The sequence below is a fragment of the Thermobia domestica genome, chromosome 15 (assembly GCF_964235325.1).
Source record: "Thermobia domestica chromosome 15, izTheDome1.hap1.1, whole genome shotgun sequence".
NCBI lineage: Eukaryota > Metazoa > Arthropoda > Insecta > Zygentoma > Lepismatidae > Thermobia > Thermobia domestica.
Window position 1 is genome coordinate 131542451 of NC_137468.1, and position 144179 is coordinate 131686629.

The 144179-nt window shown below is 36.2% G+C and overlaps 1 protein-coding gene across 1 annotated transcript; it reads right to left on the minus strand.

The window, feature by feature from the left end:
- Nucleotides 1–30051: 30051 nt before the first annotated feature.
- On the minus strand, nt 30052–96932 carry LOC145671238 (protein hairy-like). Its single transcript, XM_081740139.1, has 3 exons — nt 96770–96932; nt 56330–56431; nt 30052–36511 (listed from the first exon to the last, which is right to left on the minus strand). The coding sequence occupies exons 1-3, from the start codon at nt 96833–96835 to the stop codon at nt 35864–35866; spliced, it is 816 nt and encodes a 271-aa protein (XP_081596265.1). The 5' UTR covers nt 96836–96932; the 3' UTR covers nt 30052–35863.
- Between the last annotated feature and the right edge of the window lie 47247 nt (nt 96933–144179).

Consider the following 144179-nt stretch of genomic DNA (forward strand, 5'->3'; position numbering starts at 1 on the left):
TTTCTTTAAACAAAAATTAAAAAAAAAAAAAACTTACATAAACGTTTCTCAATGAGAAACATATCACGAAACGTTCTTCAAGTTAAGGCTACGTCATAGTTTTCAGCGATGGTCCCGATTTACATTACAATTCTTTAGGTATGTAATGTAAGCGAATTCGAGTCTAGTCAAAGGTAATTTTCTCGAGTCGAATTCCAAGTCGAATCACTGTTCTGAGGTTGAGTTTCAGGCGAGTCGAGTTTGATAAATGGCACGTTCGAAGCCCAGCCCTGCACGGTCGAAGATTTGAGCCGAAGCAGCCCAACCCGGGTAGTGATGTTAACCGACTCAACTCGGTTCAACTGAGCGAACAGCTCGAGCCGACACGGTTGAGATGAGGCATCTACTCGGCTCAAGTGAACCATCGGCTCCAGCCAGCATGGTTGGGGTAAGCTATCAGTTCGGTTTGGTTCGGCTCGAGTAGCCTTGGGTGAGTGAGCTACTGGCTCGGCTCGATAGGGAATGAGCTGTGAACCGATCCGCTCGAGCAGTTGAGAACACTAAACCCGTGTCAAGCAGTTTTGAACAAGTTTGGCCGGCGCTCCCTAATTTGTAATGATTTTTGGTTTGGGCCCGAATGCTTGCTTCTCCGGAACTCAAATCCAGAACCTCGTGGACGATGTCGTGGCCTCCTAGACTTCACGACTACCGAGGTCAGCAGTCAACTAGTGTTTAGTACTCAGATATACCTATCTTTTATGTTTATACATGTGTTATAATAATAATAATAATAATAATAATAATAATAATAATAATAATAAGTAGAAGAAGTAGTAATAGTAGTGGTAGCATCAACGATAATAATTACATTGTTTATGTAGGATACTTGAAGAAAGTACTTGAAACTACACACAGCATTTGACTCGATTTTCCTCGTTTTGACTCGAATCGAATCGAAACTCGAGTCAAATTCGAGTCGAGTTGGAGGAAATTTTTTGAGTCGAGCTCAAAGATGTCTGTTTTGAGTCGAGTCAAGTCGAGTTTGAGTGAAAACTCGCTCGAAATCGCTCGTGCCCAGCCCATCCCTACAATTCTTGTTTACCTTCTAGTTTCCAAAGAAAAAAAGATTATAGAAATTATTGTCACATTCTTTGAATTATATCAACACGTGTAGAAATAGTGTGTGCTATGATTATTATCTACCATAACTACTAGTTTTTTCTTATCTTTGTCTGAGGAATTAATGGCAAAGTGTGAGAGTATAGAACTTCCATTACAATGACCCGGGTTCGAATCCCGGCCTCGTATTTATTCTTTATTGGAAGGTATTGTTTACGTAATTGATATTGTAATTCTGTTATTCCTTTATTATTATTATTATTATTATTATTATTATTATTATTATTATTATTATTATTATTATTATTATTATTATTGCAAAGTCGAAACTTGGCTGTATATTTTATATTTTATGAATTCTGATTGGATTTCACGTGTTTTTGTTGAATAATCAACACACTCCATTGAATGGGGACTTGGCGGAGGGAAATATCATCCTGTTGCTTTTTATTTGTTTACTTGCATGCTACACCAAGCCTGGATACTACATTTCACCTTTCTATATCTACGGGAAGTACCCTAAAGGTTTCGATGATCATAAGAGAGTAAGTGAATAAGTGATGAGATCAATGAACTTTGCGTATTAACAACATTTAAAGTATCAGGTTGTCGGAAAAGTCATAACGTATTTCGGTAAAATATGACAAATGATTGTGGATATGCTGGAGTCATTCGGATCATGCAATAGTTATGTCATGAATAGCTAAGATGTTGAGCGTTTTGTGTATTAATGTTGCTCTTTGTTTGGCTTGGTTTTACAGATTTGACAACACATAGAAGGTGGAAGACCAAAAATTGCATGTTCTCCATATTTTATTGTTTTACTTCAGGCAAGGGATGAACGCACGAATGGTGTTTGTGTTTTTAGCTGTCCTCAATGTTCCTGTGTTTTTTGTTTTTTTTTTTCCCTGTTCTTAAAGAGTTACTGGAAAAGCTGTAAAATGAGTAAAGGGACATTCCATACCAATTCAACAAGTCACCAGACTTCACAATCTCAGATAATTGTAAACAAATGATGCAGAGCTTTATTACAGTAGGAGATGAAAAAATCCTAAATATTACCTCTCTCCTTCTGAAAGTGTCCCCATACAGGGTGTTCAAAAATGTCAAAAAAGGGCATTTTTCAGTTACAGAGATTATTAAAAATTGTCATAAAAAGGTTAATATGTGCACTAGAGACGTGGAACAAACACTATTAGAATATTTAAAGATTGCTCTACAAGTTGTATTATATTGAAAAAACTCAAAAATAAAAAGTAAAAATTGGAAAATTAAAATTAAAATGTAAATTTTGAATTTCGCATAGAAACCCCATGCCGTAAACGTCATTACCTAGTGGCCCACTTGCCGGTAAATGTTGATCGTCGCTATAGCGATGCGTCGAAGGACTGCCACTAGTGTGCTGCTAGCAGCAGGGTTTCGTCGAGTCGAAAGAAATATCTAGAGTCGGGGTATTGAAGTTACCACCGCATAGCAGCGAGGACTTCATTTTGGTCCGCGCTTCCTCGATTTGTCGCGGAGAATCGGGAAGGGACTAGTCATGTGCATGCGGTTATTATTATATATTATTTTTTCGTGACGAATTGTTCCTAAAGTTAGCTGCAGGGGTCAAGAGTAACCCCTGGCTCTACACCATGAAGTGAAAAATCTTGATATGAGTGCGTATAATTGTATGAATTTAGATGACAACTGTAGCTGATTATTGGAAAGTGAATATGGGAGAACCATGAAATAAAATAAATAGACGCGAATCATTTTGTTAAAAATTACATGGCGAACGGACTTTATCTGATCTCAAACGGTTATCGTCGAATATACGTGGTTACAGGAGCACTCTGATTGGCCAAATTAAAAACACCTCAAGGATTTATGCCTCTACAAGCGACTTTTTTCGTCATCGACTCCGTGGCAAAGTCGGAAGATCATGCGCCTAATATTCCAAAAGTTGGTGGTTCGCGCCCACCCCGGGACACGTTTTTAAAACTTTTTTAGTGTTTTTCAGGCTCTTCTTAATGTAAACAAATTACGCATATAAACGATTTAACATATTTTGGAGGAATAATCTTGTGGTTCACTGGCGTTTTGTCGCGTCTCTGCCACTGGTGGGCCGCTGATAGTATAAGTTATAATACAGAAGAGGGATCACTGCGAATCGTCGCTGCTGGACCGCCAATTTTTGGCGAGATGTCGCTAGTTGCCCATAGGTAGTCCACCGACGCTTACGGCATGAAGTACGGATTAACGTGAATCCGAACCACATGAGCCTCCGCCGGGAATCGAACCCGGCTGTATTTCTTCTTTCTCAACTAATATCGACCGTTTTCGATAAGCTTTACAAACTAACCCACTATCTATTTATCATATGTAGAAAGTGAACCCCTCCCCATAAAGGAGAATGTTAAAAAATGCTAGGAGATGTTCTGTTCATTTTCAATAAAAAGTTAATAAGCTGGATTTCAGCTCCGTAAAGTTTAACGGTTCGTGAGATACTCAATTTTTTCTCAAATATTCGGATCCCCACTATCCCTTAGAATATTATTACAATGAATGCTATATGATAACATCAGAGTTAAGATTAAGGCCTTAGCATATACCTAAAGCCATTTTATTTGACTGCAATTTGGCCGTAATGATTAGGCACACACAGTTATATTTATTTTTATATAATAATTTATATATTCCAGTGATTCAAAAATGTATTTTTTTCAGTAGTTAGCTCCTCTAAAACTTACAGGCTGTGTCTCGAAAGCCAAAGTAGTAGTATATGTCCTATTGCTATTATTACAATTACAAATGTCAATATCCTAAAATGCCTCAAGTTCTTTTTCTACTTAGAGATAGTCAACTTAGGAAAGTAAACAGAAACAAAGGAAAAAGGTCACTCTTTACTAGCAGCCTTAATATTAAACTCAGAAAGAAATTGGTCAATTGCTATAGTATATATGGAGCATTGGACTTTATGGCTCAGAGACTTGGACATTACTAGTCCGGAGGCTTAAGTCAACTTTTTATGAGAATTGTGCATTTTATATGTAAAAGCATGAAACTTGTTGTACGTGTTATTTATATAGAATTAATAATTTTGAGCGTTGTAGGCATCAGCGGATTGCCCTTTGAACCCCCATATTGGGAAATGGCGGCCACAATCGGTTTTTAGCCTATAATTTTTGAATGGATAGTCCGATTTTAATTTTTCTTTTTTTATTTTAAAGCTCCTTTTAAGGCAAAACTGTTTGGTTATAACAAAGATTTCTCTAAACATTAATGTTTAAAAATCTAAAGATTTTCCGATGAAAAATGGTTTCTTCATTTTATAACTTTTATATGGTTCACCAAATCACTTTTGATCTCTGAATAAAAGAAAATGATAATTTTATGATCTTTCCATTGATATATGTTAAGCTATAACTTGAGCAATGGTTTCCATAGAAATCATTGATCAAAACTAACATGTAATTAAGAAAATTTATTTTGCCTCTGAAGTTTTAAATTTAATATATGGTTGTTTCTACAAGCACTTGTAATTTCTTCTTTATTATAAGTTTACTTTTACAGAACGAAATAATAATAGAAGAATATTTAGATATTATACTCTATTATTACTCTATTACTCTATAATTACTCTATTATAATTACCCTATTATGAAAATGAACATAAAAAAGATGTGCATTACTTTTCTTGAATGCAGAATAACACTTTTACATGTGAATATAAAAACTATGAAAATAATTATAGAATTGCTTAATTTTCACAATCTTTAACGTGCATATTCAAATATGTACTTAGACAGGGTGGAAAAGAGAAGTTAGTTGAAGTCTTGGTCACAACCACCACATGCACAAAGATGAGTGCAAGGTAAATCGTCTTTCACACATTTGCACAACATCGAACACGAGATTTTACACTTGCACCTAATTAGCTCACGAGATTCTACAGCAGCAGGAGGTTGTGTGGTCCATTTTGGTTGCCATGTTGAAGATTCCGAGTCTCGAGTCCAGCCAAACATATGCAAATCAGGAAGATGAGGAACTGTTTGAAGTGCCTGTCCCCATACATGACCAGCCTGGTATGCTACTCTAAGGACATGCTGTTTAAGGACGTCAAGCGTTGGTGGAATATTGTCCATATCCCTGTTTTTCCGTGCAAACAACACAAGTCTGGCTTTGTTTCATTAGTTTCTTCGCTACAACGATCATATAATAATATAACAAACCTTTCGATAAAGGCATAACAGCATCAACTTCTTGTACCGAAGGTGTGCTAGCAAGAACACTGAGTGCATGGGTCACTTCTGGGTAGCTATTCCACGTTGCCCAGCAAAATACTTTACCCCTTCCTGAGAATTTCGAAGTAGTATCACAGCCCGTTAGGGCATGGAAAGCTTGTAGGGTTTGCATTTTTCTCTTCCCAATGCTTCAGCAATTTCTGTTATGTTGAGGGTGCGAAAGGTTTTCGATGTGCCAAAAGCAACCCATAGATGACAATCCAGAACATTAGAATAATGTAGTGCTAAAACCACATCTGTATCCACACTTCTAATGAGGATTCTTTTTCTTCCTTGTGCAACGCCATGACCTGCATGCAGAAATATTCGGGTATCAGCTTCTTCATGTGTGCAGGGGTGTAACTCATCCAACGAATATCTTGAAGGGTCTGAGTAGGAGCAAAGAACATCTTCCTCCAAAGTAACTACAACATCTCCTTCATATGATCCGGATGCTATTTGGGTAGCCAACAAGTGGAAAAGCTCCCGCTTGTTTACATCTTCTTTTAGAAAATCAGACCAGTTAGTTGGTATTCTCTTTAACAGTTCAACCCGACGACGAGTTCCTTTTCCTCTTTTAGCTCGAATGCAAAACTTCAGGCTGCCTGACTTGTAGCCGTCAAATACGATGTCTATTCTGCTTAAACTATGTTTCTGAAACTGTTTTGTAATGTACTTGATAATCTTTTGTGAATAATCATGGAAGGAATAATTTTTTTCTGGTGTAATCATGTGCACAACAGTTGGACCATCAAGGATCATCATATCAACATCTGGACCATCAGTATCATCACACGCACTAACGACACTATCATCTTCTGTTGCAAGCGAGGTCTCTAAACATTTAATCAAGTCAGACTTCCCCTTACAGTTTAACGATCCATCATCTGAAAGCGATGGAGGATACATGTGGTTTCCATGGCAGAAAAAATCATCAATATCGCCCTGCCGAATCTGACAAGCAATATACAATTTTAAGAATACACTTCGATCCCGTTTCAAAGTTTTCATTGTTGTAGAGGTATTGGATTTATTTGATTTCTTATGCTTGCAGTTGAAGAGTTGAAATTTGTTTCGGGTCATAGGGGCATCAACTGTTTTTTCACAGTCAATCAGTCTTTCCGTGAAAAACTTCTCACTCAATTCTTTTCCATTCTTTTTTATTGACTTTAAGGAATTAACAACTTCCTTCTCCATACTCTCACTTTTATCTGTAAATGGGTTTCCCATTTCTTTGATTGCAATAATCAAGTTACAAACTCTATCTAAAAACTTGGTTTGTTTCCGGGGCCTGTTTTCATGATGAGACCATTCGTCACATTCAGGGTGTTTTATTTGGGTTTTGAATTCCTCAACAATGCGTGCGACTTCCGGCCCACAAACCATCCACCGAAGCAGAGCATCGGTATTTTCAGTCATGCCTATTGCTCCTCCAGTACCTTTGACTATCGCATTGTTCTGCTCGTGAGCTTCATCAAGAGGCATACTAGAAAACTGGCGACCAGTTTTATTGGCAGTAAATTTTCCTTTTTGAAATTCTTGATATACTCCAGGATGCTTTCTCTCCAATAACATCATGTCTCGAAGATGAACAGCAACATACCTTGCGTAGTTGTGATGATCTAGAGCATGGAAAAGCCACTGGAGTTTAAATAATGTTCCGACATACTTTTCAAAATTCTCTTCATGTATTAATTTATCCCATGCAAAAATTTCCAGTTCTGTTTGGAGAATGAGGTTCCAAAAATTGAACTGAGGATGTCTTTCCTGCTGAGATAAACACCATTCTTCTTCAGAGATAATTGCAGTCTGATCTTTTCCTTCACAAAATTCCTTGTATGCTTTCCTCCGAAGCTTATACAATACGCATGCTGTTACATGATGTGCCTGTAAGGTCTTCTTTATATGGACAACATTCAAAAACGAGTTCGCTGTTCCTGAGGATGCAATTTTGGCTTCCTCCAGGGCGGAAGTCCACCCACTGATGTCTAACAAATTTCCTATGCACTTTAGTAGTGCTAACTTGATGTGCAATCCACCAAGAATAATAACAAAATGATCCTCTCCGTAACTATTAGGCCAAGTCCATTGTATTTCCTTCATAATTTTGAACAATGGTTGATCACACGTAATTACTGGCGTTTGTCCAGGATTAGTAATGTCAGTTGCTTTTCTAATTACATCCATGGAATGTCGTAACAGAGCAACTGATTTAGAATCGTCTTGAAACAGGGGAAGGAGTGCAGTTCTAGTAGATGATATTGATTTCCAGTTTCCTTCTGACTATAAAACGCAGACCAGCTTGCATTGGTGTTTGTTTCTTCATTTGTTCCCTTTTTGTCAACAAGCTCTGAAACATGCTTGCATCAGGAATATTCACTTTCAACATTTTCATCTGCTAGTTGTTTTGATGAACGATCAAAAGTTTTTATTTTCGGGGGAAAACTTATTAGTTTAGTGATCGAAATGGGACGGACAGCTGAATAGCCTGTTGGCAGTTTCATGACTTTCTTGCTGGACTTGATCGTGAAGTTGATTGTTTGATTTAAACCAGTGTTAGTCTTTTTAGATTGCTGAAAAAGAGAAATCCCAGTACCATGAAATGAACCTTCTGAGCTTGTTGCACTGGGATTATGGTCTATATTGTCAACTGCTAAAGTTGTAAAGATACCAATCTTCAAATTTGGAGGGACTACAGCTCCAATGTTGCAAAAATGGGTAATGGCGGTGTTACCTAAATCTGCTGATAAACTTAGCAATCGATCATATGACACTGATATTCCCAAGTTAAACAAAACAACAATTAAATCCTTCGAACGCATTTTTGAGTGGATATAACTACCTAAAAATAATGGAACTGGTGTCTCTTGAGCTCGAGAATGTTTGCTTCCTATAGATGTACGACGCCGGTCTTTGGAAGTGTAGTAACTAATCAACTGTGATAGAGTAAGACTTGACTGTGATGCGTTGGCTGCCTCTTCACTTTGAATTCTGGGTTCGTGCATGACCATGGACAGGAAACTCACCAAGGTAGGAGGAACTGACCTCTCTTGACATCCTTCTGAAAATGATCCATCAAATGGCGGCTGTTTATGATTGAGAATATCTCTGCGCAATATTCTCGAAGCACGAGCTAGGATACCCGCTTCTGACTCATTGTCTAGAATACATGTTTGCCTCAGAGAACGTCCCACTTCTCTGTTGATAACTATAAGAACATCTCTACCTTCTGAGAATGCCTCAAGTTCAGGAAAGTTAGCTAATATTTTTTCTTTTAGTCTAGCTGAATGAACATTAGATTCTTCTCCCCCGAGCTGCTTAATTCTTGTGCAATAGATCCTCTTTAATTCGCTCAGTTTAAAAACTGGCGCCTCTTCTTCATTTTCAAGGCAGAATTATAATAAAAGACATAAGCTCCGCAAAAGAACTTTTGAGTATTAATTTCTGTGAATCGTCTTTCTGTGTCGGACCATGTAGTTTTGCATTCCTATTGTATAAGCTCGTGAGACACTTCGCGTGATACACAGCATATCTAGCGATCATGTCACCCTCACTCAATTCTGCTATGAGAGATTCATCTTGCAAATTCACAGCGCACTGCCGCACTCTGTTATAAACTTTAAAGGTCGTAACAAGTGACAGGGGTTTGTCTTGGAGCAGTGGATCTTTGTTATCACAGAAAAAACACGTTTTTTCAGATTTGTCCTGTGAGGTTGCACCTCTTCCTCGTGTATAACGACTTGTAGAAAGCTCGTTCTGTTTAATTTCTGGTTGTTCCGAACTATTGCTTTCTGAAGAACACACCACCTTCCTTTTCTTTGCCCAACGTTGAGTAGCTCGATCAACTTCTTTTTTATTCCAACGTAAATTACACTTCCGGTGGAACCTTGCTTTGTTATTTAAAAGAATTGTTCTAACACCACTTTCGTCGTTCAGTCGTTCAAGTGAACCCATCTCCTCAGGAAGACCTTGAACCGCTTGTAACGACAAGATTCTTCTCAATTGTCTCATATCCAGAAGCTGCATTCCGGTGTTCCCAGTCCGCCGGACAAGTGAGCTTGTCAACTTTGGTTCTTTGACAAAAAATACATTTTTCCCAATCTATACTAGTAGTTTTGGGGGTGGAGGGCTACCACCTTCAACTAACTTGAATGTTCTTTTCATTTTCTTTTTCTTTTTCGGACTTTCGTTTGATCTACGAAATGTTTTGATTTTAGGCGAAGACCTTTAGAGTAGATTTCACCAGTTCAGAAGTACATAATATTCCCTTCTGCTGCTGATATCTCTAGACCTGAAAGATATAAAAAGGAAAGAGAAAAGAGTTATGACCTGCAAGTTAAGTTTTGTACAAATATAACAAAATTAAACAAAAGAAAACTTGTTTACATGATTTCAAAAAGAAAATGCTGTAGAATATGCAGAAATTGACGCACTCAACAAAGAACTTGAGTGCTGATTCTAACTACAGTTTGGAGGATTAAACAAAATTGTTCATTTTATACCTAAAAGAATGAAACTGGGTAGTAGTAACTTTGAAATTGTAAGAGTTCGTTATAACTGAGCTCCTTATATTTCCTTAACATGCTTATTTTGAGTAACGATTTACGAGGAAACGGTAGTTCGAATTATAGCTTAACATATATCAATGGAAAGATTATGAAATTATCACTTTCTTTTATTCAGAGATCAAAAGTGATTTTGTGCACCATATAAAAGTTATAGAATGAAGAAGTCAACTTTCATCGAAAAATCTATATATTTTTAAAAATTGTGCTGAAACCTTCAAGTCTAGAGAAATCTTTGTTGTAATAGAAAGTTTTGCCTTAAAAAGAGCTTTAAAATAAAAAAAAAAAAAAGAAAAATTAAAATCGGACTATTCGTTCAAAAGTTGTAGGCTAAAAACCGATTTGGGCGGCCATTTTCCAATATGGCGGCTCAAAGGAAAATCCGCTGATGTCTACAACGCTCAAAAGTATTAATTCTATATAAATAACACGTACAGCAAGTTTCATGCTTTTACATATAAAATGCACAATTTTGACTTAATCCTACGGACTATACGGAAGTTAGAAAAGAAATATTTAGAGAGCTTCTTAATATGATGTTAGAGGAAGATAAAGAAGATAAAATGGACAGAAAGAGTAACAAACGAAAACGTTTTAAAACGGATAGGAGAGAAGAGTACGCTTCGAGGCACCATCCCTCGTAGAAACGCCAATTGGATTGGACACATCTTGTGAAGAAATTGTCTTCTTCATACCACTATAGAAAGAAAGATGGAAGGAAAGCGAGGAATAGGAAGAAGAATACAAGTAATCGATGATTTGAAAAATAGAAAAAAATATTGGTAGTTAAAAGAGGAAACTGAAAATCGACAAACATGGAAGAAACATTTCCAGGCCCAAACTAAAAATTAAGAAGAAGGAAAGAAAGGAAACTTCATTAGTCCCACGACCTGTCAAAAGGCAAAATACTTAATAATAATAATAGTCTCGGAAAGTTAAACTAAAAAAAGAGGCGATGAGTGGAACAAATTCGGAACAAGCTGATTTTTGGCATACACGTTCAGAATAGCATTAGAAACAATACGAAGAGTTCAATTGATGTCAATGGTGGGAAATTTGGAAAATCACCGCCATCTTGAAAAAACTGTTTTCGGTCACTTTTTGCTTCACGGTTTTGCTTTTTGTGCTAAAACTATGCAAGATACGCAAAAATGTTATTGGGCCTTTCTCGTAGAGCATTAAATTTCCAATAAATTGAAGAAAATTGTAATTCTCTAAAGCAGTGGCTTCTAACAGGTGGTCTGTGGATCCGTAGAGGTCAGTGAACATTCACTACAGGACACGGAAATTATAGTTGGGAAAAGAGTTTTATCTTAAACTAGCCTTCAGCAAACACTATAATATCGTTTTCAAAATTTCTCAGAACAATGATTGTTATAATAATAAAAAGAGGCTAGTGTTGTAAGAATTCTTTTTCGTTTCGTTCTGGGAAGCCTTAAAAACGAAAGTTTAAACTATGAAGGATTCTTTTCTAATTTACAGTATTTTCTATACGAACGGCAATTAACGTGTTTCAACGAATGTTTAAAAATTCGGGATATTCTTGCGTCCCGAGTGCAGTCTGGAAAAAATCGGGACACGGAATTAAGAGGAAGGGCTGTTCCGACTAAGTTGGGATGTCTGGTAGCCTTAGGTCTTCTAGAAGATTCTTCTTGTTTCTTGTTTTATACAGATAGTTTCTTGTTTTATACAGATATTTTCTTGATTGTATACGGTAGTGTTTTTCATTATTATATTGAAGATGATCTATGATACGTTGAAATATTATAAAATTAAATGAACAAATATAATTTTAAAAACTATAAAATCGCTCTATACTAAATTCACACATCCTTTCACACTATCTTGAAACATTCCGACTATACATTGTAGTTCTACAGAACGATTTACATAAACAAAGCACAGCTGAGAGAACAAGCTTAACTCAGAATCTGTTAACGTCTCATATCTCTATCAAACGTAATGGTACTGCTGCATGTAGAGGTCTCCACGGCCGAGGCCATGGGCTTAATCCCGACCCGGCCGCGGACCGGACACGGGCCTACAAAGCATATATCACTTCGGGCCTGGGTCGGGCTCTGGCAATACATTTTCAAATATACAATCATATTTCTTGGGTCTTTTCGGGCCTAAGTTTGTAAATACTGTACAACGATATTTTATTGAACCGTTCTTTCTGGAGAACTTTTAAACAACTGCAAAATTAAACCTCTAATTGCTGTAAATAAAAAATACAATTTTGCCTTAATTATTAAGTTCCTGTAAATCGGGCTTATTTCGGGCTCATTTGATTATCACACGAACTCGGGCCGGGCTCGGGACTAAATACTAAAATATTGGCCATCGTATTCAGTCGTAATCTTGCACTTCACTAACAAAAACGAGGAGAAATCACCCAAATCATGTGGTAAGCTCACTCTGCTGAAATCCAAAAACCACAGCAAAAACTCGCACAAAAAAAAACTATCACCACTGTTAGAATCAGCACCAAAGCGCGAGCAACACAGGACGTGTTGCCTCTACGGAAACTCAGGCACCTAACGAACACTTCTTACATGGTTTGAACACAAACTTATGATTGATAGACTATTGACCCAAACCAGTTCGTACGTCTTCATGCATGGCTATCGGAACAACTAAAGAACGCTCCTTCAGTTGCATTAATAGATAACGAACTCCTTAACTACCCTTGTTTCTATGACGATCTTTGTTTTTCGTTGAGAAGTGTGTGTGTTTTCGTTTTTAAAAAAGAAAAAGTTTGCTCCCTTAATGTTAAGGTATTATCTGTCAGGAAAGTAATTGTACACCTGTATTTTGAGTCTGGCATTCCTGCGCTCCATCCATGGAGAGTGTGAGAATTTAATCAATCAAATGTTTACTGAGAGACAAAAAGAAAAGTCTAGTCAAAATAAGACATTACAGAGGGGCACAAACTGTGAATACGAATAATGCATTGTGTAAATAAAGGGCGACACCGAAAGAGAAAGCCAGAAACAGCTGCTAAACGGAGAAAATAGAGTAAAAATTGTCGAAGTGGGAACATAAAATACAAATACAACAAATATGCCAACAACTAAGCGTTTACCAAGCAACGATCTTGGTGTAGTGGTTAAGGCGCTAGATTATAAATCCAAAGAACGGCGGTTCGAATCTGCTTCAAATAGTATATTTTTATTTATATTTTTAAATAATGCATACAGCACGTGAAAGGTGGTAAAAGAGAGCGTATTACCCGTTTAATATGTTAAGTGAAAAGGAGTTTAAAATTTCGGCGAAATTTATTAGAGAAGTGAGACAATGAAAATGTGGAAGCAAGCATATTTAATCAGGGGTTGTATCAGAGGGTGGTGACTGGAAAAACTGAAAATTTTCCCGAATTTCGCCCATGTGAGTCTCTACGATAGGCAAATTTCTTAAGAAATGTGGGTATTGCAGAGAGAGAGAGAGAGAGAGAGATGCTCCCGGAACTGAGAGTGTGGTGCTTCCATTCAAATCAACGAGATGACAAATAGATGCTTACATAATAAGAATGCCGAATACAAACAGCCATAAAACAGCAAAGTAATAATTGCAAGCGTTCCTAAGGTTCCAAGATCAGAACAACATATCACTAATATCCCGAATGCCGAAATATTGTGACTTACACAACTCCCCCTCTCCCCAGATGTGTCCTGTGAAAACAATCACAAGTTTTGGGATGAGGGACCATATTGAGACTATAATATTAAACTATATAAGTAGACTTTTAGTAGATTCGTATTCAGTTATTTTTTTCCACAACCAGTTCCATTGATATTCAAGACAGCAAAAGCACTATATTTGTGAACGGCAAAGAGAAGTTATTGCAACACTGCGTTACACAGTGAATCATGCATATTTCACTCGTGAGTTTTGCTATGCAGAGGCTAGCCACCGAGGCACGCTGAATAACGCCTGAAGGAAGCAGCGAGGACAGATAGCGATACAGTGAACGGATCAGGCAATGCATTACAGACATTTCAAGAGAAAAAAAAACAAAGATCTCTCTTTCCACACTTCATGCTGTAGTTCTAATTTACATTTCCCCATCAAAGTTACATGCCTAGACTATTATACAATTCCATTACACTTAATCCAGAGCCTTCAAACAACTTTGTTCTACGAAGGGAAACGTAGAACACTACACTTATAGATACACCATACATAGACAGTTAACCCTTTTGGGGATTTCATGGCACAATTTGTATCATACGGGTGTTTCATGGTACATTGCGTTATAACTCTCCTATTTGAGCTTTTTCTTCCGTTTCTTTTTTGTTTTTCAAGTCCAGAGGCATTGTAGAAGACATTACGTATTGTTTCACACCTTCCTGCGTCGAGACATAGGAGATGACGTCATACTTCTAAAATATATATTTTCGTGTAATATTTTTTGGGGGGTTTAAGTAATGTATTTTTGGCGGGCTTATTTTTGCACGTAGAAGATTGAAATTTTGCACAAACATTCAGTCCACCGAGTAGTATTTACCAGATATTTTTCAGATTTCTGCGTTAAACAGGGGGAATCCAGAGGCTCAAAAAGTTGAAAAAAGGGATATTTTTACCAAAAAATCCCTTTCTTCGCGATTTTCACGTCTTAGATACATGATGGAGACAAGTGAATGGTACCGCCTGAAAGGCAGTTCTATTCTGAAGAGAATGATGTGCGACACATGGCCGTAGGCTAATTAGGGAAGAGTTAGGGAATTTTTATCAAAATATACTTCTGTATAGGGGAATTTTGGACATTTTCGGTATTATTTTTTGTGGGCTTATTTTTGCACCTAGAAGATTGAAATTGTGCACAAACATTCAGTCCACCGAATAGTATTTACCAGATTTTTCAGATTTCTGCGTTAAAACAGGGGGGTACAGAGGGGATACAGGGGGTACAGGAGGGTACAGGCTCAAAAAGTTGAAAAAGGGAAGTTTTTATCAAAAAATCCCTTTGACGGAATTTTCCCGCCTTAGATACATTATGGGACAAGTGAATGGTACCGCCTGAAAGGCAGTTCTATTCTGAAGAGAATGATGGGCGAAACATGACCCTAGGGTAATTAGGGATGTCTCAGGGAATGTTTAAAAATTTCCCTCTGTATATGGGAATATGGGACAATGTCGGTATATTTTTTTGGCGGGCTTACTTTTGCACCTCGAAAATTGGAATTGTGCATAAACATTCAGCCCACCGTGTAGTATTTACGAGATTTTTTTCACATCTTTGCGTTAAAACAGGGGGGGTCTAGGGGGCTAAAAGTTGAAAAAAGAATATTTAGATCCAAAAATCCATTTTTTCGGGATTTTCCCGCCTTAGATACATGATGGAGACACGTGAGTCATACCGCCTGAAAGACAGTTCTATTCTGAAGATAATGATGGGCGAAGCATGACCCTAGGGTAATTAGGGATGTCTCAGGAAATTTTTTACCTGAAATCATGGTGTTTTACGGTAACTTGGGGCATGGTGGGAATTCCTGATAAAATTTCTCTCGCACTTGGTATTCAAGATAGAAACTTGAAATTTGGCACACGCATTCAGTATACCAAGTACTATTTATCAGATTTTTTTAGATGGCTACGTTCACACAGGGCCGATCCAGAGGGGCCCAAAGTGCGAAAAAAATTCCCTCCGAAATTTTTCCTTTGACATCATTTTTCCCGCTCCTGGTATATGGTATGAGCATGCAATTCTGAAGAGAATGATGTATGAACCATGATCCTAGGATAAATAGTGACGATGCAGTAGCTGCTTGACTGAAAGTCAAAAAATTGCCCAAAAAGCCGGAATCCGGAAGGGTTAAGTAGTAATAGATGAATGCAATTAACCCCACATAATATCGATTGTCTAAATATACACTGGTTTCAAACAAGTAGACACATAAGAAACTTTCACACCACCATTATAACCTATCATATGTTAATTCCACTTCACAAGTGGTAGAATGAAAACCGTAGAAAATAGAATGATTTTTTTAAAAAATTACAATTATGAACACAAGTTAGTGAAGGAAACAATGACGGTCAATGAAAAGAAGATGATCCGAGGTCGGATTTCAAGAAATAACTTGATTATGAGATCAAAACAGAATTTTATAAAAGGAATGGTTATGATGCGCTAGACACGAACATGGTTGCCTGTTTCGTCTCGTCATGTGAAAATGTCTCGTTTTGGAGAGGCGAGAAAGAGCCTGTGTTTCGTCTTGTGCAGTAGCGGATCTAGCTCGGGGGGCCTAGGCCCTCCAGTTTCAGATTGACGAAAATAATTCAAACTATTATTTATATAGTTTTGAAAATTTATAGTAAGGTTATGATATACTTATCATAGTCTAAATTCAGGCAGCCCACCCGGTTTTTACCTTCTAGATCCGCCACTGGTTTCGTGGCTATTCCGGTGTCATCTCGTGTTTCCGAAACGAGACAAATTGTTATCTAGTCTCCTTTCGTCTAATTTACTTTCGTAAACCTCATAATAATAGAAGTAAAATTGGAAGCGAAGGAAATGTAACGAAGTTTACAAGTTAGAATTGATAATCGGACAAGAGAGGGCGATGGAATGCTTTCAAGACATTTAAAACGCGACGAGTCCAGTCAAGGGCCTGTCACGTCTCGTCTAGGAAAACGAGACGAGACAGACGCTTTCTTTGCAGTTTTTGAGATTACCACCCTCTGATACATAACCCTGATTAAATATACCTGCTTCCTCGTTTTCATTGTTTCACTTCTCAAATAAATTTCACCGAAATTTTAAACTCTTTTTCACTTAACGTATTAAACGGATAATACCCTCTCTTTCACCACCTCTTATGTGCTCTATGCATTGTTTTTAAAAAACTAAAAAAATATATACTCCTTGGAGCAATTCGAACCGCCGTCCTTTGGATTTGTAATCTAGCGTCTTAACCACTACACGAAGATCGTTTCTTGGTAAACGTTTAGTTGTTGGAATATATCTTCGCACTTGTATTTTAAGTTCCCACTTCGACAATTTCTACTTTCTTTTTCTCCGCTTTCTCTGTATTGATTTATCATATTCTAGATGGTTAGAGCGCAGGAATGTAGTGGCTAAGACGCTAGATTGAAAATACAAAGGACTTAAGTTCGAATCCACTACAAGTAGAATGATCTTTTAATAATGCATACAGTACGTGAGAGGTGGTAAAATAAAGCGTATTACCCGTTTGAGATGTTAAGTGAAAACTCGGTAAAAATACCACTGACATTTATTAGAGAAGTGATACAATGAAAATGAGGAATCAAGTCATATCTTATCAGGGGTATGAATCAGAGGGCGGTGATTGATAAAACGAAATTTTTCCGAATTTCACACATGTGAGTCTCTACAATAGGCAAACTTCTTCCGTAATGTGCCTATTACAGAGACCATCATATTCCACCAATTGCGCTAGCCAAAGTTAGTTTAACAATAACAAATGGGTAGTGTTTTCTCCTTAGAACGATAAATTAAAATGTGCATACTGCAGATGAACGAAGTGTTTCGAATGTTCTAGTAATTTCCTTGCCCTTTCCCAATTAACATGCGTAAATCGTCTCTATCATGATACAAGTGTTTGCGTCCACTTTCTTAAGGATTACTCATTTAGTATGAGAAGTCACCCTGACTCTTCACGGTTGCTTTGAAAACAAAATAACTTGAAAAGAATTTGAAGCTATATTGATTAGCTGTATTACTCACAAGTCCAGCAATTCACCCCTACATTATCTTCTCATGCAACATCATAAGCTAAATATTGCTAAGTTCAGCTCTGACGTTTGGAACGAAGCGGTAATGTTCCTGTAATGATATTTTCACCAAAGTGCATACCGAAGTTAATTTATTCGATGATCTGTAGACAATTGAGTGCCCATTAATAAACTAAATAATATACAATGGAGTAAAGATACAGAAATGATATCGTACTATACAGTAATTTCGCCGTGCAAGTTCAATAGTATAATAATAATAATAATAATAATAATAATAATAATAATAATAATAATAATAATAATAATAATAATTTTTCATCGGTCCTGCGCGGAAAGTGCGAATTAAATCAATCACATGTGTAGTCAAGGTAAGGAGAAAAGCCTAAACTGAATAAGACATTGAAGCGGGTCACAAGCTGGGAATAAGAATAGTGCATGGTGTAAATAAAGGACGACACCGAAAGAGAAATCCATAAACAGCAGGTAAACGGAGAAAAAAGAGTAGAAATTGTTCAAGTGGAAACATAAAACACAAATACGAATAGGGATGAGCACGAGTCGAGCCAAAATTGGACTCGACTCGAGTTCAATTCGAGTCGAGTCAAAGGTAATATTCTTGAGTTGAGTTCCGAGCAAAGTCGCTGTTTTCGAGGTCGAGTTTCGAGTTGAGTCGAGTTTGATAATGGCTCGCTCGCCCGTTCAGCTCGTTTTAACTCGTTTTGAAATAATGGCCTGATTAGACTGGAAAGCGAAAGGCATGAGAAATGTAAGCAGTAATGTGGAATACTTTTAGTGTTGCTCACGACAGGGGTGCATCTCGTCTCGTAATTTTAGTGCATCTCGTGGGCCAATTTTAGTGTATCTCGTCTAGATAACGAGAAGACAAGAGTTTTTTTATTATTATTACGAGACAGCCTCAAATGTCGTAATCACCAATATAAGTATATACTGTAGTTCTTAAAATCAAGGCTGAGACCTGCACGGTCGAATTCTTGAGCCCAAGCAGAAGACCAACCGGGTAGTGATATCAACCGGCTCGGCTCGTATCAACTGAACGAACAACTCGAGTCGGCTCGGTTGGGATGAGCCGACGGCTCGGCCCGATTGAGCCGATGACCTGAGACGGCTCAGTTGGAACGAGCCATCGACTCGCCTCAATCGAGCCAATGGCTCGACCTTTCTCGGTTGGGATGGGTCACCTACTCGGCTCATGTGAACCAGTTCGAGCCAGCTAAGTTGAAACTAGTCCATCGGCACGGTTCGACTCAGCTCAACTAAGCCGATGGCTGAAATCGACTCGGTTGGGTGAGCTGTTGGCTCGGCTCACTTCTCGGTTCGGTTCGGTAGTGACTGAGCTGTAAGCCGAGCCTCTCGGGCCTTTGAGGAGCCTAAACCCGGTCTCAGCTGTTTTGAACATGTTTGGCTGAAGCCTATAACTTTTAACAATTTTTGGCTCGAGCCCGAATACTTGCCCCTTTGGAACTCAAACCCAGAACGTGACCGATGTCCTTGCCTCCTAAAGACTTCTCGACGACCGAGATCGACAGTCAATTAGCTTTTACTATTCAGATACAAACCGCATATCTTTGAAAGATTATACACGGTGTTGATATAATAATAATAATAATAATAATAATAATAATAATAATAATAATAATAATAATAATAATAATAATAATAGTAATAATAATAATATTAATAATAAATAATGGCATTAAAAGTTTTAAACTTGTCCTAAAATTTGGCAAACTTACTTAAAAGTAGAGATTTCAAGGAATGGGTTCCGTACCTTCAAAAAACACCTCTGCAACTACCAAAATTTTAAACTAGAGCGTTCCACTGAAGTTACATGTAGAAAGTATTCTACTGTATGTTTTAAGGAAAACAACTGTAATAAAAATAACTAAATATCACGCAACAGTAAGGCATATAATAAACTAATTTTAGGATATACAGAGGTAAATATAAAAGCTTTGCTACAAAAATACCTACACAGACCATAATTCAATGAGCTCTGAAATACAATGTAACGAAATAGCCTATGAGATTCAGTGTACAGAGCAATTGTTACTTAAAGAATGGACATACACTATTTCGAGAATTGAGACAAGACGGGAAACGTTTACGATACTTTCAGTCTCGTCGCGATTGTCATCTCCAAAGCGAGACGAAAATTTTGAGTTAGTCTTGTCCCGTCTCGGATTCGTCTGGTAATTCTCATGTTATTTTGATGAGAAATTCCTCTTCGGGCAACATTAAACCAAACCGAAATATTCTTTCCAAATGTCACGTTTCTGCTTCTAATAATGACCTGAGCGATAATTAGCTCCTAGCTCTTAATCTTCTACGAGATAATAATAATTATGATTAGTTTATTATTATTATTATTATTATTATTATTATTATTATTATTATTATTATTATTATTATTATTATTATTATTCCTGAAGATTTGATAGTTCAAGTTTTGAAACATCCGAGTATTCAAATATCTGAATATAATAAAACGTATGTCATCGCCGATCAATCGCCATCAAAAATCCTAAAGTAAAAAAATGCGACGTAGATTCGAACAAGCAGCTTGACCACTGAACCGCGATCGCTACGCGGTAAACGATTCGTCTTTAGTCTCGTTACATTAGATTTCTTTGTCTCCGCTTGCAAAGTTGTATGTTATATTTCTTCGATTCGAAACGTCTTTCGTATTTCTTTTGTGAATAATCTTCGCCAAACTTTATATTAATAACTTTAGTTGTTCTTAAACCTTTGGTTCACAAGTTTGTTTTTTCTCCACACGAAACTACAGATACACAGATTTAATTCTCATACTTTGCATTTGTTTCAAAGTAGTAGCCATTACCTGGTCAAAGACTTATGTCCGCCACGTTACAGATTAAACAACAGAAATTAATTTTCCGGAAGCGGAAGTTTCACTTTTCGGATTTCGGAAAATTATGGAATTCGGTAAAATTCCGGAATTCAGAAAAATCCGGAACTCGCAAAGAATCCGGAATTTAGAAAATTCCGAAATTCAGAAAAATCCAGGAATTTGGAAAAATTCCGGATATTTCCGAATTCCGGAATTTTTCCAAAATCAGGTTTTTCCGAATTCTGGAATTTGTCCGGTTTTACTTTCGGGAGTCCGAAAAGTAAAAATTCTGGAATTGGCCATCCCTAGTTTACACACGACCTTTCAGAACACTAAACTAATAGCTGCCTACAAACAAAGAAGTAATGCAAAGCATTTTGTATCCTGCAATACCTCATATATTAAAATCCGACAACAGTTTCAGTATCCAACCAGAAATTGAATATATCTAACTACTTTAAGTTGAGGTATGAAGAATTGTATTGTGTCATATCTTTTTGTGTCTTATACAACCCTGCAAACCACTGAATGTCTAAACGGCTTTCCTTAAATCCAAGTTGTAGTATTCACAGTTACATCCATTTGTGTCTATTTCTCTTCTTTCAATTGGCAGCTCGAAAAAAAAAATAACTAAATAAACGCACCTAAATTATTTAACTCAATTGGTAAAGAACATTGAATAACATAAAACATTTTAATCATCCTCAGTTCTTAAATGAAAATAATAATAATAATAATAATAATAATAATAATAATAATAATAATAATAATAATAATAAAAATAAAGCACTCACCACTAGGAAGAAGAAAATACGAAGACTACAGACAGATAAAAACACTTTTCATTACGATAGAAACATTCATTTCCTCTTTGTTTTATAAAAAGCTGAATCATTATTCTGCAACCGAATGAAAGAATGCTGAGATCTGCATTTCCGCAACTTACCTATAATATTACAATTCCTTGATATATTTTTTCTTTTTTCACTATGAACTACATATTGTAACTGATAGTATGCAACATAAATATACAACAGGACGTTCCAAAAGTTATGACCACATTTACATTATACAGGATGACCAGGAATTCAGGACCATCATTATCTTCATCGTTGGCATTTAAAATAGGATTATTTTATTGAAATACATACGTTTAGTGCTAGTATTTTTCATAAAGTATTATTATCCTTCAAATTCTAAATTAAAATAACGATTAAATGTAGAACAAAATTGTATTACTTGACTGCTATTTAATATTATTTTTGTTACTCAGCATTTTTCTTCTTTTTTTGTAGGAAATACGCATCACTTCCTAGTACTGCTTATAGGCGGCATAAGTGGGAATGAACTTGTATTCGCACAATATGGGATATCAATAGCCAAGTTCAGGCCTATAATCAGTTATGAGAATATAGAATTTTTACCTTATAGGCTCCATTTAGACTTTTCGGCAGTACACCTTCCGAATGATTCTTGTAGTGGATATGAACAAATAGTATCACTTATGCACAATAAAGAACGTCAATTCATTAATAAAGTCAAATATATAATACCTTGTGATTTTAAAACAGGATGTTCCAAAAGACCGCGACGGATGATCTTTAACCTATTACTTGGACTCGCAAATTTTGGACTTAGTGGATATAGTCTATATGAGGTTCATAAATTAAAATCAGCTATTAGTCAAATGCACGCACAAAATGATTATCTAAATTCTCAGATACAAGAAATTAAGAAAAGTAATTTTGAACTCACACATTTGGTGACAAACTTTTCAGTAGCTGTCGAAAAATTGATAAGCGTAACTCATCATAGCATGATATGTACAACGGCCACAAATGAACGTTATCTGATGGCTCTTCTTAATTTCCAAAATGTAGAACAACGGTTTGATACTATAATACAAAGCATTCTTCAAAATAAAGTTAACGACTCTTTAATAAAACCTGCTTTAGCTAAAGAAATGATTAGACAGAATATAAACCTAAGAGGCACATTAATGGAAAGAGATCTTGGTTTATTTTATCAGTGTTCAAAAGCATTTTTAATCTCATTCGACCCAGAATCTGCCAATTTAGACATTATTATACAAACACCAATAGTGCACCCAAATGGTTATCACATTTTATATAAAATTTATAACAATGGATTTCTAACTAAGACAGCTCATATACATATGCAAACACCTGAATATGAAATCTGGACGGACCAAGGAATCTATGAGTTAGACTTATCTATGCCAATCTCATAATATGTTCTCTATATGTAAATTTCAGGCACAACCTCGCTCTCAAAAAACAGGCTGTCTATATAATTTAGTTTTTCGAAATACAACTGATAGCTGCCATCTGAAAACTACTTTATCACGGACAGAGGAATTTTATCTATATACGCCCATGGGACTTCACCTTACTACACGTAAATCTGTTAAAATAGCACTCCAAAGAAACCATATGTTAGCCGCTGATGCAGTTAATCGCTCATCAACTTACTTTTTTTAAATATGAAGAATTTCAACGTATAATAACGGATACTTTAAATCTTCCTACTAGAACATCGGTAAACTTTACGTTAATATATAGGAAATTACCAGAGAACCCAAATTTAAACTTCACCTACAATTTTAAAAATCTACAACGTACTATTACTTCCATGAATTCCTTACTCCAACATGAACAAAGCTCTTTACTGGATAAGATGCCGGAATTTCATCTCTCCAATGCATTCCCATGGACCATATTTGCAATTGCTACCCTCATTATTATATTTTTGATTGGACTTGGCATATTTTTATATTTTGTTTATAAACGCCTTATTGATAGCAACACTTCATAAACATTTTATTTTATAAAGGATTTTCAATAATAACCAATCGTAATTTGATTTTTTCTCTTCTTCCAGTATGGAACATCTTTATATCTCAGTATCAATAGCAGCTTTTTTAATACATCTAACTCTTATCATTTTATATATATTATATATCCGTCTTCGCTCGTTACCAAAAATATCCAAAACGCCTCGCTTAGAAATATCTCCTCCAATTCCGATGGACACATTTAATACCAATAATTTAACTAGGGAGCAACAGACATTACAGGCTCCAACACCACTCACTATAAGTGAACTAATATATGTGTATTAAGCAAAAGCTTAAAACAGCCCTACCTCGAGGGAAATGAAGTGACATATTAAAATGCACCGATCCTGCCTGTGATTAAGGACTAACTGTTTAAGTGCTTTCTTCTGCTACCTTATTACTGCTCCGAAAGGTGATTTTTTCAGTGTTGCAAGTGTTATTAATGTTTTTAGTGATTTTTGTGTGATACCTCAGTGTTGCCAGCCCTCATATGAAGAAAAATAACCCTTCGGCTTGTTTTTTAAACAAACCAGGGGGTGTAATATCCTATGTGATGTCGTAAACAAGCAATTCCACGCATCAATGTTTACAAACACCACCACATGTTTCGGCAAGAGGATCTCCCACCAGAGGGACCTATAATCACATGCAGATGACGGCTTCTGGCCCCTCCCACGGAGCAAAAGACGACATCGGAGCAGCAGCGCCACCGCCACCCAAAGGACCCTATAAATTGGTTGGACGAAGGCAACTAGAGACCAGTTTGCTGGTGAACCTCCTCTAGTCTGCTTCGGGACTCTAGGAGTAACCTAACCCCAGGGCCTTCAGTCTGCTTCGGGACTACGCCTATCCTTTCTCCTGGCTTAGTCTGCTTCGGGGCTCTAACTGACAATCCTAACCTCAGCCGCTTAGCCTGCTTCGGGGCTCTGTTGGCCATCTAACCTACCCACTGCTTGTTTCGGAGCTTTGGGCACCTAATTCCACTCCTCTTAACCTGCTTCGGGGCTCTGTTGGAGATCCTGTCTGCGACCTTACGGTCAAAGACCATCTATAACTCACCTTGATTCTAGAGAGATCAATTTGTATAGTATTTTGTAAAAATACTTTTATAGAGGAAACTTTTTATAATAAAAACTGGTAGTGGGAGTCGATTCCGGACGCTCTTTTTATTAACTGCTCTACCCAAAATCCTAAATGAGACAAAGTTTTACAATATGATCGGGTTAGTAAAGCTTTCTATATGATAGGGCTCGTAAGACTTTCTCTGCTCTCCCGTAAAGTTGTGATACGATCTACTACAGGGTACAGAACGAATTATCAATTTAATCAAGTTGTTGTATTACTACACATATGCTTCCGCCTCTGTCAACTCTGGTCGATCTCGTTGACGCGACATGTTTGGTTTCTATACCTCTTTCTTCGTTTACTAAACTAAACAGTAACTATTCTGATTATATTACTGCGCATGCCTCGTAGATAAATATTTCTGATGCCAATAGTTTCCGTTTTGTCCAAGGAATGTTCTTTTTCTTATTCCCAGCATGACCCTTTTATTACATTATATGAAGAACATGTAGGTCTAAATACCTCATGTTTTACATAGAATGTAGGTTTAACTCTTCCAGCAAAGAAGGAACGTGTGATCATAGTATACAACCCACAGAAGTGATAGCTGGTAATACAGTGGTCGTAATCCCTAATGACACAGAGGATGAGTGGTGTCCTCCCCGCTGGTCTAGTGGCTAGCACGTGTGCCTTTGGTGTACGGTGTCCCGGGTTCGGTTCCTGGCGGGAGAGCCTTTACGATTTTTAACTGTCCTCGATGTTTCTGCGTTCGTGTCCCTCTCGTTATAAGTTATTAGAAAAAGCAAGTGAAACGAGTGAAGCAAGTAAAATTAGCAATAAGTAAGTTACTGAAACACGTTCGGTGAGTCAGTTAAAAAACAAAAAGTGGACAAAGCACTGGCTTTTCGCGCCGTTCATGCGAGTTCGAATCTATCTTGGCTTGATTTTTTATCCATTTGAAAGAAAGTATTGTTTCTTTTCCCTACAGGTAGTCACTCTTTTCGTATTTTTCGCCGTCCTTCACAGGTAAAGTAACTGGCTATTCTTATTCTTTCTACGAATGATGGATCTTCTCTTTGGTTTCATGTCAAACATGCACACGTAATGAAAAGACACTGTTGATAATAATAATAATAATAATAAGAAGAAGAAGAAGAAGAAGAAGAAGAAATATTACTAGCTAACTCGTGTGTGTATATCGCACAATATAATTTTATATTATCATCTGGAAATAAGTAAGGCTGGCTGGCGCCCCCCCAAATTTTTTCGATGCGCCTTATGGGTCCACAGTGTCCAACGTTGGTCCCATCCGACTATCACCTCCTGTTCTCTCGATATAAGTTATCAACATTTCTGTCGTGGCCCCATGACAATGACTCTTCGTTCTTTTTGAATTGAAATCGCTTATTTTTCTGAGTACTATGAGTGCATACTATCCAACGTTGCTCCCATCACTCTACCATTTACCGTTCTCTCGATATAAATTGCTAATATTTTGTTTGTAAGGGAGATATGGCCTTATAATCATTGCGTTTGAGGAAGAATTGAGGAAGATATTGCCTTGCCACAAACAACACCTATTATTATTATTATTATTATTATTATTATTATTATTATTATTATTATTATTATTATTATTATTGTTTTACTTAGCATTAATGTTGCCTACCACTATTTGCAATGCAATGTGTTACTAAAAAGCAAATCAAATAACACTCCTCGCCATTCACGCTCTCGACCTCGAAATACATGATTTACAGTTCTCTGTCTTAGGGGAAAGCACATTTATTATATTATTCTTTCAAATAACACGTTTTACAAGTTACTTCACTTTCAATGTGTAACTTCATATCCTAACTAATAATCATCTTTTTCCGATAGGAAAATATCCCCCCTGCAAAAGAAAATACCTGACCGTACCAAAAGGGCGTGAACCTTCTTTAGGTGATAAATAGTCCAATATTTCAATAAAAGAGGATAAGTTTCTGCACACAAATATTTCAGTAAAAGAGGAAAAGTTACTCAAATTTTGTGAATACCCATTTATGGGCGAAATTTGGTTCCCTTGGAACTTTTTAAGAGTTTGAAGGGCCGCCATTTTGAACATTTTCATTTGATTACATTTGTTAACGAACCCAGTCAAGATTTTCAACAATTAATGTTTGTGCCAAGTTTCGTCTCAATCCGCTGAAAATTACGGTGGTTATGGCATTCACAAAGTCATATATTTTCGGCTCTTAGGATGCAACAAAATTTGGAAATACGAACAAGAAAGATCAATGGTTGTTATAAAGGTTTTCTCTTTATAGAGTTTAAAATATCCTCTGTAGATTGAAATGGTACCGATAAATACTTGGTACAGGTGTTACACTTCTGCAGATTAAGAACTATCCTAAATTTTTTGTGTTATGTTTCCGGAGCACCAGAAGTGGAGAACAAAATTCATTGTTATTTGTGGGTCTAATTATGTTTGCCTTGATAAGTTCTTGAATCTGTTTCTCTACCTGGTCCCTAAATATGTAATGGAATTGGTGGCGAACGGTCGTGAAATACAGCAGACTTAGAAAATCTAATTTTATGAACATATCCCATAAAATATCCGATGTCGCAAGGGGCATACTTAAAACCATCGCTATACTTGAACAATACTTCATACATTGCTTGTTTTTGCTTTTCGTTTAAGTTGGGTTGACGTCAAAGAGCTCTTTATTGAAAAGTTTTTTAGTGTATTTTTAACATTCTTTAGTTTCTTCTTTTGTCTTAAACTAGTACGCTTTTTCTAGAAAATTTGGTTCTTCTAAGGCGTTAAAAGAAATTTCATGCCCTTCCTCAAGAACCGCTGCTGGGGTATTCCTTTATATAATGACGCTATTACTATTATGATTTGTTATTAAAATTGTCAATTTGTTTATGGCTATCATCTGGAGAGAACATTTAACCTGTTTCTCGAGTATTCCAGGGAGGAATGATGTGTACAAGAATTCCGCATCAGGTATTTTTCCTTTCCTGCCACTAGAATGAATGTGTGCGAGCGTGGGGGAAGTATTATTTGCTTAGTCATGTATAAGCATTCTTGCTCTGGCTGTGTTATTGTCTGAGTTGTAAAAACTGACAGTGTATTTTCGTTGTTCTCACCTGATAGCTGAGGCTTCCGTGGACGTTTAAAGAAAGAAAATATAATCTAGTTTAAGTCGATGGTGGAATGCGAACGTTGGAGAAAGTCAATTCTTGTTATTATGGGCATTATCCTGTTGATTACTCGAAAGTAATGAGTAAATGTTGTTTGACCTATTTTAAATTTTATCAGTGCTATTTGATTTAAACAAATATTGTTTCCCAAAATTCCTTTTACTATTGTGTGAAATGGAATTAGACTCGACCCTGGGTGCACAGAATAGGACGGCCAGACAGATTTCGTAGCTCCGGTATCAATTATTGTATTCTGAGGTCCTGATTTAGTTTTAATTGCTAAATGTGACCTGTTATTTTCATCTTCTAGATGCGATGTTTTCTCGTCTTTCAGCCAATTGTTTTGATCGTTTCTCTATCACTGGAATTTCATTGTGCTTACTAGCTTCTCTTTGGTCTTCATGTTTCGGATGGTGATTGCTGTCGGCCCCCTTGCCAGGTGTCGGCCTCACACGTTTTTTGGATGCTTATAACAAACGGATGCACGGTGTCTCCGCTTCCGGCATATGGCGCATACTAAAATTTTATTCCGTGGATGTAGCCAGCTGACTGTTCTGGGCTTGTCACCGTTTCTTCTTTCCGTTATTATTGTTATGCCTCCTTCTGTTTCCCTGATTTCTGTTCTTCGGTTGGTTTCTGTAACTTGTCTGCGCTATCACCAGCGATAATTCTGCCATTTTATTGGCCAAGGTGGATAGGTCATGTTGTGGAGGATTTTGCTCGTGGTGGGAAACGGTCTTTGGTTCTTGATTTGTGGTCTGATATTCTAGAGGATTAGGTTGAGAAATCGTTATAGATGGATTTGAATGATAGGTATTAAATTGTAGTTGTGATGCAGGTACATAACTGTGTATTGGTTGATAACAGGTTGCGTCTGTATAGGATAGGTATGGTGGTATGACTGTTGTATAGGGTACATCATTTTTGGTTCAGTTGGCAATCCATAGGATATATTCTGCGTGTTAGGTATATGAATTTGGCTGTATAGCATGTGCAGTTTTTGTGATAGCTCTGCATGCTCTCTTTTTCCTAAAAGGTCATTGGCAGCTTCCAAGGTGTTTAATTTAGTCTGTCGGGCGTCTACTGTTGCAAACCTTTCTAACGCTATCTTATTAAGGACATCCCTCTGTAATCCTAACGATAAATGATGGATATTTTGTTCTGTCGCTTCCGGTAGTAACTGCCTGATTGCTCGGAGTTTACACAAGAAATATGAATCTATGGACTCATCTATTCCTTGTTGGAATTCGAATTACTCTTGTTCCGCCTTCGGCCACCTTCGGCCTACTTAGTGCAAGTAATTTATATTTTAAAGCTTCATAGGACATCGTTCCGAATTTCTTTTTGTTTTTAAGCTGCAACACGAGATCTAGTGCCATGTCCTGTAGATATATCGGTAAAATTTATTTCTTCTTGGCTGGTGACCACGATTTCATGGTTGCTATATGATCAAACAGCATGAAAAATCTGTCCGGGTCATCATGCACGTGTCCCGAATACTTCGACAAATCAGGCATGTTAAAAGATATATTAGATGCACCCTCTGTCATATTTGTATTACTCCAAACACAGTGTCATCATACTAACATCGATTAAAAATGTTAAAACAAAGGTATACATAAAATAAGTTCACTTTTTAAATTTTCTATTGTGTTGAAAGTTCGTACTTGGAGCAGCTTCAGATTAAGACTATGGAAACTCTGGAGCGGGAAAATACATAAGGCTGCATTCAGAGAAAATAACTTTAAGGTTTAGTTATGTGAACCAAAACCGAATGTACTGACTATGACTTTTAAAAGAACATTCTGGATTATGTAATAATAAACATTTAACAAAAATTAAATATTTTAAATACACAATTCTCAGTAACTGCACAACTCTAGATGTACACAGGACGATGTCTCCTCATACACTGACTTATGAAGGTCGGTGCTCCTTGTATTTGTGCGTGCAGCCTTGTGTTGCCACCTGTTCGCGTGTTACAGCACTAGTCTCGAAACTTTTTGATACCACCTCGTACTGTATATATGTCTTTATTAATTTAATAGAAACATCTGGAGGAAATACGTCAGAAGTCTGGGTTGGCAACGATCAGGCAGCAACAACAGTTTCGGACTGTTGGTGTTGGTGGTGTGTTAGAGTAAACTCCATACTACGTCAGGAGTAGTGATGGGTAAATTCCCGGGAATATTCCCAAAAATGGGAGTATTACGGGAATTGATTTACAAACACAAAGAAAATTGCATTCTATTACTATATTATGATTTCAAAGGTTAATTAGTTTTTTTATCACCGTATATTATTACTGTTATACCCAGAGGATTCTTCAAAATGTATATTCTGAACGGTATTGTTATTTTATTAATATTTTATTATTTTTAGAGAGTACGCATAAATGTATATTTACTTACAATATGTTCTATACAAGTAAATATGTGGAAAAAATGGTATAGTAATTCCACATACTTTTACACCTCTAAACAGTTTAAATTTATATCTAAGTGGATTTTCTAAACTTGACTCTACTATTGATATCATAAACATATTACATTTTTAAATGTTATAAACAAATTAGGTTGGGTAACTGTCAGAAGACACATGTCTCACCATGTATCAGAAGACACATTTGCGCATACATATTTATGTTCACGATATTTGCAAGATACTGATCTAGTTTTATAATTTAGCACGTAATATTGCCACACACGACCTTTCTTCCTACCTATTTCTCGAAATTTCATGCCTTAATTCATATGTAAGAGAAGCCCGAGCACCTTTTCAGAAATTCGTCAGAGACAGGAGACAGACCGACGTCTATTACTACCTGTGGTTTGGGGTGTATTGATAGTACCTCATCTCTATTTCTACATAATTACTACATTACTTTACAAACTGGTCCCTTTTCATCATTTGTAAATTAGTACTTTGCTACTTTTTAGTGCAAATGGAAATGGAACTTAAAATATCATATTATTAGTTACGTAAAGTACTATCAACGAATTTTACTTTTTAAGTCTCCAATTTATTTAAAACGTAGAAGTAAATAATAATAAAGGAAAATAAAGTAATTAGACACATGGTTCTTATAATTTGGAAGATAAAGTAAAGAAATGGAAATAAATTCCTTCCCAGGAATTTATATGCCAGGGAAAATCCCGGGAATATTCTCATTTTTTATTTTCCTTCCTACCGGGAATATTACCACTGCCCATCACCAGTCAGGAGCAGTAGAATTGTAGTGTGCAATGAACTTGGCAGACTATGATAGTGTAAAAGGATTTACAAGGAGACATGTGTTCGCTTAAGTTAGTTTTGTTGACTCTGAAATACACTTTACAACGTTTACAGTATGCTTTCTCACTGTTATTCTTCACTTCTTTAATTCATTCCCTAAATTCTTTAGCTGGCAGCGATTATTTTCGGATGTTTTTATTATACTTACTTCAGTAACTCACTATGTTAAGATGGATAGTACTGAATCACAATTAAAATTGCAATGTTCATTTTTACACAACTCCGTTCAATTATTAGCAGTGTTGTCACAGTCCTAGCTCTGGAGTGGGCTGAAAATTAGTACCAAATTGAAACAAAAAGGGCTGAATTCATTACTTTATACCAGTGTAATATATGGCTGTACAACATGAAACTAAAAGAGTTAAAGTACTAGAACACTCCCCCGCAAGGGCGCCGACTTTCCAAAATTTATGTGGGTGCATATCAATGGCAGAGCGTGTTATACGTTTTCAGGGGAGTCTCGATATTTTTTTGTTGATTTCCTTTTAGTTAAAATCTTTTATGAACACTGTCATAAAGATCTCTGCTCGATTCTATTCACAATATAGTTCCAATTTTTATTGTATGGACTGCCTTTGACTCGTCCAGAGACAGGGAAGGAAAGGGGGAGTGTGTTGCTTGGTTGCCTTTGCACGAACACATTTGAAACAAACAATTATGTTTTAGAGGTTAGAAATTTTTACTTCCATTTTAATGTTTTGTTTATTAATTTTTTGATAATGGCAAATGAGAAGTATTTATTTTATTTTGTTTCTATCTAAAATCCTGTAAGTGCAAATGTATCCCCGGAGCACCCAAGTAGTTGGCGCAAATGCTCCCCCGCTCTTCCAAGGGTGGAAATCAAGAAAGTACTCTTTTTAAAAATTACTTTTAAAATCCAAATAGGAGGACAACCGTGGAAGTAGATGAAACTTTTCTCGCACGTAGGAAGTATAACAGAGGCCACAAATCAAAAAGGAAAACAGTTATCATCTTCGGAAAAGTTGTATTGTAAGGAAGCCGTATTGTAAGGAAACCAAACACGCTTCTATTTCAAGGCGATCAATAAATCAAAACGGTATTATGGCCATATATGAAAAAAGTATATGAAACGAGGAACAAGTCGATCACCTCCGAGTTCTTGTGTAAACAGTGCGTTATAATAAAATATTAAAATGTAAATTATTGCACCTTATTCTCGCTTATTTCACGACCAAAGGAGGATAATAGACTGTAAGAAGAATATAAAGTAAGTAAACAGACATTTGTAAAAAATGTAACAAGTATTTGAAAATATGACAAGTATTTGTTACATTATGCTGAATTGAGTAGAATTGTACCAACTTCTTCACAAAAGGGGCTGAAAAAGCTAGCGTGGTACCAACGGATCGATGAATGACATAAAGGGCTGAATTTGGTACAATTGTACCAAGTGTGGCAACTTATTAGTATTAGGTATTAACTGAATCAGCAATATGATCAGTGATACTGCAACAGTGCGAACTCAACAGAAGTATAGTGTTGTCAGATCTGGAGATTAATATATACTAAGACAATAATTGAACTATTATCGAACAGGTTAGTTTTAATAAAATTATTGGTCATTGTAAACAGAATAGGCATACTTAAAAAACAAAACTTTTATTATATCACATAAAACTAATACATAATTTATGATTTGAAATATGAAAATAAGAAAGTAGCGCATTGTTAAGAGTTATAGCCTACAGATAATTAAAAGTAAATTTAACTCAAAAAGTAGCATTTCGCCCAATTTAAAATGTTGGTAGCAAGGGCACTTAAAATATCGCCCAATCTGGCAACACCCTATTTCCCGTACAATGGATTGCCGAAGGAACACATCTCTCATACTTGCCTAGCTAACATGGCCACAAATGTTGAGTTTTGGTCTCGTCTCGATTTACTAATGTACGTCCCGGTCTCGGTAGCATTCCTATTCTCATTCAATATTTACAATGTTTCAGAATTTAACTATTGTTATTTTTAAAATAATTGCTTTGTATTATTGATTAAGAGAAGTTATAGGCCCATTCATAATACCAGTATATGATTTACACGAAGTTACGGCGACCATACGTTCCGTTTTGACCGGGACAGTCCCGTTTTAGGGGGGTGTCCCGTCACTAGATGGAGAAAACGTAGCATTTGTTGAAAGTGAAAAAAGTAAATAACAAACCCAGTACGTATACTCCTTGTAAAGGTATTAATAACACAGCCACACAGAAAAAAATAAAAGTTCCGTGCACCGGACCCCAGAATATGGATTCGCAGTATTTTGTTACACAGAATCTAAATTTCTAAACATCAAGACAATTGCTCATGTCAGTTTCGTTTGTGGGCGAAAAAGTGTGTCCTATCTATCCAAAATCGCTCATTTTTTTCTCCCATAAAAGGATGGCACGGTCAAATCATCCTGGAGTTTCGAAATTTGGATTCTGTGTAACAAAATACATCGAATCCATATCCTGGAGTCAACTGGACAGAACTTTTTTTTTTTTTTTTTTTGTATTGCTGGGTTACGTGTATCCTCGGTATCCAAAATCGCTCGAGTTTTTCGCCCATAACAATAAAAATCGGATGGCCAATCGTCCTGTGGGTTCTGTGTAAAACAATACATCGAATCCATATCCTGGGGTCCGGTACACAGAACTTTTATTTGTATGGCTGTGTAATTAATAATAACAAAGAGGCAAGAACTGAAATTTCCTTCATTAAAATGATCTATAGTTCGCAGTGCTGCTCGAAAGGCAGCAAAGGTTTTAGCAGTTACTTGTTTGTAGAACAAACTTCAACGTCTTTTTTTTTTTTTTTTTTTTTTTTTTTTAATATAAGTACCGAATCACTTGACAAATTGACTTGACTAAAGCCATTCTCAAGAAGATAGGTTCTTCTGAGAAATACTTCTGGCATGCCATATCAAGGATTCAAGCTAGGCCAAAGGAACAAATGCAGAAAGCATCATGTCCTACTACATTGTAAGTTATATATTATGCTATATTACAATATAAATGTATTAGGTACCGCTAAAGTAAACAAGAATCAATTTACGCACTGATTTGTTTCTCATTTCTCATGATTTTTGAAAATTATTATTATCAAGCTAATTAACTTTTTCTATACGTATGAGTGGCTCGGACGAACATATTGGTAAGTTCCATTTCCAATGAAATTTAGTTGTTAAGTGGAACTGGTTGTAATTAAACTAGAGAACAGTATGTCTTTAGCTTAATTTCGGAAATGCACTTACGGATGCAAGGAAAACTTGTTTGATACGTGTCATTCCATTGAATTGCATAGGAATGTTGAGTCTTCTTTCCCAGTTTAACCGAAAGTTAGAAAATGTGATATACATCATGTTTCCCAAAGCCGCCCATACTTAAAAGAAATCGTCCTGAGTGAATGCGTGACTGACTGTTCAACTTTCAGGCCAAACGGCTTAAGCTAGAAACTTGAAATTTTGACAGTGCATAGGATGGAAATTCGATGAGGAAAGGGAGAAATAGGGGTGGCAATTATCCAGTGGCGTAGGGAAGGGGGGGGCCGGAGGGGCCGGCCCCCCCCCCAAAGAGGTCCGGCAATGTACTTTAGTACTTTGATGTATGTAATTTTTTATATATTTTTATGTTCATATATTTTTTTTGTTTGTAATTTTTCTATATGTACCTATAACAGCACTTGGGCCCCCCCCCAAACACACCTCCTGGCTACGCTACTGAACAAAATGTCCATATCTCCGGATCTCTGAGGGGTAGAGACTTGAAATTTAGTATAACTATGAAGTTCTCATTTTCAAAAAGTTTGAAATGTATATTATCGTTTCTTGATATTTTTCCTAGAAGGGAATGAAAAGGGTGGGGGTTGCAATTCTTATTATAATATCGCCGTACCTCGAAATTCCGAAACAGAATTTTCGGAAATTCCACTTTTAACGAGTAAAGAGGGCAATGCCTCTTGTTCTCAATATATAAAAATGATTTGGAAGTTGTCAGTCTCATTACAAGGAAAAAGCGAGTGAATCACTTGAAATGAATTTTTGAACACTGCACTTGGGCCAACATGAGTTTCTATCATTTCACTTTGGTTGAAATACGTATTCTAAGGGGAAAAGGGTTTTGAATGTTTCGCAAATAATAATGTCACAAACGTATTGTTGCCATGCAGAGAAGTAAGAAAAGACTAAAATATAAGGTGCGATGTTGTAGGCTGAGCAAATGCAGGGTCCTGGGTAAAAGTTCTCAGTTAGTCAAAGGCTAGTAGCACGATAAAAATAAAGTGGTGTCTGAGATGTAAATAGAAAATTCTTGCTCATAGAAGATAATATTTATTTACAAATGTTTTAATAATAAAACAATTCCGTTGAATTAAATTTACATTTAAAAATCTGTATTATAAAACTATTTAGTTTTAAGTCATTTATATATAGGCCTATATTCCTGTTCTATATTCTTTTACTTTATTATCATAACATTTAAACCACCACTCTACTATGCTCTCCACCATTTTATTATTTTCTTAAATAACGAAAAGTGATCAAGAACAGTGCAAATTTAGAAAGTAAATATATGGTAACTACAAAACCTTATTACATATAGTCAAGATTAAACGGATATGACCAATGCCAGCCAGCTTTTACATGTTAAGTATGAGTTCATGCATGAAATTCCATATATTCTTCAAATATTTAACAATGACGTATGCTGCATCTACTCTTCAACGAAGTCATAGAAAATATCCATAAGTCAAAATTCACCTTGTCTTGGTGTTTTGTGGAAACATTTTCATTGGAGTTTGAAAAATAAATATACAAGTATCGCGAAGATGGTTCTTTGCTAATTCACTAAATAAGGTGTACTCTAGTTAGTGAGCTAGTAGTACTTAACTTCTCCAGTAATTTCGTTGGGAATTAGTGTCACTGAGCTTTAAAATGTTATTGTTATTGTTACCATGGTCTCCAAAGAGATTCCAATGGCTGCGGAGAGTCTTTCGTGGAAACTGCTGGAGACCATTGTCTTTCTGGATTTGTACACAAGTCTTTTGATGCACTAGATACACAGGGAGGTCGTGAAAGGTATTCTTCATGCACTGGTTTGAGATCAGCAGGAATAACAAAAGCGAGATCACCATTGGGGAGTTTGGTTGGAAGAAGAGTGTATCCGTTGGGAGTTTGTATGACTACCTGAGACATTAATCTCGACACTGATGTCTCTGATGTTACATGTTTGTTGTCAACTACGCGATCTCGACACTGCTCGTCTTCATTCGAAGTCCGTTGATTCACTGTACTATCCACAATGTCCTGGCTACTTGAAACAACGGAGTCGTTGATCAAATTGTCAAAACAGTGGGCAAGATGTGAGTTTAATCGATCTCTAAGTGTTGGATCTATTCCTTTGAATTTACTAAGCAAGTCTTGAACCTCTTCAGCACACTTCCGAAATCCTGCTCTGAATTTCACACAGAAATGTGATTCTTTATCATTCAGATTCTCAAGCTGATTGTTATTGATGTGATTTTGATGCAATTTATGAAGATGGCGGACAGTCATTTCCAAAATATCTGCTTTTTCTAACTTTGCAGGACGAGATCCCTATAGAAAAAGTAAAAATACAATTAATATTTTACGGATTTTCTTTTTTTGATTAGGCCTAAATGTAATATAGTTTATATTGACTAGCACTAAACACAATTAAACATATTAATCTTAAATAACGAAAGATTTAGCAACTATTAACATCAAATTAAGCAATTAGTAAATACAATAAATTGCAGAAGAAAAGAAGAAAAGAGTACATTTTAAATTAAATTTGAACTGAATCATTTCCGTTCATAATGCACAGCTTATCTGTTTGAAAGTCCAGAGGCTTCACAAACATAGCATTAAAACCAGTTGCGTATTTACGATTTTGCTTCGGGGAGGGCTTTGCTAACTTTCGGGGGGGATTTGCCTGAAAATATGAAAATTCTGCAAGATATTTCATATACTTTACTATAGTAAAATTCGGGGGGAGGCTTAAGCCCGGAAGCACCCCCCCATAAATACGCCACTGATTAAAACAAACATGTTTAACGATTCAAAGTGGTTTTGCTAGTCATAAATAGTATTACCAATATTTTTCAAACTTATAATACCATTCTGAAAGAATTATTGTGTACAACGTGAAGAATTCTTCCACTGCATGTCACAAAGTGCAACTAGTTCCAAAAATGCCTCAAGATGACATGAGTGGTCAGAACAGAATGGACTTGCACAGAAGTGGTGATATACTGATATACTAACTGCAGCAGCATATTAAATTTCAAATCTATGCCAATTTAGCCATTTTACTGCTAAATCTAACGATTTAGATACACTGATTAGCTGGGCGATTTTGGTATACTGATTAACTAGTGAAAATGTTGTTTTAGCTATTGCCTATGATTTTGGTCAACTCACCTATCATAATGGCCCATTTCTAGCCATTTGTTCTTCCCAGTACTTAAATCTTCCTTTCTAATTAAAATTTCTATTAGAAAAATATGGATTGAAACAAATAATACCTTGCTATTTTCTAATTCGTCTAGTTGCCATAGTTTACCACACCAGATACCCTACTTGTAACTTCTGTACACAAAAACCGAAACCGCCTTCCAAAGACTAGGAAAAAAACTACATCTTTACGAATTTAATTTAGATCTGGTTCATTTTCCCAGCATTTCTGGCACAGATAGGGGTGCAAATTGAACGATAATGAATGCATATTATAATATCGTTATAGAGCAAAAAATAGTTACCATTATAGGAAATTATGGTAATTTTAAGTCGCAAACTTGATATATTCTTTAAATTTTTCATCTAGAACGGTGGTCTCTAAACTTTTTAGCCTAAGTATTACACTGACTCCTCCAGTAAGGCCCAAGGGCCAATGATTAGGTAGTGCCATCTTATGAGGAGCAGCAGAATTACATAAAATGTACCGTGTTATGCAAAAATGAACTAAGCGCCAAACTTTGAAAATCCACGTAAATGCGACGATTGGTTCCTGATAAGCATTAGAACGTTTTGCACAATCGAAAAGAGAGGAAAACCAACACCTTTCCAAAAAAGAAACATAATTTCACTTTTGATTACGGCTACATTAATGCTGGACATCAACCTTTACACGTAATTTTCTTAAAAGTATAAAAGTGGCGCTTAGTTCGTTTTCGCAGGACACGGTACAAAATGTCAATTATGCTTGGTTAGTTGAAGAATACAGCAGAGACGACTGGTATTGTATGTTGCATGGTTGGGCAATCGCATGTTTTCTTTAACAGTAAAGATTTTTTCAAGTAGACTATTAGGGCCTTATGCAGAGTTGTTTTGACGTATGATTAGCGTCATACTAAAGGCCTGACTACTGTAGGAAAGATATGTTAGTCGACCTCTTTAGTAAGGCACTAATCATGCGTCAGAACGACTTTGCATAAGGCTCTTAATGTTTTAGTAAAAATAAACCTTTGCTCTTGAGCGCAAGACATTATTGATGATCTCTATGAAATTCATTTAAAAAAAACTGAAAGAAAAACTGTTCTGAGAAAGAGAGATTTACACTTTCAGTTGTAACGAGCGTTGCCACTAGTCTAATAACATTGTGTATATGGTAGAGAGCTGCTATTTCTTAACATTGGAGATCACATTTGTTAGCAGTTGCAGGAACTTCGACAACCGCTAAATAGTTAACTTTTGTAATAGTTACGAATTCCTCCACTTGTCAGCGATAGCCGCCCTCCCCCACCCCTCCGGAGCTAAGAAAAATCGCTCTCCAGTCCAGCTCCTTTACGTTTAGATACTACCCTGGCTTTTTTTTTTTTTTTTTTTTTTTTTAAGGAAGCTTGGACGGTAATGCAAAAACTTATTTTTCGCAGCCGCGCTACTTAGGGTTAGTAATGCAGGAGGGCTCCTGATGTTTTAATGGCCCTCAGACTCCGTTCTTTTCTCATTGAGAGACGTCAGATTGTGTATTATGGTAGTTTTCAGGGGCTGCTAAATATGCAATTCCAACTGGCATTGGTCGCTGGAAGTGTGACGTCACGCGGAAGAGAGTAAATTGCGTCTTCTGCTTTTAACATATACTTTTTGTATACTCCGAGCATATTCTAACTTCATTTGATTGTTGAAACTACATAGAGACAAAAATATTACTAATTCTAACACTACAAATACGCAGGGTAAATTGCTATATTATAATAAATTTATATTAATGTTATCATCCACTCATTGTTGTTGTTTTATGAATATTGATAGGAAATGTTAGTGATAATTCTAATTGCACCCCTCAGAAGTCACAGAGCCCGGAACGCATGTATTGTTTTTCCTTGCACTGTGTTTGTTCATTGTTTGGGCTTTATTTATTTATTTATTTTTTAGATTGAGATTGCTCAATTAAATGTTCTTGTTTTTATGTGTTTCTACTACATTTTGGGTTTAGTTTGCGGAAAATGTGCCCGAACAAAATTCGTAAGCGCGAGTGCCAGGAGGCTAATAACTGCAAGTCTCATTAAAAAATCTGAGCCAGAACCTGGGTAAGCACGAGCCTAAATGAAGGATGTGAGCCCAAGCAAAAATGAGTACAAGCCCTACTAACGCCAGTGAGCTCGAGTACCACTGAGTGTTGAAGTCTGAGTCCAAGTAAGCGCTTGCCCGAAAGAGATCAGAGAGCACGAGCTCCAAGGAACCTAGTTAGTGCAAGCCTCATTGAAAGATATGAGTCCGGGGCCAAATCAGCACGAGCTTCAACGAGAATAATGAGCACGAGAACACTAAAGGTAATGAACCCGAGCCCACATTAGTGAAAACCGCGCTGGTATCAGTGAGCTCGAGTTATATTGATGGTAAAAAAAATACTGAGATCGCGCCCAGCTGACGGAAGTGAGCCAAGACAAGTGAGCACGAGTCCAATCCAGATTAGTGTGCTCGAATCCAAGCAAATGCGTGACCGAAGGAGACTAGAGAGCGCGAGTTCCAAGGAGCCTAGTGAGTTCGAACCTCATTAAAGAATGTGAGTCCTAGATCAAGAAAGCTCAAGCCTGAACGAGAATAAATAGCGCGAACCCCACTGAAAATATGGATCCCGAGCCCACATTAATGCACACTGGTGTCAGTGAGTTTGAGCCCAATTGATGAGTGAGGTCGAGCCCAGTTGACGGAAGATAGCACGCTCGAGTGAGCAAGAGTCTAATTAAGGTTAGTGACCCGGAACCTAACTAATCGCGTGCTCGATCGAAATAGATTAGAGTGCGCGATCTCCAAGGAGCCTAGTGAGAGTGAGCCTTACTGGAAGATATGAGACCGAGACTGAGAAAACGCGAGCGTCATTGAAGGATATGAGTCCGAGCTTCAGTAAGAGCGAGCCTTAACGAGAATAGTGAACGCTTTCCCCACTGAAAGTAATAAACTCAATGCAAGCCCCACTGACCTCACTGAGCACGAGGTCATTAATGGTAGTGACCCTTACTCTAGTTCAGATTAGTAAGCCCGAGCTTTATTGAGTGTAGTGAGCCCAAACCCAATAAACGTGTACCCCAATGAAATTAAAATGAAAATGAAATGAAATGAAATCTTTAAGTTTTACGTCCCACGATTATGCCGGTTAGGCTAAAGGAGGCGGTGATTATGAGAAATGAATGAAATGGTGGAATGAAGAAAGTGGGAATAACCGGGAGAACCCCGAGAAACCCACAAGCACGGTGTTTGTCCACCACAAGGTCCACACGGCGTGAGCTGGGATCGAACCAGGGACCCCAAGCACCGGAGGTGAACTCTCTACCACTGAGCCACTGCGCCTCCACCCCAATGAAATTAGTGAGCACGAGCTCCCAGCAGTCTAGTGAGTGTGATCAGGGCCGGATTTAGGGGGGTGCACCGGTGCACGTGCACCCCTTCGTTGTAAATATACACTATCTAAAATGAGAAGCTAGCAGTGAAAATAGCAACACTTTCCGAAACTTTCTGCCATCATGTTTCGTTTGGGTCTTAAAAGAAAACATAGCTTTGTAAAAGCAATACATTAAGTCGATTTTCTGAAGGTTGAAGGAAAAGAATTCACCAAGTAAAACAATATAACATTTGTCAAGTAGGACAGAAAACATGCGACCTTCTTTAAAATAACCTCCCCCCGTTCTATGTGTCAGCGTTGTCAAGGGTAAGAATATTGTCACATGTCACTTTGAAGAGTTTCAGTGTGATTGGTTAGTTTGGTAATTATTGGTGCACCCCCGCTCAGAAAATCCTGGATCCCACCCTGAGTGTGATCCTTATTGGAGAATGAGTCCTAGCTCAAGTGAGCACGAGCCTCAACGGAAATAAGAACGCGAGCCCCATTGAAGGTAACGAACACGAATGCGTAAGCTGCACATGTAACCATTTTAAATGTTAAAGTGAGTATGTAAAAAAGAATAAACGCAATGAACACTACATATTGGCATACGGAAAACCTAGTTTTGAGCGAGCATTACTGGCGCAAAAAAGAGCAGCCTATCAGGTTTGTCTCGATTATTTTTTTGGCTTCACGGAGTTATGGGGACAAAATGGGCAAATCCTCTTTTCTAACATTTTTGCTCGTCCTACAGGATCTGCATCCATGTCTCTAGTTATATAAATTTCTTTCAAGTTCTTCAACTTCATATGTTTGAAAAATAAATAATTTTCTCTTAACCTTTTACTTCTGTTCGTTCTTAACAATTCCATGCCAATTCGATATATGCAGAGAAGAAATTGCGGTTTTTTTTTTTTCTTACAGGTAGCTTATGAAGTTCGTGTTGTAAGTCTGTCTCATAATTTTTCGGTAAGAAATGAATAGAATAAATATTAGCATTGTTTACATTGATTCTGATTGCGCGTTTACACCGAGAAACTCATTGTCGTTGTACCAATAACATTTTAGAAAAGGGGTGCTATGTTATACATGGAGTTTTCCTTTCTCAATTCGAACATTGAGCAACAACAAAGTTATTTTTATTCATTTTTGTCTCAATAATTACCCATTCTTTATAAATTTCACGCATCGACACCGCTTACTGTATTCCCTACAATGTGTTTGTTTCGTGCTCTCTTCCACGTGACGTCACGTCGCGCAAGAATTCTGGGTAATTTTTTTTCTCTCGATAGCAGAAAATGTGCTATTAATACTCTATATACATTGGGTAGTTTTATAGTAGTTCTAAGTATAGACGCCCGCACAGAGAGCAAGAGAGGGCAATTTCCCCTTTCTGGATTTTCGAAAGGGTTTCGTTTGTACGAAACACATGCCCAAACATCTTATATTTACTAACTCACTCACTACAAGATTTAAATTTAATATGTGTTTAACTATAGTAAATAAAGTTATGCAATATTCGTCAATAATATTTGCATTACATGAAGTAAATTATTTGTATCAAGTTATGTATATTCGCGACTTTGCTTATGTATCGGTCCTATTGCGGGTGGGAGAAAATCCTACGGGCGTTTCTAGTCATAAATATTCATTATGATTAAAACAAAGGAATTATCAAAATATAAAATAATTTCATATTTTAATTTTTGATCAAGTTGGTGCAGTTTTTAGGAATGCTGACTGCCTCAAAAAGTATCAGCTCACTCAAGCAAGATGTTTTCCTTTCTTTTGACATCGTCATACTACGAACCATGAAATCAAGACATTTTAACATGAAAACTAGGAAGTATGTCTAATGAAGAACTGAAGTATAAATGCAGCTAACGACGCACAAAACTATAATGGACTTAATATTTATGATATTCCTTACATTCCACCCAGTCAAGTAATTTGAAATTAATCTCTCATCAATATTTTTCATTCTGTATAAGTAACTTCTGTGAAATGAATTTTTTCAGTTTTACGTCCTATGGTTATTATACCACGTAGGCTAAAGGAGACGATGAGAATGAATGAAATAGCGCAATGAAGAAAGTGGGTAGAAACAAGAAAATTCTGAAAAAAACCCACTCACATGCTGTTTGTCATCACAAATCCTACTTGATGTGAGCTAGGATCGAACCAGGGACCCCAAATAGCTTATAATCTAGGAAATAATTTGTGACGGAATAATAATAATCTTACTATCTCCAGAAGTCTACATATTCCTTTTATGCTTAATCGGTTCCTTGATTTTGTTTTCACCAAATTCTCAGATTTAAAATATTTTATAGTTAAAAACTGAACATACGTGTACACTAGAAGAAATAGATATTTTCCTTTTGGCTTAAGCATATCTGCTGAGAACCGTAAAATGAGAGTAAAAAACTTGGCAACACTGCTCGACTGTGAAGTTGACCTACCCTACTCTCCCTCTCTTGCCCAGCACACGAACCATGCAAAAGCTTCGAAATCAGACACTCAGAAGTAAAGAGTGTTCTAAGGCACAAGTAGCATGTTTAAAGACATATTCTGCCTGTGAACATTACATAAAGTAGTATTTAATAAGAAAACTGCCGTAAACAACTCTTAGTTTTCTGCATTGGGAATTGATACCCAATCCTAATGTGCGCATGCTCCTAGATTCGACTCCCTGTGATGAGGTCATTAGTAGGTTCGTTGATCTGAAGTTTAGGGTCCTTTTTCAGCATTCAATTTGTAAAACCATACTTCATTTACCAATAATAATAATACAATTCCCTGACATTACAGCCCCGAATTATGGTCTACCAAACGACTTCAGCTGAGCGATGTGTCGTGAGCACATCGACCCCTAACGCGTTTTTTACTTGATTACTAGGCCCAGATTGCATTTAGTTGAGTTTTGTGTGGTACCCACAGTGACCCAAACGCGATTGTCACTGAGTTTCTAAGCCTTTCAGAATGGTTTTAAATGAGGGATGTGTGATCAGCAAATTGACTCTAATGCGGTTCTTACTGGATTTATAAACCTACCGGACGGCCTTCAGTTCAGTGATGTGTTATCAACACATTGTTATTGGATATCTGGTCCTAGCAGATGTTTATAGTTAAGCGATAAGTGATCAGCACATGGACCCAAACGTGATTGTTACTGAGGTTTCTACGTATAACAGATGACTTTTAATTGAATGATGTATGGTTACCACATCGACCCTGAACGAGATTGTTAGCGAATTTCTACACTTAAGAGAATTATTTTAGTTAAATGCTGTGTGGTCAGCACATTGATTCCAATGCGTTTGTTACTGGGCTTTTTAGGTATACCAAATTGTTTTTGGTTGAGTGATGTATGTTCCGCAACATGACTACCCTGGCCATAAGTGGCATTATACGACATGGTGACATTTGAAACAACGTAAAGGACTGGAATATAGAAGCGAGCCTTAAGTTGTCCGGAAGTGTAGGCAAACTGAAAATAAAAATCACTGACAGTAGAATCGAGTTCACCTGACTTCTTACTTTTGATACGAGCTATTTCTGCAACATGTTGGTCAGCCATCTCTGATTTAATCTCCTCCTCAATGGTATTTAGAATGTCCCAACCTGATATCACACTGAGAGAGACGATGGGGTTCTACCGACACCGTCGACCGTTTCCACCAATAAAGTGACTTAAGTAATTTCTTGATATATTTAACCTATTCGGTGTTATAATTAATAACTTTAATAATGAGGAAAGAGTATAAGCCCTTAATAACATTCGGATGATTTGCTTCAGCATTGGCGCTAACAGTATCTTTATCCATAATTATAAGACATCAGAATACATGCATCACGATATTTCTCTTTTCCACACTATCTACAACTTGACAGTTTGTTTCGCTGTCATTTGTTTTGGATGTTTGAGAAAGGATAGACTAAGCCCAGACCCGATTTTGACGTTTTAATACCCATAAAAGTCGATATTAAATATATATTTATAAATAGAAAATGCGTGTGAATGCCGCAACTTCACACCGGGGTGTTTGCGAGGAGAACTAAAGCTATTCCTCTGGCTATCCAATAAACACGACCTCACCGTAGGATCAGCGTGGAGCCGACGTGGTCAAGGGGAATGGGATATGCAAGAAAACAATTCTCGTCGATAGAAATGTGTAACCCCGGAGAAACAAGAATTGGAACTAAAAGGAAGAACCTCGAACCAAAAAGATAGTGCTCCTACTTACGCAAAATTGGAAGCAATCGCGCCTCGGGCCTGAACGCAAGTCATGTGACTGTGTGGAACATCTTCATGTGAAGAAAGAATACACCTATTTAAATTAAAGAAAATACATGCTCTGTCACGTGAGGACTTTTTCCGTCGCAGAATGTTTTGTCAATGGTATCTCCGACAAGGTATCGCTACCCCAGTGTCTGAAAATGTTGTTCTGTAGACTGATTAGATAATATCACAAACACTGGTACGTTGAACTCTCGCAATAGCCATGTATGGTTCTGAAAATTCCAACTCAAGTGAACGATCAGCATCACAGATTCAGTGTGAGCTTATGGTGAGTTATAGCGGATGATTTTGTGGTAGAACCTTACTTATTACTGCCCCTATGTAGGGGTACGTACCTTTTATTTTTACGTTGTTCTCCCAGAACTATTAAAATTGTGGCCTTGAACATAAGACAGCAAATGTGGTTCCAGATGACGGTGTACCTGCATATTTTGACAGGAATATGCAAACTTACCTAAATGAAATGTTATAGATGGTTGGAATGGCAGAAAAGGACCTCTGTTATGGCCACCATGCTCACCCAACCTTACGCCCTTTCATTTCTTTTTCTGGGAGAAGAAGAAACGCCTTGTGTATGCAACACCGGTCACGACAGTCGAAGAACTTGTTGCCCGAGTTTTAATATTGCGGCAGTCATCTCCGAAATACCAGGCGTGTTTGATCGTACTCGGCAAAATTTGCTTCGCCGATGTCAACTTTGCAATGCGGTCAACAGCAGACAATTTCAGCACCGTCTGTGAATTGTTACTCTTCACAGCTGTCTCGTGTACATATACTGAACAAATACTGTACAAGGTACCTCTGAGTATCTCTATCAAAGTTAGCCTTTGAAACTGTATTTCCTGGTATCGTTATGCCACACGCCCAACAGTTCATGATTCGTACATTTTCATTGATTATATGCACCGAATTATCATCTTCCACGGAATTACAAGAAGGAAATTCTTTCATGCAACCTACTTTCACCCAAATTGTATTCACATAATTTCTGGGAATCCCTGTTGTGATGTGGAGAGTCTTTTGAGCACTAGTTCATCACATTCCTTGCAAGTTTTGTATACTAAATGCTATTTTTTTTACATGCCGCTTAACACCGCTGTTCTTTACAGAATCGTTTTCAACCTATTCTGGTTCACAGTTGCTTCTTTCATTTTCACACGCTCTTAATTTGAACAGGAAGCCGTTCATTTATTATCCGTCTCCATTAGCCTAGAAGTAGCCTACGTTAAAGGCTTCGTTTAATTTGTTCTTCCTCCGAGAGTTTATTCTGTACTGAGACAAAGTAATCAATCACACATGTGTATCTCTCTTCCTTTCGAATTATAAGTGTTGTTCTAAATTGAACAATGTATACTAGGGGAAACTGGCCTAAAATAACATACCATGATAAAACAACATACCAGGGGTTTTGAACGATTGGTGCAAAGAAGAGCTCTGAGAATTTTAAGGGTGAGCATGGAGCGGACCAGAGCCGCCCACAGGGGGGATGTATGGCGCAAGCTGCGCCATTGAGAAAAATTTTGGGGGGGATTTTACTCTACTTTCGAACTAGCAATTTTAATGTCGGAATAGCATTAAAACACGATATTGAGAAGCTAATGTTCAAAAATTTTCCGGGGTGAACCTCCGTACCCCTGCTTCGATACTCGATGAATGAAGTACGGCGCAAGTAGCCATAGGAAAGGTTGAGTTGAGTTGATTTTAGTTTAGCGTCCCGTTCAGCAGCGAGGCTATATGAGACGTGGACCTACTGATTAACGTGGAATCCGAACCACATGAACTCCCGCCGGGAATTGAACCCGGGTCTCCCACGCCGCCATAGCAAAGGATAGGTTGGTTCGTTTTAAGAGAGAAGGACCGCCCACAGGAGGGATGAATGGCGCAAGTTGTGCCATCGAGAAAAAAATTGGGGAAGAATTTTACTCTAATGTCGAATAAGTAATTTTGCTGTCGTCAGAATAACATTGGAACACGATGCGATTTTTTTTTTAAATCTCGAGAATGAATCCCCCTACCCCCTGCTTAGAAACTCTATGAATGAAGTACCGCGCAAGTTGCTATATGAAAGGATGGCGCTAAGTTCTGGTGAACAACAGTTACAAACACTCAAGGAAACACTTTCAAATTTAGATTTGAAACTTGCCTATGTTGTCTGTTGAAAATTATAAAGTAGTTTGACATAATTGTGAGCTAGTGGTAACCATAGAGACAACAGCCAAGTATCAAATCTAAATTTGAAGTGAGCCAGTGAGTGTTTGTAACTGTTGTCCACCAGAACTTGGCGCCTATTTTTGTGATTTCAATTCTTTTTAAGGCCACTCGTACTTGGCTCTTTTACAGGAATGGTTTTTGTTGGATATCACTTCTTTATGTAGGCTAATTTCGAGGATAACATTTTCTTTTGGTATCAGACTCAATAACTTGTAACTTGCGTCTTACTTTTCATATACAAGGGAATTATATCAATATTTTGTAAAGAAAAAAATAATACTACTAATTGTAAAAAAAAGAATACCTGTGCCATACACAGTGTGTAGAAGTTTTTATACCCTTCAATATCCTTATAGAACATATTTAGTATTGTACACTACCAAGACTACTAATAAAAGTAATGCAATTTTTATAATTACTACTGCCCCTACTACTACTACAAGCATTCTATAATACTATTAGAGGAAATAAAAACAACAAAAATAATAATTACTAGTACTATAAAAACTACTGATACACTGGGCGATTGTTTTTAGAGGACTTGAGTTTTGAGGAGGAAAGAGATTATTAGTTTTTTTGGGGGGGGGGTGCGCCATCAGCTTTGGGGGGGATGGGCACCCCTGGAGCGGACAACAGCGATCCTCTGCAAATGGAGGTACTGAAGTTTCGATATAGACGTAGTGAAAAATTATTTTTGAAAAGTAAGTATCCCAAATATTTGTATATGCTTTTCTAGTCGCTTGTAGTTAAAATACGTAGTATTGTTTTAACATTTCAATCATGGGTGATCATTAAGGTGGGATTATAGAAAGGCAACGTAATGTTTTAAAAGATGTGGAAACAAAGACCTTGGTTTTTTGCTGTTTCAGCTTGATCAACTGTTGAAGGGTAAAATGACATACCAATCGTTAGGGCAAAATGACATAGTATGTCATTTTATTCTAAGGTATGTCATTTTACCCTTTCATTTTCTTTTCTTCCTGTGTTTTGAAATTATGGAAACGAATAAAGGTTGCCTTTAAGTATCTGCCCTAGGAAAAACTGGAAAAATGAATTACTTGATAATGCATCTACTGGTACTCTTGGACTTGCACAAAAAACTAGCTGGATGATCGGTGAGACATTTCCTACAGTTTTTAAACATTTCAGGTCGATTGTGGAACCTAATATGGAAGAGAAGATTTCGCTCATTGTAGATGGACATTCCAGTCACAAGAACTTGGAGGTTCTTATTTTTCCAAAGAAAATTGATTTGTAATTCTGTGTCTTCCACCTCACTGTACGCATAACATTCAGCCCTTGGATATAGTTATTTTTTTTTTTTTTTTGCCCATTGAAGACTTATTATAATCAAGTAGTGTCAACATGGATGAAATCCTACCCAAATAGAACTGTCGCTCAGTACCAGATAAGCTCTCTTTTCTGTTCAGCTCATGGAAAAATTGCAATGGTTTATAATGCACAGAGTGGATATCGAAAGACAAGCTTGTGACCCATTGATCCCAATGTCTTTCAGGACCATCTGTTTGCACCAGCAGAAACAACGAATATTCCATTATTAGCAGAACCAGTTGAGAGCTCAGATAAAACTACTAGACCCCAAAAAAAACGGATCCACATCGGTGTTCGATGATTCTACTTCTTAGAAAAAGGGACCAGTCATATCTGATGAAGGCCGTGTTTCACGGTAATCCACCCTGCTTTCAGAGGATCGGAATGTGCCACTGAAAGAGACTTCCCCAGTTTCGATGGCTCATGCAGGCTTCCTAAAAAGAACCAGGATTTATGAATCTGCAATTCTCACTAGCAGTACATACCTTAATGCACTGAAGGAAAAAAGGCAGACAAAGACTGAAAAGGACATGAGTAAAGACAAGTGGAAGTCAACAAAACCAGATCTATGTGCTAAAAATATGAATGAGGATGAACTCTTTGCGAACGACGACAATGATGAAGAAGGTTGTCCATGTCTCTATTGTAATGAGTTATTCTCTGTGTCCCGTCAAAAGAACTGTGGTTGAGATGTTACCAATGCAAAAAATGGGAACATTGTGAATGTACATGCGCTTCTGCTAAAACAAAAGTTTGTGTGTGAGTGTGTGTGGGTGTGTGAACTCTGCCATTAACTTCTGCCCACAAAAATGATGTTCTATTTGATGTAATATTTCCTTCACATTTGCAAGTTATCACAGTGTATTTTCTCTAAATTTGTTATTCTTACAATATTTTCTAAAAAAAAGGAAAAAATATTTTCTTTATTAGTACACTGTAAAAAATCGTTGTGTTATTTCAACGATATGTCTGTGTTAACACAATTGTGTTAAAATATAACACAAACAGGTGGTTAGAACAACTCACTCTCCATTTGGAGTTAGGTGTCAAATGCCGGTAGTTGACATGATAGACAGCCTGTGTGTTAAATTAACACAAGTGTAGAATCTTCGGTGTTGTTTTCTGCGTAATTGTCAAATATGCTGGCCATCTAGTTATAAAGGCTTATGTGCTGAAGCTAAGTCAAACACAGTAGAAAGAAGTGCTTAAACAAATCCAGGTGTTCGCAAAATTTCAATGTGCAAACCGCGCGATGTAGTCTCAATTGTTTTACATAATGTTTCTGAAGAAATATGTCAACAGCGAGAAACAACACCGTATTACTGTGTGACTTCTACATTGAACTAGAGCTCACCAGTCAACATCGGGGACTGTGTTTCAAAAATGGCAGAAAACCAGTTGAAACACGATTAAGAGGCAAACATACAGTAAGGATATAGGTAAGAGTTCCCTATTATTCTTGAACAAGTTGTTGGTGAAGGTTGTGTTTTGAACCATCAAGAAATATTTTACAATAAGTGTTGCGGAGGACGACAAAAAAGTTTATGAAGATTTTCTAAATGAAGTGTTCTGTAGTTTACTATTCTTATTTTAAAAGTAGAGTCTTCAGTAATTCTAGTATGCACGCTACAAGCTTTTCCAACACAGAAAAATGGTTCTATCAACACCGCACATGGAGTTATTTCAACACCTTAATAGGTGTCGTGGTAACACAGAATTGGAGTCGAGCTAACACCATAGACAGTATTAATCTGTTGGTCTGACCGTGAATTTTAACACAGAGACTTGAATTAACACCAAAACGGTGTTACTTTTACGGCTTTGACCTTGAATTATGACAGATTGCGTGTTGAAATAATAAGAAAATGATGTTGAAATAACACAGGGATTGACATGGTGTAATATTAACACAAAATAATTAACACACTACACACTGTGTTATTTTCTTTGCGTTGCTGCAACACCGCCACAAGTAACATTCAACACTTTTTCCCACACTACCAACCCTGACATGGTGTCGAATCAGCACCGAAAATACTAACACAGATCCGAATTTAACACCGCTCAACACCGGTTGTGTTAGAAACGTAACACAGCACCTGTGTTAAACGCTAACACCGCGGGGTCTGTGTTGAATTAACACCGCAGTTAAATTTGAGTTGAATTAATACAACCATTTTTTACTGTGTACAATATTTTTTTTAAATAAGAAAATGGAAATTGGTAATAGTAACTAGAAACGAAAGTACCTATGTGCGTAAATTAACACCTCTTTTCAGACTTTATATTTCAGAATTTGCATTTCTGTTATTTCTGTAATACGAGGTCACTACGAAAGTTTTGAGATGTGAAATAACTTACATACTTAAAATAATTTAACATTTACATTTTCTCAAAGTTTTCACCATTACACTGTACACACTTTTGCATCCTCGACAATCACTTTTGGAAGCAGTGTTGACAGTCTTTTTCTTCAAGTGTTGAAAGTTCATTCTCGTAAGCCACTATAGCTTCTTCAGGGCTGAAAAATCTCTTCCCACGCATGCGATCTTTGATCCTGGGGAACAGAAAAAAATCACACGGGACCAGGTCAGGGCTATACGGCAGATGATTCATAAGTTTGACCTCCGTAGATTCTAAAAACTGAATTGTGATGTTGGCCGTGTGTGCGGACGCGTTGTCATGATGAAGCAGGATCCAACGCAATCCAGTTCTTGGACGCCATTCCCGAAGCTTCTGGAACACTTTTGTTAGGCAAACAGTGGTGTACCACTGAGCAGTAACAGTCGTTTGTTCTTCAAGTGGAACAGTTGCAACATGGCCAGATTTGGAGAAGAAAGTTGGGACCATCTTCTTCCCCACACTTCGCGGTCGCTTCATTTTCGTGGGTGGATTTTCGTCTGGAAAGATCCAAACTATAGACTGGCGTTTATTTTCAGGGTCAAATTAATAGACAGATCCAAGTCTCATCACCAGTAACAATGTCAGAGACGCGTCGAGAATTGCCTCCATCAAATCTTGCAAGCATTTCTTCACACCATTTCACACGCATGTGCTTCTGCTGTTCAGTCAAAGTGTGAGGCACCCAACGAGATGAAACCTTCCTGAGCAGAAGATGATCATGAAGAATTTTGTTACTGCTGGCGATCCAATGTTCACTGTAGATTCAATGTCCTTGAAAGTTGTTCCAGGATTTTCTCGAATCATTTGTTCCACAGCGGCAATGTTTTCATCTGACACAGCTGTTGCCGGACGTCCAGCTCTCTCTTCATCTTTAAGCGATGTCCGGCCTCTTCTGAATTCACCAAACCACCGAAAAATTGTAGCACGGGAAGGACCAAGATCCCCAAATGCCCCCTGCAAACGGTCATGTCTTTGTGTCTCGTTCAAACCACTTTTGAAATCGTAAAGGATCATTGCCCGAAAATGTTCCCTTTCGAGCTCCATTCTAAACAGCCGAATACTGCTCACATCAACAAACAAGTGAAGGCAATACGGCCACGCCGATAAGCGAGGCGAGTTGAAACTTGCATCGCTTCTTCGCTCTGGATACCACTACCGAACGCAATTGTTGGAATTCAAATACTGTGCCCCAACAATGCGTATTTCAAAACTTTCGTAGTGACCCTCGTACTAACAAGTAGCAATGAAAGTAGCAATGAACTATGTGTTAAAAATATTTTTATCACTCTGGATTAATTTTGTAACATTTATTGCGCGTTGTTAAAATATTTCAAGTTCGCAGAACAGTTTGTTATACCCAGACATACACACACACACACACACACACACACATATATATATATATATATATATATATATATATATATATATATATATATATATATATATATATATATATATATATATATGCACACCCGTATGATCTAGCTAAGAGTGAAAGAAAGAAGTCAAACTTGTGAAAACACTTCTGTACTTTTCAGTTCGCTTGGATTGTTGTGAAAGCAAGCAACTTTGAATTGATTCAAATCAATGGACAAGACAGAAATTTGAATATGAATTCCATGGTTTTGCCCGGAATATTGGGATCTGTGTGTGTAATGAACGTAATACGTATCTAATGCCTATTACGTGTGATACCTACCTGTTTTTGAATGACTCTGATATCGTCATTAGTTCCAGAGACATGCGCCTTCGAAGCAATGCGTACGAAATAGTAGTGTTTCCATCGATATATCGAACGATTGCTTGTCATGACCCTTCTCAAAATATGGTCCTTTCCTGGTGTGACGCGATATATATATATATATATATATATATATAGATAGATAGATAGATAGATAGATAGATAGATAGATAGATAGATAGATAGATATAGATCTATCCGAGCTACAAGTTATGAACCACTTTTGACTTTATGTTGCGTATTGCTCACTCTGTAGTTATGCTACAGAGGTAAGACATAGACGATTTGAAAGGTGATGGAATGGCCTTTCCAACCGTATGCAGCATGCAGCAATGGTGTCTTTCGAAGGGAAGCTATTGAATGAAATTTTGGAAAATTAAGGTTATTTAAAGAAATTGGATGGCAACACTGTTTCCCAAATATCCATCAACAACTTCTCTTCCAAAGACAATACTGCCGCATATTGCACACCGATGGAAAGGTCATTCCATCACCTTTCAAATCCATCATGTCTCACCTCTGTAGAACAAATACAGGGTGAGAAATAAGCAACTTGAAGTCCAAAATGGTTTACAACCTGTAGCTCTCAAACCATTGAGATTAGGACCCATGTTCATATCAACATTATTGCTTAGAATCACCCATACTACCATTTTCCAAAGTATTGCCCTTTCCTCCTGGGACACCCTATATATACAGTATATATATATATATATATATATATATATATATATATATATATATATATATATATATATATATATATATATATATATATATATATATATATATATATATATATATATATATTGATTATGGATTTATTCGCGTTAATAAAAGTGGTGCCTCATTTCAGGCCAGTTTCCCCTCTTACTTTTAATTGGTGATATATTGTGCTTGATTGTTGTTTATTTTCTTCATTCAACTTTTGATTAAATATTCAAAAGATTTCATTTTCTTTGAGGTCAATCATTTCGCCTTCCCTGCACTACATCTAATGGTACATTAATGAGCTAAAAACAATGGACATATTGCCTGATATTGATCTGAAATTTTGTTCTCGAATTAAGCTTATTTTTTTGGAACAAATTTGAAGGTGGTCGTAGCGCTGAAAGGAAGCATTCTGCACTCAGATTGATCTATTTGCTTTTCGTCTTATCTTGGTATCAGGAATCACCTTCCAAGCGTTGTCAACCATGCACATAAACACCCTACATATATAATTATATGCACGAAACTCACACCCTTTTTGACATCCTATTTGTCTAGACAGTTATTTGTCTTAGTGGTTTCTTTAGTGCTAATGATTCATTAGTGCTTCTTGCTAAGTAATAGTTCAATAGTAATACTACAGAGGTTGTTCAGTCTACATTTGGCCAATTTCGACTTACCTAAAAATTTAGAAGAATCCATGGCGCCAGGTCTGTAAATGCTCGATTTGTTTCCCTTGGTTCCTAACGATAGCCCGACAGCGTAATTTCCACTGTAATAGGCTTCTCTGAAAAACTGGGAGGGGAATCTTGTCCCATTCCCTTTGCACAGCTTTCCAAAGTCCTTCCACAGTTGTCACACACCGTTTTCCCAAAGCCCGCTTCAGCAATCCAAATCCACAATAGTCCATAGGACTTGCATCTGGAGATTTAACAGGCAATTCATTGAAAGGTATCACCTGTATACCACTTGCCTCCTCCATCTCCCTGTAGAACGCGAGGGACGATCGTGAGGTATGTGATGAGACCTTGTTCATGTGAATGCGCACCAGATTGGCGTGGTTTCCGTACATTGTTGGAGTCTCATGCTCATAGATCGGCCGCATGATCTGCTTCTGAAAATACTGCGAATTTATGTTGCAATTCTTCGCCACCCTACGAATCTTCAGTTTACCTCGGTAACAGTAGCCAGTAATGACCATGAACCCTTTTGGGAAGGATTCTTTACAGACACGGACCCACCTTCTGAAGTTCTTGGCGCTTTTCTCTCGGTACATGATGGCTCTCGGTTTGCCGCAGTCCGATGCTGTTCGTACAGCTTTCGGGCGTTACACTTTCGTTCCTTTTAGTGGGCAACCGTGAGAAGATGGCCGTGAGCTTTCATGACTTTTTCCAGCTTGAGTTGATGGTGTAACGTCCGGCTCACAGTCCCCAAAGACACGTCAAGACGATTAGCCATACACCTTTGTGTTGGCGGATTTTCTTGCATTGACATTTTGTGTTCCTCTGTATGGTGGAGGTGGCCTTGGTGCATTCCCGCTTCCTAGGAAACTTCGTTGGTGATCTAAATGGTGGAGCTTGGTTGCCCTTGTACATTTTAATAACATTTTTTATTCCACTTAAACTGATGTTGCAACCATTCTTCTTGCACTGTTTTCTAATGACAGAAACACTAAAGTGGGCGTCATAAAGAGCCGCAACATAGCCTTCCCAAAACCGGCTTAGTTTGGGCGGCATTTTAGTCACAGAGCGGAAACAAATACACTTGGAAACAAATTTAACACAACACTCACAACAATGGTCCTGTTTTCGCCGTCCGCGTCGAAAAACAACTCCGTTCTCAGGAAGCCACTGCACAACACTGCAGGACGCCACGAGCCAGGTCGGGTGAGTCAATTCTGCCCGGGAGGGGGAAGGAACGAAATCGACCAAACGTAGGCTGGACAACCTCTGTAATGCAGTGCAACAAGGACCATCAGACTTTGCGATACTAGGATTAAAATATTAATATGTTAACGCAAAAGAATGTACGAGGAATGATCAGAAAGTAATGTTACAAAGACTGCTATGAAATGTGTATATATTATTTCATACAACCAATACTGCCAACAGATAGAACATACATTAGGTTATTTTCTGAAATAGTTTCCATATCGGTTGAGCCACTTGCCGTATCGTGTGATGAGTTCGAAGATTCCCTCCTGGTAAAAAGCCCGTCCTTGCGTGTTTAGCCACGTTATCATGAAGTGTTTCACCTCCTCGTCTGAAGCCAAGCGACAGCATGCTGGGCGTTTCTTGAAGTGCGGGAACAGGTAAAAGTCGCTTGGAGCGAGGTTCAGGCTGTAAGGAGGATCGTCGTTGATGTTCCAGTGAAACTGCTTAATGTCGTGCTCAATCGGCCATTGCGCTTCTCGTCGGTGACATTTTCTCTACCAATCGCAAACTTTGGACACCATTCTGCGACATACTAACGAGACATTACAGTTTCTCCTTAAACGTCTACCAGCTGCCGCTGAATTTTAGCCGCGGTTACATGTTTCGCTCACAGAAATCAATTACTTGAGTGGATTTCTTCGCGAGACCAATTTTCCAAACGAGTCGACATTTGTGTTTACATCAACTTGCGTCGTAGATGGCGGGAGGCTGAAACTCTACACAGATGCCAACTCCATGTATTACAATTACCGCACACTCCTCATTCCTATATAATAGACGAAACTCCAGAAATATCGGGCTTGTAACCTTAGTTTCTGATCCTTCCTCGTATATTGCACTGGTAAGCGATCTAATTGGCGCGAAATAAGGAAGTTTTCGTACACAATTGATTCGAATCTTGATTAAGGATAAGCAATATAATGGAAGCGTTTACCTCTTTCTTTATGGAATTGGCCTCAATGAGAAGCTTCTTCAGTTCATTCAGAGATTGGTTGATTCTCGCCCGGCGACGTTTTTCCATCAGCGGCTTACGGATCTGTTCAAGTAAAACACAAATATTTATTTACTTGTAAAAGGCATACAGGATTACAAACCTACAAATGCCTTATTAACATAATATTTCAATACAATACCATTATTCTATAGGAAAATAGGCAAGAAAGGAAAATAAGCTAGCTACAAAGACAGAACGAGAAAACATAAAAATTACAAAATACGAAATATAATAAGTAAAAATACAACAGGATAAAAATTAAATGTAAGTATAACACTTTCCTGCAACTTGTACATATATTATAAATGCATGAAAACTAACTAACTCTATGGCTTATGGAACCCGGAGGTTCAATGCCGAGTTCACAAAAGCTCTCCACTGACTTCTACTCTTAGCCAATTGGATCCAGTTTGTACTTTGTATTCCAATCTCTGCGAGATCCGTCTTAATATTGTCCTCCCATCTGCGCCTAGGTCTCCCTAATGGTCGTTTTCCGATTGGTCTTCCAGTCAAGACTCTGAAAGCGTTTCTACTTTCTTCCATTCTAGGTACATGACCTGCCATCTAAACCTCCTAGACTTGATGAACCTAACAATGTTTGGTAAACTGTATAACTGTACTGTATGTAGTTCCTTGTTATGAAGTTTCCGCCATTCCCCATTCCCGTTCCTCTTGGGTCCGAATATTCGTCTCAGGATCTTGTTCTCAAATACCTTCAGTCTGAGTTCTTCCCTCAGAGTAAGTGACCATGTTTCGCAACCATACAGAACAACAGGCATGATTATCGTTTTATATATTTTAAGTCTCAAATTCCTCGACAGAATTCGCGACGACAAGAGATTTTGAACCGAATAGTAACACGAATTCCTCGCTATTAGTCGACATTTAATTTCTTCGTGAATATGATTTTCGTTTGTTAATATTGATCCTAAATATTTGAAAGTATCCAGTTTATCAAAAGTATTATTTAATATTTTAACGCATTCATAATTTGCCGTATTACGATCCCGAGGCACTTCCATGTATTTAGTTTTCTCTGTATTTACTTCTAAACCCATGTCCCTGCAAACGTTTAATAAGATCTCTGGATTTATTTCTGTTATTCTCCTATCATCCCCTATTAAATTTACATCAGCATATGCCATAACCTGGTGAATACCGTTTAACTCTAGGCCCTGGTTGCTATCTTTGATTTTCCTTACAAGGTATTCCAGCACAAAGTTAAATAATAATGGCGACAACGCACCTCCTTGTTTCAGGCCATTGTCGACGTGAAAGCTCGTGGACAAAAATTTTCCTACCCGGACCTTACTTTGGTATTCATTTAAACATATTTTAATTCATCTAATTAGCTTTCTCGGTATTCCAAGTTTTGTAAGAACGTTGTATAATGTTTCTCTCCTAACCGAGTCGTACGCCTTTCTAAAATCAATAAATAGTTGATGTACCGGGGTATTGTATTCCCACTTTTTTTTTCGAGTATTTGGCCAATAGTAAATATCTGGTCGATAGTTGATCAATTTCGTCTAAATCCGCACTTATAATTTGCAATAACACTGGCCGACGTCAGTTTAGTTACAGAAAGGAAAACCTCTGATTCTGACTAATTTCATGATGCTGAATTCGAAGTTGATTACCGTTTTGCTACATTAGCTCGTATTTTGGCGTTATGCATCGTTGCCAATTTTGCCATTTTGTAAGGATGGCTTCAGTTGTCATCGAAATAACCGGTCTGACAATGCTATTTGAGTAAGAAATAAATTAGATTTCACTCACTTGGCGACAGATAGGATTCCCCTTATTGTTCGTATATATATATATATATATATATATATATATATATATATATACAGATGGTAATCAGAAAAATGGAAACACCTGAACGAAATTGCAACTTACCAGATTAATATGGTGTCGACCCACCTTTCGCCTTCAGAACAGCCTTGATGCGACGTGAGATGGAGGCATAGAGGTCGTGAATGGTAGCTAGTGGAATTTTACACCATTCCTCGTGCAGGGCATCGGCCAGTTCTGTGAGAGAGGATGGAGGTGGAAATCGTCGCCGGAGTCGTGTTTCCAAGACGGACCACAGATGTTCAATTATATTGAGATCTGGGGATTGGGCGGGCCAGGGGAGGTGTTGAACATCATCCCGATGTTCCTCAAACCACGCTGCAACAACGCCAGCTGTGTGAATGGGTGCATTATCATCCTGGAAGTTGGCGTCATTGTCCGGGGACAACATCCGGACACTAGGATGAAAGTGGTCTCCTAAAATTGCGACATAATCGTTGGCAGTGATTCGTCCGCTAAGTGTGACCACATGACCCAATGAAAACCATGATATGGCCGCCCACAGCATCACCGAGCCGCCGCCATGTTTCACAGTTGGACGGAGACACTGCAGATCATAAGCTTTTTCGGGCGTTCTCCACATATAAACACGGCCCGTGGTTGGGAATAGGGTGAAAGATGACTCATCCGACCATATCACACGTTTCCAGTCCTCAACGGTCCAAGTTGCATGGTCGCGGCACCATTTGCGGCGTGCGAAAGCGTTATGGTCCCTGATGAGCGGTTTGGCCCGTGCAACACGACCCCGTAAATTTGTCATGTAATTCGCGGCGGACTGTGATTGTCGAAACAGGGTGGGGGAGGTGCTGATTGAGTTCCTCCGTCACTTGCTCCGCAGTGGCACGACGGTTCTGCGTAACAATGCGCTTTAATACCCGACGTGACCTGTCACTCATGATTTTCTTCCGTCCACTGTTCCGCTTCCCCGATGTGGTTTTCGTGTGTGTTGTGTAGGCCGTCATCACCTTCGACACTGTCCCACGCGACACACCTAACACAGTAGCCACTACCGTCGCACTCACTCCACATAACCGCGCACCAACAATTTGCCCTCTTTGAAAATCTGAGAGGTCTCCCATTTTACACTACCTCCGTCTGCTGCAGCCACTGGACACTGCGGTTCCACTGCGCCTGACGTAGTATGGAGACTGACCTAACACACCACCACCAGCGGTCCGGTGCTGCGGGCGCCACGACACCACTGCCAACCCATATATCTGACGTGTTGAAAACTACAGGCGTTTCCATTTTTCTGATCACCATATGTATATGTATACAACAATGAATACCGGGAGGACGGAGATTATAGAAATGCTTGACACTTGTGTCCCTCCCCCTCCTTTGTTTGTTTGTTTTTAGACCACTGAAACCGGTTTTAAAAAATAGGGTCTATGTGGCAACAATGAGCGGCACGATGACGCGGGCGAAAAAAGCGCCGACTGAGCCGTTATTGCGAGGCTCAGTCTTGCTCTTATGCATTGCAGTAAGTAATCTCTCCAGTGTATAAGTATTTTGTCGGGAGAATTGGCTTGGAATTTTTACGGCAGTAACTTCAGTTTTATTTTATCGTATTTTTAGAACTGTTTGCCTGTGTTTTCAGTATCTTTTAGTGATTTTATGGAATAAGTGGTTGTGCTGTTGCTCTGTTTCGCTTTCCTGTGCAAAATGTCAAGTTCTTCCAGCAGAGGATGTAAAAACTCACCGGACATATTTTGTTATATCTGTGGCGTATTTATGGTTAAGTCGCAGATTAGATCGATAAATGATGACGTTAGGAACAGGGGCGTAAATAGGGGCCGCGGAGGCTCCGCATTGCGGGGGGGCTAAAGTCATCAGGGACCCCCAAATCGTGAAGTTGGACGTAGAGAAGGGGTCCCACTCCACGCTGTCTGTGGGGAGGTCCCGAAATTTTTAGTTACGCAACTGGTTAGGAAAGCATATTATTTTTATTTTGGCTGCAAGATCGGTGATCAAGATAAAAGTTGGGCCCCTCATGTGTCTTGTTTGATGTGTTATGCGACTCTGACTGCCTGGCTTAAAGGAACCAAACGAAGGATACCTTTTGCTGTTCCGATGATATGGAGAGAACCCGGAATCATTATGATGATTGCTATTTCTATATGACGAATATAGCAGGAAGTAACAAGAAGAAACGACGTGCCATCGAATACCCAAACTTGCAATCCGCGATCAGACCAGTGCCCCATGGAGAAAATTTACCTGTACCTGCTCCTTCAAAAGATTGGGAAACTATCGATATTAAAGCGCCTACAGGAAGCGATGAGGACACCAACTCAATATCTGCAGATGAAGATCCGAGAGACAGTTCCTTCCACGTAAAAGATGAGCCTCACTTCATCCTACAACATGGGTTGAATGATTTAGTGAGAGAGTTACAACTTTCGAAAGAGAAAGCTCAATTTTTGGGTGCTAGACTCAAAGAGTGGAATTTAGTGGTTCCTGGAACTACTTACACTCACTACAGGAAAGCGAACGAGCCCTTTTCGAAATACTACAGAATAGAAGGTTCCTTTGCGTATGCACGGACATGAATGGTCTGATGAATGAATTAGAAATTCAACATAATCCATCCGATTGGCGTATTTTCATAGATTCGTCTAAGTACAGTCTGAAAGCAGTTTTACTTCATAATGGAAATAAGCTGCCGTCTATTCCTGTGGCATACTCTGTTTCGATGAAAGAGACTTACGAGAATCTCGCACGCATTTTAAATCGTATTAACTACAAAGAATATGGTTGGCAAATTTGCGGAGGTTTGAAGGGTTCTTTCAATATTACTTGGTCTGCAAGGTGGATTTACAAAGTACTGTTGTTTTTTTTGTATCTTTGGGACTCAAGAGCCACAGGAAAACATTTTTGACAAAAAGAGTGGCCCCCCAGAGAGACATTTACGCTCGGTACCAACAGTGTCAAGTATGAGCCTCTGATCGATCCAGCCAAGGTGCTGCTTCCACCTCTTCATGTTAAGTTGGGCCTCATGAAGAATTTCATAAAAGCTACGGGCAAAGAAGGTGAAGAATTTAAGTATCTTAGACAGTCTTTTTCAAAACTAAGTGATGGTAAATTAAAAGAAGGAGTTTTCCCAGGACCTGATATTTGCAAACTTATCCATGACGAATTGTTTGAACAGAGTTTAAACAACAAAGAGTTAAATGCCTGGCGTGCTTTCGTTCAAGTTGTAAAAGGTTTTTTGGGCATAACTAAAGCTCAAAATTACAAGGCTCTGGTGCAGCAACTTCTGGTCGCATATGAAGCTCTGGGATGTCGCATGTCTTTGAAAAATCCACTTTCTGCACTCCCATCTCAACTTCTTTCCAGAAAATCTTGCAGATCTAAGCGACAAAAAGGGAGAACGGTTTCACCAGGATATAAGAACGATGTAAACTCGATATCAAGGACGTTGGGACCTTGCAATGATGGGGGACTATTGCTGGTCGGTGAAGAGAGAGGATCCAACATTTCATAAAAGAAAAAAGTAAAGCAGATGGTGTTATTTGCAGCTCTAAACATTAGACTTTATAAATTACTCTCTGTTTGTAAATGCTAATAGGCTTACACTAACAGAATATATATAGTTTTTTAGTGCTAATACATAAACAGAATATATAGTTTTTTAACTGATTTGATTCAATAAATTAATTTTAATAATTTTTAAAACTAAATGTTCTTGACCACCTGTCGAAACGAAGTTGATTCCCTTTCGGCATGCAAACAGCTCATTTGCCGGTACACTTCATGATAGCTCATTTTCCCTATTATGGTAAATCTGTCAACTATGCGATACGCAAAAATGCGAGCTAGTGTAGTAAAATGGATATCATATTCATATTCAGGGACCTAAAATTAGTCAGAATCAGTGAGTTTTGTTTCTGTAACTTTTCAAAAGTTTAAAAACGTCGGCCTGTGTAATTTCATCTGCGTATTGAGTCTATCTTGCTAATAGAATATTTGAAAGGATTTTGTAGAATGTTGACAGAAGAGAAATGCCTGGATAATTATTACAGTCAGTTTTGTCGCCTTTTTTATGAATTGGAACAACGATTGATTCTTTCCACTCTTGTGGCAATTCTTCCTTGTTCCAGATAAGGAGAATGAGTTTGTGTATCTTGTTTCACAGTTTTTCGCCTCCAACTAAAATTAACTCAGCCGGAATTTCATCTACACCCGGAGATTTGTGTTTCTTTAATTTCTTTATAGCGGTTTCTACTTCTATTCGGTTGGGTTCTGGAATATACGGTTCTGCGGTGTGTATCTCCTTTTCTCCACGCACATTAGTTTTTGGCTGCGTGTTCAGCAAATCGTCAAAGAAATCTTTCCATCTATTTAAGATGCTATCCGTATCAGTGAGAACTGTACCGTCAGCTTTAGCACGAGGTTGATAGCCTTTCTTAAATTCGCTGACCCCTTATATATGTCCCGAATATTTTTATTTTTACTATCATAAATGCATTAAGATTGTTAATTCCAATCCATTATTTTATAATGTCAAACATATTCTCAGTACGTATTGGTTATAAAAAGGACATAGCAATAGTGTTTTAATTAGTGCTATTATCCTCTGCAGTGTACACATTAAAATCAAAATCAAAAATCCATAAAACATTAACCCAGACAGCTCCAAATCTATACATAATTTTTGAACGAAAATGTTGTTCAGTATCAAAAAATGTATATCGACACAAAATATTTTTTGTTCTAGCAATTTTTATGTTGAGTAGTCCTTGAAAATGAAACATAAGAGATCATAACTAGGCCTAAGGCCTGGTACATATAAAGAAACATGAGAAAGAGTAATGAAGGACTATCTATTCTATTGTTCAATAGGTTTTTTCAGAAAAATCAATGACAATACTGATCGGTGAACTCTGAGTGAAGTTAGTCTAAAGTATTCTCTTAGTATAGTACTGGATAAACAATATGGGCAATATCTAGTATTAACTTTGTGACCGTCAGCATGGCCACAAGGTTGCACTTTTAAACAGACTGTGTATTTTCTTAACTTTTAATCATCATGCAAAATTATTATTTTATTCACGGAAAAGGAGGTTATTTTTCTTGCTTGGCTCTGAACGCTTCCGAGCTGGTGAGAAACTGTTCTTTCTTTGCCCGCAGATGTTCCTCAAACTTATCGTCTCTGACGATAATACAAAAAAATCGTTGTTTCTGAACCAAACTCTTATCTCATTAGCAAAGTGCTTTAAAACAGCAAATTTTTTTTCTTTCCCTTAGTAAAGTTACCAACTCATGGTTTTCACTACAATAATTATTATAGTTAAAAATCTTTTTAAACACGAAGTTGTTAGAGTGTAAACAAGTGCGCGTTAAACGTTGCATTCCCACGCATTAACGTTTCGTCATCTCAACTATCGTGAGAACAGTGCTCGCAGCCTGCATAAATCCAAACAAAATAGCTAAGCCACACAATTGCCAATGTGCATTCATTTTTACTAAACTGCTTTATATCAAACTATGAGGTAAAAAAATCCATCATTTATGGACTAAATCCTCAAAGTTGGTCTGCAACACTTGTTTAATTGCAATCTCCAAGTTTTCGCTCCCACGAAACTAAAACACGTGTTGCCAGATATAAAAATATACAAACTTTTGTGTTTCTCTTATTAAATTTTATAATACACTGCCAACCAGAAACACGATAACCGAAATTTCCCCAAGTGTTGGCAGAAGCAAGGAGTTGGCTTCTAATATTGAGTAAAAAAGGAACGTAAGTCTCCTGCGGACAAACTTACTTATATATTAACATGGGACAGCTCCGGAAAAGTATTAAGTATTTAATAAAATTATAATTTCAGCATCAATTGCAAAGTAAGCAAAACGTTACTTGCATAAATACTTTATAAGTGCATCATCTTTAAAGTTGCGGAGCCTCGTCGGAAGTCAATGTTCCCTCCAATCCCCACACTCATTGTCCCTATTTCGCAGTGAAAGCCCAACTTCAATGTAAATAGTAATTTAGTGAAAGTGATTACAAATATAACAAAAGGGCTATATTTTCAGTGTCTTCATTTACCATATATATATATATATATATATATATATATATACGTAATATTAAATGTTTTATATTTCTCAAGTGTGTGCGCAATTTTATTCGCTCAAGCATTCATGCTATATTAAATAAAAATTTTATGTTATTCATATCTTTTCGTTTACTTTGTACATATAGATATCTATTCAATAAATAAAAATTCACCCAAGGTAATGTTCTCTTTCTTATTTGTGTGTATGCAAATATTTATAAATCGTCAGCTTGCCAGTCGCGGGTGTGCTGGTGCTGCCAATGTAACTAGAAAGGACCGTGGTCTTACACAGTATGCTAAAAGGGAAGTTGATGATGAGAAATCTGCTTTTTGTCCATTTTTTCGTAGGAACATTCTGGAAACAATTTGCAAGTGGACTAACAACAAAGGTAGGATAAAATTTCCAAAGGGAACATAATTTTCAGTTTTCTGGAAGCAAATATTTGCTACTTGTAATCTAATGTTGTTATTACGTGCATTTAAAAGGTCGACTATTTCATTATGCCTAAAAATTAGAACTTCTGTTTGAGCTCATATAAAGAAATAGTAATACTGCTAAGTTACCATATTTCTAGTATACGGTATAACTACGATAACTACGAAGTGTATTTTATTATTTCTTCATAAATACAGTGCAAAAATGACATTGTTTAGTATTTCGTTGTTCATTTTCTCTCAAAAATTTAATTATATGGCTAGAAGGTCTCAATATATTAATGTGGGTCCATTAGACCCGACTGGTACACAAAGGTATAAAAATATGTCTGGAGTTCCAGGGTTAAAATACTTAGTATTTTTTATTATAAATTCTAGCAATTTGTTTGCATTACTTACTAATTCCTTGTAGTGAGTTGTAAAACAATTTTGTAGAAAAATAGATTCCAAGATCTTTAATTGAATTAACTTGGTCGACTTGATAATTATACATTGAGTTATTTGCTACAAAATTGTTCTTCCTTGTATAAGACAACTTTACATTTGTTTATATTTACAGTAAATGAATTTCTACCGAACCAGGCAAATATGTTATTAATGTCTGACTGTAATATTATTTGGTCATGATCATTGTTAATTGTTCTAAACAATTTTAAGTCATTAACAGAAAAAAGATACTCTGAATCCTTGACTGTGTCTGAAAAATCGCCAATCATAATTAAAAATAACAACGGACCAAGATTAGACCCTTGTGGGTTTTCTGAAGTAGTAACGAATTCTTGAGAAGCTCTATTATTGAAAGATACAAATAGGTATCTTTTGTTTAAATAGAAGCAGAAGAACTTCAATATTTTATTTTGGGAAACCAAAGTTGTATATCTTTTTTACAAGAATCTCGTGATCTACTTCATCAAACGCTTTTTAAATATCCATATATATCACATCCACACGTCTATTTCCATTCAATTGATCATAAATACATTTTACGAAACTTAATAAATTTGTTGTTGTTGATCTTCCAGATACAAAACCATGTGTAGTTGCAGTTGCAATATTCCCAATTTGATATGTTCATATATTCTGCGATACAGAATATGCTCAAATACTTTAGCTATCGAATTAATAATAGAAATTGGTCTGTAATTCGAAATTGCGGATGAACTTCCTGATTTTAAAATAGCAGTAACAGTGGATACCTTCCACCTACTTGAGAACTCACATGTTCTCAAAGCAAGATTGTGAGGTTGTGGAGTTATTACTTCAGCTCAACCCTTAGTAATATATGCAGAAATACCATCTGAATCAGCCGATCTTTTAGGCTTCAACATTTTCTTAATAGTACTTAGAAATTCTGCACTAGTTATTGACCCAATATTCGGAATATCAAAGTTCAAATCTTCATTTGTTTCAGAAAATTCAATTTACTCAACATTATATTTAAAATTAGAACTGAAGAGAAATAATGAGCAAAACCTTTAGTAGAATCCTCATTTGAATATGAGAGATTTTCTAAAGTATAAAATATTTGTAAGTTACGATAAGTTTTCAAAGTTTTAACATAATTCCAAAATTGCTTGATATCTTGCTTTATTCCATTTTCTAAATTATTATGATAGGTGCGAAACGCTATTTGAGTACCTATCCGACCGCAACTCTCTAAAGTTCTTATCATGATATTTGAAATATTTACGGTTTCTCGCACATTTATCCTTTATTCTTATATTCTTATTTAATTCTTTAGTAAACCATACCGGATATTTTGATCTTGATACATATTTGCATTTTGGAATACATTGGTCGAAACAATTATACAGAAAGCTATACGAATAATCCACGAGTCTCGTATCAATCTATAAAGTAAAACAATCGATTCTTTTATACTTGTAATATATTTTTTAAAATTCTTCTTCTACTCTACGTTTAGCAGCGACATGAAGTAGAGTCATTCATGAAATTATAGTTTGTTCCATTTATTTCACTTAAATTAAAGTCACCTAAGATAATACAGTCTGAGGATACGATTTCTATATCATTTTCTAAATAATTAATATAATCCGTATAAACGGTTAAGGGGCTGGAAGGAGTAATATAAGTAACATTTATAAATATAGCTCCTGTTCGAGTGCTTAATTTAAAAGTCAAAGTATCACAATTTGATGAATTATAAACAATCGTTTCGGAATACTTTATATCGCTCATCAAATAATTCACCATCTTTACTATCTTGCGACAATGGTGTTTCAGTTTATTAGTATGAGAGCATGTGTCAATTCTGAAAAAATCTGCGGTTTTGGTTCTAAGTCCATTTATATTTGGATAATATACACTTAATTCATTATTACCTATGTTTGTCATTAACATTGTTTACAATTTGTCAATATCTTGTTCATAGTTTAAGACAATTAAAGGTGAATTTTCATTCTTTCTAATTTTTATGTGGCCCATTTTGTCAACCCATGGAAATTTATAATTTTTATCACGTTGAATAACTAGCTTTGGCGAATATAATCCGTCTTGCTGCGGTCAGTGATTGGTTTATGTATATTGGATTATTCGCAGTCAAATCCAAATGAATGATAGATAGATTTTTTTTAACACGTCTCCTTTGTAATAAAGACTCTTTATCAGTTCTATACACATATTTGACTATTATACCCTGAGTTGATCTATTATTTACTTTCGGTAATCTATGACATGCTTTCAAAATCCAAAGCTGCATCAATTACTTTTTGTACCACATCCTCGTTCGGTGTTACTGGAACACCGTGAATTTCTAACGTATTAGACCTAGAATACTGTTCAATTTCGTCATTTTTCAAACTAAGTATACTAATTTCTTTCTTAAGTCGAGAATTTTCACTGATTAGGTTATAAATAATTTTTCACCATCACAAATACCAACTCGTCCATCTTACTAATAACCTTTCATATATACTATGCTAATCATCCAAATTGTTATTATTTTATTAAGAAACATGATGATGTAAATTTAATAGGGGATGATAGAAGAACAATAGAAAGAAATGCAGAGGTCGTATTAAACGTTTGCAGGGACATGGGTTAGAAGTAAATGCAGAGAAAACTAAATACATGGAAGTGCGTCGGGACCGTAATACGGCAAATTACGGATGCATTAAAATATCAAATAATACTTTTGATAATCTAGGGTCAATATTAACAGACGAAAATCATATTCATGAAGAAATTAATGTCGACTAATAGCGAGGAATTCGTGTTACTATTCGGTTCAAAATATCTTGTCGTCGCGAATTCTGTCGAGAAATTTGAAGCTTAAAATATATAAAACGATAATCATGCCTGTTGTTCTGTATGGTTGCGAAACATGGTCGCTTACTCTGAGGGAAGAACTCAGACTGAAAGTATTTGAGAACAAGATCCTGAAACGAATATTTAGACCCAAGAGGAACGGGAATGGGGAATGGCGGAAACTTCATAACAAAGAACTACATAATTTATACGGTTTACCAAACATTGTTAGGGTCATCAAATCTAGGAGTCTTAGGTGGGCAGGTCTTGTAGCTAGGACGGAAGAAAGTAGGAACGCTTTCAGAGTCTTGACTGGAAGACCAATCGGAAAACGACCATTAGGGAGACCTAGGCGCAGATGGGAGGACAATATTAAGATGGATCTCGCAGAAATAGGAATACAAAGTGGAAACTGGATCGAGTTGCGTAAGAATAGAAGTCAGTGGAGAGCTTTTGTGAACGCGGTATTGAACCTCCGAGTTCCATAGGTCATAGAGTTAGTTAGTTATTAAGAAACATGTTTTTTTTTTTTTGTTTCTATATGCAGTAGCAACATATACAATAGCAATTATGTTTAAACGTCTTCCCTAAGAAATACCTACTACAACGTTTCAAATTTTAATGTGTAATTATATAGACTATATAATATACGAGTTTGGTTGCTTTATTTTAGGGATGGCCAAAATTTTCCGGAATCCGGATTCCGGAAATTTTGTTTTCCGGAATCGGAAAATTAACTTTCCGGAATTCGAAAAAATTCCGGATTTCGGAAAAATTCCGGAATTCGGAAAAATTCCGGAATTCAGAAAAATTCCGGAATTCGGAAAAATTCCGGAATTCGGAAAAATTCCGGAATTCAGAAAAATTCCGGATTTCGGAAAAATCCCGGAATTCAGAAAAAATCCGGATTTCGGAAAAAATCCGGATTTCGGAAAAAATCCGGAATTCGGAAAAATTCCGGATTTCGGAAAAATTCCGACATTCGGAAAAATTCCGACATTCGGAAAAATTCCGACATTCGGAAAAAATCCGGAATTTAGAAAAATTCCGGAATTCGGAAAAATTCCGGATTTCGGAAAAATTCCGGAATTCAGAAAAAATCCGGAATTTTTCCGAATGTCGGAATTTTTCCGATTTTACTTTCCGGATTCCGGAAAGTAAAAATTCTGGAATTGGCCATCCTTAACTAGTAGTTGTTAAAAGAGAAACACAATAATGAATAGGCTATATATACTGTATTAATTTCTTGTAGTTGGATATGTCTTTATCATTTACGTAGACAATTGCTACTTCAGTTATTTACTACTTTATGAGAAAGATCTTATTTTCACACACAAAAAAGTCGCCGGTATGTCTCAAACATTATCGCGTTCCCACCTGCAGCTGCTCCAAAGCACTGCAAACTACTTTTTAATCAGGCGAAAGGCAGTGAAGGAAAATAAATCTCAACAAATATTCTAATAACATTCGCTTATTGTCAACATACCTACAGTGAGCGCAGAAAGTGTTCGTACACCGTGCATACTTTATATGGAAAACAGCTAGCATGAGAACGGGAGGTGGAAAATATATATATAACCAGAATTAAGACTACACATTCATACATTTTATTTCTATATACAAGAGAAAGGCCAAACAAACACAATCACTGTTTTGTTCAGAAGAAAAGAGAGAATTCGTTTTTTGTAAACGCAAAAAGTCACCGTACACTTATGCTTGAATTAATGCTTATAAAGTATATTACGTTATTTAATATTTTGTGGGATTACCCTGTGCGTTAATGATTGTCTGTAGTCTTCGTGGCCTTGATTTCACCTGTAGTAGTTCGTAGTTCTGTAGCTTCGGGACTGATTATGTCCCATTCTTCTTGAATAGCTTTTCTTAGGCCTTCTTTAGTAGACAAGCTGTGCCTTCTGATTCTTGTCTCCAGAACAGATCATAGATGTTCTATGGGGTTCATGTCTGGGGATTGGAGAGGTGTGCGAAGCTGTTTCAAGGTATTATAGAGTCAGGGGTGGGTCCAGAGGGGGGCGATCGCCCCCCTCCCCACAAGAGGAAACTCTTATTTTATATATAAATAAACCCATCCATAACAAGTTTGGAGCTCTTAAAAGTAGCAGTATTACCGCCGACCGCCCCCCTCAGAAGTCCGTCCTGGATCCGCCCCTGGCAAACCTTGCAGACAGGCCTTGTTCAACAGTACAAACAATAATTGCGATGTATAATGTTTCTATCACTGTGCGAAACCATAAAAAAGTAATAAAAAAATAATAATAAAAAAAAAGAACTGGAAGACCAAGAGTGTTGAGTGAACAAGTTAAACGTTACATTATTAGGGAAAGAAAAAAGGTTCCAAAAAGTAGTGCTGTGCAATTGGCAACGGATCTGGAAACACGCGGTGTTAAAGTATCAGCCAGTACAGTGCGGAATATTTGCAGGCTATCATGGTCGGATAGCCAGGAAAATGTTATGGGTGAACAAGACAAATCGTATAAAGAGACTAAAGTTTGAAAAAGAGTATAAAGATAAGGGATCAGGCTTCTTTCTGGAATAGGGTCATATTTTCGGACGAAAATAAATTTAATTTTATCGAGTCCAATGGGAGGCGTATGGTATGGCGCAAGGTGAATACAGAGATGAATCCTCAAAATCTCGTCTCTAAAGTAAGACACGGAGGAGGGTCCGTGCTCGTCTGGGGTTGTATGAGTGCCTCAGGAGTGGGTCGTCTCCACCTTATCGATGGAGTGATGATCCACAAAGTGTATATTAACATATTAAAGGAATATCTCCATACTAGTGCGCAGAAGATGGTTCTTGAAAACAATTTATTGTTCAGCAAGACAACGACTCCAAACATACAGCGGAAAATACTCGATTGTGGCTACTCTATACAGGGGCGGATCCAGGACGGACTTCTGGGGAAGGGGCGGTCGGCAGTAATACTGCTACTTTTAAGAGCTCCAAACTTGTTATGGATGGGTTTATTTATATATAAAATAAGAAAGTTTCCTCATGTGGGGGGGGGGGCGATGGCCCCGATCGCCCCCCTCTGAATCTGCCCCTGAGGTTTGCTATCTTTCTCAAAGACTTACCCTTCTTATGCACTTTAATAATTACTTTTCTTGTCTCCTCATTTGTTTCTGTTCGGTTGCTTCCCATTTCGACAGCCCACCGTGCAGTTTTTTCACTCCTATTCACAACTAAACTCATTCTGTTACTCGTCATGCTATACAGAGGTGTATACTCAGGTGAATACTAGTGAACCCCAGTTGTGGTATCTTTGTTTCGTATTCGTACGTCAGGTGTACGATCACTTTTTGCGTCTACTCTATATATTTTCTACGGAATTTATTTACTTTCTGACCATTAAACTTGTCTTTGTGGTTCTTTATTGATATATTCATAAAGCTTAGTTTTCATTATTCATATTGTGTGTGTTATTACACTTCTTAAATTTTCTGTTTCTTTTTCGCAGGCATTCTCGTTTCAATAGCATAGGTGTACGAACACTTTCTGCGCTCACTGTATGTACAGTAAATACAAATTTATAATTTTTGACTTTACGAAGTATACAATGTAATTGTTCAATAATTAACATAAGCAGGCATTCATTAATTTATATTAATATAATAGTTAACAAAACTAATAAGCGGGTGATTGATGACTCAGTAGTAGAGTTTTCATCTATGGTATTCTAACCCAGGACATGTGGGTTTTCGATGGCTAATTTTGTGTTCGAAAATTTTCCCGGTGGTACTTTTGTTTCCCTTTCTTATATTTGTTCCATCATCACTCATTAACGAATTTAGTTTATCAAAACTCTATAGCCATATATTCATTCTGTCCGTCAGTGAAACAAACAGTCTCAAGAACTATCTGATGGATTACCAATCAATTTTGGTCATGATGTACAGAGTCAATAGTTAAGAATCGAGTTCCCTGATGAATGTAATATTCAAACCGGAAGCGGTACAAATCAACCATTTCCGGTTTTAACGTTAATCATTATATAGTAAATATGGTAATAGATAGCGAGAAGCGGTTTCCAGTAATCGACATATATAACATTCATGTAGATAGAATGTTACCCAGTTTGTGCATCTGCTGAAAATAATGAGCTTAGGTATTTAGAGAGCATTTTCCGCTTTAGAAAATGTGTGCTTGGTAAAGAATGTAGAGAATTAGCTGAGTCAGGCACGTAGCTAGAATATGGTAATAGGAAGGGGGGGGGGGATCTGTCACGAAATACTGTGGTTATTTACCAGGGGCTCAATCATTCTAAACTATTTTATTGGCAACATATATTGGTTCGTTTAGCCAAGATTTCTAATGGGGGCATGATATGAAATACTGTGGTTACACACCAGAGGCTCGATCAATCTAAATATTTTACTGACAACATACCCATATTGATTGGTTAGGACAATAAAATGAGGATATATTAGTAAGTATTTTAATAAGAAGCTATGAAGAAATCTCGAGTAAAAGAATATAAAAAAAGTATTGAAAAAGATATCGTCTTCCGAGGTCATTCGAACGGTGTCGAGAATTTTGCGTCTGGGAAATTTGCGCCCTACCTCAAGAACAGGGAAAATTGCGCCTGCGATGTACCTCCACTGGGAAGTTTGAACCCTGCGAAATAAAAGAACCTATTGGAGCTTACGCATTTCCTCGGAGGGGCTGACATTACAGCATAAACAATCCTCCCCCCACAACCATGTCATTTGTGATTTATTTTCATTGTGGCTATATAAGGGGAGAATAAACTTCAATATAAGCCAAAAGAACACAACGGATCAACGCAATCACTGCTTCTTCCAGAGATGATTTTGGGGGAACACTGGCCTCCCCAGAGCTCTCAGAGTGCCCCCTCGGAGGAGACCAAAATAATACGTCTATAATATAATAATAAATAGAATAGTACCAGCAGTGACCCCCCTCCGGAATACTAAATGTGCCCCCCGGAACATGTTTCCTGAAAGAACGACTGAACGCAATTGTGTGTTTGAAGTGTAATTCCAGCAATTAAACACACTGTACATAGTTTTCTTGATAATATTACTGAACTGATTTTACATTCACTTTACATTTTCTTTTCTATATTTTGTGTCCTGAAAAGCCAAACAACTCTCAAGGATTGTGAACAGAGATATCTGGGTAGAGCCAAACAGCCTTTTGTAGATTAAATTATACTCTTTGATTAGATTAATAAATAATTATATATCAGTCATTTATACGTTTATTGTAAATTTTGTAGTATAATGAAAAATTGTATTTGTATGGATTGCCCTTTAGTGAACTAAAATTGTATTTTTTTCATTTGTTCGGAATATTATAACGGATGGAGTAACTCACTGAGACGATGAGAGGCAAGCCTAGTTCAAGTGCGAGTGGAAGTTACTTTACACAATACAATAATAAGTTGAATTGTAGGGCGCTAACATCCCAGTGCAAATATATAGCCGGCGCATTTTCCCCTCTTTTTGGGGTAGGGCGCAAACATTCCAGTGCAAATATATTGCGAGCGCATTTTTTCCTATTTTTGTGGTAGGGCGCAAAATTCTCGCATTCAAGGAAAATATAATGTCCGTGAAGTTGACAAGCCACTTATGTCAGACTCCAATTTCGACTTTAAACGTCGCTAGTGCTACGTTAGTGTTCGATAGTGACGCAAATCGTTAGTACTCCAACTGCAAGCCAACACGCCCACTTCTAAGAATCATCTCAAAAATGAGGTTAACCGTTAGAGCAAGTAAGTGCTCATTGGTGCCATTAACTTTAACGTTAAAGCCTCCATCGTACGGCCCTTTGAGTAATAATAACACCACGTTTTTTGCTAGTCTCAATGCGTCCCTATATTCTCGCGAATATTCTGACGTGCCCAAGTTAGTTACTTTTTTTTTTTGGGGGGGACTATTGTTTATGTTATTGTTTATTGTTTATTGCTAGTCTGCAGAGTAGTCCTTACATTAATATGCCATTGTCCTTGATAATCATTGCGTATTTACAAGCAATTTGTTATTACTGTTAGAAGATATCAAAAAACAACAGATAAAATCTACTACTTAACGGTTCATATTTTTCTTTTACAGTACATAAACGATTAATAATAATAATAATAATAATAATAATAATAATAATAATAATAATAATAATAATAATAATAATAATAATAATAATAATAATAATAATAATAATAAGACTATTCCAGCATAAAAGTTATCAATTGCATCACACTGGCAACAAGCGACGCATATTTTAACTTCATAAAAAATCGTTTCTCACGATTTTCTGGAAAACTACGTATGATAACATCTTCATTATGTCAAGTTGTTTATCTCAGTGTGATATATGTCTTACCTCTGGACAATATCACAGTAAAACAAAAATTAAATATTAGGAGTACATCGTACTTTTGGACTACATCTCATTAACCATGGGAAGATTGAGTAGTGTATACTTTAGGATGTAAGTTTCAGCTTAACTTGCATCATACATTCTTAGGATTACAAAAAGGAAATTTGTTCGTTTGCATTTGAACAAAATTCTTAGGATTACAAAAAAAAATATTTTTCCGAATTCCGGAATTTTTCCGAAATCCGGAATTTTTCCGAATTCCGGATTTTTTCTGAATTCCGGATTTTTTTCCGAAATCCGGAATTTTTCCGAATTCCGGAATTTTTCCGAAATCCGGATTTTTTCCGAATTCCGGATTTTTTCCGAATTCCGGATTTTTTCCGAATTCCGGATTTTTTCCGAAATCCGGAATTTTTCCGAATTCCGGATTTTTTCTGAATTCCGGATTTTTTCCGAAATCCGGAATTTTTCCGAATTCCGGAATTTTTCCGAAATCCGGAATTTTTCCGAATTCCGGAATTTTTCTGAATTCCGGAATTTTCCGATTTTACTTTCCGGATTCCGGAAAGTAAAAATTCCGGAATTGGCCATCCCTACTTTATTTATTTAACCATTTTTGTCAATTCGAATTTGACCGTCATCTAAATAGTTGTCAACAAAAGCATTTTTTGGAAATATTTTTCTTGATGTAATAAATTGTCTAGAATATTTTCTCTCAATCATGGAGATCTCCAAATCAGATCTAAGAACAGTAGTTTACAGAGGTATATAGATTCTAGAGAACTATTACATTTTTTTTTTTTGAGAATTCAAAATTTAAGAAGTGGTCCTATGCACCCCCCAAATTTTGAAAGACGACGCGTCAATCTGTCCCTGTCCTAAAAAAGAGGGATTCCTCCATGTACTTGCCCATATAACCATATAATGTGATTAAGCACCATCAAAGGAAACAAAATAAGTTAAACCTCCGAACTTTGAATATATGGCAATTTTTAACCATAAAATGGAACGAAATTGACTATCTAAATTTACAGAAGTACATACCGTGCTCCTAAACTACCACCTGGTCATAATCACACACTGTGGGAAATTTTAATACTAAGCCATTTTTGTAACTTCACCCATTAAGAGTGAGGTAAACGAAAGTGCAACATTTCTATGTTATTATTAAGATTGCTGAACACGAATTCAATATGTGCGACAGTAGAGAGGCAGCGCAAAATATTCACTGTTATAAAACGAAGAAATCTTTGTTTTGCTGCTTGCTTAATATTAAAATAATAATAATAATAATAATAATAATAATAATAATAATAATAATAATAATAATAAAGAGAGAGAGAGACAGAAAGAAACTCTTTATCCAATTTGTTGTGAAGAAATTTTATTCTAACAATGTGATTGTATGCTGTAAGAACAAAAATTAAGTCGGGAAAGAATAGTACAATTGATTGATTGATTTAACAACTATGAACTTACATGGGACGAGAGCTACTGTACAGAATGGAATTCGAACCATTTTCGGTTCTTGGTCTAGTGGCTAACGCACGTGTCTTTAGTGTTCAGGATCCGGCTTTGATTCCCGGTGCGAAATCATTGAACGCATTACGGTACATAGATTCCATCTTAAAATGTAAGTCTATGTTTCACATATTCTCGGTGCTGAAAAGAGACTCTAACCTACAATGAAAAAACAACAAACATCGAACTATTTGTGCTTGACAAAGAAATTAGAGGTCTACACGGGCTCGGGCTGTGAATTTTTAAATATACAACAACATTTCTCGGGCATTTTCGGGTCTAACTTTGTAAATATACTGTACAACGATATAGGATATATATATATATATATATATATATATTTCACCGTTCTTTCTGGAGAACTTTTAAAGCACAACTGCAAAATTAAACCTCTAATTGCTGTAAATAAAAATACAATTTTACATTAATTATTAAGTTTCTGTAATTCTGGCTTATTTCGGGCTCATTTGATTATCACACGAGCTCGGGTCGGGCTCGGGACTAAATACTAAAAATATTTCGGACTCGGGTCGGGCCTCAAATTGTAAATTCACGGACCGGGCCGGGCCCGGGCTAAAAATTCCGTCCCGTGCAGACCTCTAAAAGTATCCATTTAAGATAGAACCCTGGACCCTATGCATAGAAAACACATACGACACAGTGGGCAACAAAGGAGCAAAAATACTGTTAATATTGATTATGATGATGATGATAATTACATAGGAATAGTTGCCCCCGTAAAGGCCATCAACTTGATATACAGTGAATAAAGTCGTCCGAGCAAATATTCCACCTAGTCAGTACAGGCTTGGGAAACAACTTGGGTTCAAGATCTGAATACTTCTCTTTAAGAAAACTCTGGCACTTGCTTTTGAGCTCCCTTGCGTTCAAAAATGTATTTTTTACTTTGCATACAAAGTTCTTCCAAAGTGTTGTGCCAGATGCCTCCAATCAAGATCATTTCGTATGACCAACACTGTACATGGACCATATGTGTTCCAATTATCACACACAACATGTCGAAGCACTTGTACATATAACGTGCACTGTCCGTTCTCAATGTTGTAACGGTTCCTCCCTATCCAGTTGCGATGGTGATAGCTAACGTGTAACATATTCTCTATAGCCCTGGTGTAACATATTCTCTATAGCCCTGTCCATGGGCACCCGAAGAAAAATTTCTAGAAGGGGAGCTGAAACACCTGGTTGTTATATTACTTTGGTATTTTTTATTTGAATTAAGAAAATCTTAAGAACATTTTGTGAGCCAGGGGGCTCGGGCCCCACCTTGCCCTCTTATTCAGGCGCCCATGGCCGTGTCCGAATCATCCAAACTACACCGTTCATGCCACGCTCTACCGTTTCGTCAGCGGAAAACTGGTGTTTTTAAATTAATGGACAGTGGCGGAGCCAAGGGAGGGCCTGGGGGCGAGGCCCCCTTGCTCAAATTATTGGCTCCCCTAGTGCCCCCCCCCCCACAGACTGATACTGCTGGAAATATCAGGAGTTTGTGGGACTGGTCAACAGATATTCCATTCAGTAAGTTCAGTCAGTGAATACTCACTTTTATCACAGATTTATATTTGTTCTTTGTCAAAATGTGCATGCATTTCTGAGAAAATTAAGCATTAACCATTTCTGAGAAAATAACATTGTAGGAATTATGCAGAACAGTAAATCAGTGGTGACATGCATTTTCAACAGGATATACCGGTACCAATTATTACCCCTACTTCAAATCCAATCTCAAAACTAAAAATATTAACTTAGCATCGACTACAGGAAAGTAGCGTTAAGTTACTTCAACTACATTTGAATTTATTTTAAGGCTTTGAAACACCCGAGGCTCAGGGGATAGAAATGAGGGAAATGAGTCAATAGGGCGATAAAAATTTCCCTAGTGATACCGAGGAAGAATCTTGGTAAACTCCTCAGTCGAAATATTTACCCATGAGGGATCGATCACACCATCTTCCGAATCTTAAGCTGATGTTCTACCGCTGAGCTTTGGCCATTCGTTGTAGGTATGAAATGTTTGTGTATCAAATTCACTCTAAATTCTTAAAAAAAAAAGAAAAGAAAAAAACGAAAGAAAGAAAGAAAGAAAGAAAACTAGTGAAGGTAAGCGAAAAAAAGAAAAAGGCCACGTATACTTCTTTTGCTGTAAGTAGTTCCCATTGAAATCACTGTTCTGACACTGTTTGATTTAGGAAAAGAAAAACATTTCCTTTTTTGGCTTCAAAGAGTGTTCTTTTCATGATTTTAATGAAATAAAGGCAATTCATTACTCAGTTTTACAACTCAAGGGTAAAAGTAAGAAAAAATAATTGAACTACGGCCAGATCAAAACAAGAGGCTGCAACCGGCGCAGTTGTCCTGGGCACCAGCAAACTAATCTGTGTGTTTATTCGTGTAGGTGTAAATGAAAGGGGTGCTAATCGCAAAATTTACCCTGGGCGCCAAATATCTAGTTTCATAACTGATTAGGCTACCGTATTTTCAGAGTGTGAAATCGGGACATTTTTTCTGAAATGTTAAGAATACATGATAATTATTGGCAGTTAACTTTAGAGTTTAACTTAAGCTTCAAGAGAAGGCTTAAAATTTATCAAATCAGTGTCCTGTTAGGGTTCAGTTCCTGTTTCTGTGCGACGTTATTATTATTATTATTATTATTATTATTATTATTATTATTATTATTATTATTATTATTATTATTATTATTATTATTATTATTATTATTATTATTATTATTAATAATAATAATAATAATAATAATAATAATACAGTTTATATACCAAACAACTATTTATATTATTATGCGGCATTAAACCAAATCTGGAACTTGTGATATTTATTTACTTCCATCATTCCATTCGGCAAATTAGTGTAATCTGTACAAGAAGGAATGTTTTCGCGCTGGTAAAATTTGAGATGACTGCTGCCATGCTATAACTTTGAGCTTCGCCTTATCTCAAGTAGATGTAGACATATCGGAAGGTTTGATTCTTGTAGATACATTAGTTCAAACGCTGTCGAAGATGAGGTCTGGAGAATATGACACTCAACGAACAACATTCGAACAAATTTATCAAGAATGTTTGGAGATATGCAAAGAAAATGGTCTTGAAATTCCAGAGCCGGAAACAGATAGATTATGGGGGTTCCTCGTGGAAACGAACTAGACATTCGCCATCGAAATATCACAAATTCATTTTGGATGAATCTCTTCCTTCATTGGAGGCAGAAAACGAATGTTCTAAAGATAATATATGTACTAAGAAACATTTTTCTGCCTTAAGGCAATCACTGGGATGGGAAACTGCTTTGGATCATGTGGTAAAATCATTAGATCAATCACCGTTCTGCACCCAAAAAGTGAAAATTTTCTAAATTACAACATTGTGGAGCAACGGCGCCGACTTTCCAAAATTTTTGTGGGTGCATATCAATGGTAGGACGTGTTATATGTTTTCAAGGGAGTGTCGATATTTTTTGATTGATTTCCTTTTAGTTAAAATCTGTCATAAAGGGCTGTGTGCTCTATTACATTCACAATATAGTTTCATTATTATTATTATTATTATTATTATTATTATTATTATTATTATTATTATTATTATTATTATTATTATTATTATTGTGGGGACTGCCTTTGACTAGGCCAGAGACAGGAAGGAAGAGGGTAAGATATTGCTTGGTTACCTTTTCATAGACACTTTTGAAACAAAAAATTGTGTTAGATGTTAGAAATTTTAACTTACATCACAATTTTTTTAATTGCTTATTATTTTTTGATAATGGTAAGTGAGAAATATTTATTTTATATTGTTCCTATCAAGGTAAAGATCTTGTATGTGCGCCTCACCCACAAGATTATTTGTGTGGGTGCTGGAGCCCCGGAGCACCCACGTAGTCGGTGCCCATGTTGTGAAGCCTATGGCCCAGCATTATGAAAGTGATCTGGAAATATTAAAATGTGAATTCAAAATCCTCCCAAACACAATTAAGTTGTATGAAGACATGAGAGAACCAAAGTTGATTTCTTGATGAATTTCATGATCTTTTTGTGTTTACAGAAACGCACTCCTAACTTATTTTCTTTGCCTCTAAAAAGTGTATTTCTCAGCTTCCACTTAAATCAGCCAGCCACACACATTTTTAACGCCGTGATTAAATAACTACTTATTTATATTAGAAATCAATTGTGTTAATGTATCCTTGTTGTTTGTGGTAGTAAATTATTGCATTTTCACTGTAAAAGAGTAAAATCATGAACAACAAAGATGAAAACATTTACCTTCAACACACACACATTATATATATATATATATATATATTCATGTGAATAAATTTTTTCATTCATTGGAGATGGCCCCCTCAAAATGTTCTTGGGCCCTTCAGTGGCCCCCTGAAAAAATTCTAGCTACGCTACTGTTAATGAAAAAGTATTTTTAAAATTTCGCGTTATTTCGCGTATTGCTAAAAATTTTGAGCAAAACTGCCATTTTAGCGTGTTATCGCGCAACGTGAACCAACGAAAATACACATAGAATATCATATAACGTTAAGATACTGAAAATTACTTAATTTTGATGCATTTCGTTTTATCGCACATTGCGAAAAGCTCGTCCTTTAATTATTATGATTGAAATGTTGATTATTTGATGAAAAATAACAGTGGGTTGATACATGCAAGTTATTGGGAAGAAAGAAAGAAATGAAATGAAAACACAAAATACAATACTTGGATCCCTTCACAATGTAGAAAACATGGAGAACGAACTTCAAAATGTGTTCATAAACTAGTGTGTGTTACTTCCCTCTGCTATAGAAACCTGTTTTTCTAGAGACGGTAAAGCGGGTGGATGGTCCTTATTGTCTCCTTGAAAAAAAAATCTTCCCTTCTCGTGGTAGTCCTGAGGACAACGAATTTCAAGGAACATTTCACAGATTGAGCCATCTTACAACGTACCTTATTTTACAACATTGCAATATCTCCTTGGATTTTTTCCACGCTGTCGGAAGACCACACTTTAAAAGTCGATTGTAAAGGGTTGCTAATTTATGGCAGAGAGAAAATACACACGTCTAAACGGCATTTCTTCTGTCTTGTGTGCTTCGTGCATTTGTCCACTATTATCTCACAATTAGCTATAAACAATCTATGAAGAAAATATAAATGTTTTTAAAAAGAGACTCAAGAGATTCCTGGTGGATAAAGTATACTACAGCGTAGCAGATTATCTTTGCAATAATGTGTATTAAATAGTGTAACATATTTCTTTTTCTAAGTGTATTTAAAACAAGAAAGAGGACTGTCTGAATCCTCCAAATACCAAATGTATCTTGGTTTCAAATGGAGTAAATAAATACAATACAATACAATATGCTGTGGGGAGTGATGAAAATTTTCCGGAAAATTTTGAAACGGAAAAATTTCCGGAAAATTTTCCGATTCATAAAAACATACTCCACTTATCGTTGTTTAGTCGAGATGTGGGGTGGAAAATTTTCTTCTATATTTTTCCGGAAAATTTTTCGTTCTTAACAAATATCAGTAATTAAGTAACAATTCGTCAGTATTCATAAAATTGATTGAATTCATATATAGAAATGTTAAAAAGTGAAAGATCGTTTAAAGAATCTGAAAATTTTCACAGCTTAGACAATTTTCAAATTTTTCATGAATCGAAAAATTCTCTCCTGTACAGTGATGAAAATTTTCCGGGAAATTTTCGAGTTCATAAAAACATACTCCACTTATTCCTACATCGTTATTTAGCCGTGATGTGAGGTGGAAAATTTTCTTCTATATTTTTCCGGAAAATTTCCGTTCTTAACAAATATCAGTGATCAAGTAACAATTTGTCAGTATTCATAAAATTATATTGAATTCATATATAGAAATGTTAAAAGGTGAAAGATCGTTTAAAGAATCTGAAAATGTTCATAGCTTAGACAATTTTCAGTACTATGTAGGAACAAGTGGAACAATATTTCATAAATCGAAAAATTGTCTGTCCTGTAAGTGATGAAAATTTTCCGGGAAATTTTGAAACGGAAAATTTTCCGATTCGTAAAAACATACTCCACTTATTCATACACCCTTGCTTAGCCGTGATGTGAGATGGAAAATTTTCTTCTATATTTTTCCGGAAAATTTTCCGTTCTAAATAATATCAGTAATCAAGTAACAATTCCTCAGCAATCATAAAATTGATTGAAATCATATATAGAAATGTTAAAAAGTGAAAGATCGTTTAAAGAATCTGAAAATGTTCATGGCTTAGACAATTTTCAGTACTATGTAGGAACAAGTGGAACAATTTTTCATGAATCGAATGAATAAGAGGAGTATGTGTTTATGAATCTGAAAATATTCATGACTTTTAATAAATTGAAATTTTAAATAATAGAATGGGATAGTTGTACTCTACGAACTGGATGTGTGTTCTCTGCACTTTGCATACACACACACACACACACACACACACAGAGAGAGAGAGAGATTGAGAGAGACAGAGAGAGAGAGGGGGGAGTTGAATTGAGTTGATTTTGAGTTTAACGTCTCTTTCAGCAGCGTGACTATATAAAACGGGACCAACTGATTAACGTGGAATCCGAACTACATGAGCTCCCGCTGGGAATCGAAGCCAGGTTTTCCATGCCAAAGGCGCGTATGCTAACCGCTTAGCAACGAAGGAACTCGCAGAACAAGAGAGAGAGAGAAACACTGTGTAGAATTTTATTTCTCAACTTGAAATATTAGAAAATTTTCCGGTTCCCGAAAGCTAATTGGAAAATTATAATTTGTTGCTGACTAACTTTCCTCTACTGAAATTCAATTTTGTAGCTCTATGTGCACTTAAATATAGTGGAAAATTTTCCACCTAACATCACTATACATAATATCCAAAATTGTCTGGCCTATGAAAAGTGTTATCCACTTGTTTTTACATCATGATGAAAATTTTCTGATCTATGAAAATCCCTTTCACTTGTTTCTACAGAGCAATAAAACTTTCCGATTCACAAAAAAGTTGTTTTACTTTTTGCTTCAAAATGATGAAAACTTTCTGACTCATAAAAAGTTCTTTAATTTTTCCATATAAGGCAGAAAGTATTTCGATTCATGAAAAATGGTTTAACTTGTTCCTACATTGTACTGAAAATTTTCAGATCTTTCACTTTAAACGATCTTTCACTTTTCAACATTTCTATACATGAATTCAATTAATTTCACGATTGCTGAGGAATTCTTACTTGATTACTGATATATTTTTAGAACGGAAAATTTTCCACCTCACATCACTAGCTATGGGGCCATACAATCTCCATTGATTACCTTGCTGTCTTTCACTTCCTCTGGCACATAATATAGTCGATTTGACTGCATCTGCCCAAGTTATAAATTGGTTGTTTCACTTCTCGAAGTAGGTGTTAAGAATGTATAGGCAGGTCGATGAAATTGTATGATCCACGTATTATCCTTTCATCTATCTGCATTCCTTTCTCCAAAACTCCATTTTTCTAGCACTCCTTCTTCCTCTCCTTTACTCTTTCCCATATGTCTATTTAGGTCGCCTCCAACAACTAAACATTCGTTGTCAGGGACTTCCATTAATATTTGGTCTAACTCTAACCAAAACTTCCTTTTCTTCCCCCTTACGTCTTACTTGAGGACATAGGTACATAATATGGTCATCAAATTACCTTCTAATCTCAGCTAGACGCTCATAATCTTTTCACTTTTACTTTTGATCACACACACTCCGTTCTTTAACTCCTTTTTCACAACAACTCCAATTCTCCTTCCCTCTTGCAAAAACTTGTATTCTTCGCCGATCTCTCTTGCTTTATTTCCTTTCCAACGCGTCATTTGTAAACATATTATCTTCACTTTTGTTCTTTGCATCAGGTCTACGAACTCCACACTCTTTCCATTCAAAGCTCAGATAATTAATATTCCAATCTTTATCTGATTCGTTTGCTCTTGGGGCCGCGGTGGCTCAGCGCGTTCACTTCACTGCATGGAGTCCTTAGTTCGATCCCAGCTTGCGCCAAGTGAGCTTTGTAGTGGATAAGATAAAAACTGTGTACATAGATTTTCTCGGCGTTCTCCCATTTTCTCTCACTTTCTTTTATTCCACCATTTCACTCATTTCTCATCATCACCGTCACCTTTAATCTAGCCGGCATAACCGAGGGACGTAAAACTCAAGATTTCAATTCAATTCATTTTCGTTTGTTCTTCGCCTCTCTTGTCTTCTGGACTAACTTCTTTAGCCGAAGCCGAGCTAATTTCATAACTCTTGCTCAATTACCACAGTGTTCGGATGACATTACTGTGCGTTGCTTCTTAGCGACACTCTAGCTTCAATCGTTCCTTTATGATTCTTCTTCTCCCATCATGGTTTTGGCACGTTTCATTTACGGCTGGTCTCTGAAATAGTCAACAGAACGCCTACAAGTATGCAGCCATCCTGGTGCATTATGTGCAGGTTTGGGTTGTGTAAGTAGCAGGCGCTTGAAAATTATTTTGACATAATTTTGAAAATGAAACGATATCCCTCAATTTCCCCGTGCCTATCCCGTGATGGCTAAAGAAGACGGTGATGATGAGAAAGAATGAAACGGTGAAATGAAAAAGTGGAAGGAAACGGGAGAACGCCGAGAAAACACGCACACAATGTTTGTTCACGACAAACTTCACCTGGCGCAAGCTTGTATCAAGCCAGGGACTCCATGTACAAGCGGTGAACACTCTACCACTAAACCAGCGCGACCCCATAATTAATTTTATTAAACAGTATACTGATACATTTTTTTACAGTAAAACGATAAGCTACAGTAAAAATTATTGAAAAAAATGTATTGGCATTGAGTCAACTCATCTGCCAAAAATTCAGAGCTCTACTTAGTATGAAACTGTTTGAAAATTAAGTTTCAAGATTTGACTAACAACCAAACGAAAAAAAAGAAAAAAACATTGTTTAAAAACAACAAAACTGTATCTTGACCATTTTGTTTCCATTGTGGCAGGTATTTTAACATCTTTCCGTTTCTTTCATAAAAAAATTTAAGTAATATATATATAGTATAAAACTATATAAATATTTTTATACTACAATACATATATTATTTGGTTATTTGGATAAAACTCAAGATCACTTGCACAAAGGGGATCACTCGTATTGGCATAGGGTCTAAGTACGTACATTCGCTAACATTGATTTGATATACAGGTTATTTACTTTTCTTTTTTTAAACAAAATAAATAACCTCTGTCAATGCACGCTTATACGTTATCTACGAAACTTCTATACCGATATTACTGAACAAGAGATAAATAGGACAAGCTAGTGTATAACGTTCTGTAGGACATAAGTGAGGGCGTTAGCGGTCGTTCACAGGTTACATAACGCTATTTTGATCAATTTTTACTCCCTTCCACCTCCTTGTCACATTTCGTAACGCAAGGCCGAACCTTTTATCTCCTCTTGTCACTTAACGCTTTTTGATTTTTGTTTTCTCTTTTACCCATTTTGCCTATTTTGGGGGCTGACCAAAAAAAAAAAAAAAAAAAAAAAGAAAAGAAAAAGAAAAATGCTTTTAATGGCAGAACATTTATTAAGAAAAAAACACCCTTGTATTCTGAAGAAATTTGTAATATTTTTTTCGCCAATAAACCAAAGTATTAGAAAAGGAAGTACCGTAACAATATTTTAACCCTATAAGGTTGTTTAATTAACCAGTCATAATGCTTCGAAATTACATATGTCGTTTTTCCCAAGGAGATTCCATCCACTCTTTTAGGTCACCGATGATTGGCAAGGAAAAAATAATGCCGGAAGATGCAGGTGAAACAGGATCTAAAAAACTGAGTTCAATTTACCCCTTTCGAAATTCTTCTTGTCCTAAATCACTGTCAGAATGCGAATAAACTAGATTTATCCAGAAAAATTCAAATACAAAAGGTAAAAGAATCAGTACGAGATGAATATCGGACGACTTCGGTTTTTAATATGCTATTTTGCTATGAAAATCGTTGATCCGTCCGTTGCAGAAAAGGGTTATTTCACGAAAAAGAGTTTCTTCTATTTTAGGCCTACATGCGAAACTCCTTAGAAAAGTAGAGTAGGTAAGGATTCAAAACAAAAGTTTTGAATCATATTCTCAAAAATAGTGTGGAAACGTGAGAGTACTATCTATAGTAGTAGTGGACGCTATATATATCGTAGCGGTGGTTACTATCGCTAATATATATTACATCGATATCAAATTATACGAATATATTTTTGTATCCATTCCAAATTACAATGAATCCAGTTAATAGTTATACAACCAAACAATTTTTACAGAGTCTATTGAAAAATTCAAATTGATTAAACACTTTGGGCAGTATTGGCAACATTAATTATTTTCCACTTCATGAATAGCTAGAATTATTTGTTCTAAGTAAAATATGTAAAATTAAATTCAGTAGTTCCTTATGTAGAACATACGCTCAATATCTGATTACACAATCGCAAATTCGTTGTTATTTTTCCTATAATATTTGTATCTCACATTAGAATTTAAAGTATGACTACAAAGTGAAAAATCACTGGGGTTGGTTTTGAGGATTAGGGATACAAAGGCAGTTTCGCGCCTTTGCCGATGGGACTTGCCTCTTGCAGAACTCTGGTGCCGTTACTGCTTGAGCTAAAGGAAACTTTGACGTGGCACTTGCGGGAAAAGGGGATAAAGTCTGTACGTATTCCTGAAGTTTCTTCGATCGTGGCTATTGTTGCCACGAAAAGTACCGCAATACAACGAATCTGCGATAATTGGAATAAAATCATGCGTATACAATGTGAAGGATTTTTCAAATCCATTAATTAAATTTTATGTATGAGTTAATAAATAAATGTGCTACACGAGTTAAGGAAAAAATAAAGGTTTATTTAAACAAATAAGAGTAGTCTTTAATCTTTATTTATGTACGAACTATTAGTTCGACTCGCAATTCGTCCAATAAAAACAAAGCGCTACTAGCACTGGCACAAATCCGAGGGGAGGCGAAGGGGATTATTCCCCCAATATTTCGATTTGAAAGTGTTTTTTGAGGAGAAATGTGATGATTTGTGTCCGACTGCCACAAAGGAAAGTGGGATGAAATTGATATCCCTTGGTGTATAATATACAACAGGTTCATTGCAGAAATCAGATTCATCTACAGTAATATGAGTCTCATCTCCCCTCCCCCCAGAATAAGCCTCTAATTTGCATCGATGGCTACTAGAGCACTACCTGAAGAATGGAGATTCCAACTAAATGCAATTCTGATTGCACATGTAGTTGCTACATACTGAGGGCGCGATAATTCGAATTTCAATGCTAGTAATCGAAACTTTGGTAATAAATTATAAAACGAGAATCGAGAGTCGCGATAATCGAAACCACGATAATTAAGAGATACATCTGTATTTTATTACAAAAGTTCATGGAAATTTACAAATAATAATTAATATTAATAATTATGGAGTATTCAAAAGACGATTATAAAATACCGGTAGAATTAACGTATTTAAGAAATTGTAAATAAAGACTTCAAGGATTGCCAGACCTTACATTTTCCGTGAGTTTTAGGTTTCTAACGTTATATGTGCTTATCTTTCCTTTAAAACTATTTCTCCCGTTTTTAAATAAATAACAGATATTGATTCCTGGATAGTTTTAAAATGTTTTGATACATTTGTACGAAAAACAATATTTTTTAATTAGGGAAATGATGCCTCACACAATGTTAACAACGCAACTTAACGATATAGCTTAATATTTAAAGAGAAAAAGCAAAAAGATGTGCTTTTATCTTCTATGTAACCTGCGCCCAAACCTTATGTTTAAAAATAGTTTGTTTCTAGCATCTTAGCCTTTGCTTGTCAACGTGTCCGGATCATATCACAGTTTCGACCGATCGTGATATACTGATATCAGAAAAAAAAAGCTACTGGTGTGAACTAACAAAAGCAGAACTCCAAGTGGTTGTGAATTTCGATTCCCTGCATAGATTTTTTTTAACGTATAGAAAAGGATGTGACACTCTTAAGAGGTGCAAAATCTTTATTAAAATACCATTAAAAGGCAAAAAATTTGAGTAACATCCTTAGTTGTATTTAAGTTTTGTATCTCTTTCAGTACTGAGGCTATGATAAGAACCTATGGCTTAATATGGGATCCCAACCTCCCTTCCACCGGGAATTGTAATATATCCTACTTTTTGTATTGCAATTATTTTTAACGACAGTATCCCAGTTTCCAAGTAAAACTATTCTACGTTACTATGTGAAACAATACATGTATTTGTTGTACGTGAATTCTGAATATCACATATCTTTTTGCTCTTCCCCAAATTTGTAAAATCTTCCTTTTCTTTATCTTCTGAAAAATCTGACAACCCTAGCCTCAATTTATGAAGAAACCAAAAGGTTCATTGTTCTACCATATATGCAACACATGCATTTGCACGAGGCGGCAAAATCTAGCATAACTATATTATTTAAAATAAATATTTCTTGGAAATAGACTTCATGATGATGATAGTTAAATTTACTAAGCTGGCCTTCTATTTGAATACTACATTCATAAATCATGTTTAGGTCGCATTAGTTTAACGTCACATGGACAGTGTTAAAGCAAAGGTCAAACAAATCCCAGCATGAATTACTTGATTATTGTCAAATAGAAGAACTCAATTCTCGAACAGTAGCAAACACCCGTTCCGTTTAGTTAGTTATCACAGTTTTGATATGAAAACTAGTCTTGTCTTCGTCACATACAAATTCCTTTTCATTGAAGGTAGAAACAAGTTATTTTTAATTTTTTTTAACAGATGTACAAGGAAAATCAACAAATAAAGATAAAAGAGCTACTTGCACTGGAATTGTGAACTGATATATTCACATTGAAGCTCAATATTGAATTGTATGAAAAAAGGATAACTATCTTTCCACTGCATGTGTGTTTGTTTTATCTTTCAATAACATAATAGATTATCATTTAAAGAATAAAACAGACACAATGAGATTGCGTTTGTAGTTATTAGGGTTTTATGAGTGCGAGTACTCTTTTCCTCATTTTCGTTGTTCATGATTGGGTATCGTACTTAGAATTGTAGCTTTTAAGATTTGTTCTTTCTGGAGAAAGGGGAAGGGAGAGCAAATTATGCCATTGCCTGGGGCGGTAAATTGCTTAGGGTGCAGTAGTATCAAAAACTGTCATTTGATCATATTCTGTGCGAAATTCGATGGCTATTGTTTCTATGATCCATCTTCATATTACTCTTTAACTTCTGATAAATGGTTTGTTTCCTTGGGGCTTTTCAAATAACAAACTTGTAGAAGTGAACGCATATTTACCATTACCATTCAAACAACATGTTCACCCGTCTGAAACTTTCGATATTATTCACGGTACTGTTAATAGGTACACTCATGTCCAAAATTATTGTCGCATGTCTATAAATATGTTGTTGTGGGAATAAAATTTGATAACGAATTCGCCCGGTATTTCTTATAATGTTAGTATCTGTATAATCGGCAAAGACATGTATGTGGCAAATTTCATGTCAAAAGAGCAGTAAATAAGAACAATAAAACGAAAATAAAACTTTCTTGTCCATTTAGCATCATTTTATTCTACTCATTGTAATTATCGTATTTATAATTCTCTTCGTCTGAAATTTACCACAAATGTACATTTCCCGATTATGCGCATAGTATCAGTATTAAAAGTACCCTGCAAAACCATTATCAAATTATATTCTTACAAGAAGACAGTTATAGATATGCGACAATAATTTTGGACATGAGTGTACCCTGAGAAAAAATGTATGTGGCATACGTAAAATCGTATATTACATTTGTAAATTCTGTAGTTTTTGGACTTAATGTACAGCAAAAGTATAACTGAAAGCGTATAACGTACATGTTTTACAATACTTTCCGTGTAGGGGAAAGTGGGGGAATACCACGCACTTAAGGTACATTTTCCAATATCTCACTAGAAATCAAACAAATTAACACGAGGAAAATGTATGTTGTAACTTAATCATTCTACTTTTATATTCGGTCATTGGTAGTGCTCCTTGATTTTCATAGGTTCTGTAAAAATAAATTTTGTTGAAAACGAGAAACGCGTGGTATTCCCCACCACATCGGGTAATCACACGCATTTCATCGGGTAATGGCACCCATTAATTACTAGCGCAAATTCCTTAACGTGAAGCATCAGAATCACTTTCCAAAAACTTTACTTTTTTGTTAACTGTACGTTTAGGTCTACTTCTAATTTGTTTCCTCAAATTGTCTTCATGTTTTCCACCAACATCGAATTTTCGAGTTTTCTTCTCAACTTTGCTTTCTTCGCTTACTGCTCTTTCTGAATTCAGCATCTTCCAATATTCGTTTGATTGAAGTAGAGGTTAAGATTTCTGAACGCTTTTTGTTATTTCGAGGAGTTGACTTGGCAGGCCTGGGGATAGGAAAAAAATTGTGAGACTTTCACAGCCTTATTTTGTAAAGAAGACGGTTGGACTTGACTATGATGTGATGGTAACTGATGTGATGATGTTCCGGGTAGTTGACGTTCTCGATTTAGCTCTATTTTCGTGGAAGATAGTTCTTCATTTTGGCGTAGACCTATATTAGTTTGAGCATTGGAAAGCAATTGAGAATTCACTTCTTCAGAACAGTAGCGTCATTTTAGATTTGGCTTGGGGGGGGGGGGCAATATCCCTTGATATAAGTAAAATTTCGCGTTTTTCACTGACTTGCTACTACTCTATTGATAACATCTATATAAATCTCAAACTCAGGGGGGGGCAAATGCCCCTCCCTGCCCCCCTAAATGACGCCTCTGCTTCAGAAGTCTCTCTTTCATCTTCAAGTTCTACGGCCTGGAGTTCCTAAGTAGCTTCAAAATCTTATTTTTTAAAAGTGTCCGGCAAATACCCGCTTGTTTAAAACCATTAACAGCTTTCTCCATATTTGCTGCTTTCAGATAAGCTCTATTGAAGATCTCAGCTAAGTCATATGAAGAAATTAACGTAGCGCTTCGCAAACAGTGTGCATTCTTGGTTAAAATATGTTTTAAGGGAAACAAAACAAAGTGATGTCTAGCGGTTGAAGTTTATGTGAAGTATACGGTGATATTGTAACCATAACAATTCTTTTCTCCTTACAAAAATTGTAAATTTCTAATGAAATATGATTCGTATGATCATCCAAAATAAGTAGGACTGGATCACCTGTTATCTGTTTCGCAAAAAGAGCAAAATGTTGCAGCCACTAGATTCATTGCTCCACCCACGAATATATAGATCCACTAGATTGTTCTTTCTGCAGCTGAGGTGACATGCGTTTTCTTGGGTAGATAAACATAGGGGGTATGTAAAACCTGGCAGCTTTGTAACGGTTTTACCCCTTTCCCATGATATTAGTGCTCCGAGCTGTTTCACTCCCTTTGGATCCAAAATATGCCCTGTTGTCTATACTGTGAATATACCTGTTTCGTCAATGTTAAAGATCGAATCTTTGCAAAAAAATATTTTTCGGTAACTTCTGTAAGGTTCTTAAAATACCCTTTCACCTCTTCTTCATTGAATTCGTCGACCCTGTTAATACTAATTGCTTCAGGTTTCTTTAATATTATCGTTGAATTGTTCTTTAAAAACAATTCCAACCAATCTTTCCCAGCAAGTAGACTTTCTTTATTCAAATTGTGTTTGATATTATTAGCTTCTGCGTATTCATAAGGTATTCTGCGTAGTTCAATTAGAGACATTCCGTAAAACAACTTGGCTAAATGTAAAGCGTGATCAGCAAGTTCCACTTTTTGTGTAGAGCTGAATACAGCTTTTATTCCCATTTTCTTAGAACAGACAGTCCCAACTTTCATTTTTGTTCTTAATGTAGCCTCATGTATCCCAAAAACATTTGCTACCTTTCTAATTTTTCTTTGGTCATTTATTGCTCCTATGGCGTTTGGCAGCTGTTCCAATGTCCATTTGCATTTTTCTGTTTCCCTAGTATCATGGCATCTGCAATATACATAAAAAGGGAAAAGAAACGCAGTATAAACATTTTTGATAACTGCTTCGTGAAGGGGCAATACCACGCACAATGGACGACATGCGTGCAATTCCCCCATTCCAAGTCGAGAAAGAAAATTTGGACCTTCAGCCGTTTCACGTCGTTTCATATAAATATATTTAGCACGAACTTACTACTAACACACAAAGCTAAAACACTGTATACACAATATAAAAATCAACGAAGTATTGCAATACATACTTCTAAATCTGTGAACGAAGTAAATTAGAAGAAATTACAGCAAAACAACATTTCGCCATGCCATGAACCACACCTAGCAGCAACTGGCGCCTCACTGATGCAATATGTCTTTCATAGTCTAAACTAGATAGTAGCACTAATCTGAATCAGTTTCGAAGCATTATAACTGAGAAAATAGGGTGCGTGGTATTCCCTCGTAGCGTGGCATTCCCCCACTTTCCCCTAAGTGTTACATCTGTACGTACTTTCCATATGAAACAGTATAGCCAATCAGGATCTCACACACAAATGAACGTATATAAAATACAGTTGACGAAGATAACATACATACACACACACACACACACACACACACATATATATATATATATATATATAGGGCGATTCAATAAGAACGTACCAGGCCTATATCGCAGCTAATACTGCACGTAGAGCCTTCAAACAAAAAATTGCATTACCAAATCGTATGTGTAGAATGCAATAAAAATAGTAGCGAGACCAGTGGCGTCTCGTGTATACTTCCAACGGGGGACAACTTGAAAATTTGAAATGGAAAGTGGTATAACTGTTGGAATCGTTCAAAAGAACATTAAATGTCATGCAACTTTTAGAGGACAAACTTTGTCATATCCTTTCCCATTTAGCCGCTAGAGGCGTTGTTGCAGACTTGTATCTGACTACCCGTAGCAGGCCTTTATCTCAGCTAATAATGCATATAGAGCCGTCAAACAAACAATTGAACTACCAAATCGTATGTGTAAAATGCAATAAAAATAGTAGCGACACCAGTGGCGTATCGTGAATATCTCCAATGGGGGTCATCTGCAAAATTTGACATGGAAACAGGGATTGGTTATGCTTCCATTGAAACAAGCGCACAATGGGAGAAACGTCGAGAGGAACCACGTTATCATATTTCTTCCTCGTTGGCAGCAACACGGTCACGGAGAACGGATTTTTCTCTGTGCAGAAGCTGTGAATTGAGGAGAAGAAACAAACACTACAATCACAAACAAACTTAATTTTTAAATCATACCCATTTAAAAACATAATTGTACATAAAGAAACTTGTTATTATCTATCATTGAACTTGTATTCTGTAATGTCATCCATTTATAACGTCGGTGAGGAGCGAAGTGGCATAACTCAAAAACGCAATTTTTATTTATGACCACCATTTGTATTTATTTAATCTGCTCTATCAACCACAAAAAAATATAACAAATTTTAAATTATCGGAGATATGAACTTTCTTAAAGTGGTGTATCTTGAAATCGGTTGAAGGAAATAACGTTAAACGAGACATTTTAGGTCACTCCCCTGTAAAATTATAGAAATCAAGATACGCCATATACCCTATAGTCCCTTCACCAGTGATAATTTATTTGCTAATTAAAAAATATTGCGTTAATGTTTATTTATTTACAAATAAATAAATACCGTATGAGACCATTTTACTTTGGAACATTAATAATGTCATGGAAATGACTTAGCTATGGTTTAAATTTAAAAATAGTGCCGCTTTTGTCTGATAAGACAGAAAACTAATCAATAAGCTTCATACCCAGGTACGGAATTCAAAATTGCAGCCTTCAAAGCCTTCCAAGTAAGAAACAACAAAATTAACCATACAGCTCCTAACGCATGGACGACTTTGTTGACTGTATATCAACTTGACAGCCTTCACGGGGGCAACTATCCCTATTTAGTTATCATCATCATATATCAATATTAACAGTATTTTTGCTCCTTTGTTGCCCACTGTGTCGTATGTGTTTTCTATGCATAGGGTCCAGGGTTCTATCTTAAATGGATTTCTTTTAGAGGTCTGCACGGGACGGACTTTTTAGCCCAGACCCGACTCGACCCGTGAATTTACAATTTGAGGCTCGACCTGAGTTCGAAATATGTTTTAGCATTTAGGCCCGAGCTCGTATGTATCAAATGAGACCGAAAAAAGCCAGAATTTCAAAAACATAATAATTTGTGCAAAATTGTATTTTTATTTACAGTAATTAGTGGATTAATTTTGCAGTTGTACAGTATGGATGTTGTACAGTATATTTACAAAGTTATATATATATATATATATATATATATATATATATATATATATATATATATATATATATATCGTTGTATACAGTATATTTACAAAGTTAGGCCCGAAAAGGCCCAAGAAATATGTTGTACATTTAAAAATTCACAGCCCGAGCCAGTGTAGACCTCTAATTTCTTTGCCAAGCACAAATAGTTCGATGTTTGTTGTGTTTTCATTGTAGGTTAGCGTCTCTTTTCAGCACCGAGAATATGTGAAACATAGACTTACATTTTAAGATGAAATCTATGTACCGTAATGCGTTCAATGATTTCTCACTGGGAATCAAAGCCGGACCCTGAACTCTAAAGACACGCGCGTTAGCCACTAGACCAGGAACCGAAAATGGTTCGAATTCCATTCTGTACAGTAGCTCTCGTCCCATGTAAGTTCATAGTTGTTAAATCAATCAATCAATTGTACTATTCTTTCCCGACTTAATTTTTGTTCTTACAGCATACAATCACATTGTTAGAATAAAATTACTTCACAACAAATTGGATAAATAGTTTCTTTCTGTCTCTCTCTCTCTCTTTATTATTATTATTATTATTATTATTATTATTATTATTATTATTATTATTATTTTATTATTATAATTTTAATATTATTATTATTATTTTAATATTAAGCAAGCAGCAAAACAAAGATTTCTTCGTTTTATAACAGTGAATATTTTGCGCTGCCTCTCTACTGTCGCACATATTGAATTTGTGTTCACTAATCTTAATAATAACATAGAAATGTTGCACCTTCGTTTACCTCACTCTTAATGGGTGAAGTTACAAAAATGGCTTATTATTAAAATCTCCCACAGTGTGTGATTATGACCAGGTAAAAGAGCACCTGAATGAGTCAAGCCATTTCTGTATATCTCTCCCTCAAATAAACACCAGAATGTAGAACAAGAATTAACACTTTCACTTTGAGGGTTGTAAATCATTATGCGAAATGATTTCTACATAGGTTTCGCCACAGCTTCTGAAAGAATAAATATGGCTAATATAAAACTTCAAGCAAATTTCTGAACGGCCGTTTCCGGTAGTTTAATGGCCGTCCCTCTCCGCTGGTTTAGCAACTAGCGCGTGTGCCTTTGATATACGTTGTTCTGGGTTTGGTTCCCGGTGGGGGAGCTTATCTGAAATTTTAACTTTCCTAGATATTTCTGTATTTGTCCCTGCCATGTTAAATAGAAAATGGTAAAGAATGAAATCAGGAAAATGAGGAAGATCAATTAACTGACAAATGTTCTATTAATCAGTTAACTATATATAAGGTGACTACCGTAAGCTTCTTCGGCGTACTGGTTCCCAGGTTGGATTTCCATTGGTAGAGTCCTGAAACTTGAACGCATTATCATCTTTCGGATTCCACCTTAAACTGTATGTCCACGAATCATACAGCTTTCGGGGCTGAAAAAGATGTTAAATTCTAATCCAACCAACCAAGTTTGTGAATGAGAAAAAAAAAGTGAATTAGAGCAATACGTAATAAGCCTAACAGTATCATTTAGTTTAACTAATTTTTAGACGACTTAACAGTGTTAACATTTTCAAGCGAGCATCGAGGAGTCAATAGTAACGAATACACTGAGTAATCATTTACTGAGTCTGTGGTGTTTCGCGTTTTTAATATAACTTTCACAAGTAAAAAGGCTATTTAAAGTAAAAATAGAGGGGAAAAAAGGGAAAATGTAGAAAAGTTATGAATACAGATTTATAATATGCGAGGAATTGAATAGAATATGTGATAGAGCTGAAGTGGCATCAAGAAAGATAACAATAATAAGTTCTGAGAACAAGAAAGTTCTGTTAACATTTGATTCAACAGAAAAAGGAACGCAGATATTGCAAAACATTTTACAAGACATTATTGAGTATGTACTTTTATAATAGTGAATATGTACTTTTTATAATAGTTGAGGTCATAATGAAAGGAAAATTGTTATATGTGAATAAATAGATGTAAATATTGTATAATCTTTTTCAATACTTTTTTTTTTTACTCGAGATTTCTTCATAGTTTATTAAAATACTTACCAATATATCCTCACAAACCAATATATGTTGAAAGTTTGGATTGATCGAGCTCCTGGGCCTTTAGAATTTCATTTCACCCCCACCCCCCACCTCCCGTTATGAAATCCTGGCTAAACGAACCAATATATGTTCCAGTAAAATTGTTTAGAATGATCGAGCCCCTGGTGTGATGACCACAGCATTTCATGCCTCGGACCCCTCCCCCCTTCACGAAATCCTGGCTGCGTGCCTGCGGAATGCATCTATTTAACTTGTAAATACTAAAGTACTATGTTTGGTAAATATTCTTTAATTTTTGAACAATTTGGAGAAATTTGAAAATCTGCACATTTCGGTAAATACTTTTGATCAAAATATGAATCAGGTGTACCGGTCACTTCATTTGGAAATTTAGTTGAAAAAAAAACACTTACTTTTCTGCTTTCCGTGGCCGCTGAAGACGGCTGAGAGACCAACGTGGTCACCATCTCGAAGCTCATCACACAGTTACACTTGTCCCTTTCGCCGTGTTCGGCTATAGCCAGTGAATCTTCAATACTACTTCTTCATCCCATCTTGTAAAGGCCACTCCTGCCTCTGGTGTCACGTGACTACTGTTACCTGTAAACGAGGGAGGAGTTGTAAGCACAAAGGGGATGGAACCTGTTTTCATTCATAAAAAGAAAATGTATTCCCCTCTCCCTCCATGTAATACAATATGAACTGAATTATGATCCCGTTGACAAAAAAAAGTAGTTTATTTATTAAGATGCATGGAAAAGAAATGAGAAAAAGAAGAAATTATCGAAAACTTACAACCGCTGTGGTAGTTACGACTTTGTTGTTCTGAGGCAATAATCATTCTCTATGGATACCACTTGAGATGAATTAGATTCAGTTAAAAAAAAAAGCACTGTCGTAACTCAAAATAGATTTTTAATTGTTATCAATTTTTAACGTGTAATAATTGCAATGTGTATGTATTTAAGAAAGACTTTGTCTGCAATAATTATTACTATACATATTGAAATAACGTTACAATCTTGAAAAAGAGACAAGATAATGAAGTTCCTTTAGATATAACAAATTTCTTTGGCTTACTTTTAAAATTGACATTTCAGAGTTACGACAGTTTTATTCTGGGGGTACGAATTGTTACTATAGTGTTTATCATTTCTCAGATTACCACATATTTATATCTCTATATCCATATATCTATATCCAAGGGCGGATCCAAGGGGGGCTACGGGGCTATAGCCCCCCCTTGACGCTCAGGTTTACACTGGATAAAATGGGCTTCAATTCTGCTTTACACTGGATAAAACGGCAAATTATGGTTTAGCCCCTCCCTTGATCATTTCCTGGATCCGCCACTGTCTATATCTATCTATCCATCCATCTATCTATCAATATATATATATCAAGGACTTTGTAGTGGGTTGTTTTTGTTTTGCTAGACTGTTTTTCACAATATATACTGCTCACCATTAAAAATGTAACACCAAGAAGGAGACAAATTAGGAGCGCCAAAGTTAGCAAACAGAGACCTGATGGTATATACAATATTTATGAACGTCGCGATGTGGGAATTTTGTACTCTTAACAATAAGGTTTTTGGATGTTACGAAGTTCACTGGTCTAACGCCACTGTAATACTCTCCTTATGCAGACTTTCATTCCCTATATGCGGTTTGAAAATATTCCCTCGTCCTACCTTCGCATTGAAATCCACGAATAGAATATCCATATGGTATCGCGGGAGTTGGTCAAATACCCGTTCTGCTTCTTCGTAAAAACTGTCTTTTATATCGTCATCCTTATATTCTGTTGGAGCATATACATTTAGAACAATAATATCACAGGGACCTTAACGGTAATAAACGAAAGTCTATCATAAAGAAATTCAACCCGTATAATTGCTGGTATTATTAGTTAAAGATGAACGAAAACCTCTGTTCCTAGTTGGTGATTTTTACTTTCTTCCCCGTAAAAGAACGTCAAATTTTCGAGCTTCACTGCTCCTTTTTCTTCCCATCTAACTTACTGATGTCCTATTAGGTCACTAACTCATTCGTTACGGATTTTAACGTGCCTGCCCTATAGATATATTCTTATACATATTCATGCGGCCGCCCAAAGGTAAAAGGAAGTATATACATTTTCCTTGTTTTGAGAAAAACAGCAAAAAGGTAATTTTTGATAATTAACGTTACTGTTAAAGACTGTTTTCTTTTCGGCATTAATGAATACTAATTATTGATATTAGTACGTAGTTGTACTGAAAAATATAAAAAATAATGCAACATTTTTCAAAGGAAGTTACTTCTTTTTGATTGCTACCGAACGATACTTTCAATACTTGACACACCAATAAAAGGAAGTAAGTGCAGCTACGTAACCACCTTCCGGACCTGTCTCCCTTATTGTCCCACCAATGAGTAGATATTTTCAGGAGACCTGAACTTACCTGATAAAGACACCAAGGGACATTTCCAAAAGAGGATTACAGAATTGTTCCCAAATCGCCCACCGGTTTCAATAATGAGATGAGCGATAGGCACCGAAAGGTTCGGATGCCGTCTGGAAATCCTCACGGACGATCAGACGGTCACTCAGACCAAGACGCACACAAAAATTATTCATACATATAACAAAAACACATTAAATAAATGACATTATGCTTATTTATTAAAATACTATTAAAAAGTAATGTAGTAGAGAAACAATCACAACGCTCAACACTGAATATATATATATATATATATATATATATATATATATATATATATATATATATATATATATATATATATATATATATATATATATATATTGCCGGTCAAAAGTTTCCGGACAGGCGCTTCAACTTACATTTTAATTAACTAATTAATATATATTCAATAGGGAAAACTACCAATTCAAAATATTTTGTTTGTGTAAGTCTCGTAAAGTTTGTAAAGTTGGCGATTATTTTAATTAAAAATAACATGATCAACATCATGAAATAGCTTTGCCTGATCGAGGTACGATTAAACGTTAGTAGTTAATTCCTTTTTATGGTTGCCACTGGAATATAATTCCATAATATACAGGCCTTATCAGACATAAATAATGTCAGAAGTTTACATTATTAGTGAACAATATTATAAGATACATTGCAGTGACGTTTTAAACACTGTTGTGTGGATTTGTATGCCTCTTTTCAGTATTTGTTGCCGTTATTGTTTTAGACCACGGACAGAGGTAAGATCTTAAGTGAAGGGGCACGCGCTGAAGTGATTGCGCGTCATAATGTGGGCTTTCCTATTCGTCAAATCGCTTTCAAACCGAAATAGACTTCATCTATTCTTGGTGATTCCATCAAGCGTTTTCAGCGAAGACGAAAGAACTTGGACAAAAATTGAACTGGAATGTCTCGTATTATGTCACGTACGAAAGATCGTACTATTGTAGTGTTTAGCAAAAGAAATGCGACTAGAGTGCCGCTACTCTCAAACGTCGATTCACAGTTAATAACTGAAATATTTATAGGGTGACTACGATTAAATTCTGATTGGAGTTCCGGTGCAGTAAGTTCCAAATTTCTTTTGCTAAACACTACAATAGTACGATATTTCGTACGTGACGTAATACGAGACATTCCAGTTCAATTTTTGTCCAAGTTCTTTCATCTTCGCTGAAAACGCTTAACGGAATCACCAAGAATAGATGAAGTCTATTTCAGTTTGAAAGCGATTTGACGAATAGGAAAGCATTTGACGGATTATGACGCTCAATCACTCCAACGCGTGCCCCTTCATTTAAGATCTTACCTCTGTCCGTGGTCTATAATAATAAGGGCAACAAATGCTCAAAAGAGGCATAAAAATCCACACAACACTGTTCAAAACGTCACTGTAATGTATTTTATAATATTATTCACTAATAATGTAAACTTCTGATATCATTTATGTCTGATAAGGCCTGTATATTATGGAAATATATTCCAGTGGCAACTATAAAAAGGAATTAACTACTAACGTTTAACCGTACCTCGATCAGGCAAAGTTACGTCATGATCTTGATCACGTTATTTTTAATTAAATTAATCGCCAACTTTACAATAGATCAATAATCTTTCATTTTAACTATATGTAAACATTTTACAAAAAGGAAAGACGTCTATTATGCTCATGAGATATTATTGAGACTTACACAAACAAAATATTTCGAATTAGTAGTTTTCCCTATCGAATATATATTAATTACTTAATTTAAAATGCAAGTTGAAGTGCCTGTCCGGAAACTTTTGACCGGCAATATATCCCTCCATTCCAAAAGAAACCGAACTTTTGAAAACAAATAGTACCACTAGTGCCATCTGTTGTAATATTTTACCGGTAGATGGCGTAGTCCCTCATTGACAACTGGTATGAATGTCATGATATTTGGATGCACGGCAACAAAGTTATTGCGTTTCAACTGTCAGTGTGTTGTGTACATCGGTCGGAAAATGAGTTTCAAAGAACGAGCTGCAATTGAGTTTTGTGTTAAACTGGGTAAAACTTTTAGTGAAACGCACCAAATGCTACAAAATGCGTATGGTGATGAGTGTCTATCCCGTACGCAAGTTTACGAGTGGTTCAGGCGATTCAAATCGGGTAGAGAGACGCTGGATGATGACGAAAGATCAGGCCGTCCCAGAACCGGATTATCGGAAGAAAACATCGAAAAAGTGCGTAATTCATCAAACATAACAAAAAATCGTCAGTGAAAGTTATTGAAATGGAATTAGGCATTCCTCAAACAACCGCATACCGCATTTTGACCGAAGTTTTGGGCCTTAAGAAGGTTAATTCGCGGTTTGTACCACACAAACTCACCGAAGACCAAAAAGTTGATCGAATTGCGCATTGCAAAGACATCGTTAAAAGTGCTCGGCAGGATCGAAACTTCTTGAAATCGATTGTAACTGGTGACGAGACGTGGTGTTTTGAATATGAGCCCGAAACAAAGCGGCAAAGTGCTGAATGGAGAGCGCCGGATGAAGGAACACCCAAAAAAAGTCGCTTGGTGAAGTCAAAAGTTAAGGTGATGCTGATTTGTTTTTACGATTCAAAAGGAACTATCCACAAAGAATTTGTTCAACCCGGCCAGACAGTCACTGGAGAGTTTTACTTGGGCGTCATGAAGCGTTTACTGGCAAGAATTCGTCGTATTCGGCCCGAATATCGCGAAATCGGCAGTTGGACTCTTTTGGACGATAATGCACCATCACATCGTTCGCGACTTGTAACTGAATTTTTGGTCAAAAATCACATTATTCGGTTGCATCATCCGCCCTATTCACCAGATCTCGCTCCGTGCGATTTCTATCTGTTCCCGAAACTGCATTTGGCGATGAAAGGAAAGTGGCACGCATCGATTGATGCCATTGAGAAGGCGACGACCGCCGTCCTAAAGACCATTCCAATAAAGAACATGGAGAAGTCGTTTGACAACTTGTTGGAGCGTGCAAATATGTGTATCGATGCAGAAGGGGAATACATTGATTAATAAAAATGATTTGTTCCAAAATGTACATTGCTTTTTTTTAAACGTTCGGTTTCTTTTGGAATGGAGGGTATATATATACTGACTGTCCCATAATTCGTCTGTAAACTTTAATTTCATAATACTCAGAACTGGTAAAAGATAGAACTGTGAAATTTGCAGGAAATTTACAGGAAGGTCAGAAGATTTGTTTGATAGCAAAAAGGGATCGCGGGTGTTATTGTTTGTGGAGTTACAGGGTCAAAGGTCAAAATGCGATTTTTTCCTTATGGGATTTCAATGTTAAATAATAGTCTCACATGCCATTTTTTTGAATATCCATCTCCGGTAGCAAAAATTGGATGTCGATATAAGTTCTGATCCGAAACAATGTGATAACGAGAAATGTGGGCAATCGTAACCCGGTGACCTCTAGCACGTCATCTGTGACCCTTGAGAAAAAACGTCCCTTTTCAACAGCTTATTGTACACAACTAATACAGTTGAAGATAATGTTTAAAAAAACATATGCACAAAGGATCTACCGAACATCGTTTTTACCAAAACGAAGAGGTCAGCAATATCATCAGAGGTCAAAGGTCACGTAGTTAAAATGTCATATTTGATGTGTTAACAAATGAGAAGCTGTGACATTGGAAATAATGCTTTGAAGTGCCATAGAACACATGCAGATCCTTCCAACGAGTGTGTATGGGCATAGGGAAAAGGTCATCATAAGAGGTCAAAGGTCACGCAGTTAAAATTTCATGTTTGATGTGTTAGCAACTATGAAACTGCGACGTTTGAAAAATATTTGAGCTACCATGGAACACATGCATAAAGGTCTTTCGAATTGGTGTGTAAGGCATAGCAAAAAGGTCAACAATGTTATAAAAGGTCAAAGGTCACGCAGTTAAAATGTCATGTTTGATGTGTTAGCAAGTATGAAACTGTCACGTTAGAAAAAATAATTGGAGCTCGCATAGAACACATGCAGAAAGGTCCTTCCAAGAGAAGTGTATGGGCATAGAAAAAGGTCAACAATGTCATAAAAGGTCAAAGGTCACGCAGTTAAAACATCATAGTTTATGTATTAGCAAATATGAAAGTGTGACGTTTGAAAAGTGATTTGACGTAACATAGATTACATGCAAAAAGGTGTCTATGGAATACATGCATAATTAATGGTCAACAATGTCATAAAAGATCACGAAATAAGAAGTTTATAGTTAGTATATTGGCAAGTATGAGACGGCAATGTTTGAGAACTAATTTAGTTGGTATGGTATATAAAATTAAGAATGTTTATTTGGGCTCTCGGAAATCTTTTCTTTTAAATAACAAGAATACTTAATTTTAGGAAGTTATTATAGAATGCGCACTATTGTGTGCAGGACATTCTAGGGCATAGTGGGTGAACGATTTTCTTTCGTCTAATAGATTCTAAAAAAGAAAAATATTATTTGGGTAGCACTTTCCAATGCAAATATCACATGTAAATGAAAATCACTCAGCAGTTCTTAAAAAAAAACTGAGAACAGACTGTACTACAGATTGTTCGTAATTTCTTTGTATCCATATCAAAAAGGATAATGCATTAAAAATAAACTGTTTCCAAGCAATGCATTGTGTTGTGAAGTTTGAGGGGAGAACAGAGATGTCCCAGATTCTCATGAAAAATAAATATGGCTGCCTTAATATTGCCTTGATGCTAATCTATGAAATTGAGAAGAAAATAAAAATACTTCCACTGGAAATAAATTGCTTCCCCATATGTAGGAAGAGACGTACTCTTATCGTTTATTTATACCCTTTCGTGACTGAGGCATAAACACGATCTGTTTATGTTTTGGACTCACGTCAGATAATCAGTCTGTTTCGTTCACAAGGGTGGTTTGGTGTTACTAGAATGATAATCTGGTTGAACAGAGACAGTGTGGCAGTAGAGTGAGGAGTTGAGCTTAAAATTAAACGAGTTTGTGAATCTTGTGTGTCTTGTGAGTTGGTAAGAAAATAAAAACTGTTATATTTCTTATTTTCCCTATACTCATAGGCCTACGTCATTGGAAGTGTGTGTGTGTAATTGTGTAAGTCACAATGGATACTCTAACAAAGGAACAACTTGTCGATTTGTCTATAGTTCTTAGTAGGAAGTATGTTACAAAAACGCGGAGAAAGGCGTTTGCGCGGTGGGATGTGTAAATAAGGAATACCCAAATTCTTCATCTTTACAAACAGTTTCGGAACAACTGTTTTAGCAAAGAACATCTTTCTCAGCGACAACGGTAGATCAGGACCACCTATAAGGATCTCTACCAAGGATACTAAACGCAAAGTGGTTCGCGTTCTGTGCTTAGTTCGCCAAGAAAATCAACCCATCGCCGGAATGTTGCACCCAACGTTAAAAGAAGTTCGCTGAGTAGGATATTGCGTATGCTTGAGGTTATGGCGTACAGTATGAAGATTGTACATAAATTACATGATGATGGCTTCGGTGCCAGAATTTTATTTTGCAACTGGTTGATAGACAAATTAAATGAAAATGCCATGTTTTTATTTTAACTTATAATGTCAGATAAAGCTGTTTTTTTTAATGGAACGGTGTCTTCGTCACATGAACGGTTCTTGGGACCCAGTCTACCGGCGGAAAGAATTGAACGCTGTGCAGATCAAAGGGGTATTATGGTATGGATAGAACTAACATCAACTGGTGTAATAGGGCCGTTTTTCTTTAAAGGAAACGTTACTTAACTTACATACCAAAATATGTTGCGAGAATTTCTTTTCCCTGAACTTGATCGCTTAAATCTTGTTTCACACAATGATATGTGGTTTCAACAGGATGGTGCTCCACCACATCGTACTAGGGCAACATTACAAATTTTAAGAGGAAGGTTTGGAAACCGTTTAATAAATATAGTTTCTGATGTTGAGTGGTCAGCTAGAAGTCCTGATCTAACCCCATGCGACTTCTTTCTATGGGGCTTTTTTAAGCAACAAGTTTATAAAACTCCTTCAATAACACTTGAATAACTTCGACGATCGATACAGCATGCCGTTGAACAGATAACTCCAGACCCTCTTGAAAAAATCTTCACAAAGACTCTTATACACAGAGTGAACTTAAGTTTAGCACATCACGGAGATCACGTGGAATAAATTGCAAAGTACTAAAAAGATTTACAGCCTACAAGGACGTCAATGTTTGTTGTACAGGTAAGGCAATATTTCAAATATTTCTGTGCAGTAAATAGCTATTAATATGTTTCAATAAGAAAAAAAAACATTTCGAATGCAGTTTTGCAAAACTAAGTAATTAACAAAAGGTGAGACTCATACTATGTTCTATTCATTGTTTTGAACATCATAAACATACCTACCATTGCCTACAGCATCTGAATTACAAAATTAGGCTTCATCTTATGGCAATATCGACCTTTTCATTATGGTCATGTGCACCCTTGGAAGGACCTTTCTACATGTGTTCTATGGAAGCTCAAATCAGTATTTAAAACGTCACAGTTTTATACTTGCTAATACATCAAACATGAAATTTTAACTGCGTAATCTTTGACCTTTTATGCCATTGTTGACCTTTTTCCTATTCTCATACACACCAATTCGAAGGACCTTTATGCATGTGTTCTGTAGTAGCTCAAATCACTTTTCAAACGTCTTAGTTTCATACTTGCTAACACATCAAACAGAAATTTTACCTGCGTGACCTTTGACCTTTTACGATATTGTTGACCTCACACACACACCAATTGGAAGAATCTTTCTGCATGTGTCCAGTGGCAGCTCAAATCCGTATTTCCAACATCGCAGTTTCATACTTGTTAACACTTCAAACATGACATTTTAACTTTGACCTTTTAAGACATTGCTGACCTTTTTGCTATGCCTTACACACCAATTCGAAAGACCTTTACGCATGTGTCCATGGTAGCTCAAATATTTTTCAAACGTCGCAGTTTCATAGTTGCTAACACATCAAACATGAAATTTAACTGCGTGACCTTTGACCTCTTATGATGACCTTTTCCCTATGCCCATACACACTCGTTGGAAGAATCTGTATGCATATGTTCTATGGCACTTCAAAGCATTATTTCCAATGTCACAGCTTCTCATTTGTTAACACATCAAATATGACATTTTAACTACGTGACCTTTGACCTCTGATGATATTGCTGACCTCTTCGTTTCGTTAAAAACGATGTCCGGTAGATCCTTTGTGCATATGTTTTTTTAACATTATCTTCAACTGTATTAGTTGTGTACAATAAGCTGTTGAAAAGGGAGCTTTTTCCTCAAGGGTCACAGATGACGTGCTAGAGATCACCGGGTTACGATTTCTTCCTTCCACCTCATACGAGGTTTTTTCTTTTAATTAAAGGCACAGATCTTGCATCCTTGATTGACTATATCCTGAAAATTGAGATTATAATAATTAGTATTAAGTAGGTTCTTCAATTTTTAAGGTTAAACACTATAAGTTTTTTTTTCTTTATGCATTTGCTTTTGACTAAGTTCGCAGGGTTGTATAAGAATATGTGATGAGTTCCTTGTTTGTTGTTTTCCTCTTTTTTTTCATAAATTTAGATTGTTTTGAGTCATGAATTGGATGAGATGGCTTAATATATCAACATCTTTTGAATATATTATCATACTAATGTTAATTGGCAGAGTTTGCATAGTTTTTACTAATTGTTGACAGAAAAAAATCTATTTTTATTAAATAATTCGCACTGAAATATCAAATGATTGATCGAACCATGATCTTTTTCACACCAACATAGATTATCCTCTTTTTTATTAATTTGATGTAGTTTTGTCGGAGTTAATATTGTATGAAGAAACATTCGGATGAGTAATATCGTTTTGTATCTTGACCATTTTTCTATGATATTGTATAATGGTTTATCGTTGATCTCCATTATTTACCAGTAGTGTTTTCCAGGACCAAGTCTAATTTTCTTTTTCCATAGGTCTATTTTCCTTTTTTGTTGTTGTTTTACTATATACTTGAAATTGTGAAATGGAAGTTTTATGTTGTATCTAATGCCAGATGTAGTCGCTTTTCTTGATAGTTCATCCACTGATTCATTAAATTTTATGCCTGCATGTCCCTTAGTATAAAATAGATGGATTTAAAAATTCTTGTTTTTTAGAGCGAAATAGCTAGATTTAATTAACATTATATTCCATGATGTAAAAGCAGACCATCATTTCTTATCCTGTTTCATGTAGTGGAGCACCTAAAAGAAATAACTGGTTCGCATTAACTGTTCGAACACCAGGAAAAAGCTGTTGAAATTGTGATACAATAGTGGGATCCACTTGTCCAGATGTGAAAAACAGTTCACATTTAGAAGGATTAACTTCTAAACCAATGCGTTTAGACTCCGCTAATAAAATATTTACATCCTGAAAAACAGATTGTGGGGACCCACCCAAAGTACCATCATCCAGATAAAATAAGTTTAGTTCAGATGATAATTTGCGAACTATAGGATGGATTGATAAGCTGAAAAGCATTGGGCCAGCGGGATCCCCGACCTGGGACAGTTGGCCGACAGGTTTTTTCTCTTTCTGTCATGTATATCATTTGTATATAATTCATTATCATTAGTAGTAGTAGTCATTGCAGCAAAAGTGTTGTCCAATGGCTAAATATGTAGGCCAAGTTTATTACATGCTACCGATGTAAACTTAGACTAGAAATGAAATAATAGTGTAGTATGTGTTTGGGACATATAAATAAATTTGACAGGAGTGATTATGTTGTATTCCACGAAACGTTGAATTTTTAATTTTTTTTTATTTTGTCTTTCCTACTTCTTGAAATAAGATTAATGGATCAGTTTACGAGTATGATGATCATTCGTATCTGAAATGTCATTCAGTCATATATATTAGTGAAGAGTAACTTTGTTTGACCTTCCAAAGAAGGCTACCTATAATGTGGATGTGAAGAGTAACTTTGTTTGACCTTCCGAAGAAGGCTACTTATAATGTGTACGTGTATTACCTTCTGAACATTTAAATCCATCCTGTTAGTCTTTTTCTTTAATTCTTGTACCGGGAAGCTATTGAGAGACATACCTTAAATAAATGCAGTAAATATGATTAGTTTTTGGGAATAAGTATCAAAGTCAGATAATATATCAACGTAAAGTTTATTGATAGTATAAATAACAACTACAATAATAATGTGTTTACCGTAAAATATTGAATGATGAAATGTAAAATTGAAATATTGTAATGACAAGGCTTAACATTTAAATTTTAGCTATCAATACAATTTATCTGGAAGAACATTAACATTTTTCTGCTCTTAAAATTTCTGATTTCTGACTTGTAATTGGATTCTAGATCTGAAAGAATAAATAATCATTTCAAGTTGAATTTATGATTTGAGTTGAGAAAGTCCTACTAAAATTAGTTATAGATATATAAATACGTAATAATAATATATAATGTAAACTAGTGTTGAACTTGTGCTAGGTTGAATATCAATTAAATCTCATCCTTGTTCTGCTACTTTAACAAGAACCTGATATTGGCAGTCAAATTCCGTTGCGTATTTAAAAATGGAATTCTTTTCTTCTTCGTTCTTTGAGTCAAAATACTTTTTTTTATTGGATTTTATAGAACGTCACAAAAATGGCAATCCAAACCAAGATCCATTTCCATGGAAACGAGAGTAAACATTGAGTTTAAGTAACTGTGCGAAATAAGTCGTTAAAAATTGCTATACCAGCCAGGATTTTGATTCGTTTTGAGATTTTATTCATTCCGGGAAAATAAAAATTACTGGCTGGTGGAGGGTAATGAGAACGAACACGCGTTTCTAACTCAGACCACAATGGCTCAATGATGGTCAGATCCGGTGATTGTGGGACCCAGGGGAGGTGTGATAGCTCCTGGTCATGCTCCTCAAACCATGATTTCACCGTTTTTGCAGCGTGACAGGGTGCCAAATCATCTTGGTAGATGCCATCACCATCAGGGAGCAATTTTTACACCACTAAACAGTTCAAATTTATAAGTAAGTGGATTTTCTATACTTGACTTTACTACTGATATCATAAACATATTAAATTTTTAAATGTTATAAACAAATTAGATTGGGTAACTGCCATAAGATACATGTCCCACCAATTAATCAACACTTGCGCATACGTATTTATGTTCACAAAATTTGCAAGATACTGATTTATCTTTATAATTTTGCACGTAACATTGCCATACACGACCTATCTTCCTACCTATTTCTCGAAATTTCATGCGTTAATTCACATGTAAGAGAAATCCGAGTACCTCTTCAGAAATTCGAGTCAGAGAGAGGAGACAGACCGACGTCCATTACTAACGATGGTTCAGGGTTTATTAATAGTACTTCATTTCTACATAATTCTACATTACTTTACAAAATGGTCCTTTTCATCACTTGTAAATTAGTATTTTGCTAATTTTGGCTATTGTTTAGTATTGGGGCGGCAGGTTTTGCACCTACTTTTTTTTTGCGATATTCTATTCCGATGCGGTTGTTTTATGGTTCATACGTTAAATTACGTTACCAACATTAAATTCAGGCAGAATTGCTAAGCGAGTGTTAGTGACAAGGCGGGTTAGCCAAGCCCCGCATGGCACGTTGTTTTCTATCTTCGTTACCAACAATTCACTTTCTTTTCTTACATAAATCACTTCCACTTACCTTTGCGGTTTGTACAAATCCCCCACTGCCCTCAAAAAATTGTGATCGATATTTTCTTGACTACTTGAACACCACTATCAACTCATTTCTTCCGTAAATCGTCCTACTTTTTGCTAGTTTTGGCCCCCAATAGTAAACAATTACCCTACTTTTTAGTGCAAATGGAAATGGAACTTAAAAAATCATATTATTAGTTATATAAAGTACAGTCGAAGAATTTTAAATTTTTTACCTCCAAATTCTTTAAAACCTAGGAGTAAATCATAATATATGAAAATAAAGTATTAGTGAATCTTTTATAATTTGGAAGATAAAGTAAACAAATGGAAATAAATTCCTTCCCAGGAATTTATAGAACAGGAAAAAGCCCATATTTTAAATTCCTTCCCACCGGAAATATTAGCACTGCCCATCACTAGAGCACTGTGGGAGTAACATCGGGATAATCCTACAAAGTAGTATGGTTGCTGCTCCAAAAAATCCTTGAAGATCGACGTTAGTCTTCAGCAAAACTATGTAGACAGCCACCCAAAATGGAATGATAAAGTTGGAGGGCGCGTTTATAACTGATACGCACTAGGTATGTGAACCTGGGACTTCACTGATTGTGGCTAGCCGTAATTAAGTCCTTGACTGGCTAATAACGTGTACCTCTTAACACAACATTATGCTCGATGCACGATGCAACGTAAGTGGTTGCTGCTTCGAAATATGGAGTAATACTCCTCGAATTGAAACACTCGAGATCCGAGCTGCATTGACCGACTGGTCAAAGTTGACAGTTCATTTTCAAATACCATCGGATTGCGTACCACCTGTATGTACATATAAATTGAATGTCCAAAAAGTTGAAGTTAATTTTCAGTCCACCGGCCACGACGCACAAGACATTGCGATAACTTGGTTGTGAGAACGTTCAGATAACAAACTCCCAGAACGATATAGTTGTCGTCGCTCTGGCGTTTAGACACCTGGTGTGCAATATTTCCATAAATGAATCGAGAATACAATTAATTCAGTTCCGAATAACTATAGAACAGTCTTTGCATATTAATAAGTCAGGAAGAAACAGTGAGAAGCTTTGTCTCTCACTAAAAGGTTCTTACAATAAAAAAAACGTTTCAAATATATATACATGAGTGAACGATATAAGAATTATTTGTTCAATTGCGTGGGAAAGGAGCAATTCCCACCGAAGAAAGAAAATTTTTCCGTTGCAGAATAAGTTATAAGTTTCGTCCTTCCAAAATATACAGAGCGTCCACAAAAATTACTTGCATGACCTGGTGACGGTTATAGAGTGGCTCTCGGCAGGAGAAAACTTGTCAAGTGTATGCGAAGTGCATGTTGAGGACTCCTCGCCGTTTAATGAGGTTGGGATAAAGTTAGATTTCTCACCAAAAATTATGATTAGTTAGTTGGCAACACTCTGATATGGTGTGAGATTTACGTGCATAAATTTCAATGGTTTTTCACCTGAAGAAGGGCTATTTAAAATAGTTAAATATCTTATTGGTGAGCCACCGCAACAAAAAATGATGAAGTTCTTGCATGAGCAGTATCCAATCCGACTGTTCCATAAAGTGATAAGATCCTCTTGAAGGACCGGTGTAGTTGGATTTTCTTATCTTCCGTTTCTTCATATGTAGAAGTCAATGTTGTCTTTCTATGTTGAATATCCTTCGTTGTTCTCCAACGTTAAGTTGATGAGGAGGGAAAGGATTTTTTAATACACTGCTGTGAGAAACGAGGTATGGGTTAAACATCTGTATGATAACCTTTTTTTCACTGAAAGGTCGCAGAAAGGGTATTTATAGGGCTATTTAAATTGTTACTTATTATCTTTTTCTTCTGTTTAAATACTTTCCGTAAAATGTTTTAAGTGTTCCGTTTTGATCACTTTATATTATATAATATGAAGTAAATATATACACACAATGACTATTCATGAAAATATTGACTTAAAGAATTATCAAACATTTCAATTAACGTTAGTAAAAATTCTCCTTTTAAAATATACTTTTAAAACATGAATAAATATGCAAATAGCAAAAATGTGAAACGTATTAAAATATTAATTAATTATTATCATAGTTTCAATATTACTATAATATATTTCAAAAATAGAATCATTGAAAATATTAAATGAATGAAAACATGAACACACTATAGACTGACAATAAGGTTTTCACCTGTATGTCCCCATTTTTAAAAATAAAGTTAGTGCTTCGTGTCGTTTACCGAAAAAGGACGGAAGATCGTTTTTCAAAATATAAAGAAAATAAACTTAAGTGTCAAAGCTGACGTTCATAGTGATTGCAACAAATGAGCGTGAATCTGCATATCAAGGAAAAAGATTGTGATTTCGTTGATATGTATGAAGAAAGTTCGGTACGCCATAAAATCAAAGTAACATCTGTCTACCACGGAAAAATCCAGACTTTAATTCAATAATGCTCTGTATAACAAACAATTTTTCTGAAACAATGTTATCATTATTAGCTTTAGCCTAGTATAATAATTGTTATTCGCTTTCAACATACACAAATATTGTAGGGTTACCAGAACGTGTGGGCATTATCTGCAACAGATTTATTAATAAAACGTTAAAACTATACAGTGTGGCTCTAAGTTTTTCGAAAGTCTAAATCACGGAAGTTGACTGACTAGCCCAAACATTCCTGAAAATAAACGGTCATTATGCCATGAATTGACGAAAACCATAGGTGGGAAAATGTGTAATGCTACGCGTACACACATATAAAATATGCCATCGACCCCTGCGATGCGAAACTAGGAACGAGAAAAAGGCCTGCAACCATAGGCTCTTATAAAATGTTTCCATTCATAACTGAAATATAAACACTTTAATATTCAGCAAAATACACGTATTTTCTCTGAAACATAACGTACCGACTTCTGTCTTCTACCTAGGAAAAGATGTGTAAACACACAAAATACAAATGCTCTCGTACCATCCTAAAAATATGTCTCTACAAGACAAAATACATACAAACAAAATATAGTCAACGGCATTACAACTTTCTAGTCGGCCTGAAACAAAAACTAAATTCCCTACAAAACAATTATGTCATTCCAACACCGTTAAACTTTCTTAGGCACCTTCGCTACAAAAGATATTCAAAACAAACTTTTTAAGACATTAAAATTCAAAGTCATCGAGCATCTCAAATAAATGACAAAAAAGAATTTTTCTAAAATGTTATGGCTTCATGCTGCTAGAAAGAAACAGAATAAGTTTATTTTTTCGGAGTCCATCTTAATATTCAAATAGTTTCTAGGATATTCTGTGACTAAAAATAAACTATTCACAAAGTTTGTGCGAAAAACATTATAAGGTATTACCATACACGTACACATAATATAATTACGATTCATAAACACTAAAATATTAACTGGAATATTGCTAGACAACAAAATATATTGAAAATATTTACATAAGAATACGCATGCTTAGTTATGGATTACTGTGAACGAAGAAAAGAAAAGAAAAACTATATTTTGCGATTGATGGCAAAAAATATAGTTAGCTACGGAATATCCAATGGATTAGCCAAGTCCATTTCGCAATAGAACTGCAATTCCAGGAAATATTGCCTCCCTGTAAAAATTATATTTATCCCCATGAAATATCCTACCCGAATAAGTTTCCCTACGGTAGTCAAGATGTCTGTACAAGACGAAAAGAACGTTAATCACAAATTACAAGAAAGTATAGAAAGTAACGTATTTCCACATAATATCAATATGGAGAAAGAAGACCGTTCATCATTGTAATATCTGTCTACATAGTTCCTTCTAAAATAAAAGACTACTACATTAGTTCGGAGATTATACTTTTCACACGGCATTCCTGTACATACTCATAACCAACAAGAAAATGCCTGTTTCACTCGTTTAAGACAGCCTACTACCCTTTCTAAGCTTTTCTCTTCGAACAAAAATGTCATGTCCTGGAAATTCATGTTAAATATTAAGTCAAAATCGGGTAACGACGTAAATGAGATTCAACAAAATTACAATAAACTCTTCAAAATGAAAACCAACCACTAAGATTAACACTAAAAAAGAAATTTAAGATTGTTTATAATTGTAAAATTTCATATTCTACGCATGATATTACATACCTAAATTCAGTTACAAATGTATATAATTAACAACTAAAATATGCCACATCTTGAGCATCTCAACGTATGTTCCGAAAAAATTCTGAAAAGAAAAAAACATTAATTATCAATCACATGTAATAACATAATTAAGAATTGAGAAAGTGGGAAGGGATTCTAAAAAGAATTTAAAAATTTAAAATACTTAATAAGAGAAATTTATTATAAAGCCAAAATATCTTCCCACTAGCTGGAATGCGGAGCTGCGCCGCTAGCTCAAAATTGGTTTTGGATAAATGCAATTTCCCTACGCATGTAAGATACGTTAATTTGTACTAAAAAATCTTAAATTCAAACATCTAAAATTATAAATTAATGATACTGAACGAACAGTAAATTAGTAATAAAATTTGTAACATTGGTATTCATCTGGATATATGAAGTACGAAACGGAGAGTAGAAAAAGAATCAATCAGCTGTATCGTCCGTTATTCGCAGACGTAAACACAGGTGGTCTCATAGTCCAGCGGCTGTCTTATCAAAACAAAAAAAGAAAGACATGATAGCTGCTCTTTGCTGAAGAGTTAAGTCTGGAAGCAAAGAAAGGTTAAAAGAAATGCGTAGTTCTCTTTTCATTGGTAGCTAAAAATAAAATGGACTTCACTTATCATCGGTTTTATTTTTTTCTTTCAGAATAACTTCTTCGAAGTTGTAGTCCACCGGTAAGGTTGGCTGCGATCAATGGAACACATGTAGGCTCCGAATATGGTGAATTCTTTGAAAATTCTTCTATTTTCTCTCCTGTTAAAAAGAAACAATGGGTAAATAATCAGGATCTTCCTTTTGTGCATTCCGTAACTCTTCAGCTGAAATACTTTGAATTTTGTCTTGAATAGCCTATAAAAGTTAAACACGTTTAGTTGGTAATTCTTTCGAGGGAAACAAACGAGAAAGTGCGTCTGCACAAAGATTCTCAGAACCTTTCTGGAAACGTATTTCGTAATCAAGCTGTTGTAATTCTAAAGATCATCTCAGAAGACGGGTGTTCCAAGGCTTAGCTATATCTAACCAACTAAGATTTTTATAATCTGTAATAAAAATGACGTGGTGACCAATTAGTAATTAACGCCACTTTTGCACCGCAAAGACAATTGCTAGGCATTCAAGTTTACTGACACTATAACAAGATTCAGCAGATGTTAAAGTAAGACTAGCGAACTGAATAACTTTTTTCTATCCATACCTGTACTGATATAAGACTGCACTGGCTGCCAGGCGGGACGCATCCGATTCTACATAATAAGGTAAATTCAAGTCAGGGTGAGACAAAAGAACATATTTACAAATGTCATCTTTAATCTGTTGAAGAGATTGTTCATATTCTACAAGCCATTGCTATCGTTTTCCTTTTTTAGAAGCTGAAAGAGAGGCTGCATTTCTTCTGAGAAATGAGGGATAAAATTTCGTGACCAATTAAAGAGGCCAATTATAGATTGCAAAGATTTAATATTGGTGGGTCTATGTAAATTACAAACTGCTTCTATGTTTTTGATCCTTTTTAATGCCTTCAGGGGTAATCAAAAAAGCTAAGAAAGATATTGAGTTAGTACAAAATAAACATTTTTTAATGTTAATGGTAAGGTTTTGCTCTCTAAACTTTTCAAAGATTTGTCTCAGCAACGCAAGGTGCTCTTCGAAGGTATCTGTAAAGCAGGTCAAGTCGTCGATATATCGTAAGATCTTAGGATGTAACTCTGGTCCCAATAATTTTTGAAGCATACTGTTTAATACACTGCTACCATTCTTGTAGCCAAAACATGGACTCGATATTGCTAATGCTGGCCTTCGAAATTTAATGCTGTATATTCCTGGGACTTAGGTGTAAGCATGGCTTGATTATAGCTACTTATAAGTTCTAACGAGCTAAGGAAAGGTTTACATTTTACTTTTAATAACAATACCCTCAGTACAATAACCCTCAAAATTAGTTTGGCAAAGTTCCACAAACCGGTTCGGTAAACATAGATCAACACATACTCTAGGTTTCCAGTTTTCCTTGGGAACCACATGGATAGGATTGCTGTGAACAAAATTTGAATGACAAATTAATCCTAATTCTAATAATCTGATCTCGTATATGTTGGAGTTATTTATGAGAGATGGGATATTGTTTACATACCAGGGGTCTGTCTGTTTTCACCTCCATCTCATAAACAAAGTCTTTGCAAAGGCCTGGATAATTTGTTAAAATATCCCTATATTGTAACAAAAGAGAGTATAATTGTTTTTCTGTTGGTTATTTAAATTATAAGTGCGGTTATTAACAGCATCTCTAATCTAGTCGTCTGTAGCACGTTGTTTCACAAAAGTGGCAGCTGAAACAGAAAAATCAAAAATTTTTGGTAAAAGATTAATAATGGTTTTTAAATTATTGTATTCCATGGAAATCGTACCGTCCGAAAGGTTAATTTGGCTTCTCAAGGCTGTAAGCGCATCAAGTCCTAAACTAAGATTTTGATTAACCATTTCCAGATTCCGGCTTTTTGGGCTATTTTTTAGACTTTCAGTCAAACAGCTACTGCATCGTCACTATTTATCCCAGGATCATGGTTTATACCTCATTCTCTTCAAAATAGAGCTGGCTTTCAAATGGTACCACTTGCATGCTCATACCATATACCAGGAGCGTGAAAAATGATGTCAAAGGGAAAATTTCGGAGGGAATTTTTTTCTGGCAGTTTGGCCTCCCCTGGAGCGGACCTGTGTAAACGTAGCCATCTAAAAAAATTTTAAATAAATAGTATTTGGTATACCGAATGTGTGTGCCAAATTTCAAGTTTCTATCTTGAACAGTAAGGGCGGGAGAAATTTTATCAAGAATTCCCACAATGTCCCAAATTACCACAAAACACTATGATCTCAAGGAAAAAAATTTTCTGAGACATCCCGAATTACCCTAGGGTCATGTTTCGCCCATCATTCTCTTCAGAATAGAACTGCCTTTCAGGCGGTACCATTCACATGTCTCCATCATGTATCTAAGGCGGGAAATTCCCATAAAAAGGAATTTTTTTGGTCTAAATATCCCTTTTTTCAACTTTTAGCCCCTCTGGACCCCCCTGTTTTAACGCATAAATCTGAAAAAAATCCGGTAAATACTACTCGGTGGACTGAATGTTTGGGCACAATTTCAATCTTCTAGGTGCAAAAATAAGCCCGCCATAAAATATATATACCGATATTGTCCCATATTCCCCTATACAGAAGTACATTTTGATATAAATTCCCTGACATATCCCTAATTACCCTAGGGTCATGTTTCGCACACCATTCTCTTCAGAATAAAACTCGCTTTCTAACAGTATGACTCACGTGTCTCCATCATTATATAAGGCGGGAAAATCCCGAAGAAAGGGATTTTTTGGTTTAAATATGCCGTTTTTCAACTTTTAGCCCCTCTGGACCCCCTTATTTTAACGCAGAGATCTGAAAAAAATCTGGTAAATACTACTAGGTAGGCTGAATGTTTGTGCACAATTTTAATCTTCTAGGTAGTAAGCCAGCCAAAAAATATATATACAGGCAATGTACCATATTCCCGTATACAGAGGGATTTTTTTTAAAAAATTCCCTGAGACATCCCTAATTACCCTAGGGTCATGTTTCGCACATCATTCTCTTCAGACTAAAATTGCCTTTCAGACGGTATGACTCACGTGTCTCCATCATGTATATAAGGCGGGTAAAAATATCCCTTTTTTCAACCCTTTGACCCTCTGGTTACCCCCTGTTTTAACTAACAAATCTGAAAAAAATCTGGTAAATACTACTCGGTGGACTGAATGTTTGTGCAAAATTTCAATCTTCTACGTGCAAAAATAAGCGCGCTAAAAATATTGAACATAGGCTTAATAAATGGAAAAAAAATTTTAGACTTATGACGTCATCACCTCCTATGTCTGGATGCAGGAAGGTGTGAAATCATACGTAATGTTTTCTACAATGCCTCTGGACTTGAAAAACAAAACAAAAACGGACGAAAAAGCTCAAATAGAAGAGTTATAACGCAATGTACCATGAAACACCCATATGGTACAAATTGTACCATAGAATCCCCAAAGGCTTAAGAGATTCTGTAACAAACTTTTATATAAACAGAAATTATCAATTTGAATAGTGACTAACGTGTAACCTGGTAACTTTTCTCCTGCTTGGCCCACTGAAATCCACTAAAAGTGAAATGAAATCTTTGAGTTTTACGTCCCGCTGTTATGCCGGTTAGGCTAAAGGAGATGGTGATAATGAGTAATGAATGAAATGATGGAATGGAGAAAGTGGGAGGAAACGGGAGAACCAAGAGAAAACCCACGCACACGGTGTTTGTCCACCACAAAGTTCACTTGGCGGGGCTGGAATCGAACGCGGGACCCCAAGCACCAGATGTGAAGGCTCTACCACTGAGCCACCGCGGCCCCTCCACTAAAAGTACATCGTCAGCTGGAGTAAGTTTGGGTGACGTCACATCTGCGCTAATGCGTTTCCAAAGCGCTAAAGATATGAGGCATGTATCAGAGCCTGTGTCCGCCAGACATTCAACTTCAGTATTACAAACAGGGGTGGACTGGGTATGTAAAAAGGGCGCGGTCACATACTCTGGGAGGGCGCCGTCTCCGAGGCTTTCGCTTGTATGGAATATCCCCTCCTAATAAAAGAAAGTGCCGGGGGGCTTCCCCCGGAAAATTAGTACACAAAAAACAACAAAAGATTAAGTAGCAATTGCAGTTAATCACAATAGAATTATACAAATTCAATATTTTCATAAACAAACAAAGAGACTTTGAGTACTAAATACGAGGCGTGTTTTTTTAAGTAAGGTCCGTTTTGTACGCGCGCATTCCACAACTAGCGTGTGCGTCGTGTACCGGCATGCCTCGGAAACAACTGTGCTTTCACAATGTTTAAGACTATCAAGTCTCCCGCCGCGTAAGGTTCGCTCAGTGATACGGTTTTTGTCACCAAGAAACCTGTCTGCTGCAGAAATTCATCGACAAATTTGCGAAGTGTATGGTGATACTGTTATGAGTGCAAGCAAAGTGCGTAAGTGGGTACGAGAATTCAAAAATGGTCGTGTCAACGTCCATGATGAGGACCGCTCGATTACAGACGATTTGGTGGCTTCAGTTGAAGTAAGGGCTCGTGAGAACAGGCGCTTCACAATAACAGGTCTCTCAAACGAATTTCCTGACGTGTCGAGATCAGTGCTTTACAAAATTGTTTCTGAACACCTAAAGTTTAGGAAACTGTGCTTCCGTTGGGTCTCGAAACTCCTAACAGAGGACCACAAAAAACAAAGATTTTAGTGTGCGATGAAGTTCTTGACTCGTTGTCACGAAGAAGGTGACACCTTCTTGAGTCAGATCGTAACTGGAGACGAAACATGGGTTTCGCATATCACGCCCGAATCGAAGCAACAGAGCATGCAATGGAGACACACACACACTCGCCTGTAAAGGTGAAGGCCAAACAGACTATCCCAGCGCAAAATCATGGCATCGGTGTTTTGGGATAGGGATGGTGTTTTGTTGGTCGAGTTCATGCAACGAGGAACCACTAGCAATGCAGAAGCATACTGACAAACCCTGTGAAAGCTACGCAGAGCGATTCAAAACAAACGACGTTGCATTCTGACAAAGGGCATTGTTCTTCTCCATGACAATGCAAGACCTCATACTGGAGGTCAGACCCGCGATTTGTTGGACAGTTTTGGCTGGGAAGTTTTAGACCACCCACCCTACAGTCCTGATCTTGCGCCGAGCGATTACCATCTGTTCCTCCACCTCAAACAACATCTCAGTGGCAACCGTTACAATGATGACGACGATGTGAAAACGGCAGTGAACTATTGGTTATCGGAGCAGGCGGCGAGTTTTTATGAAGAGGGTATTTTGAAATTGGTTGAGAGGTATGGTAAGTGTTTGAACAAACTTGGCAACTATGTCGAAAATAGAGTAAAGTGTGTACTTTCTGAAAATACATTTACTTTTTTGAAATAACCTTTCGTTGTGTTCTTATGTTCAAACGGCCTTACTTAAAAAACACGCCTCGTATATTAGGCCTATATAAATCTGCACACTTTAACTGAGACTACAAAAATCACACCAGTTGTTTAAATTCTTCGGCTACATTTGTTAACAGCCTAATTATAACTAAAGATTTGAATTAAGTTTGGGGCTTATGCTATTTTTCATACTTCTGTCCTTTTAAAGCTATGTTCATTATAACATTAACTTATTTTTCATCTATTTTTAAAACCGTTAATAAAAAGTACACCTGAAATATTTACTACAAATTAACAAAAGTAAATTTAAAATTATATACCTACCTAGCGAAAAAAGAAATTCAAAAACAAAATTGGTTAGTGAATGTAAAATCACTGCTTTATGCTTGAAGGAACCTTCGCATCTCCTTGCTTTTCTTACACATTTTGTCAATAATAAGATTTTAGTCTATTTTGGTCAAAATGTCTCTTTCTCAGTTCATCAAGAACAATGATTTCAAATGTTCATCTGTAAGTCTTGAACGGAGTCTTGTTTTTATGTGACGCCACTAGCGCCTCTAACGGCGGGAGTGGGAGGGAGAGACATCTAAAAATGATCGAAAATGACCGAGACTAGAGTCAAATCAATATATTTCGAATTTTCTGAGATCATTAATGGTACCACCAAAGCCTAAAACAGAAAGGACAAGGCCGTAGGCCGAGTAAAGACGGGATCTGGGGGCGGAGCAGTGTGGGTGGGAGGGTTGATATATAAAAATCATCCAAAATGACCGATATTAGAGTCAAATCTATAAATTTCAGGGTCCCTAGGATCATTATAATGACATCCCCAAAGCCAAAAACAGAAAGAGCGAGGCCGCAGGCCGAGCAAATACTGGGATTTGGGGCGGAGCGTGGGGTTGGTAAGGGTGATATGTAAAAATCGTCCAAAATGACCGATATTAGAGTCAAATCTATATATTTAGAGGTAAATCTAATATCATTAATAGCATTCCCACGCCGAAAACAGAAAGAGCGAAGCCGAAGGCCGAGCAAATACCGGGGTCTGGGGTGGAGCCCTAGCTGGCCAAAGACTAGCGAATTTATAAAATAATTATGTAGCTTTGTTTTTTTTTATAAAAAAAATGTGTTCAGAGAGGAAACTGTGCGCCTTCCCGAGGCTAAGACGGGTCTTAGCCCCTCCCGAGGAGGGCGCAAAGGCACTGATGTGAGGAGGGCGCAGCGGCCATCGGGCCGGTACTTGATTATGGCCAGTCCACCCCTGATTACAAACTAAAACTTTAAGTTTAGCAGAGATAGTGTTGGGTTGCACATTAATGTAGCGGTCCAGGCAGTCGGTGTCCGATTCACAATCACTTCTAGCCAAATCGGGATTATTTACACTGCAAATATGGGTATGATATACCAAGAAATGTTTAGTTGGACCTACAGTAGAGTGGTATGTATTGATCGGTACCCGGTCTACAGTACCGCCTTTTAATTGTTTTCCGAGAGGCCGGAATTCCGTTCATTACGTCGATTTGACCGGTTTGAGTTATTCCTATTGCTGTGATTTTGCCTGTTATTATTATTTCTATTATTATTGTTTCCCCTTTCATTATTTCCTCCATTGTCTTGTCGATTCCGAGAATTATTGTTCTTTCGTTCAGGTATAGTGTTGGAATTGTCACGCGAGTTGCGATTTCTATTTTGCTTCTCATTATTGCTCTGATTACGTGATCGTGAGGGTCGGTTCCTGCTGTTTTTACTATGATCATGTCGCGTACGACCTTGGTTCTGATTCTTGTCAATTCTTATGTTATTTCCACGCTGATATTGATATCTTTTTTTATTCCCTTTGTTATACGAAAAGTTTCGTTGATTACCTTGGAAATTAGAATTTTGATTACTATTATAATTATTAGCCTGCTTGTATTTATCCTCCCTACGGCTTTGTTAAACACGTAGAGTATCTAACTTTTGAATTGCGGCCAAAAATTTCCTGATGTTACACGAATGAAGGAAAAATTCAGTTTTGAATCTATTGCATAAAGTTTGTATCACATCTGTGAGTATAAGAAATTCAGGTAATTGCGGCGTCAATTCACGAAGTTCGTTGAATTGATCAAGCGCGAAATCATGTACAGAACTATGTATCTTGGGATCGAACCAAGTACTCTTACAGGTTGATAGCCTGTGTTGTACTGTAGCTTTTCCAGCAAAAGCTTCAATGAGTGCTCGCTTGATTTGCTCTAATTAGTAAATTCGTTTTTCCTGATACTGTACCAGCTTAATGAAACTCCTTGCAACAAATGTGGAATGAGCTTAAACAGAGCTTTATTAGAAAGATTAGCTAATTGAGCTGTAAGCTCTAGCCTTTGTAAACAATTGTGAATTGATTCGCTGGAAGGATCCCTGAAACTTAGAAAAACACCGAACTTCTTTAAGCATAACATCATCTTTTAATTTAGTATTTTTTCTCAGACGATTGGCGATAACGACATTATTACTACGCTTACGTCTTCGGTCGTATATAACCCTGATTTCTGAATCATCACTAGCACTGTCACTACTACTGGTGTCCTTACATTCTGAATACGCGGAATCGCTATAGTGTCTATTTCTATATTCTCTAGAAATATCTGTCTCTACTTGGGGTTCAGATTCCTGCGCTCTATTTTCGGTACTTTCTATTCTCTGAGCAAGCTCTGCCATATCACACCTAATGTCTTTTATATTCTTATCTATTGCCGTATTTCAGCGCGACCTTCTGCGTTAGATTCAGTTTTGATTTTCATGTTGTAATCTATGAGTTTCGCTTCTTCGTATTCCATCTTAATATTTTTTCCTTGCCTTTCTACGCGTTCGGAAAATTGTTCGATACGATCGTGCATCTCCTCTAATTTATCAACTGTATTTATACGTAAACTAACGCAGCGCTCCTCATTAGCCTGACATATATCTCGGGCTGATTCCAACTGACCTTGGAGGGATTGTGTGCATTCATGCAAACCTCCTAACTGGTTCTGAATTTTACAAACTTTTGTTTCTATATGTTCTACACGATGTCATATTTCTTTAGTTTGTTCCCTAACTTCGACGCTGGTCTGTGTGGCGAGTTCGATTGCGCATTTAATACTATGACGCACTTCGACAGTTTGTTATGAATCTTAAGTGTTATGCCATCATATTTTTGTTCGAGCATTTCTTTCCTACGTTTACTTTCGGCTTCTATCGTCCTAATACTTTGTTCTAATCTTTGGTTATTTTCGCGGCATTCTTTTTGTACGGCATATAATTTCTGACCTAATTCACTCTTTAGTTCAACAAAATTCTCTTTATTCTGATCTACTTTTTGTTCTAATCTAGCAAAATGCTGTTCATTTTTGTTTTCTAATCTGATCAGGTTCTCTATATTCTCATACCTTAGTTCAAGAAATTCTCTGTAACATGAGCAAAATTCTCATCGTTTTTCTCTACTTTTTGCTCTAATCTAGCAAAATTCTCTCTATTTTCCTTTTTCTAATCTAGAAAAATTCTCATCATTTTTCTTTTCTGATCTGGCAAACTTCTCTTAAAAATGCCTTTATCTTAGTAACCAAATCTACTTTCTGGTATGTCATCCTGAACAAAATGAAATAAACTATCACTAAAATATATTATTAGAATCATCTGAAAGAAAAACTATTTTTTTTAATTCCTGGTTCTAATCTGCAAAAGAAATGATATACAAGTAAAAGCTCCTTATTCGCGTTTTCCCTATTCGCGGATTTAAAAAATGCGACCCAATTCCTATATTCGCGGCTAAAGATTTCTTTATTCGCGGATCTAATCAGTACGTAATACATAATAATAAAAAGGATTGCAATAGGTATCCAACCCAATATCCTTTGTAAACGCCGTCAAATAGACTAATAAAATGTAAAATATACCCTATTACAACTTTGCCTAAAGTATGTTGTTAAATGATATCGCCGCTGTATTGGTTGGGACTTTCTCCGCGATCGGTGTTTTTGAGAATGTAAACAAACAGAATGAAAGCAACCGTATTACTCAATGAATAAAGTATATTTTTAAATGCCGCCACATTATTAGACGTTCCGTCCTTTGGTAAGAGCCGCTTTGCGTGTTTTATTGTTTCGTCTTTCCATTCGTTACAAAAATTGTGATCGAGTAACATGTCTCTACCGCTGAATTCCTACTTTATACAGTAATGTAAACTTTAAAAAAAAAAAAAAAAAAAAAAATGAGAAACGAGTTTCGACACGAAAAAAAAATCTGTGTTACCGCTTAAAGTGAAAACAGAAATGCTTGATCGTTTACGCGTGAATAATGGAAGAAATTTGACATAGCAAAATGCATCGTAAACATAAAAGAATCATTGGAAGAACTGAAGCCACACACATTGAAGTCATGTTGGAAAAAACTGTGGCCTGCTCTGACTGCGGAAAATGACGAAGAATGTGTGCAAATTCAAACTTTGACTGCAAACATAGCTGAAATTGCGAATGGAATAGGATGAGATGGGTTCGAACAGATAGAATCAAGTGACATTCAGGAATTGCTTGAATCGCAAGATGAAGATTTGACTGAAACCAACTTGGAGGAAATGTTAAATTCACAGCCCATTGAAGAAGAGGCTTCAACAAGCACTGGAAACGTGACATTACATTTGAAAAATCTTAGTGAAGGTTTAAGAATGGCAAATGAGCTTTATGATTTCTTTATGAAAATTGATCCGTCTATGGAACGAAGTCTTATTTTTAAGAGGCAAATTACTAATGCCACTGCTGAACATCAGTCTGAATTGAAGGAACTTTTAAAAACTACCAAGCAAGAAAAAATTACAAAATTCTTCAAACCATTGCCTAAGCCTGAAGATAATAATTAATCAATATGGTGAAAAACTTTAATTACAGTAAATTGATTTTTTTATATATGTATTTGTTTTATTTTTTATTTTGTCACCTAGGAACGTATCCCCTATAATCCCATATAAATTACCATTCATTTCACAGTTTCTGTATTCGCGGCATATTTATGGAACACATACCCCGCGAATAAAGAGCTTCTACTGTATTAAAATATTAATATTATGAATATTCAGTCATCAACAGTCTCGACTCGTGTTACTAATTCGGATGTCATATATTCGGATGTCTCACATAATTTCGGTGCTTCAGACATCCATATAATAATAATAATAATAATAATAATAATAATAATAATAATAATAATAATAATAATAATAATAATAATAATAATAATCCTGAATATGCCATCCTTATATAATATAGTAACCTTAGACATATTAGTTTAAAATGCTTTCTTTAGTAATAATTTGAACAACCATGTAGGAGGGAGCACGACGTTTTATTTTACCCCTCTCATTTCAGTACCCTCCCAACAGAAAGTAACTTATGATAAGCAGGGCAGACAAAATGAATAAGAAATATATTTACAGCATTCTCTCCCTCTTCATGATTGGTATATCACGAATCATTTTTTATTTTATCGAAGATGGCCCAGTGCGGCTAGGAGTAGGTAACTAAAGAAATACCTAATATATAGCGCCCCTTGATTGTAATATTACCGCTTCTTTATTTTTTTGAGGGAGCTCCTACACAACCAAGGGTGAGAAAAGAAATAGGAAAAGTGTCTATTGATTCCAGTGGCGGATCCAGCATGAACTCCTGGGGGCGGTGAAGTGAAAGATTCTTTTGAAGATGTGAAGCTGTCACAAATTACCACTTAACTAAACTAAGCATAATTGTGGGGGTAAACCGGAATCCAGTCAGTTCAAATTGATGTAAAAGTTTAATTTTTGGCTTCATATTAAAGTTTTGGTTCCAAATGAGAATTTCAGTCCGAGTGGTCAATGATCAAATTTCGGGGGGCTCTTCGGTATAGAGGCCATGACCCCCGTATGGGAAAAGGCACAAATATTGAAATTTCGGGGGCTCTGTAATGGAGGGGCTCGCTTATTGGAAAGGGCAAAAATATTAAAATGCTTATAACTTTCGAATTTTTCGTCTATTTAAAGAAATGTTTGGCTTCATATTAAAGTGTTGGTTCCAAATGACAATTTCAGTCCGAGTGGACAATGACCAAATCTCGGGGGAGCTCTTCAGTGTAGGGGCTACGGCCTCTTATGAGAAAAGATAAACGTATTAAAATGTTTATAACTTTCGAATTTTTCGTCTATTTTAAAGAAATTATTGGCTTCATATTAAAGTCTTGGCTTTAAATGACAATTTCAGTCTGTGTGGACAATGATCAAATCTCGGAGGGCTCTTCAGTGTAGGGGTTTCTTTATGGGACAAGATTCACGTAGTTGATATTGGAAAATTGTTTTGTTGGAAACCTGCACCATTTGGTTAATTTTATCTCTTATATTTTGCAGATTGAAATTCCAAGTAGTAGTTACTTCGCAAAGCTAAAAGAAGGCACTTACTAGTTTCATTAAAATGAAATGTGTTTTATGAGAAGTTGTCATGGAGCAGACGAACGAACAGGCACCCAAACGTTTGTTGAATCGGACGCTTGAAACTCGTTAAGCTTGCTTCAATTATTATTATTATTATTATTATGATTATTATTATTATTATTATTATTATTATTATTATTATTATTATTATTATTATTACTATTATTATTATTATTATTATTATTATTATTATTATTATTAGTAGTAGTAGTAGTAGTAGTAGTAGTAGTAGTAGTAGGACGAGGAGGAGAAATCCTTGATATTTCTGTGTTTATGTCCCTGCCGTATATAGATGACCAAAGGATTGAATAAAAAATTGGCCATAGAGTTGAGTACCCCCGTTGGGACGAATTAAAAAGAAGTGGTAGAGCATTCACCTTTGGTGCATGGGGTTCGTGGCTCGATTCCGCTTCGCGCCAAGTGAAATTTGAGGTGGAGAAATACCGTGTGTATAGGTTTTCTTGGTATTTTCATTTTCCTCCCACTTTCTTCATTTCACCATTTCACTCATCGTCATTCTCCCTTAGCGTAGGTGCATAACCGTTCAACGTTAAACTAGAAATTCCATTTAATTTTAATTTCAATAATAATAATAATAATAATAATAATAATAATAATAATAATAATAATAAACAATTAATTCAACTGAAAGGACTGTCATTTATTTTGACGGCAATTATCATAAATATGCAACCATTATAAAAACAATGCTTTGATTAGAAAGATAATCCTGTCCCAAGTGTTAAAGAATGCGCTTTGTGGCATCCGAGATAAGACAAGACAAATGCTTTGGACACGAGATAGCTTGTAAAATGTCTCGTGTTGTCTGGAATGTCTCGAAAACATAAGTCTAAGTTTTAAAATTATTTTTCAAGATCTATTCTCTTAGAATTGCTCTCTGCCTTAAAATTAAAAAACGGCATTTGTTATTTAAAACAGATAAACAATGCCTAAAGCTAATAGTTAACTTTTCGAAAAGAAGCTTCATGAAGGGTGAACCTGAAAGATGTCCATAAACTTCGGGAGGTGATTTGTGACGTCAAAAGGAAACAAATGGTCCTCTTGCAGTTTTTGAATTCAGCTTCGTTTTCGAGATACAGAGTTGCCAACTTGGTATCCAACATCAACTCCAAAAATTAGTCTGTAAAAAAGACGAGAAACGACTTCCTCTCTTGTTTTGAACTCATGAATAACCCCCCAAAGTTTGCCCACATGTTTGTGTTCAATTCCAATTGTTAGGAGTTGATTTAAGTTGGCAACCCGGATCTCGAAAACGAAGCTGAATTCAAAAAACGGAAAGAAAACTTTTTCTCTTGTTTTTATCTCAGGAACCACTTTCCGAAATTTGTCCACATGTTTGTATTAACTTCCAATTGTCAGGAGTCGATTTTTGATTTCAAGTTAGCAATCTTTCATCTCGAATACAAAGCTGAATTTAAAAAGAAACGCAATAAGACTTTTTGTCTTGTTTTGATCTCAGGAATCACCTCCAGAAGCTTCTCCACATGTTTGTACTCATTTCCAAATGTCATGAGTCGATTTAGGATTTCAAGTTGCAACCCTATATCAAGAAAACGACGCTGAATTTTAAAAACTGCAAGAGGACTTTTTGTCTTCTTTCGATGTCACGAATCACCTCTTGAAGTCTGTGCACATCTTTTAGGTTCACCCTATTTCTTTGATATTTTATGAAATATAAACAAAATCCACTTGGTCATGTTTGAGAAACTCAGTGGGAATAAATTGAACTCTAAGAATAAAATACTACTCATATATATTTTTCAGGTCAACTGACTTATACCAGGTTAAATATTTATTTATGAAGTGAGAACAAAATGCCAGAGTCTTTTCTGAGAAAATCGTCTAGAAAAAGTCACCTCCAAGAATAAACTACCCCTCGTAAATTTTTCTAAGAGAAATATCTGATACTGCAATATGCGGTTGTTAATTAAATATTGATTAATGAAACACAAACAAAATTGTTAAAACAATTTTTGAGAAAATAGCTTTTTTCGTTTTTCGGCTCTTAGTAAATCACACTTATTTTAGGCGGTAGGAAAAAATTAGAAAATCTCCTGTAGGAATACTATGTGAACCCAAAGTTTAAAATTTGGTGGAGATACGTTTAACGGTATGGCCTCTAGGCGAGTACACAGAAAAGTGTAGCGAACGGACGGACCGGAAGAACAGGTATCGAAAAATCCGTTGAAATCTGAATTTGATATATTACTTTCACAATCAGCATATTTTCTTCTCTCTTTTGTCGCTCGAAAAAGAAAAGCTTTAGTTTACCACGAAAAGGTAGGGAGTTTACCAAAAAATATTCAATTACAGGACACGGGCCACCGCACTAAACTTTTTCAATTCAATTTCTTAACTGTGTTAGGTCGCAGTTGCTACTGAAGTGTGTATTTGGATAATATGAATAATATTATCGTATTATCCAAATACATCCAATATCAAGATGGCGTCAAGCTCGAAGTCGATGCAAAGTGGTGCTCTTATTGTTTATCTTTTTTTCGTGGTTGTGTGTAGTGTTTATGTGCGTGCTCTACTGTCTTCATGTAGTATCGGTGCTGTGACTTTCCCAAGTGAAGCATTGCCAATGAAACATGGACTGAAGTGTAGTGGAAGATCATTTCATTTTATTGCTGCTGCCTTCATACCAAGAGGACCGCCATGTGCTCTCTCTGGTACTGCTAACAGTGACGGAGGAACTACCAGTGCTTTTGTGCCAAGGTATGAGTCAAAAGCAAAAAAACAGTGCCTCATTCTCGTTTGTTTTCTCCTCCTTTGTGGTGATATTCACGTAAACCCTGGCCCACCCTGTCCATATTACACCAGTGCTTTCAATGTATATTATCAAAATGTTCGTAGCATTAAAAACAAATTACTTGAGTGCTCATTGAACCTAGGTGAGATAAGGGAACTGGATTGTTTCGCAGTGACCGAATCGTGGCTGAATGAATCAGTGAACGACAGTGAAATTAGCTTTTCTAATAATTTCACCATTTATCGTAAAGACCGCATAACTCGTGGAGGTGGAGTGATGGTTTGTGTAAATAATAAGTGGAAGAGCAAGAGAAGACTGGATCTCGAACGGGATTGTGAACTTATTTGGGTGGAAGTATTTATTCCAAAGCATCGTTCTGTGTTTATTGGGTGCTTCTATAGGCCGCACAAGAACACCCCCCAGCACATCTTAGAAGCTTGCCATGACTCACTGTTAGATGCGTTGTCACACGGTGACGTCATCCTATTGGGTGATTTCAACCTTTCCATCACGTGGCAGGACAGCAAGCATGGCGTCGCTAAAGATGGAAACGACAGTTATTTCATGGACAATTTTATTCATGGACTTGGTCTAGGTCAACATAATATGCATAATACCCGCAATAATAGCAATCTTGACTATATTCTCTCTAACTTAGAACCTCGTTGTGTTGTCCCATGCAGAAATCTTTTTCCCTCGGATCACGATTCCTTGGATGTTTCTTTCGATTTCCTCCCCTCCACTACTAAAAACCAGCCCCTCAAAAGTAGGTCACAACTTCTTTGGAAGAAAGCCCCCTGGGGTGACATCTGCCGGGCTATTGAACTGTTTCCTTGGTGTTTGTTAGAGGTAGGAACTGTTGACGACGCTGTTGACTTATTTACATCTGTTGTCCACTCAGCCATAAAGGACTTTGTGCCGGTGAAAGCATCAAAATCGAACAGGTTTCCGGTCTGGTACGACAATGAACTTCGTGAACTTCTTAAAAACAAAAAGCTTGCCTGGACTCTATGGAAATCACATCCGAGTGACTACACATACAAAAACTTTGCTAGAATTAGAAGTCTTGCCAAGAAGGTACAGCGGCGTAAATATTTTGAATACATGGACTCAATTGGTGATTTTAGTGTTAGTAACCCTAAAGTCTTTTGGTCTGTAATTAAATCTAGAACAAAATCTCCGGGCATACCGGTAACAGTTCAAGATAAAAATACTGTAGCGAGTGATGATCAAAGACCAGACCTCTTCAATAACTACTTCTGCAAAACATTTACTTCCCTTCCCTCTACAACCCATCTCCCCCCTCTCCACCCCATCTGTTCGGACACCTTATCCATTCTCTCTACCACCCCGGGCGAAGTTCTGGCTCTCTTGCTATCGTTATCTCCACATAGATCACTTGGACCCGATAAAATTAGTCCTCTCTTTCTCAACAAAACTGCTTCAGTTATTGCGGTTCCTCTATCTATCTTATTCAATAGATGCTTCAAGGAAGGGTATTATCCCACCAGTTGGAAACTAGCTCACGTGACCCCAATATATAAATCAGGACTTAAAGATCATGTATCCTCCTATAGGCCAATATCTCTTCTTTCTGTAATATCAATTATCTGCGAAAAAATAATCAAAGACAGGCTACTTAAATTCACCTCACCTTACATCCATAGTTCTCAGCACGGCTTTCTACCGAAAAGCTCAAGTCTCTCAAACTTAAGTACTCTTCTTTCCTGTGCAGTCAAATGTATGAATAACAATACTCAATTAGATGTTATCTACTTTGATCTCTCGAAGGCCTTTGATTCTGTCAGTCACATTCATCTTCATAAACTCTCCAATAGATTTAATGTACATGGCAAATTTCTCTCTCTAATCACAAGCTACTTGAAGGACCGTAAACAGAGAGTTGTTCTTTCAGGGGCGACTTCTAACCCCCAACCCGTGATCTCAGGGGTGCCTCAGGGGAGTGTACTTGGGCCTCTGCTGTTTGTCCTGTATATGGATGATCTCTACACGCACTTATCAGCTCAACCTAGTGGCCTTCTGCTTTTTGCTGACGATTGTAAGTTATACAGAGAAATATCGTGTCTCCATGACACAATTGCTCTACAGGAAGACATAAATTACCTTACAGGCTGGTGTGAAATGTGGCACTTGAAACTCAACAGTAAGAAATGTGACAGTATTACTATTACTTTGAAAAAGTCTCCTGTCCCCTCCACATACCATATCAACGATTCCCCTATCACACATTCTGCTAGTCATAACGATCTTGGTGTCATCTTTGATTCAAAACTCACCTTCTCTGACCACATATCCTCAATACTAAAGAATTCAATGCGCATGTTGGGACTTCTTTATCGATTCACCGAACTACGCACTGTTTCTTCATTAGCAACTTTTTATAAGACTTTAATAGCGCCCAAGATCGAATACTGCTCTCCCATATGGGCCATGGCAGCACCTACACATCTCTCCAGACTTGATTCTGTTCTCAATTTCTTCATCGCTATAGTCCGTTTTCGTGTTCCTGCACTTCGAATATTATCTAAGAAGGAGCTCTTGCGACATCTTAATATTCAGACTCCTGAAGTACGCAGAATTATCTCTGACCTGAAATATCTACATAAAATAGTTAATGGAAGCTTAAGATCGGAAATATTACTTCAGGAACTATCCTTACGTGTCCCTTCCCGCATCACCCGGAATACCCACCTATTTCATCTTGCTCGTCCAAGGTTGGCTGTTATACAGAGGTCTCTTTTTTATAGAATACCAAACTGTTATAATCAAGTAACAACTGATGTGGACATTTTTTCGAGCTACCCAGTGTTTGAAAGAGCAATTAAACGAGCTTTGACGGAATAGTTTTACTTTTACACTCTTTTTTCTATGTTGTTGTTATTGTTGTCTTGTTTTTATTTTTTTTCTTTCTTTCTTTTGTTAGCATGTCCCTGTGTAAAATGGCAAAGTTATGCTGTATCTGGGAATTTGTTCAATAAATAAATAAATATCAGATTATCGAATAGAAAATTTCGATTGAAGAAAATCCACACTACAAAACTAACTCACACTTTGAGCACATTTTCATTAGACATATAATAGAACAATTAATGCAATAATTGTTTATGAAATATGAAAAAAAACAAATGAGTCATTTTTTAGAAAGTCGTTCAAAAAGAGCACGTCGGGAGTAATCTACCTCTTGTGAACTGTTTCGGACAATGAATTAAGATATACTTTTGATTATTAATGAAATATTTATTTGAGAAATTTGAACAAAATTGCTTGTCGTTCGAGAAAAATTGTCGGGGAAAACCTTGTCCCCCCAAAAATAAACTATCCGTCGTATTTTTCCATAGTAATGACTTACACTAAAATATACTGTTATTAATGAAATACTTATTTATGAATTATCAATAAAATTTGAGAAAATATTGACGGAAAAATAACGCGCCGAATAAACTCTCTCTTGAAGATTCCTTCAGGATAAGCGAGTTATTCCATATTATTAGGTTTTTAATGAAATATTTATTTCCATGTATGAACAAAATTGCTTGACTCATTTTTGAGAAAATCGTGGAGCAAAAACACCTCCAAGAGTAAACTAGCCCTCGCATATTTTTTCAGGACAAACGAGTTTTGCCATATTGTTAGGTTATTAATGAAATATTTATTTTTGAAATATGAATAAACTCTTTTGAGTCTTTTTGAGAAAATTGCCCAGACAACACACTCCACCAAGAATATACTACCCCTCGCATTTTTTTTTAGGACAAACGAGTTATGCCATATTGTAAGGTTATTAATGAAATATTTATTTATGAAATATAAACAAAATCTCCTAGGTCCTGTTTGAGAAACTCATTGAAAAAACTCAGAATAAATTATCTTTCGTACATTTTTCGGATCAAATTACTTATGCCATATTGTCAGATTTTACTGAAATATGTATTTATAAATATGAACGAAAACGCTTGAGTCCATTTTGAGAAAATCACTGAGAAAAACTCACCCCTAAGTATAAACTACCCCTGGTCATTTTTATCAGATAAATGCCTTATACCACAAAATAGGGTCATTAATTAAATACTGATTTATAAAGAAAGAAAACAAGATCGCTAGAGGCAGTTATGAGAAAATCTCTTTTTTCTATTTTCATCGTACAGGAAATTACCCGTTTTGGGAGTAGGAGGAAAATAAAAAGCTATAAGAAATACTATGAAAATCTTAAACTAAAATTTGCTGCGGATAAGTTGAACGGTATGGCCTCTAGGCGAGTGCACAGAAAAGTGTAGCGAACGGACGGACGAATAGATGGTCGTGTATCGAAAAATAACTTTTTCGGTATTAGGAACCACGCGTAAATTCGTTAAAATCTCAAATTTTATTTTCTTTCGATCACCATACTTTCTTCTTTCATTTGTCGCTTCAAAGTAAAAGGAACTCAGAACTACATATAAGATACATTTATTTTTACACATAAACATTTATTGATTTAAAACTTTTTAGTTTGTGTAAAAAGTCATTTCACTTCCAATTGAAAGATTTTACCATGACCAACTGCATACCAATGAAGAGACGTAAGTTTTCAGGAAGTAAATGCATTCAGAAGTCTAGGCTGCATTACGTCTATCAGCCTGTTTTTACTTCTGCAATTATTGACAGCTGTAATTTCGTCCAAACGATACATGAAATAATTCTTGGTTGACGTCATTGTGTTACTATTTTAGTATTGTTCTCTTCAGACTTGGTTGAAGTTTTGTCTTAACGGTTATACATTTTTCTTATTTCATCGTTTACGAATAAAATGTTGTGGTAAGTGGATAGATTCGAACCCACGAACTGAGTTTTCATTCTTCCAACACTTTACTAATGGACCAAGCCCTTTGTCTTCACGTCAACGCACGGTCACAGGGTTTATTACGATTTAAATAAAATGGCTGGCTGTTAGAGTTTCCTGCTCACATATTTCAATAAAAAATTTTCATTGCTTCGTAGATACGTAGAGCAATGTTTAGATACACATTTCAAGAGGGTGCAGTTTGGTGTATATAATAATTTCATACCAGATAAAGGCTGGATAAGTTTTAATAGAATGATTCATATGTAGTTCTCAATAATGGGCTTGCTGTTCGGGGTGAAGTTCCAAGGTTCAGCACTGATCAGGAGCTTTTGCTACTAATATCCCAGTAGAAAGGGACAGAGATCAGAACATTTTATCAGCATTTTCCGGTGAATTAACACTGTGGACATGTTACTAAGACGTATATTATACAATTAAAATTATCACTGTGCCTCCCTCTTAATTATCACTGTTATTTTCAGCTATTGGGGGAGATATAAATATCAAATACAGGAAATGATGATATGTGTATCAAGCTTGTTAGTGGGAATTGTAGTATGATAATTAATCGGGTAAGATAGTTTTAATTGGAGCACACTTCCTGAAAAATGCTGATTTGATAGTCAGAAAAAGAATGATCTCTTTTTTCCCTCCTTTTACGTGGGCAAAAGGGAAGTTTGGATACTATCAAATAGGAAGAACAATTAACTGGATAATAAGCATAGAGATATTGATTTCGTTTTGCATGGAGAAGCGGAAGTTTTTTTGGATAACTTTTATAAAATTATTGGGAGATAAAAGAGAAGGTGGGATAAAATACGTGGGTTTGGAATGGAAGATAAATCCCTTCGCCCTTTTTGGATTAGAAGCAAACTGATTTATAAATAAGTTGTAATTATATATAGATGGCATAATTTGATTTGTGTGTGATTGAAGATTGAGTTGTTTGTAGATGATGCAATTTGATTGGGAAGGGTGTGATTTATTGTTGATGGTAAGAAGCCTTTTCGCATATGAATTGAATATTAAAAATATATGATGAGATAAATGCCATATTTACCTGTTATTATATATAATTGTAGAATAATGATTAGTTTAGCGTCCGTTTTTGGCAGCGAGGCTATATTGTTGTATATGTTTACAAGACTTTGCTTATAAGGATTATATTAACAATTTGAAAGACATAAGCTGCCAAGGCAATGGAACCCGACTTTTGCATGCCAAAGACGCGTACGCTAACCGCCGCCGAGAATTGAAGCCGGGTTTTTGATGGCAAAGACGCGTACGCTAGCTACCGCCGGAAATTGAATGCGGTTTCCTCAGGCTAAAGACGCGTACGCTAGGCACAACCGAGCTTTAATGTTTACTTTGTTTTTGAATATATTTGTGAATACTGAAAATATTAGGTGAGTGAAATGCCCTTTTATTGTATATAGTTGTAGAATAATGTTTAGTTTGGTGTTGGGGTTAGGATCACAAACGGGTATTGAAGGTGCTTTAAGGTAAAAGGTGAAGCGCTTTAAGGTAAAAGGAAAATTTATAAAGAGAAAGAGCTTTATTTGTAGAATAGCAGACACAAATTGGATTTTAAACTTAACAGGATATATTGTGATTATAGGATGAGGTGTTGCTTTATTTTTTTTAAAAGAAATGAATTTATTTCTTGTAAGAAAATAGAGTTTCTGTAAGAAAATATGGTGAAAACTTTTCAAGTTTTAGGATGGAAGAACAACCAAAGATAAACGGGTGAATGGAGATGAGGCACGGTTGAACACAGTGGTGTTTGGGAATAGGAGGGAGTTTTGTTATTTAAAAACTGGTCGTAGGCGGGCTCAGTAGGCTCGACTGTTGTCAATCAAAAAGTATTGGGGCGAGGTGATTAGTGCTTAGCGGGGACATACTTTTAAGGGAGACTCCCTCTTGTTTTAATATGGCCGTGAATGAGTATTTCCAGTTTTCTTTCATTGAAGGAAAGATTTTGTGTTTTTATTCAGTAAATGCTGTATAAATACACTAGTTTTAAAATGACATTGCTTAATTTAAATATTTACGAACAGAATAGGGAATAAAAGAGAGTACTAATGGTGAATCAATTGCGGTTATACTATATTGTACATTTGCGAAATGAGATTTTTGAAATTAACGGGAGAGTAAAGTAATTGAATGATGATGTAGCGGAATGAATATGTGGGAGGAAAGCGGAGTATTCAGAGAATTGTGTAACGTATTTGTATCGTGTTTGATGAAATTTAAAATGAAATGAAATGAAACCTTTATGTTTTACGTTCCACGGTATGCCAGGTATACCAAAGGAGACGGTGATGATGAGAAATGGGGTTGGGATCGAACCCGGGACCGCAAGCACTAGCGGTGAAAGCTTTAGCACTGAATTATTGCGGCCACTGATGAAATTTAAGTTACTATATTGCTGTGTTGGATCAACATACTTTGAAGAGCGTATATGCATGTTTGTATTTATGTTTGTGTGTTGGTCCGAGCTTACGAATAGTAATAACATAAGAATGTATCTATATATATTGTGAATGGAATAAAACAAGAAACATTTTACTCACCTAATGTTCATATGGCAGAACACACTGTTTGGTTAACACACTTTACGTTACGATAACTGATACTAATGTATAGTGGAAATTGCACATGTTGTTTTTGAATGAAAGAACACAGAACTTTACTTGATTTACAGTAAACTGATTTTCTATGTATGCGGAATATACTTTTGTGTACGAGAAGGAAATAAATATGACGAATCGGTGTATGTAGCCCCATTTGTTTCGCATGACCATCATTTTTATTGAGTAAAAGTTTGCAGCGGTACGGGGAAATTCCGTAATGAAGTATATGTGAGCCGCCTTTGCTGCGATGAAAAAACGCGGGCATTGCGTATATGGCTGTGTTACGTTAAAAAGAAAGAAATATATTTTATTAGAAAACGATTTGTGCTAAAGCGTGCGTGGTAGATATTTGTGCAAATAACTGCTTATAGTATACAAAGTCGCAGATTGAAAACAAGAATGTACAAGTTTTATGCGCAGTGAATATTAATGGCAATAAATGACAACACCAATGGATGCTGTGCTATACAGAGTACAGAATGAGTAGTAAATGCAATGCGCGACAGCGGGAAGGCATGATATGTTATACATTGTGCACATTTTGCCTATGGAAATGCAAAATAGATGCAAAGCGAGTAGTAAGGATATTGGATAACAAAAAAGCAGCGGCAAGGGTTGCTGTGTTATACACAGCTTACATTATTGCTTATAGATGTTTAAGATAGGGATAGACATTGGGAAGGAATTGTATGGTATACACAATATATAATAATCCGTATGAATGCACACCGTTTAGTAAACACAATAGGTAACTTAACATTAGCTGCAATGCATGCTATGTTATACACAGTACGGAATACTGTCTAAAATAGATATACAGTGCGTAGGAAATGTATTAGCTAACATTAAGGCACGCTGTGTTGTACGCAGTATACATTAGTTCCTATGGATGCGGAAAATAGACACATAGCTGATAGTATACGCAGTAGGTAACACATTATTGATGTTAGCGAGTGGTACATGTACACAGTACATTATTGCTTATGGATGATCAGTAAACATACTGCATAAGAAAAGAACAGCGTTAACGATTGCGTAATATACACTAGGTGTAATGTTGAAAATAAAACATGGCTACCGTTCATAATACAGGTATTGGCGTGCACTGGGTGGCATGGCTGAAAGTAGTTTAATTTGATTTTGTTTATGTATAGCAAATATTGCGATAGATGATATATATGAAGACTACCACTTAGTATTGACACAATTTAATTTCATTTTTATGCCTCGTATATATTGATATACATAATGCATAGGAAACATACCGGATATTACTTAATATTGGCAAGAACGGTTTATATTAGTATATAATAAAGGATTGGAGATCTGTTACTATAGTAAAGTGTTAGTAGACTATTGTAGCTATACACAGTGCGCGGCTAGCATTCAATAATCGTTAAACTTTTCCGCCATTTTTATGTTAGTACGTTTTTATGCGTTATACGTAATGAAGTATAGCAGATATGATCAATACATAGCAAACATACCGGATATCGGTTAGTATTGACATGAATGTGAAAATTTCCCACCTTTGATACGTTGTATGGAATAAAGCATAGCACAGAACGGCAGTGGTTGGCATACGGGCCGTATAATTTTACTATGTAATAATGGATGTAATAATGTACAGGTAATATACGCAGTGGCTGGCTAGCACTTTGTATTAGGCTTAGCAGCTTATATGTTTTACTACCAATCATATATTTGTACGTTTTATTGACGTATAAGAAATATATGCAGTGGTTGGGTAGCTCTTTGTATTAGGCTTATGTGCACATTTTACAGCATACATATATTAGTGTGCTATTGCACGTATACACACTAGCACTATGTATGAGCATCAACGGGTTATTTCCCGCAAAAGTTATTTTATGCTGTGTATCCTCTATATTTCATTAATTATAGGACACATGCACTGGTGAACATAAGTTCTGACTAACACTTAAGAAAAGTTAAAATTTTACGCTAAATAAATATTTGTTTGAGTTGTACGTATTGAAGTATAGGAAATAGCGTAGTGGTTGGTACACGTATCGTATGAATTAATAAATGTCCCGCCATTTTTATATTAGTTTGATTTTAATTATGGTACGTATAGCAAATACGTACAGTGCATATTAATGCGTATCGGGATCATATTAATCCATTGTATGCGCAGGAAGGGATACCTACCGGTTAGTGTTAATGTGAACGTTGTGCATACTATAAAACGTAGTACATAATTTTGTAGTTGATTATTAAAAACGGTCTTAATATTTTTGTGGAACTCAGAATAAAATGTTGACGGTGATATACTATTGTAACATGAATACCATCTTAGTGTTGTTTCTTATTTTTTATTCATTGGATCGTTTTACTACGTAAACGCCTAAGAACAGTTACGCTGTGATCATAGTAAAATTCCATTGAAAGCTCTGAACAATCTGTGATTGTGAACCAATAATAATTCGTATTATTTATTTAACATCTCGTAATTCTTACGGATAGCTTTTGAATGAAATCTCATCCTATTCATTGGATCGTATCTTAAGTTTAACGGTTCGCTTCCATAGGAAGCTCTGAAGAATCTATGATTGTGACTATATTAAGAGCTCGTTGTAAAAAAATTTTCGAAAATAGTAATTATTTCACGAATAGCTTTTATAGGAATTTTAGCTGGAATATTTCTTATCTTTAACGGTTCGCTTCCATAGGAAGCTCTGAACAGTCTATGATTGTGAACCTACAAATAATTCGTGTTATTTATAATAACACTTGATGTTAAAAGTGTGATTATATTAAGAGCTCGTTGTAAAAATGTTGAAAAAATACTGAAAGTTGTAAAGTAATAAATAATTTGTTTTCCCCTACCATTGCTAATGTTTTGATTGACGGCATAAAATTGTTGTTTGTTTCCGGTATTTTCCCCTTATTGTGAGAAAAGTATTTTCTTTGGCGTGGTATTTCTTTGTTTTCCTTCCCCACTGTTGTTTTATCAGTGATGGAAGGAATTTCTTTCGTTTTGTGATGACAGAGCTGTTGAAACTGGTTTGAACCAGTTATTTATTTTGTAGTGTATATATACCGCATTGTTCAGGAAATTTTATCATATATTTGCTGGCGAGGACAGTTGCATGACGTGTTTTGTTCCTTTATTGTTGCATGACGTGTGCAAATTTAAGCTAATATTTTTATTATTATAAAAGATATCAGAGTTAGTACATAAAATAAATTACTAATATCAATTGTATTGTTGCAGTTGTACATACATAAATAAGATTTTAAGAACAGCAGAGAGCGCAAGAGGCAGCATAGACAACGCCAAAGGCAAAAAAGAATTACTGTGAGACTTCCACCAGTTAGCAGATTAAATTAGATCATAAGTACATTTATATTATACATAATTGATCATTTAAGATTAAATTCGATGATTTAAAAAGAAATATTGATTGTTAATGAAAACTATAATTACTAGATTTTATATGTATGCAAGTATTTTGAATAATGAAAAAGTATTAAGATTGAAATTAAATTATTTTTATTTGGTTCATTTATGTATAACGATTTTAGCGAACATATGTATTAATTATTTTTTATTGATATTTTTTCAACTATTTATCGGTTCACACTCGTTGAGTGTTTTATTAAGAATTTTAATATTTAATATAGCTGTTTTGATAATGATTTTGAAAGAAGAAAATTTTATTGCATATGTTGTATGTTTTTGTTTATTATGTTTGTAAATACTTAAAATCATTTTATGTATATTTTCAGATGGAATTCCTCGGCGCATCATTGGTAAACGAGTTTAATGAAAGCAACGAGATTTACCTAACTGCTGTTATTGAAGGCCTGCACACTAAGGAACGCGTGTTGTAGACTTGGTGGCGAATCATGGATAAGCGCGTGTTGCAGGCTTGGTGCCTAATCATGGATAAGCAACGCCAGGGACTACGGGGAACTGAAAGGTATGATACCTTGCTTTCGACTCTTTTTCAATTTTATCAAAACGATCAGGCGGTAATCTTACAATACGTAATGTCTAGTGCCGATATTGTTGATTTTCTAGGATAAATGCAGCAGAGGTAGCCGAAAATTGTATTATGGTTCGCGGTTTATTTCGGTTTATAATGTGATGCCTTCTGTTGTTCAGAATCCCGTAACCTCGGTCCACCAAGAAAGTCAACATTTGGAAAATACACTTCAAGAAGATTTTAATTTCATTGACGAAAAACTTAATGAACAAATACTTAGCTATGCAGATGGTACATATATTAATTAAAATTCCGCTGTTGTAAATCGTGATGAATACGAAACATCTGACTATGTGGAGACCTTGTTTCATGAATTATCTGAAATTGGACAAAATCAAGTGAATGTTGTAGCTGAGGAAATAGAACAATCAAGTGTACAATGTTCACGCGATACTCGGGGATATGGGATGAGGTCTCCACAGCCCGGGACGTCTGGCTACGTCTCTATGGTGCAACGTAGCGCACAAAGAGATGTTCAGAATATAGGCGAAGGTAATTTCGAAGTGGTGCGTGAAAGGAGAAGTTTTACTAAGTTTAACTTGGTGGGACATAAAATTGCGGTTAGGCCCAAGGTACACATATTAATCAAAATTCCGCTGTTGTTGTAAATCGTGATGAATACGGAACATCTGACCATGTGGAGGTCTTGTTTCATGAATTATCTGAAATTGGACAAAATCAAGTGAATGTTGTAGCTGAGGAAATAGAACAATCAAGTGTACAATGTTCACGCGATACTCGGGGATACGGGTTGAGGCCTCCACAGCCCGGGAGGTCTGGCTACGTCTCTATGGTGCAACGTAGCGCACAAAGAGATGTTCAGAATACAGGGGAAGGTAATTTTGAAGTGGTGCGTGAAAGCAGAAAGTTTCACTAAGTTTAACTTGGTGAACATAAAATTGTGATTAGGCCCAGGGGAAATCAAACATCATAAATCCTCCGGCCTATATTGAAAACCTAATAAACTTCGCATTAAATAATGTACTTATTGATGCGAGACCTAATGATTTTGTTGGAATGTACATTGATTCCTCAAATAGTAAAAGTAACAAAGCAATATATGTTCCATGGATACACCGCAAAGATATTTCTGCACAATCCATATTAGCTTCCATTACTAGTGTTAAATAGTAATGAAGACTTCCTTTTAGGTGAACATATCCTGTTTCGTTTGCAGATAGTAAACGTAATGATAGGTGCTGGAAAAAGTAGAAGTAATAATTCCTCAGTGAACAAATATTTACCCCTGAACGAATTCTTAGTTCAGCATTTAGTAGATATTCCGGGGAGCGATGCGAACAAACTTTGTTTACCAATCAGTATCGCTTGGTTACTGCATACTGAATTACAAAGAAATTTAAGACAGTTAACAAACCCAGATCAAAACACATTAAAGCATAGAGCTATTGCCGTCTCTACGCGTGCAGTTATTAGTGTTAAAGGGAAAAATGGATGTGATTTTAATGATGTGGAATTATTTCAAAAACATTTGAGTCCGACTATCAAATTATTATTTATGAAGAAGTTCCGGAAACAATACGGGAATTTAGAGTACGTTACCCAAAAACAGAAGTACAGTGAACAGATTTGCAGGATGCAAAACCGATTTATATCTATTATGACGAAAGGGGAGGTATTGGTCATTTTCGACCAATTAGAACCATTACTTCATTTTTAAGAAGAAAAAATATTGTTTACATTGTTTAGTTGGTTATGATGGACGAAGGCGCACACATAAGTGTGAAGTAGTGTGTTCGTTTTGTGAACATTGTCATCAACAAGATATTAACATGTATCAAATGAAATTTAATGCATGCAAAAGATACTTTACTAGGGGTGAATGTTTTGACAATCACTTAAGTCGTAATAAAGTTGGCTAAAATGTTTGTGAATATTTTAAAGTTTGCACCAACTGTAATGCAATCTATGATTTAAGAAGACGGAAATCAGATCATACATGTGGGGAATACTTTTGTAGTACATTTTGTGAACATGTACAGGAAGGTCACACAAGTTATGTGAAGAAACTGAAACTAACTCATATCAAGATGTTTCCTTATATTGTTTATGACGTGGAAACCATGCTCAAGCCGGAAAATGGGCGTGGGGAGCGAGAACATGAAGTTTGCCTAGTTTGTCTTAGACATGTTTGCCATGTATGCATAAACAAAAACATTGATGAGCCCTGCAATACATGTGGTGATGAAAACGGTAATTGTTCGTTTTCTTTTAAAAGCATTGATGAGTTTATTACGGATATTTTAATAGATAGACCTCTATTTATTAAGATTTGCTTCGCGTTTGGCAGCATCTTCTGTTTGAGATCCTTCATTGAGTCCCAGCATATTATTCCAAAAACCTTAATTCAGGGTCAAAATATTTTTAGTATTTCTATTCGAGATAAAATCATTTTTAGAGATTCTTTTCTTTTCCTCAGCGTGAAATTATACAAATTACCGAAAACTTTAGGCCTTTCTGGAAATTTAAAGAAGGGAGATTTCCCATATTTGTTTAATACTTTGGAAAATCAAAATTATGTAGGACCCTATCCGGAAATAGAATACTATGACCGTGAATCTCGAAGTACTGAAGAAAGACAGCGGTTGGAGGCATCGCACGAAGAACGTGTGCGATTGGGCAAAAGGAAATGCTGGTGTACTATGAAAACGATGTGAGAATTCTTACAGAAGCTGTTACCAAATTTAGCAATATTAGTAAAATGGATGGGTTATATTGTTTTTTTGTTTCATCAACAATTGCAAATTTAGCCATGCAAACATATCATACATCATATCTTCCAGAAGAAAGTATCTGTTATACCACCTTTTGGATTCCATCATAAAAACTAGTGAAAAAGCAATAAACTGGCTAACATATATGGAACACGAATTGGGTATAGAAGTCCAGCATGCTGGACGAAATGGAGAACAATCTTTTGGAAAGTATAATGTTGACGGATACCACGCAGAGCTTAACGCTGTTTTTGAATTCATGGGATGTTTTTGACACGGCTGTAAGTTTTCTTTCCCGTATAACCGTAATGCCGTAGTACATAATGTGCATGGTCCGTACAACACATTCGAAAAAAGGTACGAACATACGGAACTCCGTCGTAAATATCTCACGGAAATTCTAAAAATTAAAATGTATGAAATATAGGAGTGCTCTAGGGATGATAAAGTACGCACAGATATACAGTTGCAAAAGTTCCTTAAAGAACAATGCACTAATGCAAGCTTCTTTCTTATTCCTAAGAGTTGCTATAATGGAGGACGTACAGAAGTCTTTCGTTCGTATGAGGATTGTACGGACAATGAAACCATAAAATATTACGATATTACATCATTATACCCTATGTGAGGGCAAAGAAACCTCTTCCGGTGGGACCACCTAAGGTGCATAATTGGCCAGTTTTCTCATATGTTAGAAAAACAAATGGGATTATAAAATGTACTGTATTGGCTCCAAAACAACTCTTTTTTCCGTTCTCCCATACGTGGGGCAAGGTCGATTACTATTTGGACTTTGTAGGACATGTATGGAAGAAGAAATTATTGACAATTGCACACATGGCGATTCTGAACGCGTAATGACTAGAACTTTTTTTACACCAGAGCTTCACCGTCCTCTTGAAAAAGGTTATCAAATCGTCAAAATATATGAAATCTGGGAATTCGAACTTTTAGGTTCTGAAGAT

Excerpts from the sequence above, each read along its gene's own strand:
- LOC145671238 (XM_081740139.1), bottom strand. The coding sequence starts at position 96,835 with ATGAGCTTCGAGATGGTGACCACGTTGGTCTCTCAGCCGTCTTCAGCG. Across the intron at positions 56,432-96,769 it reads CGGCCACGGAAAGCAGAAAA|ATCCGTAAGCCGCTGATGGA; the intron begins GTAAGTGTTTTT and ends TTACTTGAACAG. Across the intron at positions 36,512-56,329 it reads CCAATTCCATAAAGAAAGAG|GGATCTCGTCCTGCAAAGTT; the intron begins GTAAACGCTTCC and ends CTTTTTCTATAG.